This window comes from Poecilia reticulata, chromosome 6, assembly GCF_904066995.2.
Source record: "Poecilia reticulata chromosome 6, P_reticulata-male-v2, whole genome shotgun sequence".
NCBI lineage: Eukaryota > Metazoa > Chordata > Actinopteri > Cyprinodontiformes > Poeciliidae > Poecilia > Poecilia reticulata.
In genome coordinates this window covers 6,633,111-6,755,006 of record NC_088835.1, presented here as the reverse complement: position 1 = coordinate 6,755,006, position 121,896 = coordinate 6,633,111, and the positions used below count along the sequence as shown (strand labels likewise).

General features: G+C 40.0%; 4 protein-coding genes across 30 annotated transcripts in view; 1 reads left to right on the top strand and 3 right to left on the bottom strand.

The window, feature by feature from the left end:
- Nucleotides 1-369: 369 nt before the first annotated feature.
- ppip5k1b (diphosphoinositol pentakisphosphate kinase 1b) lies at nt 370-58,011 on the bottom strand. 21 transcript variants are annotated; one of them, XM_008410720.3, is made up of 34 exons: nt 57,782-58,010; nt 53,906-53,964; nt 48,757-49,226; nt 45,659-45,854; nt 44,926-45,016; nt 44,245-44,330; nt 43,629-43,783; nt 42,964-43,065; nt 42,177-42,338; nt 41,594-41,715; nt 40,669-40,770; nt 40,076-40,162; nt 39,628-39,703; nt 38,366-38,475; nt 38,035-38,058; nt 36,138-36,223; nt 34,735-34,860; nt 32,697-32,741; nt 30,162-30,283; nt 29,052-29,234; nt 28,821-28,962; nt 27,473-27,696; nt 27,228-27,355; nt 26,326-26,440; nt 24,816-24,923; nt 24,613-24,729; nt 23,951-24,091; nt 23,754-23,862; nt 16,504-16,653; nt 13,500-13,562; nt 9,677-9,832; nt 5,254-5,391; nt 3,870-3,983; nt 370-2,865 (listed from the first exon to the last, which is right to left on the bottom strand). In XM_008410720.3, exons 3-34 carry the CDS (start codon nt 48,931-48,933, stop codon nt 2,768-2,770), a joined length of 3,855 nt encoding a protein of 1,284 aa, XP_008408942.1. In that variant the 5' UTR covers nt 48,934-49,226; nt 53,906-53,964; nt 57,782-58,010; the 3' UTR covers nt 370-2,767. The 21 variants fall into 21 exon arrangements, with proteins under 21 accessions (XP_008408942.1, XP_081463881.1, XP_081463884.1 ...); XM_081607755.1 differs by having other exon boundaries at nt 48,757-49,144; XM_081607758.1 differs by lacking the exon at nt 3,870-3,983 and having other exon boundaries at nt 57,782-58,011.
- A 12,458-nt stretch (nt 58,012-70,469) lies between these two features.
- acanb (aggrecan b) lies at nt 70,470-88,248 on the top strand. The gene is made up of 18 exons (XM_008410739.3): nt 70,470-70,631; nt 75,048-75,126; nt 76,137-76,520; nt 76,726-76,900; nt 77,069-77,196; nt 77,293-77,586; nt 77,735-77,926; nt 79,388-79,562; nt 79,701-79,828; nt 80,272-80,565; nt 80,696-80,794; nt 80,925-81,023; nt 81,687-82,805; nt 82,905-83,063; nt 84,046-84,128; nt 84,240-84,384; nt 85,231-85,413; nt 86,034-88,248. Exons 2-18 carry the CDS (start codon nt 75,054-75,056, stop codon nt 86,123-86,125), a joined length of 3,822 nt encoding a protein of 1,273 aa, XP_008408961.1. The 5' UTR covers nt 70,470-70,631; nt 75,048-75,053; the 3' UTR covers nt 86,126-88,248.
- A 1,060-nt stretch (nt 88,249-89,308) lies between these two features.
- Nucleotides 89,309-95,657, bottom strand: hapln3 (hyaluronan and proteoglycan link protein 3). 2 transcript variants are annotated; one of them, XM_008410742.3, is made up of 5 exons: nt 95,074-95,657; nt 94,213-94,358; nt 92,223-92,612; nt 90,209-90,511; nt 89,309-90,135 (listed from the first exon to the last, which is right to left on the bottom strand). In XM_008410742.3, exons 2-5 carry the CDS (start codon nt 94,343-94,345, stop codon nt 89,858-89,860), a joined length of 1,104 nt encoding a protein of 367 aa, XP_008408964.1. In that variant the 5' UTR covers nt 94,346-94,358; nt 95,074-95,657; the 3' UTR covers nt 89,309-89,857. The 2 variants fall into 2 exon arrangements, with proteins under 2 accessions (XP_008408964.1, XP_008408966.1); XM_008410744.3 differs by having other exon boundaries at nt 94,213-94,353.
- A 7,068-nt stretch (nt 95,658-102,725) lies between these two features.
- Nucleotides 102,726-121,896, bottom strand: part of mfge8b (milk fat globule EGF and factor V/VIII domain containing b) — a 29,946-nt gene continuing 10,775 nt past the window's right edge. Inside the window, exons 2-11 of one of the 6 annotated variants that reach the window (XM_008410745.3) lie at nt 119,296-119,418; nt 118,988-119,119; nt 117,566-117,598; nt 111,768-111,881; nt 110,473-110,654; nt 110,096-110,251; nt 108,862-109,006; nt 106,802-107,004; nt 106,558-106,713; nt 102,726-105,318 (exon numbers count right to left, since the gene is read on the bottom strand). In XM_008410745.3, the coding sequence (XP_008408967.1) occupies nt 105,175-105,318; nt 106,558-106,713; nt 106,802-107,004; nt 108,862-109,006; nt 110,096-110,251; nt 110,473-110,654; nt 111,768-111,881; nt 117,566-117,598; nt 118,988-119,119; nt 119,296-119,418 (1,388 nt within the window). In that variant the 3' untranslated portion in view covers nt 102,726-105,174. The remainder of the gene's footprint in view (nt 105,319-106,557; nt 106,714-106,801; nt 107,005-108,861; nt 109,007-110,095; nt 110,252-110,472; nt 110,655-111,767; nt 111,882-117,565; nt 117,599-118,987; nt 119,120-119,295; nt 119,419-121,896) is intronic. The other 5 variants (XM_008410746.3, XM_008410747.3, XM_008410748.3 and 2 more) reach the window with 5 other exon arrangements.

Below are 121,896 nucleotides of genomic sequence, written 5' to 3'. Positions count from 1 at the left end.
GATATAGTTGGTAAAGAAAGACAAACAAAAGGGAGACAAGTGGGAGTGAAACTAGGAGAAGTATTGAAGCCAGAAATGGTTGACGGCAGAGAGTAAGGTGAACCAAAACAAGGGATGGATGATGGAGAGAAAAGGGTAAAAAGGAGGAATATAATCTGAGGTGAAGCAAACACAGGAGGGGAAGATTGAAGTAAAACTGAAACAAGAATATTGCAGGAATGGGGGATGAAGGATGGAGAAAAGGAGCTGTAACTGTTTGTGGAGGAGCAATAAAAGGTTGTCGTGTCTGGACTCTGGCCCATTAATCACAATGTGAAAAGTCCAGAATGTAACAGGGTCGTTAACATTTGGCAGGACACAAACAGCAGGTTCAATTTGACATCATTTTTTATTCTAACATCAACACTTTTCATCTGTCCAGCATCACCAGCCTGACCTCAACACTTTAACAGACGTTTACAGCTCCACTCTGCTTCTCTGAAGCAAATCAAACACATAATCTCTTTGGCTGATATTAAACAATTGAGTAAACAATTCAGCTATAAAGCCCACGTTTGGGCAAAAACAAGCACATCTAACAAGTCATTAAAAAGAAACAAAAAACAATGTGACGCTACAGCAGATTTGTCAAAGTTTTGGGGGTCATTTCATTTTCAGCTTAAACAGAGACAGATCTTATAACTTAAAGCGTTTCTACTGCGTGTGTTTCTGTCTAAGCTTTAACAGGCTGAAGCAGAGCTCTCCGAGAAAAAGGGAGGGACATTAAAGTGTAAAGTAAGGAGACTTTGGTCAGAGTAAAACAGATAAATTCAGATGCTTTAAATTCATCTTAAATTAAACTTTGGATTGGATGGTTTTGGAGCAAAGTATATTAGCGTCTCTAACTTTAGGCTACATGTTCTCCCTCCTCCATGTGCAAGTCTGACACATTTTCCTATAATAAACAGAAAATAAGATGCACTGAATAAGATGGATTTAGCCAGTTTATTGGACATGGCCCTTCTGTTAGGCACAGCAGTTTATAGTACTAGTGATTGTACAAAATATAATACACTTAACTGTTCTGCTCTTTGAAGAGTAAGGCCATAAAAAGTTAATATCAGCTGGTTATCAGAGATGCTACTGATAGCTTTGCTAACTCCTAAACAGAGTTCCCGTGGCGTAAAATAAAAGGGATGGGTGGTTCTTCAACTCTGGAAATATCTTCATTTCCAAAATAACCAAATTTATTGTTATCATACGGAAGAGGATTAGGGCCACCGAAAAAAGAAAAAAAGAATTCTGACTTTAAAGTCAGAATTCTGACATTAAAGTCAGAAATCTGAGATTAAAGTCAGAATTCAGAGATTAAAGACAGAATTCTGAGATTAAAGACAGAATTCTGACTTTAAAGACAGAATTCTTGTTTTTTTTTCTCTCGGTGGCCCTAATCCTCTTCTGTATTATCGTGAGGAAAAAGCAGCCATCTTTCTTTACCCAGCTAAGCGCTACGCTACGTCATATAACAGGAGAAAACTTGTCCGTTTAACGACTAATGAGAAGCCAGAGAAAGTGAGCGAAGGCCACAGGAGACCTCATTATAGTTTAATAGCTGATAGCTGTGCAGAACATAAAGCATAATTCATGATTTCCTCGTTAATCGTGACACAGTAGAACAATATGAAGTACCTTCCAAAGCTTGAAGCCCTCAGCTCACTGACCCTTATGTCAGCATAACGCCGACAAAACTTATTTGGATCAGTTCTTTACCTGAGCGCAGTTAGAAATGAGCTCCAAAAATAATTTACATTATTAAAACGTGACTTTGATTGGGCAGGACAGCAGATCGAGGCAGCATACAGCAAGCGAACTAATCCTAATTCTGATGTCAGATTAGCCCTAATCTAGTGGTTTCTTCAATTCCAACACTGCATTGTTTTCTGATTACCTGACGTGATTTTATATATAAAAAAAGAGGCACATTTCCAATGTGTTTGCTTCTAATAAACGGCACATACACACAAGTGAATAACACAATCAGAGTGGTGTGAATATTACAGAGGAAATCTGTGTCTGAAAAAAGAACAAAATAACGTTAAAAATCTAAACCTACACTTTTTTGGTCAATATGAAGAAACTACTAATCCCACAGAGGACAAAAATACAATTTATCACTGTGATCTGACGTCATGAGTTCACACAATAACCTCTGATTGGCTTTCAATTTGAAATCTCATCATTTGGACCTTCGTTAAAAAGAACAAATAAATAAAAACGAAGCCATGATTGGAAGGACAGAGGTCTAAAACTCCAGTAGCAAACAGGCTTTTTCTAGTTCAGGCATAAACTGATGGAGGTGTAAGATGCCAGTCTGGGGAAATCCACACAGCAGGAGGTTCCTTCCACAGTCGGCTTCTGGGGTAAATGTTAATGACGGCACAATCAGCAGAAAAAAAAAATGTTTAAAGCTTTTTAGCTCGACATATTTGGTAAATTTGGAATAAAAAAAAAAAGTAAGCAGGCACTTGATGCGACGGCACTGAAAAACGTATGAAAGGCACATGTGTGTGTGAAAGCTGGTGTGAGATGCTCAGAGCGTTCCTCAGTGGAAATGTGTCACCAAACCGAAGGACGGTTCAGAGAACAACGGCTCCAGTCCGTGTCAAAGTCTGAGTGCGTTCTGGAGCAGGGCTGGGAACAGAGCTGCTTCTGAGAGAAAACTCTGACACGTCCTTCGCACAGCCTGCTCAGCGGCGCCGAGGTTCTCTGGTCGCTCAGAGAGGCAGAGCTACTCGCTGAAGCTGAAGTTGAGGCCGAGGCCAGAGCTGTCGGTGGTTGGGGACGAAGGGCCCGCACTGGACACGGCGCTGGACGGGATGCTGCCGACTGCTCAGGAAAACAAAAAAAAAAAAAAAAAAAAAGGAAGATGAAAGCCACAACATGTACAGAAATGTGCATAAAATATTTAAAAAGAAAAACAAAAACGGGTATCTGATCTAATGTGGTGATTTTATGCAACAACCAACCGATAAACACACCATCAAGTTTTAGAAATTATCTTCACCAGGTTCTAAAATGATTTGGTTCTAATGTCAAATGTGGTTAAAAATGTTACTCACTGTCATTATTTAGGCCCGGGAACAAAAGGAGAGAGAGAAAAAAAAAAGACTTTTCTGAAAGATACGAGCAGAGACTGATAGGAGAAGAAGTGAGTAAGCAGAAAAGTCTTATAGCTTTGTACTATACTACACTATATAAATCAACAGGTACTATACAAATCAACAGTGTGGCATCAAAACCAACAGGAAGCATGCGGAGGCTTCATAGGAGAAGAAAAGAAAAACAAATCGAGTCACAGCTAAGAGGGATGAACTGGGTTGTTGAAACTGTTCTGTTGTTTCTACCAAGTGCTATTTAGCAGCAACGTTCCTGCTGATTTTGCTTCAGAGAGGAGAGTTTGTGTCTCAGATATTTATGTTTGCTGTTTGTACACTCAAACAGCTGGTAACTATAGAAAAAGACTGAAACGCCAATTATTTTTCTGCCTCTATTTTGGCGCCCCTTTTAGCACGGCACCCACACGCCTAGTGCTGTGCTAACCCTTTGCGCCGCTGGTCTTCATGATGCTGTTTTTAACATTTAGGAGACCTCTGGATGGAGTTTGCGACACTTGATTTGTTGACTTTATGTTTTTTAACCAAACAAAAAAAGAAATAAATAAAAAATCAAATTTCCTTGCACTTTATGATCATGTCCGACTTTGTGTTGCGTATTTACTTTAGAGTGGAGCTTCTCTAAAAACTCCACCTGGCAGATACCCATCACCAGGGATGCGAAAGGAGTCAACTTCTTGTGTGACATTATAAAAACCACCATGCTGTTAGACTTACGCCACAGAGGCTGACCCGGCGGACGGAGCGACGCCTCCGATCCGGAGGAGGACAGAGGCTGCTGAGGGCTGTAGAGAGACGTCTGACTTTGAGAGTCAAACAAACCAGAAAGTGCTGCAGAAGAAACAGAAACATCAGGCTCAAGTTCTGCTTTTCCCTGGACGTAAACTCAAATCCGACCGCATTACGGCAAACTGTAGTCAGAGTGGAGAGACGTGGATCGAATGAGACTCCATAACAAGTAAAGCCGTTTACTGAGGATAAAGCTGGAGCTGAAACAAAAGTTTGGCACATTTACTACACAGCCTATGTTTGTGCACTTTATATTGAGTTTGAAATAAATTTAAATATCATGAAGCTTTGTAAATGTACTTTATTTTTAAAAGCCAACAGCTCTTGTCTGAACTGTGCGCTGAGTGAAGTAAAACCAGAGAGGACAGTCTGAAGTAGAGGGACAGAAAAGGAGGAAGGAACCAAGGAGGTTAAAGTTGAATGTGTTTTTAGTTCAAGCCTCTGAAAAAACGACCCCAATTGTTAACGCATGTTGCATTTGAACGACATCAACGTAGATAATTAGCAGTTTGGTCTTCATGCGTAACGTTTCAGGCATGTTTTGAAGACTAGCTGATCATATTTAAACATCGGCGTCGTGTCAAAGCCCCACAATCCACCACGGTTTAAAAACATCCATACAGGAACAGACCCGTCACAGTGGAACACTTTACTGGACGATAAATTATTCCAGTAATTTGAAAACGTTTTGAGAGAATTTTTAAGTAACATATTTAAAATGGCACAATAATTCAAGTTTACCACCTCAAAGACTAATAAACTGTAATTCTGTAAAGAAGACTTTACATTGGCGGCGGAATAGTTCAAGTAACACACACAAAAAAATCCCAACAAAAAACAGGAAATAAAATGGAAATTAAAATAAAAACACACAATCAAAACCTTAAATAAATAAAATGGAATAGAGTCTCTAAACAAATTATTTCTTCAAAAAATATTAAACGTCAGAATGGAAATCATCGGGTGAATTTTACTTTATCCCGATTAATTGATTTATTGCTTTTTTGTAACGAGGTTTACATTGGCTCAAAACAAACAAAAAAAAGCTATTTTTACTTATTATTTTCCTCATCATATCAAACATAAACTAAACTTTATTAAATCATTTCGCTAAGAAAAATAAAACAAAGTTACCTGCTATGAACAATCATCATCATAATCAAGTCCAGACAACAGCAGCTCAATCACATAATTATAAAATGTTTATGTTTTTGACGCCTTTTCTAAAGTCAGACATATTATAAAGTTGTATAAGTGCTGAATTTTCTCCAAACATCAACATCAGTGAGTGTTGAGCTCCCATAAGACCCACCTTTCATGGCTTTGGCCTGGGCCTCCCCGCTGCTCTCACACACTTTGCTGAGGAACTCCTCCACCTGCTTCAGAGAGAGAGAGTTGTGCAGCGTCTCCAGCGGGTAGATAGAGGGCACCATAGAGCAGCCTTCGAATCCTGCGGTTTAAAGAGGAGAGAGACAGAAAGAGAGAGACGCTTTACTGTACCAGATCACTGGGTGTTGGGAGAGGAGAGGGGAAAATAACCAACTCTGAGCTTATTGGTTCTTCCTCAGGCAGCTGCTAGATCACTCCATGCCAAACCAAAAACAAAACAACCGAGCTACAGCGAGACGAGACGAGACGAGACGAGTTGAGACGAGAAAAGACGAGACGAGACGAGAAAAGACGAGACGAGAAAAGACGAGACGGCCTTTTTGGGTCGGTTAGATGTGGCAGCACAACAACATGAGTCTCAGTTAATCAGAGCCACGTTATAAAAACACCCGTGAGTTTTCTCACCGGTTAATCGGCGAACGTCAAGGGGAACGTTGAGTCGTGTGTACGCAGGAACGTGTTGCGTACTCCGTAACCATGGCAACACAATGATTACAGTACATGACACGGGAGTTTGAAGGTACTTTGAAAGTGAAGATATGGCATTAGTAACACCCGTCACCTTCCTAAAATAATGGCTTAAATAATCGTCTTTTGGCAATTAAGAGGTGGTGATTTTTATTGCAAAAATAATTTTTGGCAAAAAAAAAAAAACAAAACAAAAACTTATTTTATGAAGGCGACTATGATTTTTTTTTTTTAAACCTTAAAGTTGTAGTCACGGTTATGAACAACAGACCTTTTGAATTTGAAGGAAGAGAAATAGGAAATGTCAGAGTTTAAAATGTACTTAAAAAGTTGGATTTATTTAGGATTTAAAGGAACCGAGAAGTGAGGAAGTAGCGATCATCCAGTGGAGAGTTTAACTATTTTACAGTGAATCCTGCACCTTGTCGGTTGAACACAAGTTAATTGTAAAATAAAAACAAACGCTGGTTAGGACTTGACTGAAACTACAACGAAAAATTAAATGTAGTCATGACTTCCAGTAAAACCAGCAAGTCTGTCCCAGACAGGAGGAGCTTCCTCTTTATACCCACCTTTAAAAAGAACCAACATCACAGGTACAAAATGCCCAACCCAAGAAAACAGGAAGAGAAAAAAGAATGAAATGTGACCCTGCTGTAACCCAACACAGCATCCAGGCACTAAGACGGAGCGCTTCCACCTCTGAACCTCTGGAGCAGGATCAGTAAACCTGGTTAAATTTACCGATTCTCGGGGGGAATCACGCCTCAACTGGCAGCCTTTTAGCAAAATACAAACAAAAAAAGCATCACTTCTCAAAGGCTTTAGGTCAATCTGACAGGTTTTACCCCATTTCATTTCCAAAAACAAAAGCACCCAGGTTCTTCAAATTCACTCTTAATTTTTAAGCATTTCCATGAATCATGCCAATAAAAATAAATCCTAAAAATGTTTCGGTCTCACATCTCGCATATTAAGTCATTTTGGTTCTGCTCTCCATGTGGGTCAGCTGACCCAGATTATCCGAACCCTGACCAAAACCAAAGGATTGTGCTTCACTTCCTGATGGTAGCTCTTCACTATAGAAGCCTGTCCTAGGCCTGGGCAATAAATCGATTTAAGTGATTAATCGGATTTTCTGTTTTTGAAGATTTCATTTTTTGGAAAAATGTAGACATTTTTTCCATCCCACCAATCCACTTGTTGGGTTTCCAGAGTGACGTTAACCCACCCGAGAACCGCCATCTTGTTTGACAAGCTTCTATTTTGACTCAGAAGAAATTACTGAAATAAAAGTCATTTGTAATTTTTTAAAGAAAAATGAGGGTAAAGAATAAATTTAAATTGAATTTGGTAATAATAAAAATAAATCAGATATTTTTAAGTCATATTGCCCAGTCCTCACAGGTACTTAGCAAGCCAGTGGATCTCTTTTCTTTATCACCGATATCTGATACAGTTCAGAGTTCATTCAGGGACAGACTCCTGCATCTTAGGGGCACAAAGAAGCCGTTATAGCAGATCCTTCCTCCACAAGCTCTATAACCTTATATTCCAGTATTTTCTGTGAATAGTCTATTTTTTTAATGTAGAAACATACATGCGCAAGTGTGGGTATTTATCGTATCGTTTATCGTGATAAATGTTGATTTATCACCGTCATGATAAATTCCATTAATGCCGTTTAAAATAATCCCAAAACTGTTTTGTCAGGATTCATAGTTTTACTATTTTCTCCACTGTTTAATAAAAGCATCATTAAATACCAATAAATTTGTAAATACAGTTACTGTGTTCAGTTTAATGATAGAAATCACACATCTTTATGTAGCTAGAGTCCTAAAGAAGTGTATAACAAATACGAATGTTTTTCAATACATTATTTATGTTTGTGAGGCTTTAATTGCTGTGAGAGTCAGTCATAAAATGACCTTAAAACATGTAAGAAGTAGGTTTTATCAATATTACAAAAGTATCGTAAAATATCGCGATAAAACTTTAACTCCATATCGCCCAGCCTTAACATGCACATTTTTAAATCAACCTACTCAGTTGCACATTTCTTTGAATCCAAATTATGTTGTTTTTACTATTATTATGCACAGGCTCTTATCCCTACTTTGTTTTTCATATTTTTACCTTTTTGTGAATCTGAATGCTTTGGCCTGCCTGCCACTTTGCTGCTGTCACACTGAGGGGAAATAAGAGTCATTTCTGTTCTACTCTAGTATCTAATAAAGAAGGTCAATAATTTTCTTCCACTGACACAATACAGTAAGACCAGCTGCATAAAAGATTCACACAGAAGCACCAGATAAAGAGCAGAAAATGACAGAAGCTGATGATCCACTCCAACGTGGGCCACCTGGCCGTGAAGTCTCCTGGGAGAGCGGCGGTGTACCGACACCGAGCCGCGCTCTTGCTCTTTAAAAGGCCTAATTGGTGCCATTAATACCAGACGATGCTCTCTGAAAACACATCGGTGCTGAAGAAAAAATGTCTCTTCTCACATCCACTCCCACAAGCCTGAAACTAAACCAAGAGGGGGCCTGATTCTCCTTTTAGTATCATTATCTTTAGATCATTGTCTTTATGATAAAAGTGATGCTTAACATCTCTGCTACCTGAAAACTAATATCCATATTATGAGTTTATTTAAAATTTTTGCTTATGTTTTTTTAATCCAGACGTTAAGATAATAGATAATACATCACATTCACGTATATCCTAAACTGTGTAATTAAAATGTTATCTTACTTTTGCTGCTCTGGGAAGAGTACAAAAAAAGGACATGTCATCTATTTCTGTGTAGAATTGATTTTCATGGTATTTTTACAGAAGGTTTTGACATTGTGAATCTCTGATATGGATAATGTGAATCGATACTTTTATTTCCATTCAGTTTTAATCATATTTATCACGGCTGTGACTAACGACTATTTTATTAATCGATTTTTTTCCTGTTGATTAATCATACAACAAAAGTGGCGCATTCTGCAGATATTTAATTTAACCACTTAAGATTTTCTTATACAATATTAGAAATGCATCAAAAGATGGGAAAAAAAATTTAATTATTTTTTAAAATACAAACATTTTATTGCCTAAAATGCAAGAACATAGCATTCCTTTAATAAACGCTCGGTCATTTGTAGCAAAGGACGCATCTGCAGCTAAAATATATCTAAAAGCTCAATCTTTTCTGCTGGACTTAATGCTGTGTGGGGCTGATCTGTTGATTATTCTGTCGATTAATCGATTAATAACTGGATAGCAAAAGATGCTAAGATATCTTATAGGATTTGAACCTGGTAAAACTATGTCACCTGACGAGTTTAGCAAAGAACATACTTACAGACATAGAAGGATGTTTTCATTTTAAATGCAAAAATGTAGAAGCTTTTCTTAGTTTTTACCTAAATACAGGTCTGAGTGTTTTTTTCTTTCAAATGGCCTTTTTTTTTTAAGTTAACGATTAATTGATTACTAAATTAGTTGACGATTATTTCAATCACAGATTAATCGCAATTAATAGTTTCAGACCCACTTATTAATTAAATTTTCTACTCTGTAAATGATTCTAAATTTTGTCAGCTAAATACAGAGAGGAAGACGATGCTGTCTTCCTCGGTCAGCATGCAAGCGTTTTTAACACTGTAGTCATGAAACAGACCCACCACTAGAAAAACCAGAGACAACAACAGGCAGGAAACCAAGCCACGACAACCAACGCAGGAGGCTTCAGCTGATGCAAAGCTCAGAGGGCATCGACGGCAGCCATCTTTCGCCTATACCGGTCCGAAGGCGCAAGACGGGCGTGGGGGGGGAAGGGTTGGGGGGAAGGGTGGGGGGAAAGCGCGCGGGCTACAGGGGCTGACCGTGGAGACAGTCGGAGAGCTCTAGGCCGCACGTCAGCTGGGTCCTGAGGAGGTGCAGGTGGTAGGGGCAGTGGTGCAGGTGATAGGAGAAGGACCTGTCCAAGGCGACAGAGTCAAACCCTTGCAGCGCCAGCTCAGCGAGTTCATCTGAGGGCTCTGAGGGAGGAGAGGCAGAGGACAGAGAGAGGAGGAAGATGACAGCACAGCGGAGCAGCAGGAGGAACATGAGGAGAGGCGGGAGCTAAGGAGCTTAAAACTACGGCATCTTTAGACTGGACGACCCGAGACACCACTTCTCTTTTCTCGAAGGTCTTAAGTGTGTCGACTGACAGAAACACCCTGATTCTGGTTTTGTTTTGTTGTCACGCTTCCATTTTTCAGATTAAACAACTAATTTCAGACCAAGATAACAGCAAAACAGGGCCACTCCAGGTGTCAGGGACCGGTGACCTGCAACATTTCAATGCGTCTCTACTTCAACACACCTGAGTCAAATAATGAGGTCATTGACAGGAGCCTCGAGAATCTGACTACACTTAGGAGGTGATTCAGATACTTGATGAAGTGTGTTGGACCAGAGAGGCATCTAAGAGTTGCAGGACACTAGCCCTCAAGTACTGGGATTGCCCACTCCTGTTCTAGAGGGATTTTGGTCTGCTCTTTCTTGAAGAACTATTGTTTACCATCATACCCACAACATTCCAATCGAGTTGCAGTCTGGACTTGAATCGGCCAGTTCAAGGCAGACAAATGTGACCCATACACGGCTTTTTCCACCGAAATCTGAACAGCCCAATTCCAATCGTTTCACTCCCCAAAAATCCGATCTGTGCCACTTCCGCACATGGAACTAAAAATCTTGCATGGCAGTAATTTATTCCCATTCACTTCGATACCCTTAAATAAAATCCAGCAGATCCAATAGCAGGTTTGAGACAAAACCTGCAATTGGACCTACCGAGACGAGGTCACACCTGTAGACCGACAAGCTGAGCAAGCAGAGGCCCGTGGTAACTCTGGGGGAGCTGCAGACATCCACAGCTCAGAGTCAGAGAATCTGTCCAACAGGACAACTATTAGTCATTAAAGTCCCAACTCTGGCTTTTCAGGAAGAGTGGCAAGAAGTCGTTGATTGGGGGGGGGGAACACAAACAAGAAGCCCTGTTTAAAGTTGGCCACAAGCTGTACTGGAAACACACCGAACATGTTTAACAAAAAATAAATAAAGTTTGAACTTTTGGGTCTACACGCAAAGCTAAACTCAGAACAATCTTAAAAAAAAAAAAAAAAAAGTTTAGCTTTAGAAGGGCTGGACGTCAATCTACTAACAAATGTGAACACAGAACCAGAGCCACAACGGTTCAGATTAAAGCATATTCTAACGTTAGACTGGCCCAGTCAAAGTCCAGATGAGAGCCAACAGAAAAGAGAGATGTGATTTTTTACACTTTCCCACTCTCTAGATGTGCAGGGCTAGCAAAGACACACCACCAAAACATCTGCCGCTGTCACCGCTTTCAAATATTTATCAGGTCATTATATTTTAGGTTACCTGCATTTCGAAAATATATTGGAACAGGTGATCTGAATCTCATCTGTATCCATCAAAATATTCAGTTTTACAGCTCACATTTAAAGATGTACATTACCACCATTATTTGTGTAGTTTCAGTGTTTCTCTATAAAACGTAAAGATACAGATCTGAAAGAAAAGATCATGTGTTTGGAAACAATCTGTCTGATAAAACCATTTACTGAATTATCAGGAAAATACAAGGAAGGTGCCAAGAACAGGCAACATTCGACTTCTTTGTTTGTATAAGACGCATAAAAATATACAATCAAGAAAAGTGTTCACGTACGAGTTCTGTTGATTCAGTTCCAAGTCGTTCATCCATTTTCATCCGTTCTTTGAATGAATTGCAAATTCGATACAAGGTCACAGCTACTGACGCAAGCAGCACATCCAAGTGTTTTTAATGATGTTGAGATTTTGAGGCTGTCCTGATCGATAGACACCCGTTCAACCATCCGTCTGCCGGGAACAAAGGCTTTGTGCTACAATAATATTAGTAAAGTTTAGTAAAGTCAAGCAGCAACAAGCCAATAAGAACAGCTTCCTTGTTGTGGGTGTCAAATCTAAGATGTGCTTTCTGACTCATAAGTAGCACAAAAGGCAAAAAAGCATCATTTTGGGGGGTGGGTCACATCTTTTTAAATGTGTTTTTAAAGTAAAAAATGTGGGCAAAAAAGAGAAAGAATTAAAAAAAAATAAGACTCTTTATACTCCATCAGTTACTTTGGATAACATTTGAACAAACTGGTCATATTTCTTCAAGTTTTTGACATTTGGTGAATTTATTTTTGTCTCCCTTATTCTCAACAGATTACAATTAAGATAAAAAATAATAATATATAAGCATCTGATAATTAAGTAATCCTTCTGGTCTAAGAGTCAAAGTCTACCTAAAATGCAAGGCCAGGTTTTCTTCCAACAACAAATGACAGAAAATCTTTCTGTAAACTGCACAAAACAAGCAACACAAGTCCCACTTTGCACACTGGGAACCGGTGCAAACACCATGAGGTTCACGCCTTTCAGACCCCAATGTACCACAACTATAGTGAACATAGTAAATATCAGTTTAAATTTAACACTAAAGAGGCATAAAGCAACTGTCAACATGCCAGAATGTGTAAAAACCCACCAGACACCCACAAACCAGAGGCCTAACTCGTAATCAGTTTAGTTGGGAAATTAGATAAATTAATGACAAAATTTAACATGCTCCAAAATTTTAACACAATTGATCACACTTATTTTATGTACAGACGTCTTGAGCCAGAACCTTTGTGTCTGCGTGTTTCTGGTACGACACAAGCGACATGCGCAACAGCGATGGACGACGAAGCTGCTTCTCTTTTCCCGGTGGGAGTTCATTTGTTCATGAGTTAGCCTATCAACTGTGCTTAAGAACTGACTACTAAAATATCACAATAGTGACTCTAATAACTTCTCATAGTCTTATCTTACACTGTGCAGAAGCTTCATTCACCTGAAAACACAGGATATTTTATACTGGAGATGAAACTGACAGCATGACCAACTTTCTGATTAACCATCTGGACACTTGGGGACAATAAAAATAAAAATTTAGTTTCTAGATAGTCTGTTGACTTTTAAATATGTAAAAACACAAAATGAGAGAGTGATGTCACGTTAAAAATAAAACCGAATTCAGCAGAATGCACACCTTTGAACCCGATATACACGCCCTATTCAGAACTGCACTAAATCAGCTGAAGTCCTCCAAAGATGTGACAGGGATTCTCCACAACATCTCCTTTATGTTCTCATTTTTACACCACAACCCACATCAATACACAGAGAAACAGAAGACCACAGCCTTTGGAAAGTACAAATGACTCAAAAAGGAACAAAAGGCTTTGAGTGAGTATAAGTTATGTGCACACAGATCGTCTACACGTGGAAATATATCCGAGGAAGAAGATATATTCCATAAAGAGAACAATTTGTGAGGAAACGGCAGAATCAGGGAGGTAAATTAACCTTGAACAGGCAGAGCAGGTGGTGTTAGCAGTGCAGGCTGAAAACAACACAAGGCTCATCAAACACCGAGGCTGTGCGGTGAAACAGAAACTCTGATGGAAAAATAAATGAAAACGTTCATTCGATGTCATTGACTCAGTCAAATCTCCACATCCCCAAAGGTGGTTTTTCTTTTTTTTACCCCCCCACAAAAGGGTCATGCAAGATGAACTAGAGAATTGTCGAAGTATACTTGAAGAAAAGCGGACATACCATTGGTCGGATGCCTGGCAAACGACACAGAAAACCTCTTTACTGCAGGCATAGAGAGCAGTTCTGAGGAGATAAGAGAGGTAACTGGGATTACTGGAGGTGCTGGTATCTGTGCCAGTCTGTCGGCCTGCGTGCTCTTCAAAGAAATGAAAAAAATAAAATAAAAAAAGAGAGGAGGAAACACATAAATAGGGCAGAGTTGGCTTTCTGATTCATACACATTTTGCCAACAACGCTGAGGGAAAATGAAGAGAAGAGTGAAAAGTATATAAAAAAAAAAAGGTTGAAAATTTGATCTGAATTTGATCTTTTAGTCAAACGAAAAGATGCATAACTTGTAATAATCTGTCAATACATAAAATGTCAATAAAATACACTAAGACATGCTGACGTAATCCAGAGCAAAGACAAAATTGTCAATTTGTTACAGGTGTCTCTACCTGCTGGGTATAAACAAAACACCAGGAAGTAAAAACATGTAAAAAAAATCTCTCAACACACTCTGAACCACATTGAGTTTCTCAGTCCACATTGAAACATTCTGAAGTTTTACAGAGGAAAATAACTTATTTTCTGTCCATGTGCAATTGCGCTGCACTGGTTACAGTTTGGGAGCACACATTTTATTCCAACGGTGCAAAATCTATAGGTAAATAAAAGTAAAATATTGAAATATAACATGGTGACATATGTTATATAGTTTTAGACAAATTAAAAGAGTATCTGAGGGACTGATCTGCTTTCTCCAATGTTGAAAAAAAATCTATAGTAACATATGCAACCATAAAGTCTAAAACATAAAATTAAATAAAAATAATAATAAAGATTTTCCCAAGAGCCAGCTCTCCGGGTCAGGGGGGTCGTCCTGCCTCAAGTGGAGGAGTTCAAGTTTCTGGGGATCTTGTTCACGAATGAGGGAAGAAGGGAGCGGGAGATCGACAGGCGGATTGGGGCAGCGTCTGCCGTGAAGCGGGCGTTGTACCGGTCCGTCGTGGTGAAAAGAGAGCTGAGCCAAAAAGCGAAGCTCTTGATTCACCGGTCGATCTACGTTCCCACCCTCATCTATGGTCATGAGCTTTGGGTCATGACTGAAAGAACGAGATCCCAGATACAAGCGGCCGAAATGGGTTTCCCCCGCAGGGTGAAACCCATTTCCCCCGCAGGGTGAAACCCCCGCAGGGTGAAACCCATTTCTGGGACTCGGTCCCAGATGACCGAGTCATCAGTCATCTGGGACCGAGTCATCGGTCATCTGGGAGTCCCTCCCAGCTCGGTCATCTGGGAGGGACTCAGAGTAGAGTCGCTGCTCCTCCACGTCGAGAGGAGCCAGTTGAGGTGGCTCGGGCATCTGGTCAGGATGCCTCCTGGACGCCTCCCTGTGAGGTGTTCCGGGCATGTCCCACCGGAAGGAGGCCTCGGGGAAGACCCAGGACACGCTGGCGGGACTATGTCTCTCGCCTGGGAACGCCTTATGATTCCCCCGGAGGAGCTGGAAGAAGTGGCTGGGGAGAGGGAAGTCTGGGCCTCCCTTCTGAAGCTGCTGCCCTCGCGACCCGACCCCAGATAAGCGGAAGAAAATGGATGGATAAAGATTTTAAAAACAATTGCAGAAGCGCCTCAGCCAGAAATGTCACTTCCCATTTTACTGACGGTCTGAATTGAAGCATCTCTCCTGTTACATTAAAGTGCTGGCCTTGTTCGGCTCTTCCCGCTTTTTCAGAACCCTCTGCTGTTCCTCTGCATTTGACACCAGAACACGCCGACCTTCGACACGGAGGGGTTAAAGGTTCAGCACTTTGGTTTTCAGGTCCTAAAGGAGATTTTCTGCTTCTTCTTCTTCAGACTCTTTTATAAACATGGAGTTCCCCAAGATCCTACGCTAGGACCGATATACATATATGTATTTTAGTTATTTACAAGTTTCTCTCGAGGTTTAAATTTAACCTACTCTCCAGGTCTGTCAGAGTAAAACCCAGATTACCTGTAACTTCCTACAACTTGATGAGAATGTAAGCCCTTTAGCGCCCCTCGGACAGGTTTTCAGGAGTTTGGTTTGGTGTCTTAATTCCAGTGAAGAGAAGTCTTCAAGATTTAAAGTTTTAGCCGACTTCAGCAATTTAAATAAAGACAAAATGAACATTTTCGAATGAGTTTGATCACATGGGTCTGTTTTTTCTTTCTCTTACTGAGCTGCACAACAACTGCCTGGGGATAATAAGTATGATTGCTTGAATGAAACGTTGATTGGTTCATATACTCACCCTTAGTCATTCTTACTGTTGGTGCTGTGAAGTTTCAGTATCAGAGCAACACCACTAGGTGGAAAAATTCCTGCTGTGCACAATTTAATCCCAACTCAAATAACTTACCATTTATGGTGTGATTATGCTGTGCGGCGTAAATGTAGGCGATCGTTAAGAAATCTTGGTGAGTGCAAAGAGAGTTGCTGCTTTTTACCAGTAGCAGCGTGAGGAAATTTTTTTTAAATCAGATTGGATTATTTCCAGTTGAATTACTGGCCCTTGTAGTGAGGATTACCACAAAATGTGAGTAGAAGAAAAAAAGGAAAACAGCAGCCAGGATTTGGGCTTCCAGCCTCCAAAGCTACTTTAGGACAGATTATTAAATTCCACAAATGAGGAGACAGCGCCACGGCATGCAGCAAAAAAAAAAAAAATCAAACCTTTTTAATCCCCAAGCAGGCAGAGGTGTGATGGTGACAGTTAGTGCCTAAAGCGTTGAACACTCCCAACATGCGCCTGCATGCAAAACATTTACCACACAGCCAGTCACTCTGCGATCAGATCAGTGTCGCCAAAACTTTAGAGGAGAGACGGGATGTTTTGAAATTTCATGGGAAAGGAGGGAAATAGAACAGGAAAGAACTGCCAATTGTTCCAAGACGAGACCAGCAGAAGCAAAAAAAAAAAAAAAGAATAATAATAAAAAAGGTGAAGGGCGGAGATGTGGACACCCGACCCCACAGACACCGCTGTGAACGTACCGAACATGCCAATCTTGCACGGCAGACTGCCGGGGGACAGAGGCGGTTTTCGGTGGTGGTGGTGCTGGGTGCGGACGTAATCCCGCAAGTTGGGGGCGCTAGAGGACACCCCAAGGGCTGAGGCACTGAAGAGGCCAGAGCAGAGCGAGCCTGTGTGAGGACGAGTCAGGGGGAGGAGGAGGGAAGGGGTGGTGAAGGGTGGATGGGTGGGTGGGAGTGGAAGTATGACCGGTGAGTCGTTTTATTTACACACCATGCAGGTATTTTTCCAAACAAAGAGTCAGGTTTCTTGTTTTTATTAAATGTGTTTACATTGAATTAGGGCTGGACAATATGGCTGAAGACTGTTCCATGGTGTAAGTGTTTCATATCAGCTCATGTCCATAGTTTATATCCGACATGGTGCCAAACTGCTGGCCTGACCTTTCATGACCTTTTCTGGTTTATCCACAGTTTTCATTACACACCAGTTGTTGATTTTTAAGCTACTCAGTAGGCTGTTGCTAGGTAACCACAGAGTGAGTGAGGTAGTTCAAGCCACCAAACCTAGCTTAGAGGATGAGTGGCTAAAGCCTTTCCTCTGCCTAGATCTCCCAGAATGCCATACGGTTCTCTGGATTGGAGATACTCGTCATCTTCCTAAAATAACGGACTAATTAACTTTTTGCCAAAAATGACTGTTTTTGTCTCTTCTGACAGACCTTTATTTCGAGAAGGTGGCCATACTGAACCCTTAATATTAAATCAGAAGTATTGATATTGCTAATTGTCCAGCCCTGCAATGCAGACGGTTACCCGAGTGAAGTTGCCCCCCACCTTCTTCAGATCAGAAGATCTTTTGACCTTTAACAAAGGTTTAAAGGTCAAAAGGTAACCTAGCCCCAACCCTACATACTTTTACAAAATCAAATTGACCTTTAAAGTTTCATTCATATCTTCAAAGCCAAAGTAGCACAAACAACAATTTTTGCTGCACAAACGTAGTTGAGTTGATTGACACCAATTTTGTCTGATTTGAAGATGATGTGTGTGGGTGTGTGTGTGGGGGGTGCAGGTTGACCTTTCATGACCTCTGGAGACATTTCTTAATATCTTTAACATGACAGCGGCACAAACGAATATTTCTGCTGCACAAACGCAGCACAAATCATTTTTGAGATCATTTTTGTCTGATTTGAAGAAGGTGGGGGAGAAACTTCACTCAGGTCAGACGGTTCTGTGCAAAACTATTCACAGCTCCTAAAGTTATAAACACAAACCTTGATGTGATTTTATCACACAAACACAAAGTTACGTTAAGTTTTTCTTTTTAGTTTAAAACTAAAAATCTTTAAAGTGTGGTGTCCATGTGTTTGTATTGAGCTCTTGTTTAAGGTGAACCTTGGATTAGCTTTGATTGCACTGTGCTTAGCTTTATTCATCTTTCCCACATCATCATACTGCCACTACCATGTCAGACCATTGGGATGGTGCTTTTATGGTTCAGGTGCAGCGTTTTGTGGCACATGAAGCATTTTGCACCCGAGCCAAAATGCTTCACTTCAATCTCATCAACTTCTTCCACATATTTGCTGCATCCCTTACATACTTTGCTCCAAAATCCTCCTGTGATGAAATAGAGGTAACCTCTCATCCAGACATTTCTCTAACAATGCCGTGTGAGTTATTTTGGTCACATCCCATGGAGTCAACTTCATTAAAATTGTCTGAATAGCCAGTCAGCGGCGCAATGTAGGTGCTGGAAAGATGAAATCTGAGGTCACCTGTGTTTAATTTTTGGTTTCCATTTATAATATCAATGACTTCCTTCACTCACATACTGCAGTAATAGCAGAAAGCTGCTGGGATGCTTTTCTTTAGCAGGGACTTGACTGATGAAGATGAATGGATTGACTTTGGAAAGCTCAATACAAACATGCGCCACATTTTTTTTTTTTTTTTTAGATTTTTATTACTAAAAGGTTTTGTAAACAATGCACCATTTTCCATCCACTGATTGTCTACAGCACTTATCCGTGCGGGACAGTGAGGGGCCATGGATGGGTCGCCAGTCTATCACAGGGAAACAGAGAACAAACAAGCACAAACACTCATTCCTACGGGCAGCTCAGCGTAACCGCTAATGAAGCAGGAATACCCGAAGCTCACACATGCATGTACAGGAAGAACATGCAAACTGCATGCAGAAAGGCCAGGTCAGGCTTCGACTTGGTTTATTCCTCAGTGAAGACACCTACTTCAGGACGACGACATGAAATCCCCCAAAAACTACATTTAAATGTGAAAAATGTGAAAAGGTTTGACTGTGAACATTTTTACAAAGCACTAAATGAACCACATAACGCATTAGAATATGTGGTCAGTCACATTTTTTGTCAACTCAATGCTGGAAGTGTTTTAAACTTCCAGGATTGATTCGGCACCAAATTCAGCACCACTTTGATTTAACATGCCAGGTGTGGCATGTAGTTTTATTCTAGTATTGCCATGACTGTATTCTTGTAATAGGACTTCATTCTTGTAATTAAAAAAAGATTAAAATATCTGGACCGTTCCATTGTTGACCTGAATTCAAAGGCCAAATAAACTGCAGTTGCCAGACAAGATGGCCGCCCTGTGGGCGCTGACATCACTTTGAACTGTGAAAACCCAAGGAGTTTATTGGTGAAAAAAGAAAATCCAGATTTTCCAAAAACGTAAATCTTCAAAAACCAAAAATTTGATTGACAGATAAAATGAATTTGCGGCCCTCGTTGGAGTGTGAATACTTTTGAAAATCACTGTATGAATCGCTACTAAATAATCAATGCAACTCCTGATAAATTTAGCGCTGAAGCCGTATGAACATTTGCCATCATGCACCCCAGGTGACAGCAGGACTGTTTCTGCAAGGTGTTAATGCGCTAACATTTTGTTCAGACAATGCAGGAAACAAAGCAGGTGGTTCTGTCCTCAGTCTCCTTGGTGCATCAGAGCCTTCACAAGGAGTTACTGTGAAGCTTTCAGACGGTCATCGTTTATCTCTTGATCACATATTGGTACGATGTACCTTTAACCTCAACTTAAGGAAAAAAAGATGCAAACAATCAGTAAATATCCACAGTGACAAGGAGGCTTAATAGAAACTTCTGTTTATTCAGAAGAGCTAAGTTGAATTTGATTAAAAGACAATCAGAGTCGTCCAGGTGACATTGAGCAGTAAGTAGGGAAGCTGTTAGCGTGCTAATGAAGAACACGTGACAGAAAGCCTTTCTGTCCCTCTGATGTCACATTCCTGCTTTCATGGTTTTCTCCACGCAGCTCCGATTAGGTAGCAGACTCGTGCCTGAGAGCGCCGCCATTTTCTGAGGCTTATTAGACGTTAAATTCCCCTGGAAACGCTGAGCTCTGGGGGGAAAAAAAGCCCTTGAAGTGTTCTTTGAAGTTGTGGTAGACCGAGTAAAAGATTTAAAAATATACATCATGTCAAACTCAAATTGCATCAATACCAGTTTATATTTGTAGGAGGAAAAGAACGGGCAACTTCAACTCAATTTGCCTCTTCTGTGTCGTACACTACATCAATTTAAAATTGCAGTGTGGTGCAGAAGTGTTTTATTTAGATTTTACCTGATAGAGCGACGCAAAGGTGGGAAATCAAATGAACCGCCTTTGAAGTGTCGGTGTACTAAAAGGGGCGGTATTTGTGTAAAATCGACTATTAAGTTATTTCTTCAGCAAAAACATGCCTGGAGTGTTGCCTTGATTCTTTCATTCATGTTTGAGAAATCCTTTAATCTCCATGGCAACCATGAATGATGTTTGAAAAACGTTTGTCAACAGCTTAATGGAGAAACTTTGCTGCGATGACTTCCTGAAGGCAGAGTTTCAGAAAGAGCAGGAGCTTCTTAAAGGGACAGAGGCCCAATTTCAAGGCTTTAATTTGCAAAGTCAAATTATATATACAGGTCCTTCTCAAAAAAATTGCATATTGTGATAAAGTTCCTTATTTTCCATAATGTAATGATAAAAATTAAACTGTCATATATTTTAGATTCATTGCACACCAACTGAAATATTTCAGGTCTTTTATTGTTTTAATAGTGATGATTTTGGCACACAGCTCATAAAAACCCAAAATCCCTGTCTCAAAAAATTAGCATATCATGAAAAGGTTCTCTGAACGAGCAGTTAACCTCATCATCTGAATCAACAAAGTAACTCTAAACACCTACAAAAGATTTCTGAGGCTTTTAAAAACTCCCAACCTGGTTCATTACTCAAAACTGCAATCATGGGTAAGACTGCTGACCTGACTGCTGTCCAGAAGGCCATCATTGACACCCTCAAGCCAGAGGGTGAGACACAGAAAGAAATTTCTGAACGAATAGGCTGTTCGCAGAGTGTTGTATCAAGGCACCTCAGTGGGAAGGAAAAAGTGTGGCAGAAAATGCTGCACATCGAGAAGAGGTGACCGGACCCTGAGGAAGATTGTGGAGAAAGGCCGATTCCAGAGCTTGGGGGACCTGTGGAAGCAGTGGACTGAGTCTGGAGTAGAAACATCCAGAGCCACCGTGCACAAGCGTGTGCAGGAAATGGGCTACAGGTGCTGCATTCCCAGGTCAAGCCACTGTTGAACCAGAAACAGCGGCAGAAGCGCCTGACCTGGGCTACAGAGAAGCAGCACTGGACTGTTGCTCAGTGGTCCAAAGTACTCTTTTCGGATGAAAGCAAATTTTGCATGTCATTTTTGGAAATCAAGGTGCCAGAGTTTGGAGGAAGACTGGAGAGAAGGAAATGCCAAAAGGCCAGAAGTCCAGTGTCAAGTACCCACAGTCAGTGATGGTCTGGGGAGCCATGTCAGCTGCTTGTGTTGGTCCACTGTGTTTTATCAAGGACAGGGTCAATGCAGCAGCTATCAGGAGGTTTTGGAGCACTTCATGCTTCCATCTGCTGAAAAGTTTGTGGAGATGAAGATGTAATTTTTCAGCACGACCTGGCACCTGCTCACAGTGCCAAAACCACTGGTTTACTGACCATGGTGTTACTGTGCTTAACTGGCCTGCCAACTCTCCTGACCTGAACCCCATAGAGCAGTGGTCCCCAACCCCCGGTCTGTGGACCAATTGGTACCGGGCCGCGCAAGAAATAGTGAAATATTTCCGTTTTATGTATTATTTGAGTCTGGAGGATATTTTATTTTGAAAATCCTTTAACCGGATTCTCTCGGTTACTTGCGCGCCAACACTGAGGCCACAAGCAGCGAAATGAGTAAAAAACAGATCAGATGTCTTTGGAAAGTTTCTTTGCAAAGGGGAAAAGGCCCAGAGAAGAGACAGGAGAATGGATTTATCCCGGACCGGTAGGTGAGTCCCACATTACAAGCCGCTCTGCGTAACCGGCTGCTACTGAGGCAATGAAGCTTCAAGCTGCTTCGCCACGTAGAGACCAAGCAGGCTGTGGATATAAGCAACACTTCGGGTGTTATTGTCTCTCATCACTCCCAGATCGGACCGTCTCGTTGCAGAGAAACAAGCTCAGGACTCCCGTTAAGTCATTATCGCGAGTTAAAATTTTCACGAAAGTAAAATGTTCGTTTTTGTGGCGCATCTGTATCTTATTTTGAAGGGATATGTAAACATTACATTGCGACCAGAGTCAGAGAGCATTTGGGCAATGGTCGAGAGGAGAGGAGTAGAGCTTGTGAGTCTTAAGTCTGGTTTAGATGGAAAGATTTAAGAATTGTCGGCCGATTCTCCAAACCTCTATGACCACAGAGCTGATAAAAGTACAACAGGTTTGATCGGTTCGTGTGTCCAAGGCAGGAGCAACACGACCCGATTCCAGTCACGAACATCCCAATTCCAGAGGATAATCCAGTAAAACCCCCAACATAGCGGGAATTTAGAATAACCAAACACGGATGACGATGTAGAAGCAATAGTTATAGTTTGTAGACCCATTTGAATAAAAGACATAACAAAAAGAAAAGGCGGTGGGTAAAAGACGACGGGAGCAGCCACTCTATTTGCTGCACTATTGATTTGGAGGTGAATATGTTTTTTCATAGTTAACATTTTTAACTGAATAAACATAATAATGACCTTTAGATTTAATAATAAACATTGCCACATATCATCTCCGATATCCACGAGACTCAGTTGCGCAATATGTCAGCTGTTTGGGATTCCCCTCTGTTCTTACGTCACCGCGCTTTGTGATTGACTACCTGTCACATTCAGCAGGTCGTATTCTCGTTCCCAGACAGGAAAAACCCCAAAGGTTGCGATTAAAAACTCCAAGGCAACCCAAATTGGGTATATTCAGGATTTACCGGGAGCACCAACACCACCCCATAACTGAATAACTGTACATAATTATTTGAAGGTTGACTTTTTTTTTTATTAAAACACTTTTCTTTTATTGGTCGGATGAAATATGCTAATTTTTTGAGACGGATTTTGTGTTTTCATGAGCTGTATGCCAAAATCATCAGTATTAAAACAATTTAAGACCTGAAATATTTCAGTTGGTGTGAAATGAATCTAAAATATATGACAGTTTAATTTTTATCATTACATTATGGAAAATAATTAACTTTATCACAATAAGCAAATTTTTTGAGAAGGACCTGTATATATAGAATTTTTCTAAGAATTCCAAATAACATAGCTACTCGATTACATTATGTGCCTGGAAAATACACAACTCTGCCTCTTTAAGGAGTGCAAATAGTTTTGCAAGGCAAGATGTTGTATATGTTTCAATTACATTTAAATTAGCGACCAGTAACCTGAGAGCGTTTAGTTTGATCCTATGACATAAAATTCTTGTGTAAAATGGCGGTCAGCTAAAACCTGCAGCCTTGCGCTGAATGTTTATTTCCTACAGGGAGTATCAGATCATCTGCAAGCGTCCTGTGACAGAGAAATCCTGATGTTGGCTGCGAACGCCTCAACTCCCAGCTGACCTCTCGCCTGAATAGTTTGGAGTCTGATCCTGTTTGGGCTGCCGCTAAGCTGAACTGAAAGCTATGCAGCCATGAGAAACAGGAGGGGGAGGCGATGGAAAGGAGAGAGAAATGAGGAAGGGACTGAAAGGGGATAAGGTGGGAAGGTGAAGGTGGGGAAAAGGCCAAAAAAAAAAAAAAAAGAAGAGCAACATTGGTGGTGACAGCTTAAAATAGATGTGATATGAGGGCAGGGTGACCTGATGACAAACACACACACACACGAGGAAAGAATACAAACACTTAAGAGTTAGAAGCTGACCTAGGCCTCCCGCTGGTTTGATCTCAGGAGACTGGCGGGAACACGACTGGAAGAGCCGGTGGGATGTGCAGCCTTTGGAGGAATGGTTGGGTGACGTCTCAGAGAGGACCTGGTTAAAAACAAGGCCATGCATTAATAATAGTAACAATACTCAGCAATGCATTGTGGATGCTGCTGAGAGGCAGACTCTCCTCTACCTCCATGGAGCCCGTCTTGCGGTTGCGGATCATCGGAGAGCGTCTCTGCAGGTTGATGAGCTCTGTGACCGGAAGAGCGTCGTCCGTCTGATCCTGGGAAAGATCCTCCAGGCTACCCTGATTGGGCTTTTTGTCCTCATTCTGATTGGTCAAAATACGGACAAGTTACTTTTTCACCCAGCGACCCATTATGGATCATTTTATGAAATTATCAACAAACCTGGAGTGGATGCATAGGTTTCGTTTCCATGTCATTGGAATTACAAAAACAAATTTGCAAATTGGAGAGACGGAAATTTTTAGGAAAAAAACAAACTTTTGAAAACTTTTTGAAACAAATTTTTGCTTTTTTTTTTTTGCCTTAACAAAATCAGTCAGTTTCCCAAAATTGCAATGGAAAAACCTTTTTTGCACGAGTTACGTGATCAACTAAAGGATGTTACTACTGGTGGAAAAGACAAAGAAGATGACAGGAAGTTGCATGTATTTTGTGGCATGATTTTTGGAAATATGCCCAGTCAAAGTAGTTCAACCCACCATCAGTCAACTCACATCTCTCACATTTTTGGGAAAGGTGCTACGCCACTTGGAAAAAAATAAAAATACTTATATATATATATATATATATATATAAAAATAACTTCCAACACATAATCACAGACCTCTGATGAGGCGGGGCGGAAACCAAAGCCCATCGGCACGTTCTCCTCATCCTCACACCCTTTGACCCCTGGGCTGAAGTGGAGCTCCACGTGGAAACGTTCCTCTGAGGACGGGTCCTTCTCGCGGACATGAAAGAGACGGCCTTTCCGTTAAGCAACCCGGAGATCAGCAGAGGAAGACGAGCAGCGGCCTGCGGACCGACCTTGTTGTTGTCTTCGTACAGCATGATGACGATCTGCGTCATGTAGTTGAGCTCAGTCACGGCGCTCAGGTAGTCCATCGCCTGCTTCCACTGCTGGTCCTTCACCTCCTTACCAACACACACAAACACACGCACAATGCCTTGCAGAAGCATTTGCACGCCCTTTATGCGATTCACGTTTCGTCACATAGCAACAACAAGCCTCGTGTGAATTGTTGGGATTTTATGAGATGGACCGACAGAGTGGTGGACGAAAAGTGATGCATGGTTTTAAAACATGACGGGTGGAAAAAAAACCCCCAAAAAAACAGCTGGTTTTTATGTGACGTAAAATCACAACTTTAACACAATTTTAAAATAAAAAAATAACTCAAAGAAAAAGCCTTTTTTTGCCAGGTTTTGCTCTTGTGTTTTTTTTTTTAAAGGAATCCATGATTAGTTCTAACAATAGACTTTATGTGAGAAACATTTATTCAAATGAAAATGTTAATTTTTATAAACTTAAATAAAATATTACATGGATGTTTATACGCTGCAAACCATTCAGGGTAGATGATGTATGCTAGGTGCTACAGCGCTAGCTCCATCCACTTAGCTCTAGCAGTAATTTATGTGTTTTAAGCAACGCTCCGACCTTTCTGGTTGAAGCAGGGCGCGCTGAAATTTCAGATTTTCTTTCATGTCTGGTGTTGCCTACGAAAGCCATGACTTTTTTTTTTCTTTTTTTTAAATGGTGGAGGATTTCATAGCTAATAGCTGAGACTCTCTCGACTGTGAATCGCTGCAGCTCCTCCAGAGTTATGGATGTTTTTTTTCCTGATAAATGCTAAAACAGCACCACAATTTAGACTTTTGTTTGTAAAGTGATTCTGAGAAACATTTGTATTCTTCTCCACAATTATGCTTTACTCTGTGTTGGTCAGTCATAACGTTTCAAACATAACATACCTTAAAATTCTGCGTTTTTTATGTGACAAAAGGTAAAAAAGTTAAAAGAGGTGAGAATACTTTTGCAAGGCTCTGTACACAGACATTTTAAAAGAAAAACAAACAAAAAATATATTTTTTCCAAGACTCGTATGTGTCTCATTTAGCCCAGCATGCATCAGCGTATTTATCTGTAAAGCACAGTTCAGCAACAAGGCAGCTCAAAGTGCTTTACAACATAAAAACATAACCAATCACGAAACAAGAAATAAGCGTTAAATTTTGTCAAATGTCATCAAACAAATACACATTAAATATGATGATAAAGGTCCATTCACTACTAACCAAACAGATCTAAACAGGGCTGGTTTTTAAGCCTTGATTTAAAGGAACTAAGTGTTTCGGCATATTTGCAGTTTTCTGGAAGTTTGTGCTGCGTAAAGCAATGCGCCACAACAATAATTAATTACAATAATTACTCATGAGGCCCAGATGGTTTCTGGCGAATCTCTGACAATATTTTCAAAAACAAGCCTGAGAGGAAATGACTTGAGAAGGATAAGTGAGTGAGGGCTGTACACACATCCAGCAGTCCTCCGTAGCGGAACATGCTGAGCAGGGAGTGAACGTGGCTCTCGCTCGTAAAGTAGAGTCGTGTGCGAACGTGGCGACCAGGAGACATCACTCCGCGGGAATACCTGAACAGCAGGGGGACAGGAACAGACATGAGAGCTGATCGGGTCACACAGAGCAGGTGATCGACAGAACAGCTCTGACTACTACTTCTTACATTAACTTTGACGTTTTTCTCACTTATTTTACTGTAGTGTGGCAGGTTTCAGAGGAATTTAGCATTTTGTACAGTTTTGGCTTAATTACTACTCAATGTTTTGGGGGGGGTTTCCAGTGAAAGGCCTTTTTTTGAGTCTGTGTACTCCAGTTATCGATTCATCAATTAGTAAATCAGTTGCCAATTTCAATAATGGTTCATTGTGATGAATCAGATGAATCATTTCAGCTCTAGTTTATTTAAGCTTGTTTCTAAAGTAGAAGTTCACAAAAAAATGTATCTCAACGTACTTTACAAAAATAGATGTATTTATAAAAACGTATTAAAATTTTTTTTTAAAGTATTTCAATTCAATCACATTAGGATTAGCTGGAGTATCCAGTTATTCCATTTTATTACTATAATTAAAAAGTTTTTTAGCCAAGACAGAAAACTTTAAAAGTGATTTTTTTCCCCACTAAGAACTTGAGGGAAAAAAATGAATGAGATATTTAACTTCTGAGTTTAATTCACATTTATTTGGTTTCATCTGTGGAAAAAATTCATTCAAGATTTTTTTCTGCTCAACTCCACTTAGATGGAAAAAGCAAGCAAGTCTAAGATAAAATAGAAACTAAGATATTGATCTTTGAAAGGTTAAAGAAACGAGACAAAGTTTAGCAGCACAGTAACCACATGTTTGGGTGTGACCTCACAGAGGGTGCAGCTTGTTGACGGCCTCGTCCTCGTGGGTCCTCTGCAGGTCCAGGTAGATCTTCTTCATCAGTGGGACGCAGTACGCCTGAGCGATGTCCAGCTTCTCCGCTTTATTGATGCCATACTCCTGAAACCACAAGGATCCAAAATGTTTTCACTCTGCATTCTGATCCATATATATCCTTTTGTCAAATCAAAAAGAATCAAACTGCACCAGGCCTGAGGCAAACGAAAGCGATCTGACCTGTGGGATGACGATGTCGGCCAAAGCGCGGGACAGCCTGAAGAGCTCCAGCGTGTCCTCCAGGCCGACGGAGGCGTTGTGCTGTGAGTCATACTTGATGCAGTCATAGATGTCCGGGATCTTGCTGATGTCGTAGCGGCCGTTCTTCATGCGGAAGTCCCTCTCCAGCTTGGACCAGCGCTGCAGCATCAGCTCCAGCGTCTCGCTGTGGTACAGCTGCAGATCTGGAGAGAAACGCAGGACGACCACCATTACTGTTACTGAGAAACAGGAAAGAAATATCGGAATGTGTCGTCTACTCTGAGCGTTTTATTTATGCTGTTAAAGCTAAAAAAGCAGAAAAAAATAAATTATATATATATATATATATATATATATATATAAATCAGAGATCACCCAGAACCTGAAGGTAAAAGTCTAAAGAGTTTGTGTCCAGAATGTGTGTGGTCTGCAGAGATGTTAGCTACCCTTTTTCCTGACCCTTGACCTGTACATGTAATAGATGGAGGGACGGATACATATTTTCAACAACAACAAATTGAGACATGTGAAGTTTATTTAGAAAGCAAGAAAATGAAACTAAAACCCAAACCTAAACCCAACAGCTTCTGGAAACTTCAGTGACAAATTTTTAGACTTTTAGAACATTTGAACAACATACAGGTTGTGTGTTAACGAATGAAAGGTGATTTTTTTAAATCAAATCTACAAACGTACTGAACGAATTTAATCTAAATTAAACAAATGAATAAAAACAATGGAGGGAGACTCAACATATATACAGATTTAAGGTGTAGCTAAATACATTTTCTAACCTATTATGGTAAATAAGAACTAATTTAGGAGATTTTAACACCAAAAATTTAAAGTTTTATTTATTTTTAAGTTTTTTTCTCTGCTTTCTAAGTCCTTGGAGAAAACCTTTAAAGCATCCATCAATTAGGTTGAAACTTTTACAGGTAAAGTAGCTACTGAGCTGGCAAATCCTGTCAGCCACAGAACCTGCTGGAATTGGAAATGTTGAGTTAAGGTATGGAAAAAGGTTTCTGCAGGTTTCAGCAAGTCAAATTTAAAACCTTTTTAATGTCCGTTTGAATTCAAATTAAGACCAAAGAAGCAGAAATGAGCCAGTGGAAAAAAGAAACGTCATCCAATCCAGTCAACGGGTGAAACATTCACACTTACCCATGATGGATGCAAAATGCTAGCTAGCTAGTTAGCAAAGTTATATTAGCAGGCAGCTGGCAGTAGCCTCAATCGTCTCGAATCACAGAACATATTCAAGATGTCTGCATGTGATTTAAACTTTGGCGTGACAGAAAGTCTCGAGCAAGTCGAGTCGGTCTACCTGCGGATTTGGGGTCCTCCAGTCTCTTTCGAATCTGCGAGGTGAGGCTCTGAATGAGCGCGTAAACCTTGTCGCAGGTTTTGACTGGATTCTCTATGACCTTCATTGAGTTCACCAGGGATGGGCTGCCGGTCGGGGCCAACTGGACCACGAAGGAAACACAGAAAGACTCATCTGTCAGCAGATATGAGGCAACGTTTTGAAACAGCCTGTTGACACGCTTTGAGTTACCTTCTGAAAGTCATCTTGAGTGAAGTCTTGGTCCTTCTGCATGATCTCATGTAGTCTGGCCTTCACCTTCTGCTGGCAGTCAGTCAGAGAGTCGCTGTCGCTGTCCAGGAGTCCGTTCATGTTGGCGCTCTTCACCATTTGGACCAGGATGGGCGTCAGCTCGCCCTCCAGAGCCAGCAGGCCCTGGACACAAACACCAACAGATGGAAACGAAGTCCAAACGGAAACTACTGAAGAAATATGGACCATGCTTAAAAGCCAGAAAGGAAGGGCAGAGACGATTAATCGTGATGAATGAATTATTGAAATAATCGGCAACTAATTTGGTAATCGTGGACTGATGTACAGACTAAGAAGAAAAAAAAAAGCCAAGCGCTAAATAGAACAGCTGACTCAGCAGTAGTTCAGACAAAACTGTACAAAAATATGTACATGTTGCAACAAAGAGAAACAAACAAAAAAAATTTGTAAATATGTTCTACCCAAAAAATCTTCCAAGTGGCATCATTTTAACTTCACTTTGCTCAAATTCTCTAAAAATAATAATAAAAAAAAAAATTCTATTTGGCACCTTTTGCCATTGAATTGTTAATGTGTATAAATATTAAGCTAATGCTGCTATTGCATTTCAGGAAATAAAATGTTTTTCTTTTTGTAAAAATGAATTGAATTATTTGTTTGGTTTTTTTGTGTGTGTTGCATAAAAAAAGGCTGGAGTGAAAAATCTGCAGAATGTGTTTTTTTTTTTACCCGATTAATCAACAGTATAAAACTAAAACATTTGTTAATTGTAGCTCTACAAGAGATTAAATAAGTGGAAATGCAGTCCAGCAACTGCAATCAGCACAAATCATGACAGATGCATAATTCCTGTGTTTATATTTGTATACTCTATTGTAAATCTACATAGATTGAAGAAATTAAAATCAATCAAGACTTGTGTTCTTAATGGTTTTAAATCATAAACTACTATGACAACAACGTTTCTCTGTGCATCGTTTAAAGCCCAACAGAGCATTCATAGCTATGTAACCCCTCCACCAGCTCTGTGTGTTCCTAACTAAGCTTCATAAACAAAGTTTCATCTGTCGGTCGAGCCCACAGAGTTACCTTGGCAAACGCTGCAGCCGTCATCTGAACCCTGCCTTCGTCAGAGGCATAAATCTTCAGGTCGTGGCGGTAAGTGCTGTGCAGACGCAGCAGGCCGCAGCCAGGAAACCCCGCAAAGTCACCTGGAATATCGTGCACAAAGCAGACCGGCTGGTTTAAAACTTACAGTCAAATTGTTCTTTTTTTTTTAAAGGGAAGGCTCAATCAGCGGAGACGTCGGCAGACAAAGAGAAAACGATGATGTGTTGATTTCACCGTAAAATACCGAAGATTCCCCCGATAATCTGAAACGGAGAACCTGAGCAGGCAGAGCGTCACTTTCAGTCCAAATGCAGCGGTCTTAAACCGCCTCTTCTTGTTTATGTAAATGTCGACTTGAATCGTAAAGTTTGAGCTCCATATAAAATGAATTGAAAGTGAATAAAAGCTGAGTAAACCTTCCGATCAGACGCACTCACCCGCAGGTCGGAGCAGACATTTTACATTCCTCAGCAAACAACTTTTCATGCTTAGAATAAATCAATTTATTAAGAGTGCCTTGACAAAAGTGTAGTCATCTCAAAACTTTTTCCACATTCAATCACTTTACATCTGCAAATGTTTAAGGATTTGTGGTGATTTATGTAGTAGACTACCACCAGAAGTGCATTTCTGAAGAGGAAGGAAATGATACATTTACTCAGATAATAAAATTAAATATTAAAATCCATCTCCTAAAATGCAGCGCTGGGTGTGACAGGACAGCTAATAGAGCGCTTCAGAAATCTGGTCTTTATGGAAGAACAGTAAGAAGAAAGCCAACATGATTTCCATCTCACTGTCTGGGGATGGGAGATGATCTGGTCAAATTTAAAAAGTAGCCATCTTACATACACAATTTCTCACGAATATCTCAACATCACAGTGTTGCTGTGTGAAACAGGCACATCATCAGGAACTCAGTCAAAACTCAGATCGAAGTCAAAATTCAGACAAAGTCAAAGATATCAAGGTCAGAATTTCAAGATCAAAGTCAAAAATTACCAGATCAAACAAATCAGAGATCCCGGTCAATGACATCAAAGTCAGAATTCAGAGATCAAAGTCAAGGATGTCAAAGTCAAAATTATTAAATTAGAGTCAAATTGATCAAGGTCAAACAAATCAAAGAGATCAAAGTCAAAATCATTTTTTTCAGTGGAACTAATCCTCTTCCATAGAGTCTGTTGTCTAAAGTAACATGGAAGGTTTCAGAAGGCAAAGAGGCAGTAAAGAAGTGGTGAAAAGCAAATACAGTTTTCATGCTGTATTTGAATTTAAAGCATGTTGGCGACTTGTCCTCTCCTTAGCTACAGTGCAGAATATAAACTAGGCCTCAAAAAATGACAAGATGTTTCAATGGTGAGAATTTACAAAAGCTGGTTAAACTACTGATTATCTGGAAAAACCATGTATCATTTTCCTTTCTCTTTACATACAACTTCATGTCCCAGTGAAATGCAGTCAGGTTAGGTGCTGTGACAGCAAGAATGTGGAAACCTTCAAGGGGTATGAGTGCTTTTGTAAGGCACTGCGTCTCTGCACGGTGCAAACAAATGCTACAGATAAAATGTTTCATGCATTTTCCAGTTCTGTGCAGCCCAGCAGCATAAAGATATCCCCTGGACATTTTGTGTTTTCATGCTGTATTTGAATTTAAAGCATGTTGGCGACTTGTCCTCTCCTTACTTACAGAGCGGAATATAAACTAGGCCTCAAAAAATAGCAAAAAAATATTATTATTATTAAGTGTGTTGGGTGGTTTCAACAGTAATGATACAAACAATCCACAGCAATCTTAGTAGAAAAACCAAAAAGGAATTGTCAAGTTGCCAAGTGAGATTAACCAAAAATCACAATGAGAAGGAATCAGATCATGTTAGAGAGACGGATGGACCGACGCACTTAAAGCTGCAGAACGCAACTTATGTAAAAAATATGTTTTTACAATGTGTTGAGACCGTCTCCATGTTGTGACAGTACAGCATGAAACAGAGGATCTGTGTGAAAAAGCTCTTCTGTCTCCTCCCAGTACTAAATAGAAACAACCAATCAGAGCCAGGAGGAGGGTCTTAGTGCTGTCAATCATCCTCTGTGCGCATGCTGCTCACAACTGTCCCATTTCTCTCTGCTAGCTACAATTTCTTCGTTTCAGCAGAGCATACGGTGAATGCTAATGCTAGTTAGCATAGCCACTGATGGTTTAAAGTTGAGTTGTTTCTCTGCCACTAGCAGTGCAGGCTGATTGACAGCGCTAAGACCCTCCCCCTGGCTCTGATTGGTTGTTTTTTACCAGGAGTGGTGGATTTCTCTAGATGACAATAGTAGCTCAAGTAGGAAGTGAAGAAGCTTGATCTTTTCACAGATCATCCGTCTCATATCACACTGCTACGACATGGTGACAGTTTTAACAAACATGTAAAAAACCTTTAATTTAAAAAATATTTAAGTTACATGCTGCAGCTTTAACAGGAGTGAGTGGCGGAGCGGTGACAGCCAGGAAACCCCTCGTCTTACCAAAGTCAACAGGGGACTCACAGCCAGGGGACCGGCGATTACGGGCTAGTAGTGTACACATAGCAACAACAGGTAAGAAGAGAAGAGTAGAGTTAATTGACAAAAAGTTGTGGTGAATGAAAGAGGAATGACAACAGTGGCTGGGATGAAGTGTGTGACCTTTACAGAAGAAAAAAACAGGAAGCTACACAGGCAGCCTGTGCATCAACTTTTAGTTCAGTTTCAGGTTGCTTGAGCAAAACTGGTAGTTCTACATGCACTGATAATAAAGCATTAGGAAGGGGAGGTCAGTTAAAGGCTCCTAAGATGGATTAAAGAGAAAAAACCTCCATGCAATGGAAAACCCTTCAAAACCCAACATTTCTTTTCCTTACTGCGACACACAGGTGCTGCTACACGCCCACAACCAGTTTGAACAACCAGTTCCTCACAAGCATGTTTATCCACAAAAACAGGTCGGGGGAACATTAATATCGATTTCTATGGTTATACTTGCGAAAGCTTTACGAGTGAGAGATTTATTACTGTTAAATGCAATGCGTTTCTATGGTTGCTAAAACACTTATGGAGAAATAAAAAAAATAATAATAATAAACTTAGGCAAATAAACTTGAATGTAAGAATAAGGCAAAGTATAAGGGCCTTGCAGATTCAATTCAATTCAAAAATACTTTATTGACCCCAGAGGGAAATTAAATATGCAACTCCACGACCTGTCCTGGAAGCACGAACCGCAAGTATTTACGCGCTAAAATATATTAAAAAATACCCTTCTTGATATGTCCATCAAGAAGGGTATTTTTATTTCTGTTTTTACTTTTTGTCACTGTAATCATATAACTAGTAGATGACTTCAAGAGAACAACAAAAAGAGAAACGGTTTAATCGCAATTTGGTAGACACTTTCTGAAAAATGTGTAAAATTCAACCAAATCAAGCATGAGGAAAGATGGCGTGATACGTTTGTGTTTCCAATAAACACGTGGATTATAGTCTTGTACAACGTGATAATGTCTTTAATTAATTTCATAAAGATGTGATTGCTATAAAAACAAAGGTATTTGTTTTGTTCCTGATGAGTCCACCAGAGGGCGCATTGAGGGCATAAATACCTTACAGTCAATTTTCTACTTAATTTTTTTCTCTCCTATTTTCCTTTATTTAACCAGGCTAAAACCCCACGGAGATCAAAATCTCAGGTGCAAACATAATCTTTGAACTAAATTATGACAATATTCACAAAGAGAATCATAACATTGTCTAGGAAAACAAGTCCTCTAATACAAAGTATTTTAATTCATATAAATATGCTACGAGTGTCGATGTACGCATCAAGAAAGATCCAGAAGTATTTCTTTAAGTGAGTCAACGTACGGCCGGATGATTTGGACCTAAATTTTCTCATGATATTTTGTGGTATTATTATAATAACAATAAAAGTGACAATAAAGACTAAATACTCCTCCTTATTTTTAGGTAACTGCATGACTGTGACAGCATGACACAGCAATTCAGGCCACCAGTCACATAAAGAAGTGTGATTCGTATCACTAAACTGCATCCATATTTAACATTTATTGATATTTGCATTGGAACAAAAAGTATATTAAATAACAATCCTGACTGCGGATTGTTTTGGGAGGTTTTAGACATTAATTGCATTTATTGTAACAAAAATAAATAAAAATTTCTTAACATAAGAAATTTATCACAATAAATGAATGATGAACGATACGATGCAATAAAACGCCCAACCCTAACAATGAGTAACAGCTCATGCAGCAGCACGAGCTAATCTGCTTTGTTTTGGTGTCACGTTTCAAAGTGTCCTTGCGGAACATTGCATTGTGCACTTAGTTCCACACAAAAACAATCTGTCAGTGAATTGACATAAATAAATAAAATAACTTAGTAGCTTAATACCTACTTGTGTTATTTTGAGAAACATGATCAGTGGACACAAGTTAGCGAAGCATTTTATGGCAACCTTTGACCCTTTCTGAGCGCACAGTGTGTGAAGTGTGTGTGTGTTTGCTACCTTGACCTCCAGGGTACATGCAGCGGAAGGCCCTGCCCAGCTCCTCGGCCTGAACCCGACCAGCGGGCGTCAGCTCCCCGCCCCACTTCAGTACCAGCAGCAGGGATGGGCCGTCCTTCTTACAGTCTGGAAGGAGCAGAAAAACAGAAAAAAAAAATCCTTCACCTTCAGTACTGATTGTTGTTTCGCAAAGCATTTCTGTTGTATCTTGTAGTTAAAGTTGTGTCAAACTCAACGTTCCTGAGTACGTCACATTTCAACAAGCTGGGAGAGACGCAGAGAGAAGGACAGATAATGTCGTTATGCCGACTCTGGAGTATCAAGATGTCTCCCACATGAGACTGCTGAGAAATTATGACTACACAATAGCTCTCATATTGATCAGGTTACAACTTCATCTGCACAGCGATGAAGATGATAGATACACTGTCTGCAGGTGCTGGTTTTTAATCACAGCCTCCAGTTTGACTACACTGGCTCTCCAGCCATGATGGATGCTGACCTAAACGTCAAGCTTAAAGCAAGATATACGGCAGCAGTAGAGTCTCGCAACGAATCTGAAAAGGCCTCTGACTGAAGATCGTTGCTCTATGACCTTCTGGAATAATAGAATCTGCTTCTTTCTGTCTGCTCTGGTCGTCTTCACAAACACACGTGCTTTATACCTGCTAATGCTTTCCTGAAATCCGTTGATTATTTTCTGAGCACATTTTGCTCAAAGAATTAGCTGCAGCCGTGCGGAAAAGAAATAAACACATTTGGATAAAGAAGTTCCAAATATGGAGGGGAAAAAAACAAGAAAAAAACAAATTGACGAACACAAAAAAAATCTGATACCTTGTGTGATGTCATCAAACACATGCTTACGTAGCAGCCTGGGTTTGAGCATAATGATATACACAACAGAAAAGCAAAATAAAAAAAAACAGTGACCAAATCATCTATATTAAATATGATTTTGACATATTTACAAAATTTGTTTGATTAGTAACTTTAATTTTTTATTACGTTTGTCATGGACAAAACTACTTCAGGGCCACTAAAAGAAAACGAGACTTCTGACTTTACTCTCAGAATTTTTTTTAGATTAAAGTCTAAATTCTAGGGGAAAAAATGTCAGATTTTCTTTTCCTTTTTACCTGGTAATCTTCTGTACAAAACATATACATATGACCTTGTGATATTTCTTTCTTTTCTTTTTTTTTAAATACATTTGCAGCAGAAAAACATTTCTGTTTTTTTTCTGTCAAGATGGGATGCTGAGTGTACATTCATGAGAAATAATACTGACTTTTTTAATTTAAGGAAATGGCTGCAATGCTTTAAAAGGAGTGAGAACTTTAAAGGCGTCTGAATGCTTTCAGAAACCCAATGACAAACTAAAAGTGTTTGTTTATTTCTACCTTCTTCTTCGCTGGAGGCTTTAGGCTGGCCGTTTCGAAGGTAGGTCAGCTGGACCTTCCTGTTGATTCCAGAGAAATGTCCGTACCTGAAACAAACATTAAAAACAGACAATAAAGAAAAAAACGTTGGAGAAAGGTTGGAATGCGCCTCTCGGTTTTACGAGCTTTGTTTAAATATGCAACACTAAAACACACATCTAGGCTCCATTCCAGGTTTCTTACAACACAAGCTGAAAACGATAAAAAGCCTTCAGGCCTGACACACGGGTAAAACACGAGGCTAATGCCGGTATTAGCAGCTGGTTTGATGGGAACTCGGTTACTCATTGGGTCCTTCAGAGTTAAACATTTGTAGCCAAGTAGTACCAGCTGAACTCCAGACAAGGCCTTGGTGAGAAACATCAAGTTGAGCTCTTATTAAGGGTCTGGCTCATTCTGCTGACTAGTGACTGCTTGGTATTTGCCGACAGGTCAGGCAGGTGGGCAGAGGTCTCAGAAAGCAATTTCATTCTGGAAGCTGAGGCAGGAAAAAAACATGGTGTAAATTACAAGGATGATATAGATAAGCCGACTTAGATGTGCACTACAATGTAAGTAAGGGGCCTCTGTTTAAAAGAAATCTAATTTGATTTGTGCTTTTGCCTGAGGAGCACAAAACAGAGAGAAAGAACAGATACGTCTTGGTGGCAAAATGCGGATGTTTTTTAATCGGGTGTCCCAAACGCAACTATTTCCAATACGATACAGATATCGCATTGTTAAGTATTGAATAATTCTGATATTTACCGATGCAATATCGGCACAAATCAAACATACTTTTATTACTTATTCTGGACTGTGGACTGTTAGAAAAGGCTTGACCAAGAGATTATGGGGCCGACTAAACACTGGGCGGAGTGTTTATATCGAAGACTTTCGATGCAGGCCGATATCATCAGATGCTCGTTTTTTTTTCTGGCTGAGACGATATTAGATATACATTGAAAGATGCAAATAACGCCATTTCATTTTTAAATAAGAAAAACATTTTATTTTATAAAATGCATAAACAGCTTTCATTAAAGGAATGCTATTTATTTGAAGAAAATTTTTTTTGAACGTGAGCATGCGACAGGCTCAGCCCTTTCTGCTCATCTTCACACAGTGTAGGGCAGATTAGGTGATTATTTTTTGTCTTAAATGCAAAATGTGTAAATTTTTTGTACAGTTTTGGCTTAATTACTGCTCTGAGTGTGTTCTTTCAGCAGATGACCTATACTCCAGTTAACGATCAATTACCAAATTAGTTGATTATTTTAATCGATTAATCACAATTAATCACAATCACAATCAATTTGATTAACCGATTCACTCCTGGTTTTTACATATCTTAGAAGTTATTATGAACTTATTCTCATTATGCTACCGCCCTGCAGTTGAGCATTCAACTCCAAATTTAATATCAGATGGTGAGCCCACAAGAAGACCAGCAATGGAGCACCAACACCAGAACGAAGGCAGGAGTGAGGAGACATTAGGGGACTTAGAGTCCAGCTGATATGTGGTGAGGACAGCATGCACATTAAGGGGTAAAACACACTTATCTACACACGCAGGAACACAGTGAAATCATCATTTGACTGTGTATGAGTCAATTATTAAAGCCTAAAATAAATGAAGTTTAGAGAAAAAGTGTACAAAACATTAGGAATGCTTGGTATATTTTATTGTAAAACTGTACGATAAAATATACGTATATTCACAACTGTATAAACTTAAAAATTTATTTTTATGGGTGGAATCTGAAAAATTCCAGCTTTTGTTCTGGTGAGGAAACTTTCGAAATGCTCCTAACAGTTTGTACACCATGTTGACTAAAACCGCATCCTTCAAAGTGAAGAAGGGAGAGGGTGCGTACTGATTCACATTCAAGCTGGATTCCCTTGTGGAGAAAGAAGGACGGATGGGAAGACCGGAGAGATAAAGGAAGGGGGAGGAGAAGAAGAAAAACAGAAAGTTAAAGTCAAGATGAGAGGATGGTGATTTCATGGTACACAAGTGTTTGGTAGCGAGCATGAAAAAGATGAATGGGCCCTGCTGAGGTGTTGAAAGGCGATCCGCGGAGGTCGAGGAGCCCGCTAATGAAAGCTGTCCCCGGGAAAACCGCAGAGCGATGATGGACGGTCCGTGTGTGTGTGCGTGTGTGTTTAGCTGCGAGCTCGTGTCGCAGGTGAAAATGTCACACTCACATTTCCAACACTGTCTTGAGTTGCTCCAGTTTGGATTTCTTCTCCTCGATCTCGCAGTCGTTGTGCTGACCGAGTTCGACCAGCAGCAGGCGGGCGATATCCAGCACTTCCTGGAATCACAGCAGCTATTATCCGCGACTGACAACGGAGTGTCCGATTTCCCTGCCCATGAGCAAAACATTCCCTCTGCGCTGGACCCGATTACGATTAGAAAGCATGAGCTCATGAGACGACTCAGCAACATAAGTGGGGCCAACAAGAGGGGGGTCCCGGGGGGCCATGGCCCCTCTTTGAAAAATGCAAATCCTATTCAAAAGGGAATTAAACTCGATAAATAAATAAATAATAATAATATAACGTATTTTTAAATTAGTGCCACCCCCAACTTTTACTAGCCTGGTCTGGCCACCCCTATTCAATTTTTTGCATGTACCGTTAGTGAAGAAACATTTTTCCTGTTGAAACAAGAAAAATGTGTAAATTTGTTACTTTAGTAAAATCTTAAATTCCTCAGTTTACACTCTGGAAAGCAGTAACTATCACTGAATATAACTGAACATGTCACTGATGTTTATTGAAAACACACAAAAGCACAAAAACAAAATCTTACCCAACTAAAATACCATTTGGGGTTTCGTTCATTTATTTCAATCGTTCTTTCTCCAGAGGGGAATGATTACACAACATGTGACTTCCATAGTTTTTAAAAACAACAACGACATGCAAATCTCTGCATTTACGTTGGATTTTCACAGGCTCAAAATGCCTGCAGAAACTCTCAAAGGAACTTTAAATTAATGCAACTTTAAAAAAATGTAAAAATTGAGACTGAAAAAAATTTGCTACCAATCACAAGCTATCAATTTCACTGAAACTGATCAAATTCAGATGTCCTAGTTGAAGTTTCTTAATTTTTCAATAGTCTGCACTAAAAACTGGGTCATTAATGGAGACAGTTTAAATGAACTCTCCTACTTTTGCCATGAAAAGAGTCAAACCAACTCAGATTTATTATAGACACGTTTGGACGGCCAATTCCAGGGAGAATTTTCACTAAGAGATTTACAAAATAAATTATGGTTTACGTTTAATTCATCCATCCGGGAAAATATGAAAAGAAATCATTAAAAGATTTCAATAATTTTTTGATGAGTGTATGTAAAGTTTTGACTGGAAATGTAGCAGCATATGAGAAAAGGGAAAGTACACTGAAAATTTATTGATATTCAACGTGTCAATAAAAAAAAGAGAGAACTACTCACCTGCAACTGTTTGGGCTTTTTTAACTTTAGCTTGCCCGTCTTGTATCCTCCATACTTCTTAAACAACTCAAAGAAGCTGTTTAGGCAAAACACAAATAAATATATTGTATTTATGAACACAGGAACATGCTCTGCATGAAGCTGCATTCTGGACAGATTTCAAATTAATAAAACACATAAAATGCAAGTTAGAGGCAGGAATTGAAAGATTCCACAGAAACTTGAGAAAACGGACGATGTCCAAGTTGCTTATCAAGCTGATAAGCTACTTGATGTCAGCTTCGTCCTTGAGGCTATATCACTGTGTAAACTCATGCAGTATTTTGTGTGACTACCGTAATAACAGAGCAAAGTCTCACAAAGACATTTATCAACAAATTAATTGTAGAGGCCAACTATTAGGTAGGAGAAAACGCAGAGACCTTAAGGTGGAAAGGAAGCAACTTACAGAGGATGACGGACCTCCATTTTCATCTTCTGCTTTGGGGTCCGATCTCCATGACGAATGATGGCGATGACACAGCGCAGCTCCATCCTTTGAAAAGAAATATTAAGATGGAGGAGGACAAGAATTAATGTAAAAATCATTTTGTTTAATATATATACATATATTAAACAAAATATATGTATATATACATATATATATATAAAGTATGGGATTTTATACTTTCTGTATAAAATACATCTAGCTCTACAAACCCATAAGCAAACTGCGATATTTTCATGAAGTATTCACACGTCTTGAAGTTTTTCATATTTTGTCATTTTGCAACTAATTTAGACAGATTTTATGCAACAGTTCAACACAAAGAACATAACGGTCTAAAAAGAACTAAAAACTGGACGTCGTGGCAGCCATTTGTATTCACCCGCTTTAGTCTGATACCCCGCAATAAATTAAAATAAAATGCCTATGCAATTCAATGTTGACAGCTTAAAAGAGAGATTTATTATGTTTTGAACAGATTAAATGATATAAATGACTGTCAAAGGCAGGGATGCCTTCCGCGTGTCCTGTGATGTTTTGTGCGTCATACGTACATGGTTCCTGAGGTTGTCGGGACGATGGGGATGTCTTCAGCCTCCATGGGGATGGACCAGGGGATGTGCAGCTGGGGGGCCAACTCTCTCATCACCATGTTCCTGGTGAAGAGGTCAGCGTCTGATTTATTCATGTAGCTCATTCAAAGCACAACAGCTGTGACCAGAGTGCTTCAAAATTACAACAATCATAAAAATAGAAAGAAGATTTTTTTTTTTTTTAATGGGGCAAATAGATTAGATTCCCTGAGAACATTTAATGTAGTTTCTATCAGACTGTTGAAGTTATGTAATGAAGCTCCAAAAGTTAATTACTTAATTTCTTACTGTGACAGGCCTAAATGCAACTGTAATAACAATAAACAAATAAAAAAACAAGAGTAAAGAATTCTAAAATCTATTATTTACACTATTTAGTGTGCAATTACAATTACAAACGCATGTCTGTGTGTGTATATTAATGTGGGTATGTGCATGCGTTTTCTAAATTTATCTTTGTGTGTATATATTTATATATACATATTTTGCATCTGTATTTATATTTTCATATTTACTTTTCTAGTTTAGCTTATGTGGTGTTTGCAGACTGAGGCAGAGCCTCACCCGTGATCATGGACCAGCTCCAGCGTTATGGACATGCGCGAAATTTCCATAAACAACATCATGCAGGGGGTCTACATTTGTAAATCTGATCATGATTAAGTCGGTGAATCACCAGCGATGAACTTCACCGAACGTCACCGGGTGATTTTTTCCACACTTGATTGTTTTTTATTATTCTGTTTTTTGTTTCTGTTACTCCTTTGTTCTGTTCACTTTCTGTCATATTAACTCAAATATCCCACTTGTGAGGTGAGGCTAATATGGGATTATTTTATTGTGTCTCATCTTACCAAGAGTCACTATTGAGCGCAGCGCCACCTACCCCAGGACTTTGGCACAGTCGTCGTAGTACTTCATGGAGTTTTTCACAAAGCTGAAGCCGTTCACGTCGCAGACGTAGGAATGGCCGTTGGCTCGCAGCAGATCGAAGCCACACACGGTTTGCTATGAAAAACAAAACAAAACACATCTATGCATTAACTTTTTATTTCTTAAACATGTTTATATTATAACTGACTGACATGTTAAACAAAAAGGCACAGTAAAAAAACAACAACTTAATAAACAGCAGCACTTGGAGTTTGGACCAAAAATAAGGAGGAAAAGAAACAAGAGAATCCAAAGGATCTGGAGTAAACAGAACATCTGGTGCGACTTCTGTGTAAATGTGAGATGTGTTTGAAATCTCTTTGTAAAAATTAAAGCATATTCTTATTGGCATACATTTTTTACAAAGCAAATTTGCTTCAAAGTGCTCAACAAAGTTTAACAAATCAGTTCAATAGTTTCCACTTTACAGAGTTTCACTTACAAACTCAGATTTGTTGCTGTTCAGAAATAAGTTTACAGGAAGTTCTGAGTTCAATTCTCAAAAAATAAATAAGTGCTGAATAATTTCCAGGTACCTTGAAGGCGAGGCAGACCTTGCGGGCCACCAGTTTCTCCATGGCGGTCAGCATGACTGGGTAGCGGATCTCCTTGCCCTCACTGTCTCGCTCCACCTTACCGTCCAGGGCCGGAGACTTCCTGGCCTCGGCGTGGGCGTAATCTGGGCCCACCGTGTAAACCTGACACCATCGGATGAAGCATGCAGGAAGAAAATCACTTAAAATATCTAAAACCTCCCCACCCCACAATTATAAAACATATAATTGAGTATGGAGCTAAATAAGCACCAACATTTTTTTGACCTGCTTCACTTATGTTATGAAGCATTTTATATTATTATAGCACAGAATACTGGTGATGGTGTAAAGATATTTCTAATTTCCCACTGTTCCGAAAGCAACAGGGGAATGTTTTGTCCAGCTGCTTTCAGTCATGACGTCATCTGAAGCCCCGCCCCCACACCTAGCAGGGCCTTAAGTTTGAAACTGGAAAAAAAAAAATCTGAAATTTTAAAATAAATTTGGAATTTGGAAAAAAAAGTTAGTTCTGTTTTGAATTTTTTATTTTCAAACTTTTTTCCAGTAAAATTAAAATTGTTTTCAAATTCAAAAATTTTTATTTGATAAATTTTTCAGTTGACAAATTACTTTGCACTTGCAAAAAAAAAAAGTTTTTTTCCAGTTTAATTTTTTTCAGATTCAAAATATTTTCTTGAGTAAGATTTATGGACCTAATATAGCTCCATACAAAACCACTCGGCCCTTCTCATTAAAATCAAAAGGCAGGCTGGCGTCCACACAGTACCTTCACATCGGTGCCATCAGTTGGCATGAACTCCTCGTAGATGTACGATCCAGTTTTTCGCACGTTGCTCTCTGGGGAGTAGACACTGCTGCGACTTCCGATCTAAAATAAAAATATAGCGATAAACACAGGTCATACAAAAATAGAAAACCTCTTGGGTCACTAACACATAGGTGTAACAGAACAGAGCACAAGATCCATCAACCAAGGAAGCTAAATAAAAGAAAGCACAACTAACATCAATAGCCTTCTGTGGAGCATCGATTCCATCTTCTACAGAGAAGTCTGGTGGGATGCATATTAATACTCATAATTGCTGGTTTAAAAATAAAATCTAAATTTTTTTATACCAAATTTGATTTCCGATTTTAATTGAATTATTTTTCCTCCCAATTTTTTTCCCTAAAACAAACCTTTACAAATGACAGAAATATTTTTTTATACTGGCTTTTATTTCAACAATTTTTTTCTGTCAGTTGACCAGAAATCAAAGTTGAAATAAATAGCAGCTGTAAGACAAGATGGTAATTCTTGTGGGTTAACATCGTTCTGAAACCCCCAGAAGTGCATTAGTGAGAGACAAAAAAAAAAAAATCCACATTTTCCAAAAATTAAAACTTCAAAAACAGAGAATTAGATCAATGGAGAAGGCTGACAGCAGCTACCTTTCTGAAGAGCCTCTGGCTGCCTCCGCCTGCAGACGTTGGGTAGTAGATGTAGACGTTGTGGTCCTCTGCACACACAGGTTTCTCCACAAAGGGCTTAGGGAACACCTCCCCGTTCACCTCCACATGGTCCTCCCCCTCCACCAGGTTGCACTCTGCACAAAGCGAGCGGCCGTGTTAAAAGACAGTTCAACAGAAAGCCTTTACCAGTGAACGCATGATCACTGGTATTTGCCGTCAAAATGGCAAATAATAACATGAGAAAATGTGGATTTGTTAGAAACAACAGATTTTTCGATATTTAGTTACAAACTGACTATTACATGATGAACCCTTAGTAACCAAGCAAATCTAAAAATATAAACTTTAATTAAAGGGGGCAATATTATGTATAGTGCCATTTTACAGAATGATCAAGAAACTATTTACCTTCAGTTGTTATAAAAATGCTGTCAAATATGACTTAAAAGAAATTTTACTTTGTAATTTAGCGCCTTAAAACTGGGCCTCTGTCTCTTTAAGAAACTCCTGTTCTTTCTGAAACTCCAGAAATAAGCAATATTAATAAGCAATAATAACTGCTTATTATTTTTTTAAAAGACGACGCTGTTCTCACCTTCAGGATCGTCAGGGTCTCTGTTTAACACGCCGTAGCGAGGCAGGTCGATGCCCTCTTCCTGAAGGATCCGATACACTTCCCTCCTAACATCGGTAATATTATCACAGACAACCACAATAGAGTGAATTTGTGCAACATTCATAGTGATCCTTTATTCTCTTTAACTTCCTGCTCTTGGAAGAAGTTAAAGAGAATAAAAGGAAAGCCTGTAAAAACAGCAATTATGCCATTTTCTCAAGAACAGCTCATTACCAAGACTGGGAAAAGATTTCCTAACTACAAGCCAGATCCGGACAAGAAAAAAAACATGAAAATTTATTTTTTGCTTTTTATTTAATCAAACACCGCAAATTAGAAAAAAAATGTAATCTCCAAATTTAACTGTCAGATGAAATAACTTCTTGTTAAGCTTTACTGACATTAAAACTTTAAACATTACAACATTCAAAAAGAGGCTTTCAGTAAAGGGTTAAGACAAGTTTTGCAAATAATTAGAATTTTAACACTACTGATTTGAGAGATTTTTGTGGTATAATTCATGAAGTGTGTCTTGTTTTTTCACTTTTGTTTTTGAAAAAAAAAACAAAAAAACTGCTATATTCCGGCTGTTGCTGAAATCAAAGTCCCGTCACACATGTATTGAAAGTTAATTTTTTCTCGTTTTTGAGCCTCTCTCACCTGTCTTGAATGAAATACTGCATATTGAGATCATTGATGAGCATTGGATTCCTGAGCTTAGCATATTCCACTGCTTTGTCAAGAGGAAAACCTGGAAAGCAAAAGAATACGTCACATTTTAGATCAACTTGGATTGACACAACAAGGATTTACTGGGAAAAAAAACAGCATTTCTTTTTCTTTTTGCTTTTGTTGCATAAATCAGCCTTTTTTCAGAAGAAGGCTGAAAAAAGCCTTTTTTCAGCCTTTTCAGGTAAGGTAATTTTATTTATATAGCACATTTTCAGCAACAAGGCAATTCAAAGTGCTTCAAGTGATTCATAGAGATAATTGCACTGTGTTTCTGTCGTTCTGGTCATACGAGTCCAGAAGAGGTTTTGGGTAAACATCACCTTCTCCCTTCCCTGGAAAAACTGCATCTGCAGACGATCGTGTTCCCTTATCTCCGTCAGCTAACGTTTTTAAAAATAGAGCGGAAAAACATTGCATGTGACAAACTGACTGCAACACGAGTTGGAATTATGCAGACTTGAAACTCTTAAGATAAACTCATTTATCAAAACGCAGAGATCGCCATAAAAAGTATGGAAGTAAAAATAGGATGAAACTGGAAGCTGGATTAGTGTTAGGGAGATGCTTAAAGTAAAGTCAGAGGAAGCACAAAAAACTGCACATAGTTATTTAAACACCAACGTTTTCACTCAGCCGCCTGTAATGGAAATGCAAAGTTCACCTTTGGAGTGGAAGGAGATGAGGCAGTCGCAGAGCGGCCATTTCTCCACAGGTTCCTCCAGGATCACCTCCTCAGGGAAGATGACGACATCGATGTAGTCAAATTTACAGAGTCTCTCCAGGATCTGAGTCATGGGCTTCGACTTGGACTTCTTCATCATGGCACATATGCCCACAACGATCTGTCGCTCTGACGGCTGGTGGAAAGGACAAGGGTAGGCGATGCAAACAGGAAGTGTTGCTTATTCATGGCTTTATTTCAACTGGATAACAACTTTGTTTAAAATACTATGTATGACAGTAATAAACATGTATTTAAAAAATCTACTGTTAAGCTGTTTGAGAAATTGTAAAATCTAGCTTATGTTCATTAATCTAGAACAAAAGTAGCTTTTTATAAATGAGAAAATGGCCGTCAAAACCAGGCATGCAACCATCTTTTAGAAGGCAATTAATTAAAGAAAAGTGAGAAACTTTGAGGATTTTGTTACTTTTACTTAATCTAAGAGTTTGCAAAGATTTATTAATTGACCTCATAATGAAAGGAAACAGAAAAGGGCATTTGGTCAGATAGTTTTAGCCAAATTTGATATTTCAGATTTTTTTTAAGATAATGGCGGATGAAAGTTAATTTTAAACGGTTGCTATATACAACATGGCCACCAGATGGCAGTTACTGTTACACATGAGACCTTTAACATGGTTTATATACACATATATAGACAGAACTGAATCCAAATGTTGCATTACTACGTAGCCTCCCTTTGCAGTCAAAATGGTTCTTTTTTCAGTGTAGTCAGGAAGAGGCCGTCACAAATGCAGACTTGTGGTGTGTGTTCATTTTATTTATAATTTTTCTTCATTGCATGAACAGACTTGATACTGGCTGTAGCACAATCCCTCCTTTTATTTCACAGTGTTGCTAATAAATGTGTCCAATTCTGAATGTTGCTGCTGCAACTGCGGCGAATGGAAATGCAGTGGAGGAACGTAGAGGAGCCAGATGGTACAAGAAAGACTCAACAACATGACAGCTGTCACTGCTTCATATTGCACACAACAGCCTGTTGATTATGGTGAACAGTCTGGTAGTGTGTGGAGCCGCTACGGCAAACCACTAAGTGGAGTGTGTCACAAGATGTAATCTTTTCTGAATGCAAACTATCAAGGAAATTATGATCTATTTTGCAACTTTCTCTAAGATGAACAAACTCCTCTGTCTCACAGCTAATGGAAGATGGAGATTAGGTTATCAGATCATTAACTAAGCCGCTATTCTTTCAGTAGGCCTGAAAATGTCACCATTCTAACCATAGCTGATCCAAACTCTTATTAGCATTGTTTATTGTTGACGGGATTCAGCTACTCTGGTTCAGAAAGTCATTACGCAGAAGGAAAATTTGGTGTTTAAGAGTAACGGTGTAAAATTACCACAAACAGCCCTTCTGTCTTACAATTAGGCCTGTCACGATAACAAATTTTGCTGGACGATCAATTGTCTAAAAAATTATTGCGATAAACTATAATATTGTTTCAAGACCTTTTGACACTGATCTAATGGAAATGACTAATAATACATGCGATTTCCTGATAGATACACCTTATTTTCAAAAGAACACGCAACACTGGAACTGATAAACTAAATAAAACAACCAAAAATAAAATGGATTCTCAGTCTCCACTAACAAAAAACGTACTTGAATAAAAACTAAACATAAAGCCAAAGTGGAAATAAATACTGCATTCAACCAAAAGAGTGCAGATTATGAAGTCTTTATACTATATTGCCCTTCAGTAATCACTAGATTTAAATGGAGAAGATGGGCACATCCGACTACCTAATGCAGTAGTTCATACTACACCAATACGCCCCTATTTTCCCCTTATGACAATCTTATGATCATTGGCCGATCTAACAGATCATCCTACATTTTGTGGTGTGTTACGGTAGATCGTGGTGGCCGATCGGATCTAAATCAGGGTTTTTCCCCGACTGAGAGCTTAACGCTAAATGTGACAGGTAGCCAATCAGAAAGCGCGGATTCTCCTCCGTGCTTTCTGAGGGAAAATTACAAGGGGAATCCCACACAGATGACACGGTGCAACCCAAAATCCAGCGGACATTGGAGATATGTGGAAATAACATTAATATTTAACGTTTCGTGCAAAGAATATAGAAATGATAAGGGGAGGAGTTGGAGTCAAATTGCTACCGCAGTTGATAAACCCGGTACGTTTTCAGCTGTTCTTCGTCAACATGACATAAATAGGTTATAATGATTTTCATTCTGTCAGGACTTTACGCTGACTCTAGCCACATGCATCACAGGTAGATTCTAGTAAAGCATTGATTAATGCCTGATTTTAAAATTAGTTAACTGGACTTGTAGCCATTATTTTGTGCCTTTGTGGATGGACACCACACGGCACGACGAACCCGATCGAACCGTTAAACCTAGGATTTCTGTCGGCTAAGGTGTGGTCTCAGGTTTTGAAAATGGGCCGACAATCGGCCGACAACTCGTGTCGTGTGCGCTGGACATCAGACTAAGGAAATGAGGAAGGGAGGGTCAGTGGAGAGCACCAGAGCTGAGCCTTTTTACATTCAGTTGTCATCAACAGAAAAAAAAAAAAGGCCGGAAGAGAGATAAAGACGACAATTAAAATGAGCTCGATAGGTTTAATTTATCGTCCGATTAATTGATTTATCGTTTATCGCGACAGGTCTACTTACAATTATCCATCTCTGTTCCCAAGCCAGATTTTAGATCTTGTTTCCATTTCTTTATCTATTCCCCTGTTTGAATGTTACTCTTCTTCTGTTGATTTTTAAAGACTTCATTGCTCTCTTATTTGATATGTATGATTTTGGTGATGGCACTCATCAAAATGTAATGATTGTTCAGTTGTTGACTGTATGGGGTTTTCTTTATAACTTAGTAATTATGTGTTTTTATTACGTACAGCAGCTTGCTGCTGAAATGTGCTATAAGAACAAACTTGATTGATTCCTTTTGCCAGGATATGACTGGCTTTTTTTCAAAACCCCTTTGGTTGTTACCAGGCAGCAACGTGATGTCATTCACTTCTCTCACTTACCGATTCATTTTCATACACCTCCATGTCGTCCTGATGAAGCATCTCGTTCTTCATGCCAGCCTCCATTTGGCCCATGTCTTGCTCATCCTCTTCACAGCCAATCACAAAGCGGGGCACGTCTCGACGAATCCGCCCCCGTTCTTCAACTGGTCTGGGTCCGTTGCAGGGCTCGGACATCACAAACCCGGGCGAAACATGACTCCTTCAGGAGGACCCTCCCTCACCAAGGTGTTCCACTAACGACGCTAGTGTTGACGGCAGCTGGTTGGCTGTTACCGGGGAGATCTGCTGACGAAGCAAAAAGTGATCCGCCGGCCTCTTCTGAGGTCGCTGATGTTGGTGGACTCAACACGACACAGGCTGAGGTATATTGCGTGTAAAGCGAGAGCTGTTGAGGTAGATGGAAGGGTATTTCATCCTAGAAACTCCTTGTCCTATGTGTCAACATTTGCTCACCATATAATCTTGTGCTGCAGGACAAAAGGACAAAAAAGAAGAAAAAAAACCTGTTAAGAAACAAGGTCAACACAATTCAGTTAAGCAAATAGCTTAGAAACCACCGTGTTGATACACATTTTATTTGGGAAATGAATACCAATGGTGTAAGATCAGCAGAACAAAAGAAACCCAGTTTCTCCAAAAAAAAAAAAGTCAGAAAACTACTGGTATCTGGAAAAGGTTTACTCCAATTGATCAAAATTCTGACTACAATAAAACCCAATTAACAGACAAATTACCTTCAAGAACTTAAGGCATACAAACACCTCTCTTCCACTGAGCGGTATGGTGAAGTTGGGTACTCTAAGTTATGGTTGGACTTTCACTAGGCAGCCGGGGGTTAAACCTAAACGCCAAATGCTGCGCCATGCTAGTGCGATGACAAAGGGGACACACCATTACGTCTTGTACTTGTGGCAATCATCTAGCTTTTTCTGCCCTCCAATGAATCAACTGTGTTGTGTAACCTATCCATACCGTACCACTGTCCTATGGACCTACAACAGAAGGAGGCCGAGGAATGATGCGTGATGTGTCAACTGTATGGCTGCTTTTACAATCTTTTATTAATTTTGCCCTTCATCCTTGGGCCACTAATGGTAGATCTCCAGAGTTTTCTGTCCTGGGCCATTCTTTCTATTTTTTTTTTTTTACATCTGTCTCTAATGACCTTTATTTGACAGTGAATTGACAGAAAGTAGGTTGTGAGAAAGGGAGAAGACATGCGGCAAAGGTCAACAGGCAGGGACCTGAACCTGTGATGGCCTCGTAGAGGACTGAGGTGTCTGTAAATTGATGGCTTGCTTTTCCTCTTCACCACTGCCGTCCCCCATCATCAGGTCTTTCTTGAACAGCCTCTCTTTCACTTGCCTAAGAGTGTCTGGCAATGTTGGTTGGTGGTTTGCATAGAGTGTGTCCTACCCAGAACCATCTTTTCTTCCCAATTTCACAATGGAAACAGACAAAGTCGCGTACCACACCAACCCATGCTGCTCATGCTCAGTGGAAATGAGGCAATAGTTGATGTCAAATGTCAGTTTTCAAGGGACCGTCTTCTGTCTGTTACAGATGTTGCCCTTTGTTCGTCACTTCTTTTTCAAATTAATGGGTTACTATGACGCCTCTGCAGATCTTCATAGAAATGCAAAGGAGGCAATTCAGCCATTTGAATCAGCTGTGCAGAAGCTGGGACATCTGAAGCATGAAGAATTAGACATTTTACCAACCGATTTCTTTCCCATTGTTGAAAGGTCTTTCACACCGTTTGCAATGTTAGGAGTTGATGTGAGATTATGCAGATTTGATATGCTTTTGAAGAAAACTAAGTTGTTGTTTTTTTTTTAGATGTACAACAGAAAAAAAGTTACATTATGTTTACAGACAAATGGTTTATCAAAACCATTTTATCAAAAGGTTTACACAAGCTAAAATGTAGTAGCACAAGTAGAGCAAGTAGAGGGGTTGTAAAAATAAAAACTATTTTAATTATCCACTGTCTCTTAAAACATCGGCTATTAGTGTAGGAGCTAATCATGTATTATTTATAAACCGAGTTTTGAGACAAAAGTAAATTCAAATCAGGTTTCTCAGTCTTGATCTTAACCACATTCTATCACTATTCAATATGACAGAACATCTTTTACTCCGTCTGAGTCCACACATTCGGTTTCTAAAGACTTCATGCCGCTGTTTGTTGTTGCCATAACGACAAGATTCCAGCCAAAGTCAGCATGTCCTCTGGTTAAGTTGTGTGTGGATATTATATTGCAACACATAACTCCACTGTGCATCTGAGAAGCCAGCACTTTTAAGACTGTTATGTTTGTTAATTTACATTCCTAACCTACGTTTCCCTCCTAGATGGAGTCACCAGGAAGTCCATCAATTAAATGTCACATTTTGCCTGCATTATTCAAACAGCCTCAACATCCCATGTCTCTTCACCGGACACCACACAAATTTCCTTTCAGATTTATATCAAGATTTATATCTAGATGCTACTGCCGCTTTATTTCACTGTTGCTATGGTGTTCTTCTAGCATTGCTCCCCAAACCTTAGAGAGTGGTTTGGTTACATCAGACCATAACACATCCTTCTCCAAGGAGCCGGGAATCCTGTCTTCCTAACAGAGTCCTTAGCTTAGCACATTCTGGGAATACAAGAAATCGAGGACAAAAGGTAATAGCTGGAAATCCTTGCAGATCATCAATCATTGCCGATGGCTTTCTAACCAGTTTTCTTTTCAACAACTTTAAAGAAACATTCAGTCTTTGGAACGACCGTCTTCACTGTGCCATTGTCTCCACATAAAAATGGGACTTTTTATTCTATTCATCTGATTTACGTCACAAAAGAAAAAAGTGTTTTAACTTATAATTTTACTATTAGGAACCATTGAACACGTCCCAACCCAATCTGAACCCATTTTAGTTTGATGTTTTGTAAAAATGTCTGCTCATTATCCGAGTGTTTGATAACATGAGCAGAATTCTGGTTTGAAACAAAATACTACAATATTTAGCAAGCTACACTTATCTCCAATAGGAAAGAAAATAGGAAAAGATTACAAAGCCCTAATTTCAAGAACAAGACATGCAAGACCCATATACATACAGTCACACACACAGATGGGAACTGATCCAATAGAACAACTAAAAAAAGAAACTGAAATGCTTAGCTGCCAAATTATATTACACACACACACACACGCACACACACACACACACACACTCGTGTCCAAGACATTTTGATGCAAGGTTCAGTTCGAGTTGCCCTTTGAAAGATCCATTGCGAGGAGTATGCAACTGTAAACAATCAGGAAAGATTCCCGAGACATTAAGACTGAGCGTGGGAACCTCTTACCTGCGGTACAATCCTTTTCAGATCAATGAAACTTTAATTACTTACATGTTCCCTTGTGACTGAGCTGAAGTCAATGTGGTAAAGTTAAATAAGAATCATTTTTCCAACACCTACCATCCACTCTGGTGAAGACTCCTGCCACAGCAGACCAGCAAAAGCAGAGGAACTTGGTAATAAAATATTCCTTTCCACTCGCATACAGTACATGGAGATTACTTCACAGGACCAGTTAAGGATTCTGGCAGCTGAAGAGTCGACTCAGTCTCCTCTCGTGTTCTGAACTTTCTGCCTGGACATACCTTGTCTGGGTCCCGCATGCCACTCTGGCCTAACCTTGATACCCAGAAATAACCGTGTCCTCTGGAGGACAGGAACTAGGAGGTGGAGCCCAATCTTGGAGCGTGATGGGTCCCACCAACACGCGCCCCCACCACCCGCCTCCAAAACATAACTCATCACTGCTAACCTCTCAGGCGATGACAGGTCGCACTAAAGTACAGATCCTTCTTGCGGGACTGGGGCCACTGAACACTGACAGAGATAAACTCGTAAATGACATAACCCTAAGCTTGATGTGAATGCTGAGTCGGACTTAACTAAACCAAGCAGATCCAACAGTACACGCTGGAAAAGCGGGCAGAACAACCACTCGATGAAAAACCGTTTAACCACCTGCACCAGGTTATTCTCATCATTAGAATAGTGAACAAGGCAGGAAGTGTCTCAGCTTTCATTTGCTCGTGCCTCATCACCGCTCCTACCAAAACACTCGGGTATACTTTACACACACTGAAGTGAAATGGCTAGTTCTGTTTCAGGACTAAATGTAATATGGAAGGACTGATTTTATTACTTCAGTGCATGACATACTGATAAAACAGTGCTGGACGATATGCACTATCTAGAAACCTAATTTGTAGGATCAAAATACCTGGAAGGGAACTACAATCACACATTCCTAGGAACTAGCACAACAGACCCAGCAGAACTCCTCAAGTAACCCGCCCAGAGACGTTTTGAGGGGAATTCAGGCAAGAACACAAATGTCTGATTCTACATTGCCTTGTTTCCACTCAGCAGCTCGGCATGTGTTTGGTTGGGACACTATTTTTTCAGTTTTCCTCGTTGCAGGACCAGTACTACACAATTTCTGGCCTGCCTTCAGCTGTAAGTCCATATTATGATAGTACGGTACAGTGAAGGCGAAGCTACAACCGCAAACATCACACATTTGGGTTCTTTCAAAAGCTTTGCAAATATCCAAGAGAAAAATCTGAGCGTCAAAAGTTGACCCACAGAAGTGAATGCAGAGAGCAGAGTATTTTTTTGGCTCAACCGGATTGTTGGCTGCTAGACATTTCTCCTTCTGAAACAGTAAACACCACACTAAAGTCAGGAACACACCCTGACTTGAGTCTTAACAAATCAGTCAAAAAATGTGTTTTCTGTTGTGTATACATATAAAACCACATGTCTGTTCCTTCAGACCTCTTAGTCGTCAACTACTGAGACAGAAATCGAGGAAGAGTTAAGAAGTAATGGAAACAGAAGTCAATACAACATTGGCACCATATATAAATATTGTAATACCGCGTGTGCGATATTGAGATTGAACGGTATGTTTGAAGTGTTGTAATTGTTGGCTAGTATATTCCAAGTGTTAAGAACTTGCAAGTTTCATGCCAATGTAGAGTTTCACTGGTTGGACAGTGAGTCGTGGCAGATGCTCACAATTCAATTCAATTCTTCATTCATCTCAAAGTGAAATTAAATGGTGTCATAACTCACGTCATCCATTTAGCTTCAAAGATGCTGTGGACAGGAAGGATCTCAGGTCGCAGTCAGCCCTGTAACAAATCAGAAGAATCTCTGACTGAACACTCATGACTGTCATGACATGCCAACAGCTCGATTTCAGGTCAACAGATTATATTTCACAGCAACATGTCCTGGATGACACCATCAGTTGTTGCCAATCACTGCTAATCCATCTCATTTGCTTTTGGTGCTCCACTTTCAATCTCCATCTGGCCATTTGGTTGGAAAACCAGGCATCGATCACTTCCGATCGACGGAAGTGATGGGTTGAACTTATTATAATAATTGTGCAAAAAAGCTATGCCTCACCGAAAACAAATGTCACAAGTGACATTACTGAGAATGCTAAAGGCTACAGTGATGGAAGCACAGGTGAGAGGAAATAACAGTGGTGAAGTCAGTGGTGTGGTTGCTTTGTAAAGGTTTCAAAAGCGTAGTAAAATATGCATAATATGAAATATCGGTAAATATCGCTTATCGGCCATAACGGCAGTATTAATGTCATATATCAGTCCAAATTTATACATCTGTGGATCCTTGCATATATCCCTAGTCAGTGCAGTCTGTATGTTTACACCAAAAAGATACAAACATCTTAAATGACTAAATAATACAGCACTGACATACATGCACTGACTCCGTGAGTCTGCCTTAAAACTTCACCTTTTTCTGACGTTAAAACACACAAGTGAACTGTTCGTCTGCTGTGTGAGCAGAAAAAATCTACAAGTTCTGTCAGGACTCCAAGGTCATTTCTGCATCTTTCATGCATGACTGTCGGTCCTGCTGCTCACTTTCCCCAAGCTTTCTTTGAATCATTTCCCACGACACGAGGCGATATCCAGCAAAGCATTTCCAGCAGTTTACTACATGTGTAAACAGTACCGGTGGAGAAAGTTTGGACCGTCTGTTCTGCATATTCTTCAGATGTTCAGTGTGAACGCAGCTGAGAACAGTGTCACACTGCGCCCTCGGTGTTATTATATCGCTTTACGAAAGCAAACAGAATGCACTTCATGGCTTTGAAGCTTAAATATTAAACAGTGGGAATATTGTAAACGTTGTGTGTATGCATTTAAAGGCATTAACGCATCTTAGTTCACATACATGCAACAAAATAACTGCTTTATATGCACCAACACAAGCCGTGTTCACAAATTAACAGAGACGCCAACATCCTGACACCGGTTTGCTCGACACAAGTCATAAACAACTTAGTTCTTCCTAATGAGACGACAAAAAAAACAAAAAGAAAGAAAGAAGCCGCCAGAGAGAAATCACTTTTATTACGGCTCTCCTCTGCCAGGCAGATTGGTCCCTGTGAAAAACAAAACCCTTTTTAATCACCCATGAATAAATTAGCAGGTGCTGATGAGCAACATCAGCTGCCACTGTTAGTCCATGGACGCTTCGGTGTCTCCGTCACAGCATGACACTGGTTACAAAAAAAAAAAAGCTTTTAACCTTTGAGACAGTCTGCCACAGCGCGCTAATGTGGCAGTTACAACCGGGAGGAGTCGGCCATTAGCTCCCATCCCCATCAGCCGGGGACCATAAACTGTGGTGTTCGTCTGGAAGTAACTGAGGTCACGTCTTGAGCAGAGAAGCACAAACGTATTTATAAAATTATTAAAAAAGAAAAAAAGGTTGTTGATATCAAAGAAAAACAGCAAATGTTTCTTATTCTCGACTAAAGCTGTTAACCCGTTTATTAGAAAAGCAGTTAATAATTAGATGCAGTGGAAAATGAAAACAAGTGGGCAAACTCCATGAAAATATCAGTACAGAAAAGATAACACGCTAGTTATCACAATGCAAACATCAGCAAAACAGACGACTTCTCCTATATATGAATTGAGCTGCTAAGAAAATAGGTGGCCAGAAACAGAGTAATGTTTTTTTTTTTATTTATTTCACTGTCATCAAAATATACAAGATAAAATCTCAGGAGTGTTTATAAAATCTTTTAAGCCAACAACTAAAAACCTTGCAGTGTTTATGCATTCCAAGCATTTAATATGAAGATTATGTAACGCAGAGTAGAGGACAAACTAAGCTTAATAAAAAAGATAAATACACAGAAGGTTCAAAGGTGACAGTTTTATGATAATGACATGCTACTGGCAATACCACTGCCAAAAAATAGAGAAATACTATTTGGTCCCAAACTGAACACAATTCAGAATAAAAAATAAAAATCTTGGATCAAAATTATTATAATGTTTTTAGATGTATTGAGAAACGACGACTGGTGGGTTCAAGCTGATGTCAAAACGACATTTTTTTTTTTTTTTAAATCAGTGTGTGAACAATGCATAGTGCTACCTTTTTGGTGTGGAAGTTGAGATGTAAGAAGCAAACTGAAGAAAAACAGCAAAGGGCTGAAAGAAAAACATTCATTACAAGCTGCAAGAAAGGGAGAGAGAGCAAGACTTTCAGTAGATAAGAAGTCTGAACGCGTTTACAGCAAAACTGCTCAAACTTATACTTAACCAGCTGAATTTGAAAATGTTGCTAGACTTTTTCCAACATTCTGCAGGACATACACACAAAACTGCAGTTTGCATAATGCAGTTTGCGAATACAAGATGCTAACCACAGACTAAAGTTTACATTTTGTAACTTTTTTTCGTTCAGAAATGTTTTACAGTGACTGCTCTACCGCCTCTGCTCCTCATATAAATACCTAAATCTATACCGGAGGGTTAAAGCATAAAAAAGAAAAAAAAAAGTTCAGTTTGGGAAATTGACCTCAAAGTTGTGATTGGTGCATCTCAAAGCAATCACTTTATATATATATATATATATATATATATATATATATATATATATATAATGTTCCACTTGAAATTCAAAAATAAGGCTAGTTGCCGAGGTGTGTGATGTGCCTTTCATTCCAGGGGGAATCCTAAGACAAAATAAAACATAACAAAAACTGTTTATGAATGTTTACAAATGTGTGACGTCATTCTCAGTTTTTTATGTGGCGCTAAATTCAAATTCAATTAAATTGGTATTTTATTGAAGGAGTGTGATCTACATTTGACCATCACTATGAGACTGAAAAGACCTCAACTGGATTTTCATACACTGAAAATAAATATATAATTTTTTTATTTTATTTTATTTTTTACATTTTTTGATTTATAAAAGCTTTGTACTACTTGCAAAACACTAAAAAGTGTTATGTAGACACCGTCTTGAAATTCTGGGATTCCACTGACATAAAGAGAGGCTCACCCAGGACACCAATCATGCAAGAACCGCCTCTGGATACAAGGTTTAATATACTGAGAAACAACATTTACATATAGAAATTACAGCTGAAAACGTCCTCAATGCCTCTACTAGTAATCATTTTTAAATTAAGGGTTACACAGATGTTGAAAAACTACTTCCACATAATAATAATAATAATAATAAAAATAAATAAACTTCCAGACGTATTAAAACTGGAACGCTTCGCTTTGCTCTGCCCACGTTACGTGTTGTTAGAAAGCAACCAACTCAGCATCGATGTGTCCATCTGTTCACTCTTTGAAATTAATCCTCCATTTATGTCAGAGCCCAACATTACAGGTGTCCAGCTGCTTGTTTCAAGTAACCACTCAGAGGACTTCAAAAGGCAATGAATGGGTCCAAAAAAGCCAAACTTAATAAATCCGAACGGGGCCTGCTCACTTTCTCTTAACTCCAGGTAGATACGCTAACGTTAAGAAACACTAACAGGGTGGTCTGCTTTTGTCTCTTCCCTCCTGCAAAGTAAATAAAGCCGTTTCCCTTTCAGAACCTGAAGCCTTTTACCACGAGGAGAGCACACAAAGCCTTTAAATAACAGAGACTCACCGGCGGAAAACAACTGGGAGTTTGCCTGCTCCTCACTTCCTTGTTTCCCCTGACTGAGTAGAGGCGAAGTGAAGCGACTGCTGCTGCCTCCGTCGTCTGTCTCTCTAAACTCTGAGTAAAGTTGTAGGCTGCTCGCTAAAGTTCATGTCCGGTCGCCGCCGTCGTTGCTCGGTTGTTGCCGCTATGAGCTGCTTCCTTCCCCTTCCTTCTCTCTCTCTCCCCCCCCACAGCCGAGATAACATTTTATTAAATCAGCGCCGTGACCGCCATCTACTGGCTGCATTACAGCACCGCGCTTCAAAAATACTGTATCCGCTCTGGTGGAATAGTGAAATTACTGTCAACAAGCCTGAATGAATTCAGCTTGTTTAACTGAGTGTGAAGACGACAGCGTATTAGGGCCAATGTAGATAGAAGAAAACCGTTAAGAAGAAAACCCAGAAATGTCTGATTTTCAAAAGTAGAAAATTTGACATTTCTGGGTAAAAAAAACAAAAAAACCCCAGAAATGTTTAGATTAGTCTCAGAACTTTCCAAGTTTTTTTCAAGAATTTTTCTGAAATTAATCTCAACATTTCAGATTTTTTTTCTTGCAAATTTTTGACTTTCAGAGTTCAGAAATGTCTATGTTTTTTCTGGAAAAATTCTGAGATCCATCAAAATATTTCGGAAGTTTTTCGAGCAAATTTTCGACTTATAGCTCAGAAATGTCCTTGTTCTTTCTAGAAAGTTGCAGGGATTTTTCTCAAATTTACTGATTTTTTCAGGTGCAAATTTGCTCCCCTTTTTCTGTCTGGCCGTATTACACCTTTTGTAGATTACACCTTTTGTAAACTGTGTAGCATGACTTGACAGAGGTAGATTTAAAGAAACTTAAATCTCAGTAAAAACATATGAAGTCTTTAGTTAAAAATTGAGAAATTGTGTCTATCTTGCATAATAGACCAATGTAAAATAATACAGGTATTACTTTGTGATGTTCTATTATTCGTTACACCAAAGCGAGAAGAAAAAAAATAGTTTTCAACAAATAAAATTTAAAAAAATCCAAAAAACATGGTCAACATTTGTATTCAACATCCTTATGTCAAATCGCAAATGCTTTTAACATCTATTTTCTTGTTTTGCTCCAGTTTCTCAACTGGATTTGTGTCTGGACCTTGACCAGGCCACAACGTGCTTCGATTAAAACAATTCTCTTTCAGCTGGAGGACATACTGTCCTGTTGGAAAGGGAACTTTTGCTCTCGTCTCAAGGTCCTGCAGCCATGTATTTTGCTTATTCTGCTAAGCAATTGTCCAATTCTCTCTGTTGGTCCGTCGTATTAAATCCCAATAAAATACATTCAAGTACAGCAAGCCGCTGAAATAAACCAACTGGCCGAAAGCTTAATAGAGACTTAATAGATCTCTATTAAGTCAGAACTGGCTGCTGTACAGCTGCACGTAGCCACTTTTTGATGCTGAAAAACCTGTCAGGTAAATGTGGACAGGGACCAGAGAGGTGTGTGTTTGAGCTGCAGCATAAGGAGGCAGTGTTCACTAAAAACCAGCAACCAACTCTCCCTCTTTCTCTCTCTCTCTCTCTCTCTCTCTCCCAGCATCCATCTTACACTCTCCTTTTTACATTCACTCCTCAAGGGAGTTGAAACAGATGGGTAAATGTTAGTCAATTAAAGTGTTTAGCATCAGAACCTTGTAAAATTCTAACAAACGTCGCATGATAGTATGCAAAACACAGAAATCTTTCCTATAAAATCTCCACAGAGGCTTTGTCCAGGATTTCTGCGTTTTTTTCCTCCAAAGTTTAGCTTACATTTTTATTTTTTAAATAAAAGGCGCTCACTGCATCCAATCTTCCGGACAGCAATGCTATCTACCGGCTTAGCTAATTTGAGTTAGCCCTAGCTAAAAAAGATAAAATAAATTATCTTTTTTTTTTTTATTTCCACCCATTTATTAATTTATGTTTCCTGAACTAAACTCACAATGTACTTTGAGATCCAACTTAACAAGTGAAAAGTCAGGTAACATTGTTCGCTGCATCCATTTAACGGCAACAGTGCTATCTAGCGGTGTAACTAACTTAAGTTAGCCCTAGCTAAAAAAACTGAAAGAAATTATCTCTTTTTTTTTTTTTTACTTCCATCAGAATTTTTTCCACTGCTGGTTCTGGTTCAGTATTGGACATCCGTGAATAGTTCTGCCCCAAAAGAAGCAAACGACTGGACTAGTTTTCCACTAAGGGTCAGGATATTCACAGACTTCTTGGCAACAGGCATGAATCCAAACAAGCAGTCCTGGAAAGCCATTCTGTGTGGGAGTTGAACTGCATGCCCTGGACGAAAATAAAGGCTCTTCACACTGGTACTGGGAACTTACTGGGAACCAGTACCAGTGTGAATATACTGTATTTATTTTATATTTCTGCAGAAATACTCACATGGCTCTGCAGTCAACCTTAAATAGTATAAATTATAGCAACATTTAATTTTCCTTTGGGATCAATAACTGAATTTGAATTAAATTTTTAACTGAATTTGAATTTATGGAAACTCCTTGACATGATCGTTTACAAGTTATTCAAACTTTAATATTTTTGAGACATGTCATTAAATAAATCAGTTTGAAAGGCTGCCTCTGCCTACAGATTTCTTCCAGGGTTTTTTTTTTTTCAGATGGCTGTAAAAGATGTTGCCGCCTTAACCTCATAACTGGTTGCTGGTCTTTTGAGTCATTGGGAATTTGTGGGCCACTCTTCCTTGTAGAATTGTTTTAACTCGTTAACACTGGAAGGTTTTCAACTACGAACGGCCTGCTTATGGTCAAAACCGTAGAATATCAGTGGGACTTGGATTCAGATGTTGGCTAATCTACCACAAAATCTTCAATTTGTTTTATAGAACCAACCAAATGGATCACAGCTCTCCTGCGTTGGTCAACAGTGCTTGGGTTTAAGGTCACAAACTCTTCACAGCTTTCAAGTAAAGCAAGGATTTCATGGTTCCATCAAATACAGCCAGTGTTAACAATGAAAGAGATAAACCAATTGGTTATCATTTTCCTGTATTCCAAGCACCTCATATGTAATTACAGACACCATATGAGCTCACAGAATCTCTCTCTGCTGTACCTTAGCCAAATGTTTTAAGTGCATTTTGTCTTTCGGTGTGAACTATTTTCTTGCAGCCCATGAGATCTGTTTACATTAACATGTATTTGCGCTCGATGTTTATTTTTAGATCAAAAGCCAGGGTGTCAAAGGGGCTCGGAGAACAGCGAGAACAGGGCTCGCTCTGACATCTCGTCCATATCTGTCGCCGGTCTTTACGGGCTGTGCAGCTCGTAAATTAGTACAAGTGTGTAAATTTAGTTTGCGAGACTTGACAGCTATAAAGCAGCCATTCACAGTTAGGCAGAGGTTGTGAAATATGTTGCTCTGCTACGTGATAGGCTGCAAGAGACTGTGTCAACACTCTCACTCTGACACACACACACAGGCACGCACGCACGCACACACACACACACACACTTATCCTTGTTTGTAGTGGATAGAAATATACACACAGAATGGTAAGAAGTACATCAGAGGCGGTTGCTTTAAATGAAACCCCCATTAATCGAGATGTATATTGTGGTCTTCAGCAGATACAAATTATTTTATTGATTCTAACTGGCCTAAAACAAAAAAAAGTTTTAACTGATTTAACTTCAGTGAGAAAAAAAAACAAAACATGTTTGTGCCTTTTCATATGATGTATGTAAACTTCTGGTTTTAACTGTATAAATTATGCCACAAATTGTTATGAAATACTGACAAAAACAAGAAAACTGTAAAAACCTGTGTTTTCAGTTTAGCCATGTCGAAGAAGACAATCTAGTCATATTAGATTGAACTTTGACTTTTTGGCTTATGTGCAAAAAAAGGAAAAAAACTAACAGTGCCAATAACCCTGAGCACACCACCGCCCCATAGCGAAGCATGACGGTGGCAGCATCATGTGGTAGAATTGCTTCCAGTCACTGCTAATTTTATTCTTGACTCTAGAGAGCTGAATACAAATATATAGAAAACTTGTCTTAATAATAATAATAATAATAATACATTTTATTTCAAAGGCGCCTTTCTGGCACTCAAGGACACCGTACAATAGTTAAAAAAAAACTGTGACAGAAACAAATAAAATGTAACAAGTAAAAGTAGATAAAAATAAGTAAAACAAAACAATGTATCTATATAAAGACTATGTAAAATCAGGCAAACCAATTGTGTCATGTGGAAAAGGCAGATCTAAAAAGGTGTGTTTTGAGTTCGGTTTTAAAATTTGATAATGACTTTATGTTTCTAAGGTATGGTGGTAATGAGTTCCATAGTTGGGGAGCAGAGCGACTGAAAGCTCTGCTCCCCATGGTGGTGAGACGGGCAGAGGGGACAGTGAAATGGATAGAGGAAGATGATCTGAGGGAGCGAGAGGGAATGGCAATATGAATAAGATTTGAAAGATATGGTGGGGAGAGATTGTAAAGGGCCTTGAAAGTGTGCAGAAGAATTTTGTAATCTATGCGGAACTTGGTGGGCAGCCAATGGAGTCTTTGCAGGACAGGAGTGATGTGGTGCATGGATGGGGTTTTGGTAACGATACGGGCAGCTGAATTCTGGACCAGTTGGAGCTTATGGAGAGATTTCTGGGTGAGACCAAACAGAAGGGAGTTGCAGTAGTCCAGGCGTGATGTCACAAGACAGTGAACAAGGATGGCAGTGGAATGGGGAGTAAGGGAGGGGCGGAGGCGGTTGATGTTGCGTAGGTGAAAATAAGCCGAGCGGGTAATGTTGTTAATATGAGATTGGAAAGACAGGGTGCTGTCAAGGATGACACCCAGACTCTTTACCTGAGGGGAGGGAGAAACGGGACAGTTATCAATTACAAGACTGAAGCTTTTGATTTTGGCCAGAGTAGATTTGGTACCAATGAGAAGAACCTCTGTTTTATCACTGTTAAGCTGAAGCAGATTTGAGGAGAACCAGGATTTTATTTCAGTCAAGCAGTCAGTAAGCGAAGATGGTGGGAGGTTGGAGGCGGGCTTACTGGAAACATAGAGCTGGGTGTCATCCGCATAACAGTGGAATCAATGCCATACTTGCGAAAATATTGCCAAGGGGAAGGAGATAAATATGAAGAGAAGGGGCCCTAAGACAGATCCCTGTGGAACTCCTGATGTGACAGAGGAAGGCTGGGAAGAGAAGGTTTTGATCCGAATGAACTGAGTGCGGCCAGAGAGATATGATTTAAACCAGTTTAGAGGAGTCTGAGTGATACCAATAGAGGAAAGTCTGTTGAGTAGGGTGGTATGGCAGATAGTGTCAAACGCTGCACTCAGATCAAGCAGGATGAGAATGGACAGCAAGCCGGAGTCAGCTGCCATAAGGAGGTCATTGGTGATTTTTATGAGAGCTGTTTCTGTACTGTGGAGGGGACGAAAACCAGACTGAAACAGTTCATACAGGTTATTGTTGGATAAATAAGTGTGAAGTTGGGATGCTACTATCTTCTCAAGAATTTTGGAGATGAAAGGCAAGTTGGAAATAGGACGGAAATTATTCAGATTATAGTGATCAGCACCAGGTTTTTTTAAGATAGGGGTTATGGCAGCCATTTTAAATGATGCAGGGACTGTTCCAGTGGAGAGAGAGGAGTGAATAATGGCAGAGATAAGAGGGAGGATGGAAGGGGCACAGGCTTTAACCAGGACTGTGGGAAGGGGGTCAAGCAGACAGGTGGACGACTTGGATTTGTGTATAAGGGTTGTAATTTCTGATGTTGTTGGGAGCTGGAAGGAAGAGAAGGAGTGGGCTGGAGGAGAAAGTTCAAGAGTAGGACAGGGGGAGGGTTGTGAGCTGAGATGCTGGTGGATCTTAAGAATTTTACTGTCAAAAAATGACATGAGGGAATTACAAAAATCAGTGGAACCAAATAGGAAGGTAGAGAGTCCGGAACTTGAATGATGTTCTTATAAAGTGAGAATATTGACTTGGTGGAGCCTTCATTTGAACAGATTAAACCAGTGTAGTAAAAGGATTTGGCTTGAGTGATACAGTCCTTATAATGTAATATGTGATTTTGTAAATGTCTTTATGAACAACTAGTCCAGTTTCCGGTGGAGCCTCTCAAGTTGCCGTCCTTTGGCCTTCATGAGCCGAAGTTCAGGAGTAACCAGGGGGCAGAACGAGCAAAAGAAACAGATCTGGTTTTTAACGGAGCAAGAGAGTTGAGTATTGAGTGAAGACCAGTGTTGTAATGTGAGACCAGGTCATCAAGGGTGGTTGAATTTAGAGTTGAGTATATATTGTCCATGAGTGAATTGACGCCGAAGGAGAGAGAATTTAAATTAATATCCTTAATGTTACGGAAGGAGATAAGACGGGAAAGCTTAGTGATTGAGAGAGGGGGTGATTGAGGGAGTGATTGAGAGAGGTAAAAAAAAAAAGTTGACAATCCGTATCACTATCCTCTTACTTTGTGTTGGTCATATTGTTGTTGTGTTTGTAGCAGTGCAATAAAATTAAAGGTGTTTGAATACTTTTAACATGTGACTTCAGAACAAAACCTGGAGTGAAATTTCTCACATGTCCAGCAACAGCAGAGTTCCTGTTGCAACCACATGCTTCTGCACACAATGTGTACGCAAGTGTGTGTGTGGAAGTCCAGGGTGTGTGTGAGGTAGAGGGTTCAGAGATGTGTGCGTACGCCCCGGTAGGAACACAGAAAATCCATGGCCTCAAATATTTAGAAAAAAAGAATAGGAAAAAAGAAAAATCGATGCCTCAGCACTTTTCGTATGCTTGAAATTTGTCACCCCCCGAGAAAAAGCCTCAGTCTGCTTACAGATGATCCTTTTTCAAAACCCGTGTCAGCAGTTTTCCAGCTTGTTTCCAGCGTGCGGCTTCTCATATTTGGATCATTTGAGCCGAGGAACACAGGCAACTCTGTGCCGGCCAGCCGGCCGGCCCGGTCCACTCAGAGAGTCCTTTCACAGGCTACCTGGACACTTCAGCACGTCCCTACAACAGATAAGGTCTGTGCTAAGTGGAGACGGCAAATAGGCCGGAGCAAGTCCCAAGTCAGAGAAATTAACTGAACACTTTTAGTAAAGCATGACTTGACAACTAAAGTTAACTCATTCCTTCTTGTGTTTTTAGGTGTTTATAATAATTATGGAGCTCAATAGAAATCTTATATAAACCAGTTAGCCACAAATTCTTAGTTTAATTACATCTGGGATTTATTCAGTTTCACGTTAATTTAAATGTGTCAGTTCCTCAAACAAATTTTAATATCAGAGATATCTTGAATAATAACAAAAAGGAAGATTTCTGTATTTTAATGGGTCACTATTATGTAAAATTTACTTTTAAGTTCTACATCATGTTATAATGTTATTCCCTCATCAAAAACATAAGTGGAGTGTTGCTTTGATTCCTTTATGCATGGATGACAAATCCTTTCATCTCCATGGCAACCATGCAGCTGTGCTAAACGCCTGGAAGAACCTAGCTCCGCCTTCAAGGATGAAGCTCCTCCTCTATGCTGCAGAGTCCAAGCTTCCGCCTCACAGAGCAGAGCTGCCCTGCAAATCCCCCACTCAGCTCCTTCAGACTAGCCAGCAGCAATTAGCGAACACCTGGTGGAACTGAGAATCTGCTGGACAGATTATAGGAGCTACTTCTCTGAAACGCTGGTACAAACTTGTGAAAGGGTTAATAGAGGAGCCATGTTGTGATGATTTCTTGAGCAAAGAGCTTCAGAAAAAATAGAGGTTTGAAGGCCTTTAATTACAAAGTCAGGTTTCATTTCAGTCATTTTTGTAATAACTGAAGGTAACATGGTTACTTTGTTGTGCTACAAAATGGCACTATGCGCCTAGAAAATACACAACACTGTCCCTTTAAGGACAACAAAAAACAATCTGTTCCTATGGGAAAACAGAAACACCACCTTGTAAAATCTTAAAAACACTTTTTTTTAAAAAGCCTATTTCAAGTTTTTAGTCTCGCCCAGGTCCGATTATGACAAGACCAGGTTGATGTGAGGCGTGACCTTAAACAGTTATTTTCTAATTTCGTTTTTGAGTTTATTAATTCTTAACATGTCCTCTTCAACGCTGTGGTCCTCAGAGTGTTTGAGTGTCAAGGCGAGGAACAAACAACTTTCACAAACAAATTAGCAATGCAGCTTTTGCTGTGGGGCTCCACTTGATATATACATGTATATTTATAACACTTTATTATAAGTTGATTTGGGTTCATTTGATATGTAATGAACATGGAGATGAAAAAGAAATGAGAAAAGAAAGGGAGAAAGTAAGAAAATGCTTAAAGTTTAAGTATTTAAAGGGAAGGGCTGCACAGTGGAGCAGTTGGTAGAGCTGTTGCCTTGCAGCAAGAAGGTTCTGAGTTCGGTTCCTGGCCCCGGTCTTTCTGCATGGAGTTTGCATGTTGTCCCTGTGCATGTGTGGGTTTCCTCCAAAAACATGACTGTCAGGTTAATTGGCCTCTCCAAATTGTCCCTAGGTGTGAGAGTGTGTGTGCATGGTTGTTTGTCCTGTGTGTCTCTGTGTTGCCCTGCGACAGACTGGTGATCTGTCCAGGGTGACCCCGCCTCTCGCCCGGAATGTTAGCTGGAGATAGGCACCAGCACCCCCCCGACCTCACCAAGGGACAAGGGTGTAGAAAATGGATGAATGGATGTTTAAAGGGAAAGGAGATGGGAGTAAAGAAGAGATATAAGGATGGAGAGAATATAAATGGCACCTTAGAAGTCTGCTTCTACACCTGCAGAAAGAGAGAAAACAGTGACAAACAATATATCCATATATGATGAGAACAATACATTCTGTTTTTTTCCTCAAGTTATACAACATAACATTTGATGTCGACACATTTAGGTGAAGCAAACAAACAAAAACAGAAGAAACCTCTAAGACGGAACTTACTCTTTTAGAGCTCTGTAAATACAGCTTTGAGTCAACGCAACACTAGATTTAAAAACATACACTCATTTTATGACCTCGGCTGTGAAAACACACCACCTCTCTGCGTCTACAGAACCCTTGTGTGTTTCAACACACACCGCTTCCAACACAACAAGCCTTTACAATGCGATTTCCACCAGCCCAGTCCAGTTTCAGGCAGCTGGCGCTATAATGTACCAGAAAAGGTATTTGAGCCATGAAAAAAAACAAAACAAAACAACAAAAAATGGTTTATTTACTCCGTCCACAGGACTAAATTATTTACAGTTTACCTGAATTCATCATTAGAGTTTCAATATCACAGAGCAAATGGTTTATTTGTGTCATTGGTTAGACAGGAAGCAGTGGAAATTCAACATACAGACTTTGCTTTCAATATTCTTCTCTGGAAAACACGATACATTCAGTACAAAAGTAAATATAAAACCTCTCATGATTCCAGAGTTAGCCTTCTCAAAGTGGATCAAGCAACAGAATGATGCAGATTTTATGGAAGCAATCACTTTAAACATGACAATGGATATTTTATTTGCTTAGATCACAATGGGTTCATAAAAGAAAACATTATTACTCACTCTCTGTTATTTATTCCTTTGAACTGGATGGTTTGAGTTTTTAAAAAAAGAAGGCAAATTCTTTATGTGACTGATTGATGAATGATGTGACACAAGCATTGTATCACGGAGAATTGTTGTGAAACGATTGGAGGTTCTTAAAGAGACAGTGGCCAATTTCTAGGTGAGCGATACAGCTAAACTTCTTTTTAGCTTTGTTTGATAAATACAGCATTTTCAAAACAGCTGAAGGTAAAAGTAGTTGCTTGATTGTGACATAAAATAGCACCAAGTGCCTGGAAAATACTTAAACACCGCGGTTTAAGCACACTTGTTCAAATGTTTGTCAACACAGATTATGAATCAGCCAATCACATTGCAGGTTCTCAGCTGTTTGACCACATTAGTGCACAAACTGGAATTACAAAACTAATTTTTCTTAATGTAAACATGTCAATTTCGGGGGGGAAAATCCAACTTATTTTTCGCTAAAAAGGTTTTGTAAATAAATTTATTTTGTAAAACACATTTTCCGCACCACACGAGTCACGTTTTTTAACTACTTCATTGCCTGAACAAACTATAATTCCACGTAAATAAAATTCCACTTTTTTTAATGGGAACACCATAATTGTTAAAAAAAAAAAAAAGAAAAAAAAAGGGTGGGGGGTTTCCATTAGCGTCAACATCTTTTTTTAACATTTGTGATGAAAACGCAGATAATGTTTGCCAGGTGTACCTAATATAACCTCTGTTGATTGTATTGACGTTTCACCTTATCGTCATCAAAATCTACGGTGGCCGACAGGTGCAAATGCGCAGCAACAGAGAAAACATGCAAACACAAAAAGAGACGCTAACAAAAAAAAGACTACAACCACAAATGAAATGCAGCAAACAAAAAAAAGATGCAAACAAAAAGTGCTGAAAACGGAAGTGCTCCAGACCACTAGAGGGAGTCGAACAAAAACAGCTGTGTCCAAATTTAGGGTCTGCGTCCTTTAAAACTCGTGTTCAGAAAAGCAGCAATGGCGGCAAAATAATTTGTGCTATGTTACACTTAAAAATAAACAAAATGATTTTTTTACAAAGTTTTTAGGCGAGAATGTAGATGTATAGATCTGAAATATCTGCTCAGTTCAACAGTAAATCACTTAATTACAATATTGCTCGACGTTTTCGGAGATGTCTGCTCCCGCTGCATTAACAGCCAGCTCCCCTCGCCAGCTGTCAGCTGGCCGGACGCTCCAGGTTCGGTACACCGAGAGAGAACCGATGTCTCCCGGCAAATTGTTTTAAAAACTCCCAATAGTTTTCCCCTATGAGTGGAGGTGAAACACAGATATTAAGTCTGGTAATAGCTGTAAATATTTTTGGTTCACTAAAGTAATTTATTTATTTATTCAATATCCCGCAGTGCTGATGAGGCATCTTCTGTTTTGGTAGAGCAAAGCAGGAGGGACTTTTGTTTGCGTCTCTTTTTTTTTGTTTGCTGCATTTGATTTGTTTTTTATTTGCGCCATCTCTTCTTGTTTGCTGGATTTCATTTGTTTGCGTCTCTTTTTTTGTTTGTTTGCATGTTTTCTCTGTTGCTGCGCATTTGCACCTGTCGGCCACCGTAAAAATCAGAGGGAAAAAAACTCGACTAGCTCATCGAGTGAAGTAGAAACTTTCTAATAAGAGAACACTACTGCCACACAAATGGACGCTATGGTTGCTCATTGCTTGGAATGAATATAAATGAAAAGTAGGTTTAAAAAAAATAAAAAAGAACCAAAATTAAAGGCAAAAAATTCTGTTCACTAAGAAAGCTACATAAACCGTAATCTGATTTTGTTTAGGATGTCTGCCTTCCTGAAATAACATCTGAACGCTGCAGCTGACTGACATGAATGATGGGCGAGTAAACCTCATGTTCCTGTTTCATCTGCGAGCGGCGGAGGAAAAACACTCGGCCCTCCAAACAAGCCGAAAACGGCAGCAAATCAGCTGTTTAAATCTTTTCTCCTTTGAAAACGCGGACGACTGGGCGTGTGTCCGTGTGTCGGCGCACACTGCCAGCATTTACACCTTTGAATAGAGCCTGGGTGGGAGACGAGTGGGAGACACACCTTTCCACAACCTCAGGCCAACATTAGGCTGTTTGAGTTTACACTGAATGCACACAGACACCAGCGGGCAGACACAGCGCGCGCTGTGCAGCAACGGGCCGCCCGCGCGCGCCCAAAAGGATGCTAACGCAAATAAACCCGCTGACTCTTCTCACTTTTTGATCAGCAGCACACAATCACGCCCCCATGTTCGCAGTTCCTTTAAGTTCCCCTGCCGTATTTAGACGGTATTAATTTAGAATGTTTCCAATCTGAAGTACACTGCAAAACGTTTGAGCGTTGGAAAATACTCTGGTCTGTACAAAGGATGTGTTAAAGGAGCGGGATTGTGTGAAATCAACTTTTTTGAGCTGTAGGCTACATCATGTTATAAAGTTATTCCCTCATCAACAGCATACCTGGAGTGTTACCTTGATTCTTTCTCCTGCTTGAGAAATTCATTACTCTCCTGTGGGTGGACCTAGCCCCACCTTCAAGGACGAAGCTCCTCCTCGGAGCTGCGGCTTCCAAGTTTCCGAGCTCAGAGAAGCACTCAGCTCCTTCAGACTAGCCAGCAGCAATTAGCAAACATATGGTGTGTTTAACCCTGTTAGAGGGTTTATTGAGGAGTGCTATTGCGATGGGTTTCAGAAAGAGCAGGAGTTTTTAAAGGCATAGAGACTCAATTTCGAGACGCTAAATTCCAAAGTCAAATTTCTCTCAATCCGTTTCCGTTTTGTCTCAGGGCGATGCAGAAAAATCATAGCATTCAGATCTCAATTAAAATCTCCACAAAATTAATTTGGAATTTCGGTGCTACGGAATCTAAAGTCAAACTGTGTGGAATTGTGTTTATTGTAACCTTATCAACTTGACAACATCCCCATCACAGCCTGAACCCACTCCTGCACGTATGCGTTTAAAAATTCTTCTTTGGCTGCTTTTTTTTTTTTTTTTGTCTCCCACCCTGAAATTCGGGGCAGCTTGCATGACCTCATTAACTGGCTGCGGACTACCCCCCCTGCTCCCTTCCTCCTCGCCTCCCGTTCTCTCCCTCCCTCTCCTCCCAGCATCTAAATGTGTGGTAGCTGCATAGAGCTTCTTTCTGTCCTCCTACACAGGCAGGAGTGAGAGGCCCCTGGAGTCACCGGCACTGGGAGCAGCGGCAGAATATACGGTACGTTTTCCAGTCCAACACACTGGAATATCTGGGTGAGGTTCTGGAAGATGCTTTTGTGACTCTTTGGGAGATTATTTAGAAAGTGTTTTCACTCATAAGTTTGATTTTTTAATATCAAAAACAAATGGTGAGTCGGTTTCGGAAGAGTTTGTCGTTTTATAAAGGATTTTTTTCGGTGCCAAAGAGGCAGCTTTTAATCTATAATCAACGTTTAGTCATTAGTTTAAATTTGTTGCTATTTTCGTAAAGAGTTTCTATTTCAAGCATCACCTAATTCTCAGTGTTTTTAAAGTTCTTCAATGTTGGTGTAAAATAATCTTTGAATTTTACCAACGTTGCTTCTGATTGGATGTGATGTTAATGTTTTCACTTGAATCTGACGGAGAATCAATTAAGGGAGCTAAAGGTTATGGTTGGGATGTCAAGGAAGCATCCAAACCTGGAAAACTTGGAGCTCCAAATGTAAATCATCAAAATTATCAGTGGAAACAAATAAAATACTTATTAAATGTTATTAGAATATTTTTCCATTGATTACAGAAAAGGATATCAATATATTTCTGAGATTTTTTTCCATTCAAACCTAACTAAAAACACCTAAATTGTTAGCATTTATGTGTATTTTAAAGACTGGAGCCTCATAATGCCCTCCAGGTATATTGGGAGATGTTTTGTAGCCTTTTCCCCTGTCTTCATTTTCCTATACTGAGTCTTTAGTCATCGTCCATAGCAACGGCTTCTAGAGCTCATAGATTTGATCACGGTCTTATTTATTTTTCAGCAATGCTGGAAAAAACTGGCAGAGAGCGACATCCCGTCGCCATGGTTACGTTAAACTAGACGCGCACGCGCCGGGAATTGTAATTTCCAGATTTTAACTCTTGAGTTGACAGAGGTTTGGTTGAAGCCAAACCGCCTTTGCTGTTTGATATTCTTCAGGTTACACTCTTTAGTTTGTAAAGTGACACTCTTGGGTAAACGCGTGACACGTTCGGGGAGCCGCCGGAACACGTCCTTGATCTCTGACGCCGTCGTGTACTATTAACACACCTATGGGCGGGTGGGTGTGAGCACGAGGCGTTTTTGCTTTCCGCCCATCTCACTGTACAACAGTCTGTGTGTGCTCCCAAACACAGCTTGTACAGTGCGTGTCGGTAGCCCCTGCGTGTGCTCAAACACTTCCAGGCGTTTTTCTTAAAAGCAGCGGCTTCAGACGTGAGTTCCTTCACATCCCCTCGACGAGCTATGAGTGCCGCTCTGTGTTTCCTTGTGCGCGCGCATATCAATGTCAGCTCTGTTCTGGTGCTGGGCGAGAGCAGAGTGGGTGGACAGAGGTGGGGTGGGTCCCTGGATGCCCGCCTTGTGTTTACCTTGGCGGGTCGCACCATCCCGAGGCCCCGCCCCTTTCAACCCCACCGACCGTTCCCTTCTGGAACAGACCGGAGCCTTATGCTGCCCTCCAGGTCGGTCGGGAACAGAACATACACCGTGGCAAACCTGGGGAGCAGCAGCCACCACGCGCGGCTGAATGGGCGCAGTGTGGAGCGGCAGCTGATTGGCTTGACCTGACCTGCTGGGGAGACCAACTCCCAGATGCTGGAGCGTATCACACAGTGCGCTCAGTTAAAATGATGCGTTCAAGCGCAACATGAGATCTGGTAAATCTCATGTTGCGAAGATAAAGAGGCGAAAGTTTTTGTTGAGTTGGCGACAAAATGTGGGAAGTGTGTGTTGACACAACTTTGTCCATGTTCCACACTAATGTCGTAAAAACACCGTTTCAGAATTGCGGTAATTCCATTACATAAGAAACGCAATTAAAATTACACGTGAATGCACATAAATTATTAATAAAATATGTTGGCTGTCATCATCCTCTTACCACTTCCTATCGTCTTCTTCGTGGTTTGCGCCAGTGGCAACATCCGTCTGTTGATCGTGTGACTTGTGGGATGCGGGGGAAAAAAGTGTTTCCATTGCAGTCTTGCAATAAACCAATTCCAATTTTGATGCCACCAAAAAGAAAACCTGCCTCATGATCCAGTTAAAACTTTTTACAAAAAAACAAAACAAAAAACAGAACAAAACAGAACATTTCTTTCAAAATTGATGTGTTTCCCTTAAGTAAATTTATTTTCCAAATAATTTCCATTGACCAATTACGTGGTCAATGGAAATGCAAATAATGATATATTGTATATTGCATTTTATGCACAGTAATTTGCACAAATTATCATGTATTAAAAGTACTGACATCACAGTAGCTTTTATTGGTGATGTTAAGAATTTCAAATTCTTTCAAAATTAAACTCTGTTGATTTTATAGTCTGTTGATAGGTATAAATATGATTTAAGCTCTCTTAAAATCTGACATTTTGTCAGATGCCCAGATGAGATCAGTTTTTGTGTTAGAAGTCAAGTCAAGTTTATCTGTATCCCACGTTTCAGCAACAACGTAGTTCAAAGTGCATTTAAAGATACAATACAGTAACCAATTATGAAACAACATTAAACATTATGTCAAATGCCATCATCAAGCTCATATATATCAAATATACTGATCAATGTTGCCTTTGGTTCCACTACCAACTCTAAACAAATGGTTTCTTAGCCTTGATTTAAGGAACTCAATATTTCTGCAGTTTTCTGGAAGTTTGTTCCAGATTAGAGGAGCATAGAAGCTGAATGCCACTTCTTCATGTTTGGTTCTGGTTCTGCGGATGCAGAGCCGCCCAGAACCAGAAGACCTGTGGGGGGTCTGGAAGGCTGATGCCATGACAACAGAAAAGTTAACACTGCACTTCACCCTGAACACACCATCCCCATAGTGATGGTGGCACCATCATACTGTGTGGATTCTTTGCTTCTTTCACAAGACAATTGTGAAATAAAATCAGTGGGAAAATTGCAGAGAACCTTCATTATAAATCCAAGGGGAAATTAAAGTTTATTTTTTATTAATTCAATTGGAAAAACAAAGCCTGAGCTACAGTAGAATGTTTTATATCAAAGCATTTATGGCCAATTGGGACCCCGAGACAAGATTTCAATTTCTGTTCAATTGGGGAAAAAAATACACTGAAATACTCATCTTAGATTGGTAAGACACAGACTGTTACTGCAAAGCTGTCACAGTGAGCCGGACGCCTTCAGGCATGGGAAGAATATCAAACATTCCTAAATATTTGTGAGACTTTATGTGTCACACATGTAATAATCACATATCTGTTAAAAAGTGAAACTGTGAGATCATTTCATGACGGATTTCTTAATATTATGCAAATTGGTATTTAGAGTTTTTAGCCAAACTCAGCCAACAGTCCCTCTTGGGCAAATATTCGTCCTGCTCCACTGGATGTGCTTCATCCGTTGAACTTTTAAAGTGCCCAGATACACACACTTACTCATGCTAAATGTCATGCATTTGAATATATATGACGGCATTAACGTATTATGAGCCCTGATAGGTCACGATATTTGAATGCTTCAGGTTCACTGGTTTTTATTCGTCTCTCTGAGCCTGTTAGTGAACTGTGGAGCCTTCTGCAGGCCGTCTCCAGCCCTGTGAATGCGGCACAATGACGGTTCAGTTGAGACCTTCGGCGGTTTTAATATGTCTGAGTGTGCTGTGCGTCAGAGCTGTGGAAAGTTGTGAGAAATAAGCTGTGTGTTAGTCAGGCGTTGGCAGACGTAAGGCTGTGATACAGAGGTTCACTGAGGCGTCAGCTGATTTCCTGTAGAAATCAACAGGGAAAGTTAAAGGGTGTGTGAGAGCAAGGTGAGTCACAAACATGACTCGAATAGACCAGTTCTGTCAGGAGGAACCGCCCAAAATTCCAGTAAACTATTGTGAAAAGGTTCTGGAAGGATGAGCCCAAAAGTCATTCAGTTTAAAAATCACATGGAGACCCAAGAGTCTGAGAAAATGTATGAAAACTTCTGACTTTGAAGAAAGTAATAAAGTACCTCTCTTGTCATTTTGCCTTTCAGCAAGTTGAAGTGGTTGTGGTTAATATTACTGACCCAAAGCAGGAAAAGTTTAGTCTGATTTCATGCCAGCCTGAGGAAATAAAGGCCATGTGTCCTTTTATACAGTGTATGTATTTTCCTATGTCCAGAAACACAAAATGGGACATTCATTCCATACCAAACACCACTTGAGACTTTATTTCCATTTCGCCTAATTAGCCTGAAGCAATATCCATGCAATATATGAGCACAGGAGCTGAGAAGACAGAGGCAAAATAAACATCATTAAAGTTTGTACATTCATTTAACATTAATTTTTACCTCAATAACTAAGAGGAGAAAATAACAGGCAGTATAACTGGAAACCTTATAGGTGTTGAATCTTTTTTGTCCATTATGATAAACATGCAAATAATCATTATTGTGTATTTTTGTATTTGTCAGGTGAAAATGACAACCCTCCTTCTGCTGTGTGTGTCTTTGCCCGTAATCTTGGCAACAACGATACTGAAAGATCCTAATGGTAAGAAAACACAGCATCCTGCCTGAAGGGATGTAGTGTTTATGTCTTCATTCAAAGGTGCTTTGTGAGATCAGCCTTTTCACCAATATACAAACCAAAATTCAAATTTGATTAAGATACAGTTAGTTAGCATTTTTCTGAAGACAAGATGAAATAGGACCACAGCCTAGTTCGGTGGTGTTTCGCCATGTATGACAAAATCATACATGGTGAAATCAGTTGAATAAACTCGCAGGACACAAAAATTAATCTCTTTTTAAATTAAACGTGAAAAAGTAATTGTATTGTAAAATGTTCTCTTCTATATATCCGTATGTTCAATAATAAAATAACCATACAAAATTTTGATGAAATGAATAATGTAGTCTGATTCTTGTAGAAAACCAATCAGTAAATCATTGATTCTATGAGCCACACAGGACCTCACAGTCCTTTTCCAAAAGTGGCTGTATAAAGTCTGGGTGTGCCCTAGTATATTTTTTTCTGAATGTCGCTAGTGGTTTGAAAGCATTACTATCAAATGGAAATGAAAATAAAAAAAACATTATTAATAAATGAATACTTTGTGTTGTACCAAATATTTCCGTTTTTTGGAAGATTTTAATTTCTTAGTGAAAATCTTTTTTATAGTTCACATTTCAATCACCTGCCAATTCTGGTGGTCAACTTTCTGCTATTATTTAACAGTGGTTAGCACATAAAGTAGCGGTATGTATTAGTCTATTTAAATTATTTGGAAAGGTTTTACATATTCTAAGACCAAGGCTATGCAGCTGACTCTGAAGATGGTTATTGTAACTGTTAAATTTTTACTCATATCTAAACACGGCTGTGTTGAATTGCTAAGATAAAAAAAGCCTCTTTCTATTTAAAGGAATATAACTTCACATGGCCACTAGCATCATTGACATTTTTCTCCCTGTTTTTCCCTAACAAAAACGTTTTATAGTACATCTGACTGAACTCCTGATCATGGCAAAAAATGCATCATCTATTTATTTTTACTGCAGATATAGTTGGCTCATTGCATGTCAGCATCCCTGTTGAGTTGCCTCTTCGTCCACTGCTGGGAGGAAAGGTAGCTGTGCCATGCTACTTCCGTGGAAGCACTGTGAACGACCCGGGAGCACCCACCATCGCCCCACTAGCTCACAGAATCAAGTGGACCTACGTCACCAAGGAGAAAGTTAGCCCAATCCTGGTGGCATCGGAGGGGAAGGTTTATGTGGAGACAGAGTATCTGGACAGGGTGACATTGGTCGGCTACCCAATGGTTCCTACTGATGCTACCATTGAGATAACTGAACTGAGGTCCAAAGACTCTGGTACCTATCGCTGCGAAGTGACCCATGGCATTGAGGACAGCTCTGACTTTGTAGACATCCAGGTTCAAGGTATGCTTCAAATTTATACAACTTTGTTCAGTAGAACATAAAGTTTCATTGATCACCCATATATACGTCGACACATTGCTTCTAGAAACAGCACCCGTGTTTTGTTGGTGGTTGATGAGGAAAAGTGAAACAATTAGTTGGAGAAACCATGTGTCATGGGAGGGTTTACCAGAAATGATGACATTGACTCTCTATTTCTTTACAGGTATTGTATTCCACTATCGTGCCATCTCCACCCGCTACACCCTAACATTTGAAAAAGCCAAAGAGGCCTGTGTACAGAACAGTGCCACCATTGCAACTCCGGCACAACTCCAAGCCGCTTACGATGACGGATACCACCAGTGTGATGCTGGGTGGCTTTCAGATCAAACTGTGAGGTACATCAACTAACTACCAGAGTTTGAGAGACTTGTACAACAATCTGCTTTCAGAATGCCTACAAAGTCATATCTGTCTCTATTCAGTGCATTAAAAGATTGGTTAAAATAACTGTTTAGAACGTTACCTCAAACCACCAGGGTGACCAACATTTCTGTTCTCTCTAGGTACCCTATTCATGAGCCTCGGGAACCTTGCTTTGGAGATAAGGAAAACTTTCCTGGAGTGAGGACCTACGGCGTTAGAGATGTCAATGAAACTTATGATGTGTACTGCTTTGCTGAGAAGACGTCAGGTATTCTTAACAAACAAGTACAATCTTTGACCTTTTCAACCTAAAAACAAAGGCATATTTTCATCTTATTTCTCAACTCTCTCTCTCTCCAACCAGGCAAGGTCTTCTACTCCATGTCTGTTGACAAATTTAGCTTCTATGAAGCACAAGACCAGTGTGTCAAACTGGGAGCGAGGCTGGCCACCACCGGAGAGCTATACCTTGCCTGGAAGAATGGCATGGATGTCTGTAATGCTGGCTGGCTGGCAGACAGGAGTGTACGCTATCCAATCAACATCCCCAGGCCTCAATGTGGAGGGGGGCTTGTTGGAGTAAGAACAGTCTACTTGTTCCCCAACCAAACTGGATACCCCTACCCAGACTCTCGTTACGATGCGGTCTGCTTCCAAGGTTGGTGATTCTTTGAGAACAACTCTGGATTTTCAAAGGAGTCAAGAGGCTTAAATATAAATACTATCTCATTTCTGGAGTGTTTGATGTCTTTGCTAATGAGTAGTGTGTCTTGTGCTCTAAATATCTCACTATCCTGACTCCTCAGATGATGATGATGATGAAGGTGAAGTGCCTGGTAGGACCACACCCTTCCCAGTCATCCAGTTTGCATCTACCCCTGTGCCCCTCCCCACCCCATCGCCTCCACAAGGGACTGAAGAGAGCAAGTCTGGAGGAGTGGTAACTCTCTCCCCATTGCCACATCTGTCCAGTGAAGGTGTGACCATGGGTCCCACAGGTAAACTTTCTATGTACGAATGGAAACATTGTTTGGAACATCTTTGTTTTTCAAGATATTTACTAGAAGAAATAACTGCAAAAACAGGGCGCGTGCTGATCTAAGGAAGTTTTATAGAAAACCTTCATTGGGTCGACTCCGATGAAGGATGTAGTACCGCAAAGAGAGAGAAGTGTCCCCAGAGAGAACAGGGATATCCTGTATATAGATCAGCAGCTGTAGTCTAATGACTTCTGTGTTTCTAATGTTCTACAATGTTTGTAGGGCATATAACCAAAAGCATAATTTATGATTCTGAGAATAGGACACCTGGCTTCCATTAAATACTGCAGTCATACTTAAAATATAATAGAAGTACTGGGAATGTGGCAGCTTTCTCTGCTTTGGACAATTTACTTGAAGACAAGAAGTTATTAGGCTAGATCAAAACTGTTAAACTTTTGATAATGGGCAGTAAAACACTTGTAAGAATGACATTACCAACTGTAGAAATTCTTCATCTAACCACTTTTCTCCCAGCTGAAACCACTAAAAGTATTGTTGCCAGTAAAAAAAAAAAAAAACTTTTACCCAATACCATAAAACAGTGCTTCTGTGTCTTTCCTCTGTCTCAGTCGCTAATTGGTTGCGGTAAATGGTTGGTCCTGCTGAGCCTGGTTCTGTTGGAGGTTTTTTCTTGTTAAAAGAGAGTGGCACCTTTCCGTTTTTGGCAGTGATTGCTTGGGATGGTCAAAGACAAAGCAATGCCCTCAACCTTAAATTATTTTTCTACCAGCTAGAATTATAGGATGAACTGACTCCGATTGCACCAGAGTACAGTTTGGATCAATTTTTCCACTTACCATCATATAAATAAATTACATTTCAAGACTTTGGCTTTTTAGAAATTAGAAATGACCCTCTGCCAGAACCCCTGGTATTACTTTAGATAACAACTTAAGCTTTAACGAACAGATCAATTTTGTCCTGAGAATAGACTTTCTTTCAGTTCAAAATGGTAGCAAAGGAGTTTCTGTCTTTTGATGAACCTTGAAAATAAAAACCCTCCATGCTTTCAGCTCCATATGCGTTCATTACATCCCACTTGGGCTATTGCAGTTGTCTTTATGTTGGCAACAGAGTGACATAGATTGGCCAAATGCAGTTGGTCCAAAAGGCTGCAGCTCAACTTTTCACTGGCACACACAAGCAAGACCACATTCCTCTGCTTCTGGCTTCTTTGCATTAGCTGACTTCTGCAAAGCTAAGGCTTTTAGAATTGATTTTAAGATTTCTTAAATTCATTTTTATATCCTTCAATCAACTGGCTACCTGTTATTTCAATGACTTTTTAAAAGGTATATTACATCCTGAAGCTAGATTACTGAGGTTTGTAACAAATCAATTCACTTGACTTGAATGTTCGTACAGATGAAACAGTCCTCTCAGACGCCATTTTCTTCATTCCTCCTTCTGTCCTAGGTGTGGTGTTCCACTACCGACCCATCACTGGTCGTTACACTCTGACCTTTTTGGAGGCTGAGCTGGCTTGCCGGACCATCGGAGCGATTATTGCCAGCCCCCAGCAGCTGTATGCAGCCTTTGAGAAAGGCCTGCACCAATGTGACGCCGGCTGGCTGCGCGACCAATCTGTGCGGTGAGCTAGACGACCAGCACATCAGCTCGACAAAGTCTCCGCAAAACCGATTTCTCTTTCATACAACTCCGATATTCTTATACTAACTTCAACTTAACCAATGAAAACTTTCATATTTATTTTGCTTTCCTTGCCCAGGTATCCGATTGTGTCACCCAGAAGCAACTGTGCTGGTAACTTGCATAACCTCCCAGGAGTGAGGTCGTACGGCCAGAGACCAGCCAGTGAAAGCTACGATGTCTTCTGTTACGTGGACGGTTTAAGAGGTAAAAATCAAATATCGGTATAAATTAATGCCCTACTATACCATACTTCTAAGATTGTGCAAGTAGTGGTTCGCTGCCAAAATCTTGGTATCGGTTATTTGTGAGGTAAATATGAAAGAGTTTAAGCTAAATTAGAGATAATAAGCTAACTGCTTTGAAACCTCTCAAAAGAAAAGTGCAGCATATTTACTGTGGTGGTTTAGTTATTCTGTTATGTTAGCACTGAAAGCTAAAGGTGTATTTATCTGGATTTTGTATGTATGTAGCTCTGTAGCAAAATGTTCATTAAAGGACTGTGTGGAATATTTGTCAGAAGTGCAAATGCAGAGTTTTTCACATTACATTTTACTGTATTTTTTATATGAGGCAGTCATATACAGTAAGATTTTGAGATTGAGGCTGGTGAGAACTCAGACTTTCCCATTTATCCCTCTGTCTACCAGGTGAGGTCTTCTTCACCACCGACTATGACAGCTTCTCCTACGACGAGGCCGTGCAGCACTGCCAGAAGCTCAACAGTACCCTGGCCACACCAGGGCAGCTGCACGCTGCATGGAAACAAGGACTCGACAAATGCAGGCCAGGCTGGCTCATGGACCGCAGCGTCCGCTTCCCCATCACAACCCCTAAATCTTATTGTGGGGGCGGAGAGGTCGGGGTGCGCACCATCTACGCCTTCCCCAACCAGACGGGATTTCCCGATGAGCATTCACGCTACGACGCCTACTGCTTCAGAGGTTAACTTCTTTTTTTATTTATTTAAAAGGTGAAAATGTGATCAAAATAGAAGTCTGATGAAGAAAGATATGATTCAAAATCGTAATTCATCTCAAGAATAAAGTCTGTTTTCTCTTTTTTTATGTTCAGCTCAAATTCCTGTTGATTCCCAAACTCCCACCACGGTCTCTCAGACGACAAGGCCTAAAGATGTCAACGAGACTACAACCGTCAGACCGGTTGACTTTGGTAAGACAAAAAGCAAGAAAGGCAAGGCTTTTTGGTGCATGTTAATAAAGTGAAACTGAGCTTCTTGAATATGGATATTTGTGTTGGAAATGTTTATGTCATTTCTTCGTATTGTCTTTTTGTCTTCTAGATAAAACTGCAGTTGGCTACAATGAAACTGCTGTGAATATCACAGATGATGAAGTTATCAAAGAAACTGTTGTTACATCTGTACAAGTTGCTCCAACAGGTAACGTGGCTCAGAATGACAAAGCCAGAAAAGTCTCATGATGGTAAAAGCTTGAATATTTCTGAAATTTAGTTCAAAGTAAACACAAAGACATAGCACCGCAACATGTTATGGGTGAAAAACGTATCACAATATAAACGTTTTGCATCAATCGGTATTGATAATTATTGACTAGTTTTTTGTATTAAATGTCTGAAATGCTGCCAAACTGGTGACGGGACCTTTCCTGTTTTATTCGCAATTTCCTCGTGAGTTGTTGTTCTCATTTTTTCTCCACGCTGTTGATTTTTATTTTTAAGCAGCAATGCGGCACGGTGGCAAAACCTTAAACTGCTGCTGCTGCGGAATTGTGTACTCAACAGGTTGTTGCTAGGTAACCAAAGAGTGAGCAAGCTAGTAGGTGCCACCCAGTCAGCTCAGCTGGCCTCTAGAGGTTGATGGCTAAAGCCTTTCCTCTTCCTACACCTCCCAGAATGCCATGCAGTTCTGGCTCAGAGTTCAGTGAAATTATTGGATATTCTATAATTCTATTATTATCGTGATATTGATCGTGATTGTCGCGATATATATACTGTTATCTATTTACTAAATCAATGATGAAGACTAGAAATATAAGAATCAAGTCTTCTAATCTCATTTTTGCGTTTCCATCCTGTTTTACAGTGAAAACCGTTCTCCCTCCAGTCCTGGTCGATGCGTCGGGTTCTGGTTCGGCTGACCACTCAGCCAGTGGGGAGACCTCCGGGGAACCTGCTACCTCCACCAGCAGCGGTGACACGTCCGGGTCAGGACAAGGCGTCACCTTCAGCGGAACACCCGATGTGCTTTCCAGCGAGCAGTCCGGCTCCGGAGGCCCCGAGGAGGGAAAGGAGGGCAGCACAGTTTTCATCATATCTGGGCCTGGATCTGGATCTGGATCTGGATCTGGATCTGTATCTGGATCTGGAGCTGTGTCTGGATCTGGAGCTGAATCTGGATCTGGCATCATTATAAGTGGATCAGGCTACAGAAGTGGAAGTGGGGACATCAGTGGCAGTGGTGATGACACAGTGGTCACCTTGGTGGATGTAGAGCTGGTGGATTTGTCAAAAACCCTCAAGAATGGCACGACGACGCAGGAGCTTGGCCAGGGAGGGATCGACACCAGCGGGGGATCAAGTGTTTCTGGATCAGGAGATGTGTCTGCTTCTGGCTCGGGCGAGTTTTCTGGCATTTTGTTCATCGGCAGCGGTGGGATTGACCTGACACCCCAGCAACCTGGGGAGGAAGAAGTGTCTGGAGATCAGCCGACTGAATCGGGGTACACCAGTGGCTTTCCCAGCGGCTTTCCCAGTGGTATTTCCAGTGGTTTTCCCAGTGGTATTCCCAGTGGTTTTCCATCTGGCGTTTCAGGCAGTGGCTCTGCCTCCGGAGACCTTTCTCCAAAGCATGACAAAGTCATCTACCTGATCAAGGATGACATGATTGAAATAATCACAGACTCTACAGAAGAGGGGCGGGGTGTGGTGGAGATAAGTGGGGAAGGCAGTGCCTCAGGACTCCACCCTGAATTCAGCGGCACTTCAACTCAACCGTCGGGAAGCGGAGCGGCTCCTACGACGGTTTACGGAGAGTTTGTACCGACTCTTGACCTATCAGGATCCAGGGATACAACTGAGGAGAGTGACACCGGGTCTGCAGTTCATTCAGCCACACCAGAAGGACTCTACGCCCAGCCAACAACGGCTCCGTCAGTGTCTGTGGTTACTCCGGCTGTTGTGGAGCGTCCCGATGTGGACGGAGGTATAAACTTAGGACCAATACAATCTACATGCTCACACTAAACTGAGCAGCTGAAGTGAACTGTTTACGTTAAACAATTCTTTTCCAAAACATGTTTAGCTATGAAGGGCTGTCCTGAGGACTGGATGGAGCTTGGCGGCAGATGTTACCGACACTTTGACGATAGACTCACTTGGGCTGAGGCAGAGCAGCGCTGTCAGGAGTTCAGCGGCCACCTGGTCAGCATCGGCTCGTCAGAGGAGCAGCGGTTTGTCAACTGTGAGTAGCCGTCTGATAGTCAGGTTGACCTTCATGTCATATCTGATGATGATGCGATCTGATTTCAAAAGACTGAACAAAGCTAAAAAAGCAGCAGAGAGTGTTAAAATTAGAGCTGTCAGTCAGATTAATGTAAAAAGCTTAAGGTACTTGTATTACTTAATGTAGTTTACGGTAATTGTATTACCTATTTTGACCTAAAAGCCTCTCTCTTGCCTGCGGAGGGTTACCTAGTTCACACCAGCACGGTCTTGTACTGCGGTCAGCAATGCAGAGTCGCTAATGTGAGTGAAAAGATGAGCGAGGATAGAAACCGAAATGCTCAGTGGCATATTTTCCTTTAAAAAACACAACGATGGACACTTGCATAAAACCAGTGTAGCCAGTAGCCTACTTATTGCGATGATGAATAATCCTGCCAACTAAGCATAAAAAATTTATAGTTAACATTTCTAAACTATATTTGACTTTTTTTAAATGGTCCTGAATCTACAAAACCTGGAAAACTGAGATGTTTGGTTTTAGACAAGAAAAGATTTTCTTTAACATTTTTAGGACGTGTATTTTTATATTTTCAGCTTAGAAAGTGGTGATCAACCATGATTAATCACAGTGCTAGAAAGTGTTTAATGCGATTAATTTTTTTAATCAATTGGCAGCACTAATGAAAATGTGTGATGTTGATTGAAGTAGGCTATTTTTAGCTGCAGATGCATCATTTGCAATACTAAAGGAAAGCTGGTGTTGTCTATCAGGCAATAAAATTTTGGTTTTCCAATTTAAAAAAGGAATTGAGTAATTTTTTTATTTACATCTTTAATTGTATTAAAAGGCTTAGATGGAAAAAAATGTAGAAAGTGCCTTTTTTTTTTATCCGACTAATCGTGAAAAATAATCGCTGATCGCTGTTAGCTCCATCCCTACCTTGTCCAAATACAGCTGTCCATTTGTCCTAAATTTTGTGAACTTGTTTACTTCACAGCCAATGGTGACAGCTACCAGTGGATTGGACTTAACGACAAAGACGTGCAGAATGAGTTCCGCTGGACAGACGGCAGCCCTCTGGTGAGTTTTACTGAACCGAGTCACAATACAACTGTTAGCTAGCTCGTTAGCGTAGCTTTTTGGAAACGGTGATGAAACAAACTGCAGCTCTGAATCTGACGCTGTGATCAGACTTTCGAGAACTGGAGGCCCAACCAGCCGGATAACTACTTTGGTTCTGGTGAAGACTGCGTGGTGATGATCTGGCATGAGGGCGGCGAGTGGAACGACGTGCCCTGCAACTACCACCTTCCTTTCACCTGCAAGCTGGCACCCGGTACGCCGACTGGTCACAAAATCACCCATCCACAGCAAAACATATTAGATTCATAGTTAATCAAACATTTTATACATTTCTTTTTGGTAATGCCAAAACGTTTAGTGATTAGGATTTTATTCCCTTTGTTTGTTTTACAATGTTTTGTCAATTTTTTTCATTTACAGATTTTTGAATGAAATCCCATCTTTTAAAGGGACAATTTGTTGTTGCATTTAAAGGCCCCTCACAGCAACCTTTTGGTAAATGCGGGTGAAACCATGAAAAATAGTAGGTTATACTGCAGTAATATACTCCCATACTGTTAAAATAAAATAAAAAAACATCTTTAATTTGAACACAAACAAAATCTTATTTTAAAAGATTTCTACCAAATCCCTGTTGGTGCACTTAATTGCACTCCAAAGATTTTAATTTAAGGTAAAAGTAGCTGAAACATTTAAGGAATGTAGGCTTTAATTTTTGAAACTGATTAATATTATACTCCTGTATAAAGTAGGAAACTCAAGAAAGCTTGCAATTTAGTCAAATAAGGCAGATGTGTGTTTGTTGGGAAAATACTAACCTTGTCCATGTGTAGAGGTAGAAAAAAAATGAAACCGTTTGAATAGTGCAGCAAAATTGACATCCAACAATCCACTGTTTTTTTGTGTGTTTGTTTTAATGGAGGAAACCTTTTTTTCCAGAGTTTGCTAAATGATAGTTTCAAATTAAATCAAGTAAAGTATAAAGTAACAAACTTTATATTTTCTAGCTTTTTCTTTTGCTGTGAATCTTTACCAGGAGTGCCAAATATGTGTTGCATTCATATGGTAACGTATCAAACTTTTTTCTATTTTACGTCAGTCATGTGTGGAGCACCACCGGAGGTGGAACACGGCGGTCCGATGGGCAGCAGCAGAGGGCGCTATCCTGTCGACTCTATAATCCGCTACCAGTGTGACCCAGGCTTCACACAGCGCCACCTGTCTGTCATACACTGTATGGCAAACGGAGAGTGGGAAAAGCCACAAGTCCAGTGCATAGAAGGTGAGTTTCAAAGGAACATTTCTGACTAAAGTGTTTTGAACTTTAAGGATGGTGGCGTGACTTAGGCTTTTTGTTCAAATGAATCAAAATATGAACTGTTTATACTTTTCAATTAAAATAATACTTAGGTTTCTCTCATCCATACCATAGTGCGGCATGTTTTTTTAATGACTTATGACATAAAAAAACTTTGTGTAATTTGTGTGTAATTTTAATAGTGTTTCTTATTTAATGGAAACGCAGCAATTGCGGAATTGTGTTTATTCAGCATTAGTGGAATATTGACAACGTTTTCCACACATTTGTAACAGAAATGCAGCTAGCGTTGGAGTCATAAAACAGTAAAAACAATACCAGGACAAAAGCGCAGGATAAAATTGACAAATTGTCCAGGTTCCAGGGCAACATTTCTTTTAGAAACCTTTAAAAGTCCCTATTGATTCAAAGTTGCTCGCTTCTGATCCTGTAGCTTGAGAGCTACACTCTCCACAACCGCCACTCGCTGCAGAATCAGATTTGAGTCCTTTTTGTGCCTCGTTTTTGTTCTTTTTTTGTTGTTTTTTTTTGTGTTGCTTTGTTTTTTGTGATGTCATCAGTATGCGTACCTTTTCTTCCCGCAGCCGGAGCCAACAGTAACAGGCTACACAAAAGGTCCCTGAGGAGAAGAAGTAAAGGTGTCAGCAGCCAACAGGAGCAGAGGGAGCTGCTCTGAGCGGGACTGAAAGGACACACAACTGAGAGCCACAAAAGAGCCTTCTTCTAAAGAAGCATGGACACTAATACAAATGCCAGACCAAAAAGATATCAAGCCCTGCCCCTGTATATACACTCAACTAAAGCACATTTAGACAACAATTTTAAAAAAGAACAAAAAATCTGATGTTCCTGGTCTTTGAATGTCACCCTGCAACCTCTGAAAGCTCATTTCTCTAATTTATGATTCAGCATCCTGGAGCTAAATCGCTTCCCTTTCTGTCGGCACAAAGTAGAAAAAAACAAAACTCTTTTCAAGAGGCTGAAGAGTAACATGCAAAGAGCGTAGAAGGTGTTTTCAGTTCACACTTTTATTATACTTTATCATATTTTCCTAGATCTGCGTTTCTTAGACTTTGTTTTAGGCGTTAGACTCCTACTCTTTAGGGCTGCGCGGTGGACGTCAACTTTTGGTTGCGTCACAGGCGAGTGGTTCTGTGTCGTTGTTTTATCTGGAGCAAATGGAGCCTTTAGTCTGGTCACAGCTGTGAGCTTGACGTCCGCGGTGCTGCCGGACCAACACGTTATGAAAACTCGACCCAGACGCAGCCACCCTGGATTGAAATAATCGGCACGTATGCACTTTTGAGACGTCCGTCATGTCGGTGCTAATCATTTGAATCCAGCGCACCTTAAACGACGGAGTGTTAGGGCCACGCTCAGAAGAAAAAAAAAAAAGAAAAAAATTACAAGAATAAAGTCGTGGTATGAAAGTTGTCAGAATATTACGACTTCTGTTAAAAATCCTGATAAAATGTTTCTGTTAATATTCAAATTTTATTCCTGAAATATTATGACTTTATGCTGGTATCATTTCGACTTTATTCTTGTAATGCTACTGCTTTATCTTCATAATAAACATTTCGTTAGCGTAGCCCCAATACTCAGTTGTAACCTTAAAACTGTATTTAAAAAAAAAAAAAAAAAAATCTGTCTTTTTTTTTAGAAATGGCAGGAAAACAGTGCCTTGAAACAGCATTTTTACTATTTAACAACAGACTCCAATGTATTGTTTGTCATAAGACAAAGTGGTGCATAACAGCAAAAAGAAGTAAGGATTATGATACATGTTATCATTATTATTATTTTTCAAAATAAAGGGCTTTCCATCCGTCTTCCCACCAAGCCTCACTGTCGCTAATAAAGGCATCCCCACAGCATAATGCTGCCACCGCCACGTCTCGCTGAACGGACAGCTTGTTCTGAGCAGACTGGAAACAAATGCACGCCACACTTTTCAGATTTGCATTCCTAATAGATTTTTTCTTTTTTTTAACGTATAGAATTTTGCTTCTTTTTTTTTATCCACTACTTTCTGTAGGTTGAAATACATCGAGGTTTGTGATGACAAAATGTGAACTGTTCAGTGAATATCTGTCGGGCCTTTTGGAAATGTAAAAAGAAGTTTCACACGCTCCTTATTTATGGTTCCTCAAGTGCGAACCTTGTTTCTGTCGTGAGAACGCCAGCGTTTGCTCTGGGACGAGTTGCTCACTGTAAATATCCGCCACGTTATTTTTTCTTCTGAACAGCAGGATCTGTCCATAACTTGCGCAGTGCAGGCAGTTTTAACTGTTTTTTAATTTTATTTGGACTTGCAGTATTTATCATTGACGAGTTTTGCAGAGCGGTCGAGTCGTTAGAGCCAGCTGTACGGAGAGAGGAGCATTTCATGCTTCCATTAAAGCCTCAGGTTGTAGCTGGAGAGCGGGCGGTGCTGTATTTTACGATATCATCGTATCTTCATTTCTAAGGATGCTTTTTCTTTGTGAGGCATTTAAGGTCCAACTTTTGCATCAGCCATCAGAGAGAACCAAATAAAAGAGACATGTCCATTTGGACGTAACTGGTGTTGGCAAGAGTCTGTTTAGAATGTGGTGCAGTTTTATCGGGGTGCCAGAAGATACTAGAGGTCAAAAAATAAAAAAAATAAAATGTGTTATCAGTGTTTTTGCCTGGTGCTGGTTAAGAAACATCGTAATAAACTAACTAAACATACGTTACTGCTGCTGGGATCTGGTCCAGATTCTGAATCCTGATGTGATCACGCAGCACAGATCACCCAATAAAACATCGGCCTTATTCGTCTCAGTGGTTTTATTTCTCATCAATCAACGTGAAGTTTTAACCTCATGCATGGATTCATAGAATTCTCGTCTTTTCCTAGAAACGGTTTTCCTTGAAGTTGAGACATTTCAGGTGGACTGAAGCACAAACCGGACTTTTATTTGTTTGTTGTTGTTTTCTTTTGCCCTCCTGTGCGACTTAACCATGAAAAAACATGCAATAAATGGCTCCTTCATCGGCTGCTACAGTGACCACCTTCATGGCGGCAGCGCCCGTGAACAGACCGGCTCTGTGTGGATGTGCTGCTGCGTCTTTGGGGAGAGGCGTGCTGAGATACGAGGTCATGCGTAGCAGCATGTGAACAGCGATTTACGTTATTTATTCATCGTTCTAGTCACTGAGGAACATGCTGTAGATTGAAATATAAAGGTGTGTTCTGTATAGGTGGGTGTAATGTTCCTTGTCCTGTTTTATTTTGGAAAAGCTCTTTACTTTCTGTTTGCTCTCGCTCTCATCTCTGAGCTCCTTTTTTGTCTTAGTATTTTAGTCTCTTTCATGCAGACGAGGATTAGGGCCACTGGATAAGAAAAATGGCTCCTTTTTCTTCAGAATTATAACTTTTAATCTTAGAAAATTAAACTCAGAATATTGTGTATTAGGGTCACTGTAGATAGAAGGGAAAAAATGGAGAACATTTTCTAGGAAAAACCAGGACATTTCTGAGCTCCTATCAAAATTTGCTAGAAAAATTTTTTTTTTTAAGATTAGTCCCTGGCATTTTGTGGAAAAAAACTTGAAAATTATTATTGGCCTCAATCTTCTTCCATACTTTGACATTGAGTTGTGGCCTGTTTTGTGTTCTATTCCTAGTTTTTGGTTCTGTCGGTTTTGTAAGGGGGGAATTTACAAGGCACTGGAAATTAGGAGCATCAATCAACCTAAATATCTGCTATAATTTTGTCGTCTTGTTTAAATTTTTCAAGCAAAAACAGTCAATATGATCAGTATCTAGAGTTAATACAAAGGGGATAAATTAGTTTTGTACAATCTTGCTTAAATACATTTGGCAAGTAAATATTTACAGAAGAGTTTTTATTCATAGAAAATATCACAAATGCATAGACAATACAAAAAAAGGGCATGCGTTTGACAAGAACTCGGATTCTTCTTTTACAAGGTAATTTTCTATATTACAAGAACAGAGTGGCTTTGTCATTCGTAGAGCATCGTTCATTAACAGCTTCACCACAGACATATGCTAAAGCAATTCTTTAAAAGACAGCGCCCATCTAGTACCGAACAATCACAGTGTAGAAATCTGCAGACGAAAGGTAAAACTGTACTAATATCCTACCAAGCAGCTGCTGCTGACTGGTGTTAATGTGAACGATAAAAGAAAGTATTTGTGGTGCTGCTCCAAAAGCTGTGGTGGAAATTTTCCACATAGAAGATGTAAACATTTCTAGTTTTTTGGGGGGGGTTGGATGATTTTCTGCTTTGTCCCAGAGACGTTTCACCAGTCATTGAAATAAAAATCTTTTAAAGGTCGCATTGTCCGTTCTAAAAAACAAAGATACAGGAACCGTCTTCTTGTCTATTTGGATCCAGGTTTGTTGTAAGTCATCTATCGGTAGCAGTACACGCCGAATTTCATGTGTGGAGCCGGGAACCCAAAGCTACGCACCCCTGGCTGTGACGTGCCACAGTTAGCCCTGGCGTTTGTGATAGGATAACGCACGCTCCCGTCGGCCAACCAGCCTGCGTCGCAGCGATCCAGTCCCTTCAGCTTCCATGCGGCGTACAGCTGGCCTACTTTGGCAACCCGGCCCCCGTCTCTGGCACAAGCGTGGCCTGCTTCTGTGAAGTTCATCCGTCTTGGGTGGTTTAAGTGGTAAATGATCCCTAGAACAGAGAGAAGAGTGATCAGCAAAGACGGATACCTTTAGCTGCAGACCCGGCGGGTTTTCATACCGACCCTTCATGGAAGCCGAGAAGCAGAAAGCATCAAATCGGTGGAAGAGGCGGTTTTTTGGTCCGTAGCTACGGAGTCCGGGAGCTGAACTTTCACCTCCGCAGCCGTGCCGTGGGGCGGTGATGGGGTACTGCACAGTGCCGTCGGCCAGCCAGCCGGCGTTGCACCAGTCCAGCCCGTCCTCCCAGGCCGAGAGCAGCTGCTCAAATGTAGCCAGAGTGGCGTCTTGATCCAGGCATGCTTGCTGGGCACCAAAGAAGTTCAGATGGTAGCGTCCTTTCTGAGAGTGATAGGGGAACACAACACCTACAAAAGAAAAGTACTTTACAACTCAAATCCTTACAATTAAAAACAACCTACATCAATCTCATGAGCAATAGTTTTATCATCAAAACCAGAATTTGTTAACGTGGTCTGCAGACTGCCTGGATTCCTCAGGTTGACAGACCTGAAAGAGTCTATCAACATTAACAGGAGTTTATCATGTATTGCTTATCGTGATACATTTCTTATTCTGGTCATTCTCATATATTGTTGTCATGATAAATTCATGATGTTTAAAACCTCCAAAACCATCAGTATTGGGATTGTTACTTTGCCATAAATGTGAAAATATGATTACATGCAGGTATTGTGCTCATCTTAGTGATATAAACCACACTTCTTTATGTGACTAGTGTCCTAAATTTTAAGCTTTCCATTTTAAGCTTTCCGTTCCATAAGCAAACACCACTTTTAACTTGCTCAGTTTAGAGTCACAGACACTACATGTAACACTGATTTAAGACACATTTCCACTTGTGTGTTTTATAAAATAAACATGTTTCCACCCAGTAGTGGTTCTTGCAGCAATGTTGCCCTGAGCAAGCCCCTCCTTCTGTAGCTACCCAACCAATAAAAATGCAAGCAATTATTAGACAAGATATATTTAGTTTCTAGTTATTGGGCACCTCACCCCTTTCTAACGGCACCCTGGGCAGTTGCACATATAGATCATATAAAAAACAAGCTGCCACCATTCCCGCCACATCTTATGACTGTTGATGTGAGGAGCGGCCATGTTGAAATGCGAAGTCAGCCTTACAACTGGAGGCAGTGTGAGTTGCTCCCTGTTTCCCAGTGGGATTTCCAAATGGGAAGAGATACAACTTTGGCTCATTATAAGCAATGAGCCAACCGAATGAATATCAGATACAGAGGTGCTCTTAATAATTAGTAATCATATTTCCAGACTTTCCATACAAGATCTGATTATGGTTAAAAATCTAACATTACTCATCTAATTAAACTTTATGTTGCATCTACACTTTATTGAGAAAATATCAACACTACTTGAAATTGTTAATAATTTTGTTGTATTTCACCCACAAACAGGACACCTTACAACTAGTTTATCTTTTAGAAGTGATCTGATTATTAAACAGAATATGCATGTGTGTGATTTAGTCACATTATAAATGTAGCTCTGTTTTGTTTGTTAGACAACATTAGTAAAGAAAAGGCATCATTTGTCTGCTCCTAGATAAAACTGACAGTGAGGCGAGGAAAACAATTACAGAGAATATTAGCTCATGGTGATCCTGAATGTATGGAACTAAATTGGGAGAAATAATTCAGTTTGTAAAAAATAAATAAATAAAAATAAAAAAATATTTTTAAACAAACAAAAAAATTAAAGCTACTTCAGATTCTATGTTGTTTTTACTTTTTGGGTTTAAAAAAAAATTAAATTACATTTTGTATTGAAGCTGAAAACAAACACAAATTGGGGGGGGGAAATCTAATAAAGGAGCTCTGAACATGCTTTGCAGTTACAAATCTTTTTCTTTAAGTTTCAAAAATTATTTTTCAGTTTTAATCAAACATACTACGGCCCCAAATGAGCACCATACAGATGAGCTGTGGTTCTGTCTGTTAATATGCCACACATTAACAGATACAGACATACATTCCTTTACTGTTCATCTATACTTTATGTTTACCTCAGTAAAGTACATTAAACTCCAGTGTATCTCACCCCTCAGCTCCAGCTCCACCGTTACGCTTTCATCCTCCAGGCCATCGATCACTTCGCAGCGGTACCGCCCGGTGTCGTTCAGCTGCAGCTCATTTATCACCAGAGACATGTCCCCTGGAGCCGAGCGACGCAGGCGCACTCGGCCTTTGAAGCTGCCGTAGCTGCGATGGCGGTTGCCCATGGCGACCATAACTTCAGTTTCCAAGGCGAAGGCTTCGTTCGTGGTGATGGAGTTGGCGGGTAACCTGGACCATTTGACCCGGGTCCTGCGCGGCGCGGTCAGTTCGGGTTCATAGCGGTAGTGACAGGGAAGGGTGACGCTGCTCCCCCTGGTGGCCGACACCAAATGCTGGGGCGATTCCACAAGAAGGCGAATCCCACTGAAATAAACTAATAAGACAGAAAAAAAGATTCAAAACACCAGGGTGTGTTCAGAGCTGTTTGTGAACACATGAAGCGTTTTTATGTTCATGGAAGGCTTTCAAAATTCCGTTACTTTAAACAAAATGAGCTGCTTTTGAATTAGTTGGTATTAAAGGTGCAGTATTATGTGTTTTCCAGGCACATAGTACCATTTTATAGCATAATCAAGTAACTGAGTTAACTTAAGTTGTTTAAAAAATGCTAATCATATCAAACAGGACTTAAAAGAAATTTTACTTCATAATTTAACGCCTTGAAATTGGGCCTCTGTCTCTTTAAAAAAAATCCTGCTCTTCATGAAACTCTCCCTTCAGGAAGTCATCACATCATCACTCCTCAACATTTAGCAACATTTTTACCAGCGTGTCATTGAGAGTAGCTCCTATAATGAGCTCAGCAGATGCACAGTTCCACCAGGTGTTTGCTAATTTGTGCTGGCTAGTCTAAAGGAGCTGAGTGGGGGAGTCCTGGGGTACGTCTGCTGTGAGACGGAAGCTGCAGAACTGCAGCTCGAAGGCAGAGCTAGGTTCACCCAAGCATTTTACACAGCTGAATGGTTTTGATTAAAGGACTTCTCAACCGTAAAGGCATGAGGCCTTCAGGCTCCATTAAATTAATTTTGAGAGTTTAATGGAGACTATTAAAAATTATGCAATCACAATGTTTTTATTGAATCTTTTGTTTTTGTAGAAATCAGTTTCCACTTTGACAATAAAGGGTATTTTGTAATATTTTTTGGTCAAAAAAGTAAAATTCTGTTTACTATAATTAATTTGGAAAAGCAATAAAAAGAATAAAATATCCAAAGGTTGATTACTTTTGATAAGCATGTTAGAAGAACAGAATGGTGAGGTGTGTAGTTAGCATAGAAAAAGGAGGAAATTACCATCCACTAATGTATTTGAATCTGTTATAATTCTTGCATTTAGCAGAACTTGTATCTATTGAAAAATGCTTGTTTTCTTTTTCCGTTTTGTAAACGAAAAGTTGATTAATTTTTAACCTGCAGTTGTTAATTGAATTATTTTTCTTTTTGTATTTGTATGCAAAACAAATTGAAGACAGGAAGGATTCTCTTGGTCTTGACTTCCTGCTGTGCAGACACACAGGAGACCTCTCCTACATATACTTTTGACACAGATTAACAGAGTTAAAATATATTTCCAGTGATTTAGAAATGGGTAAAATGCTCTGTTATTGTTTTAAGATGTGCTCAACTCTTTCGTTCTTCACAAATCCATGATATAATTGCTTTGTGTCTCTAGAAAAGTTGCAGAAACATAAACTCAGGCAGTAATTAAGGGGAAAGGAGGATAAAACCACATCCCAAACACATAACTAACATACAGGAGATCAACATCACTCACTGGAAAACTGTTTAGATAACACTGGCTGACTGCCTGAGCACCATTAATTATAGAGTACTTTGTCTTCCCACCTCCAGGTCCTTTCCAGCCTGCCATCTTACAATCTGATCAAAGGTTGCCTGTAGCTCACCTGACTCCCAGACGAAAATATGCAACGCCTTGTCATTTCATTTAATCAAAGACCCACAAAAAGCACCTACTCTCTCCGTTTCCATCCCCGTTGCTGATGTCCTGGTAGTGAAACCCGTTGTTGTAGCCGAAGGTCCTGCCCTGGCCCCAGGGCAGCAGCAGGTACAGGCAGGCGGCCAGTAGGGGGCGCGAAAGATACAGCATGACGCCGTCTACACTGAGGCGAGGATGGGAGAGAATAACACTCTTTACTCAACTCATTTTTATATCATTTTATGGCATACCAATTAACTTAATGCAACAGAAACAGATAAAAGAAATATGAGAAGTAAAATAAAATTAGCATCAATGCTAAAGGTTCTGTTTGTTAAACTGAAAACAATGAACCAACATAAAATATGCATTTGATTATAATTTATCTCCGGTTGTCATTCTATCAGCAGTGAGCAATTTGAGCATAGTAAAACAAACACATAACCATATTGGTGTAAAAATTATACTTAAATTTTGGATTTATAAAGAAAAATAAAACCAAAAAGATTTTTTTAAAGATTCTTACCGTTTTGCAAATTACAAAATAAGGAATAGTAAATAAATAGAAAGGATACAGCTAGTTCAATTAGACAATATACGAGGCTTTAAAGACGCAGCAGGTAGATTAGGTGTTTTTAAAGTGGAGGTATTTCTTGTCGCAGGTTACTTGGACGAGAAATACATCGCAAATGTACTAGCTACTGCTATAAACATGTCATTGCCCACCATAAAATGTATTTTTTGAAAGCAATTATGTTGCGTTATAAAACAGCCACGGTTTTTACCTGAGCCCCCAAACAGTAAACCACATTAAACACCGGTTTAAAGTACAAAACGTGCCAACTATCAGATGAAGAACGTAAAAAAATGAAGTCCGTCGGTGGGGAAATGTCACTCACAGATAAGAAGCTGTCCGTCCGGAGCGACGTCAGCTCAGTTCATGTCCTCTTCATCTTCTGCTGCTCCTCTGCTGCCAGGACTGTCCTGCCATCCGCACGAGCGCGCGCTGACGTCACGAGCCCAGGCATCCCCTTTGAAGTGGGGAGAAATGTTTAATGTGTGACCTTACCTTTCACGCGCCCGTGCATGTTCAACTAACTCATACCTTTGAGCACAAACTGCACTGACGACCCTACAGGGCGACTTGTTTAAAAAGTTTTACAGGATAAATCTAGATTCTGACAAAGAGACTAGTAAAATCAATAAACAAAGGTGAAAGTAAAATTTCAAGCTATTTATATCCCCAAGTCCAAGAAGTGCACGCAGATCCGATCAATTCATTGGTTGCTATTTGAAAAGGTCATTTTTCCCCCACTAAGAACAAAAAGCAATTAACAGCCCAGTGAAAATTCATGTATTCCCTTACAAATTTTTTGATATTTTTTGTCTTACTTAAATCAGGTTAACAATTAGCTTCCATTACCAAGAACACCCGAGTAAACAACATTTTTAGAACCAACCTAGCCTATTGTGAAAACACAGTTGCCCTTTGTGTTAAATCATCAATTGTTTGATTAAACATAAGTTCAGTTCAGTTTCCAAGAACTCTAGACCTGTGGGACTGATTATGACCTGACTGAGAAATCCCTCATCGAACCTGTCTGACAACATGAAATATGCTAGCAGAAATGAGAAAGGGGCATATCTATTTAAAGAAACTGAAGACCTCATGAGAAAAGTTGCTCAGTTCTACCTGGAAAGGATTACAAATCAATTTTATGGCTTAGGCATGGCAGTGTACCAAATATAGAAAAGACTTACAATTGGTAAGTCGTAAGAGTGGCCAGGTTTCCAAAATTACTCAATTTTTATGACAAAAATTGAGCATTTTGAAAAGTGTGTTTCAAGCTAATTATGGCCTGAAACTAACATAGATCCTTAGAAAAACAATATCATCCCGACAACTCAAAGATGGTGGCAGAAGTGTGATGGTCTGGGGGTGCTACAACAAGAATGAATGCCATTTCGGTTTTATTTTGGTCTGCACTGTTCATAAAGAAACAAACAAACATAAAAAAACAAACCATGTCCAAACCATATGAGCATAAGGTCTTTAGTAATTAGCACAAAACCACTTTGATCCAAGCGTTGAGAGTAAAATTTTCCAATTATGGTATTAGACCTGGCATGGCATTTCTTGGACATCCAGATCCCGACAGACCAGGGAAAAGTAAATGTGATGAACATCTGACAGAGGTCCCCATTCTGAAGTAATTCCTCCTGCAGAGCTTCCCTCATGTCCTGATGGTTGTTCTTGACTTGTAAGGTGGATTTTTGGGTTGGACCTAAGGGAATTCTGGAAACCTATTCCACACCTCAGGAAAGGAGAAGCGAGACTATACAAGGGTGTGTTCAGTTTAGCCTGCTGACAAAGATGGGCGATGTTATCAAGAGGTGAAAGAAGCACTTTCAGGACCTCCTTAATCCTCCTGAATGTCTTTTGTGGATTTCCCCTTAGGCATTTTGTGGGGGTTGTTACAGGAGTATGGGCTTTTCACTCCTTGAGTAGCCAAAGTAAGAGTTGTATCTACATTTTCAGCTGAACATCTCAACCATGGACCCTGTGTTGGTTGTTGAGCTATCGTCACAGATCCTGGTGTTCATGAGCAAGATCTCAACGCATGGCGATAGATGGAACAGTGTCTGGTTTGGGAATATTAGGGTCGTTCTTTGAACATGATGCGTTTCTCCTGGTGTCTTCAAGGCATGACCTTAAATGTGTAGTGGAGTGGTTCAAAGTTGAGTCAAGTGGGCAGGATGAGAGTCAGCTCAACTGGAAGAATGTAAAGTGCCCCCTTGGTGTTGAGGGTCAATCTTTACCTCAAAATAAAAAGTTAAAATTATTCTCAAATGATGATAGGGAGGAGCAGGAGATTTATTGATGTATTGGAGTCTCATTTGAAGCAATAACCGTGACTCGAGTTACCAGTTTGTCTACATTCTCGGCCTCAAGTATGGTCATAAGGTACGGATCATGACTCAAAGGATGGACTCAGCCTAATAAACTGAGGAGCTCCATTATCCAGGAGAACCTCAAAGCAGAGCTGCTGCTCCTCCGCATCGAAAGGCACCTCTTGAGGTGGTTCAGCCCTTTGATTGGGATGCTTTCCAGACGATACTCCTTTGCAGCATATCCCACCACTGCAAACCCAGAGCTGATCAGAGGGGCTAAACTTCTCTTTCTTCAGTGGAACTCTTGGATGCCCCTACAGCTAGACATCATCCTGAAACGGCTTCCTTTGTTTACCAGATCTCACATGAAAGACAATGCAAAGATGGAGAAGATCCAGAAAGCCTCTTTGCCTTTCACCAAAACGTACAGGAAGTCCAAATGGTAAGTACAGTAAGATCTCTACAAATACCTGAGCACATACAGCGTTTCCTGCCCCATTTCCTCATCATGCAGTTGCAAGCTGCTGTCCACATTTTTGTCAAATTTATGGTCGTCTGGTTTGCCCAGCTGACCTCTTTCTTGACCTTTGGCTCACCCTACAAAAAGTCTGACCAGCACCTTAGATGATGCTCTCTTTTTGATCTTGTTCAAAAGAAAAAAAACAACCAGAGAGAAATAGTTACAAGCCACATTCTGCTTTTTTTTCTTCAGAAAACAAAAAATAAACTAAGCTCCAAGCTCTGCAGTTAGATAAACATTCACAAGTGCCGTTTATTTTGTCAGAAACCATGAACTTGGGAGAAAAACAACTCGGCTCTGTGATGTTACAAGAAATTAAAACTAAAAATCTTCTGGGAAATTTTTTTAACACAAATTCTTATCACAATCTATTTATTAATTCCTAAATCACTTCATTTACAGCCCAAAACGAGGAGCTGACATGCTCGTAGTTAAAAGGACATATGCTCTGAATTGCCTCCCACAACAAAGAAACACTCATCCTCTCCACAAACAAGCATTCTTGACATTCTCGGGAAGCTCAGAGGCAGGCGAACCTGAGTTTTAGGATCCCTGAGCATGCCCAGTTCTGTTGCATTACGACCACAGTTTAAAGAGGACAACCAGGTAAAGGCAGAAATTCCATCTGGCGTTCTGCTTAACCAGAGAATCTTGATTCAGTTACATGGCTTTTGACAAACTGCTAACAGGAATTTGGCTTTTGCACTCAAAAGTAGCTCCTATAATGAGCTCAGGTGTTCCACTACATGTTTGCTAATTGCTGATGGCTAGTCTGAAGGAGCTGAGTGGAGAAGTTACAGGAGATGTATGCTTTGTGAGGTGGAAGCTCAGAAGATTGAAAACTACAGCTCCGAGGTGGAGCTTCGTCCTCGAAGGTGGGGCTACGTCCCACCAAGCGTTCTGCACAGCTGAATGGTTGCCATGGGAGATTCAAGGATTTCTCAAACGTCAACGAAAGAATCAACATAACACTGCAGGTATGTTTTTCTTTAGCAAACAACATGATAACATGATGTAAAGCTCAAAAATGTTGATTTTACATAATAATGCCCCTTTAAACGTTGCAAAAAAAATGATTTTCTTTTTTCTGAATCTTAAGCAAAGAACATTTCCTGAAGCAGTTTGGAGTGTGTGAACTAAACGCTCCCGACTTCAGGTTCACTTCGAGCATTCAATTTGCATAATTATTTCATTTTCAAATCAAATCTCGCACCATTTAAGGCGGCGCAGTCAATGGCCAACACAAAACTCCTTACATTTCCAGACCCCTCCCTGTTTGTTATTGACTGCAGCCCCCCCCACACTCAGGCGCTGTGCCGGCCCCCTTCCCCTCCCTGTGTGTCCCTAAAGCCATTATCTCTCTGTGTGTTTGAAGAGACAGGACCCAGCCCTCCTCCCCAAAAACCCCCAGATAAAAAGACTCTTAGCCTGGGGCCCTAAATACCAGCAGCCCATGTGAACTGCCGGGTGGCTGAGGCTTCGGAGGGGTGTAATTTCAGCGACAGCCAAGCCGCATTCAGCGCCCCCGAGAGGTTAGACAAGCCGCGACCTGGAGCCCTGAGAGACAACACGAAAGAGAATGAGTCTGCATGTGTGTGTTTGATCGAGGAGACAAGGAGCTGATTGTGTCGGTATGAGCAATGGCACGCTGTCATTAGCAGAGACTTCTCTCAGAAAAGGACCGTTAGTCACAAAAAGGGAGAGAGAGTGTGAGAGATGGTGCGGTTTTGGTGTCACTGTAGTGATTAGAGAGGAAGGTTTCAATCAAAGGCCATCAGGAACCAGGAGAGACAGTTTCCAGCCTGATTAAAAAGACGGAAGGTGAAATGAACTGTAATAGTCGCTAAGCACTGCAATTTCTCTCCTTTTTCCTAACTCTCAAATGTTCCTTTGGAACCAACTAAAAACACAAAAAATACCAAACTAGGGGGTACGGTTTTGATCACCACTGTGTGGAAAAAAAAAAGTCTCTCATCACGTGCCAAGTAAAACAGCCTTCAAACGTTTATCTGAGCAGAAATAGCGCAGGTTTTAAGGTGACATTCCTGGAGGAGATGTTTACATCGGGACCAAAATAGCAGCTCCTATCCAGGAGTAGATCCTTCCTGTTCCAAACAGACAGAGTAGCTGCAGCTTCCTGTCCACTTCCAGCTGATGCCTCCATCCAGGAAATGAAAAGGAAGAGCGGCACAGCTGAAGCAGAAGCCGTTCATCCTGTTAACAATTTCTGCAGTCTAAAAATATTGACTTTTTCTATGTTCTGCCTTATTCCAAAGTGGATTCAGTTTATTGTTCCCTCATATTTGTACACATGGAAATGTTTTACACGCTTTAGGGTGTTTTCACACCCGATAATCCAGTAGGTTCGGTTTGATTGGGGATCAAAGTTGCAGCATGTTAGATTTTCTGTTGCAATTTCGCCCATTTTCCTAATTGGTGCAGTTTGCTTTCACACTGCACCGTATCAAACAATCCAAATTGAAAAATCTGTTTCCCCGTTCGCCTGTGGCGGTGCTGCACCAATAGCTAATGAAGAAAACACCAAAACCTCCAAAGACGACGCTGAGCGCAAATTCCTCTTTCAGAAAATGTGAACAAAATTGGAGTAGCATCAGATTTTAGCGGTTGTAGGATTTCTCTTTTGCATAAGACCACGAGCCATTTCTCCCACTACCGCTAGACATGTTTGTTTTGGTTGCATTTACCCAGAATGGCAACGGCTACAGTGAACTTTTTGCTGGGCATTCTGGTCCGCTTGCATTCGAATCGCACTTCAACTGAACTCTGGTCTGGGTTTGCAGGCAGACCAGAGTTTGCTTTCTTTTTTCCAGAGTTTGCTTTCATCAGAGTTCAATTACTTGTTCACACCTTCCCAAACCAACCTGACTTTCTAGACAGAGTTTGAATAATGCGGACGAAACAGGGCCAGTGTGGTCTGAACCAACATGTAGGAAACCTACACGTTGGTTGTGTGTTTATAGTTCTTGAGAACTATAAACACATCACAAGTGAGTATACATTCACATCCACTTGGCATTGAACTCAACCGCATCCAGTTTCTCCACTGTTCCCCTGGATGGATTTGAAGTCCATCCAGAAGGTCAACCATTGGTTTTTGGGGGGCGAGCCTTTTTCCATTTTCCAACAGCAGGTATACAGGAAATAGGGTAAAGATAAAGACAAAGGTACCAGATAGGGAGAGAACCTCCGCAGCTTTACTCACTACGCCATGGGACATACAAGAAAGTCAGCCATTGATAATGCATTACACCAAGCAGGATTTTATGGTAGACAGGCCAAGCAGAGATGGCTGCTCATCTGAACTTTACAGAAATACACTGAGAAAAACTAAATCATGTGATCTAATGACATCAAAATGGCACTGGCTCGTCATATACTTGAAAGTATCCTTGCAAATTACGGCGGTGTACCCATCATGCTGTAAAGAACTTTTTAACAGGAAGTTGCCAACCAGTTCACATAACGGCTAACGTGACAGTATCTAAATGTAGCTTAAATGAAAACTGTTCCAAATGCGTCTGGAAGCTGGACTAAGGCGGGTTTTCATCTCTCAACATAGTAATGATCGGAAAAAGCAACAGCAATACAATGAGTTCTGGAGCAGCACTACCAATATGCAGTCAACCAACATGGAGGTCGCTGCATCCATACTTCTCACTCTCCTGCTAATGTGTCCAGGATGTGCAGGTAGGTGGAGCGATTTCCTCTTCAGTTATTTGATATTCACTAGAACTGCAGAGGTCGTCAGGTAATATTCTGTTACGTCTGACCAAACAAAAACCGGTCTATTCTGGTAGGTTACTGCATGGTTGGGAGGATAGTTAGTGACCAGAGAGGAGTGTGTTTTGTGTTTGTTTACTCCTTTTAGAAGGAGGGTGGACTCTTCTGCTCCTTTGTGTAGGAGAGACCTTAATGACGGTTACTCCACTGTGAAGGAGGGAGTCTTTTTCTGTTTGGTTTGGAGATCTCTTATTTTCTAGGAGTGTTTTTGGTTCCAAATTTACTCTAGATTGATTTGCTACATCCTGTCCGTTGCCTTTTCACTCAGGAATTCCAGCAACAACTAAAAGCGCTGAGGTTAGCTTTGACCCTCGTTTTTGTGGTGTCACTCAAGACCATTTACCAATAACTTCTACCGTAAACATGTTTTAATCTTTGAAGTATTGTCTCAGAAAACTGAAGCAGGAAGTGTTTACCTCACATCTGGTGATTCTACCAGCATCTTAAACCATATCATGGATTGTGTTGCCTGCATCTTTGGGTTGCCTTGATTTCAGATATCTGCTACATTTTCTTTCAGCAAGGTCCATCTTAAAGTTGTGAACTGTTTTCATAGATTTTGCTTTGTTCACCTTAGAAAAAATGTGAAGGTTGTAAAACTAATCAGGGATTGAAAAAAATGAGCATGTAGCACAAAAAAAGAGAATGAAAACCATCCGTTGTACAAAGATGAAGGTTCAAAGTTCAGATTAAAAGTGAAGGAAAAGATAAAAATCATTAGATCGAGTTTCAGACGAGAGGAAAAAACTGCTGCTTTACCGTCAGTTTTCAACTATGAGGACATTTCTAACAAATCTGCTTCAATTTTACAAGCAGAGATCTGCTAGAACTGGGGATAATTCCTCCAGAAATGCTTTGATTTTGTGTTCAGACGGCTGCATCCTTGGTTCCATTTCTATTTAACTTGCTGCTGGTTCATCTGAATTTCTCCGCTGTGGGACAATAAATGGTGTTTCTCTTCTGTTCTTGTCTCAACAGACTGAAATTAACCTCCACAGTCTCGTCTGAATCCATTTCCATACAGACTGCGCGGTTCAGACCGGGTTACACTTCCAAAGGGTGTCCTTCACACACAACGTAATGAGAAGAGAAGAGTTCAAGCATTCTGCGCGGATGAAGATGCCTTTAAAAGATTTCAGAGCGCACACAGAGGGATTAGGCCCCCGGGGGCCGCTGAAATGCAAAACGACCCTCGGTGCTTCAGGTCTTTTAATCTTTCACCTTTTAAATGGAAAACAGCCCTCGCCAATTGTGCATTATTATTAGACATATGATCCAAATATTCAGTGCAGGCACATCGAAGCAGCAACATTACATTCAAGAAATGTACACGATTGATATTGTGTTTTTAAATTCTTTATTTAAACTTTGGATATACAAAGGTCTTTTTTTGTGAACATTGGATTAAAAATGAACATCAAATCCACTCAAAAGACAAGAAATAAATTTTGAATACTTAAACACAGCAATGCCTTTTCCTTTTTTTTACTGATTGGTCATAGAAAACTAAAAACGGTGACCTAAATCCAGAGGAAATGAAATCATGTCGCCGTTGTCGATAGAAACGCATGCAGACGCGAACAGGGTGGCTGTAATAAATATTGTACAGTGTCTGACATCAGCATCTCAGCGGCGCGGCCGTCCCCTCATGCATTTTTAAACGCCTTGAATTTATATTCATTGTTATCAAAACCAACACTGTATAATATTGCACGAGCCCCAAAATTCATAATTCATGGGATGAGGAAGGGTCTGGATGCGGCGGCGGGAGGGGCCGCGGATGCTGATGATTTGGCAGGTCGTGTCGGGTCCGGCGAAAGCGTAACAATCGGCTCTAATTTGGTTTCCTTTATAGTTGAACTAGAAGGAATAATGCTGGACCCAAAAACAGTAAATCAAGGCAGCAAACGTCAACATCCATCGCTGGCAAGCCAAATAATAATAACGAAACGTACAGGCCTCCCTCAGTCTTCCTAGACGAGGGCCAATTGACGGGCCACATCTTAACACTCAATACACAAGATTATTTTTTAGTTTCCAATAGTACAAAAAGAAACACAAACAAAGTGCCATAAAAAGTGAAACGACCAGGAAACGGTGAAGAGAGTGAGGAGAAGTAACATGTAGGGTACATGTGGAGGAAAGTGGCTTTAACCTGAAATTACATCCATCAGTTTTTTTCCCCTCACCCACAATCTGAATTTAATCAAAGAAAAACTGACTAAATAGCTTTTGAAATGAAGAAGAAAAAAGGGAATCTGATGGTGTTCAACCAGACTGACATGGAGTGGAGGAAATGATAACACTTTAAAAACCGCATCAGTAGGACGGAGCATCAGAGACATGGCAAGAAAATGGGGGGAAAAAAAAAAAAAAGAACAAAGTCATAAAATCACAAGAAGTCATGCAAGGAAAAAGTTAAAGTAACAAAGTCGTAGTATTACAACTTTATCTCGAGATGTTACGACTTCTCGGAATATTTTGACTCATGATTACGACTTTGTGATATTTGAACTTCTTGTGCTACGACTTACCGCGTCGTTTCCACTTTAATATCTTTTTGTTTCCCTTAGCGTGCCCCTGATATGTAGTCATACACCAAATATTTTATTTATTTAGGCAGCATGGGGAAAAAAAATAAGGAACTGATGGAGCAGACTTGGGGAAAAAACACAATGATATTGGTCAAAAATAACATGGCTGATGCATTAGTTTGAAAATTGCTCTGATTGAAAGTTGTTGTGCATATTAGTAAGTTTCTGGACCTGCAGTCATCATCCTGCCTTAGTTTCCAGTAGCTGATTAGTGCGGGTGTTTGTTTCGTCTCTGGAACTGACCGTGATGCTTTAGTAACCAATCACAGCCAACGACGACTGGGACTCAACGTTCCTCTTTTGTTACGAGGGTCAACATCACTTTAGGTTTCACCAACTTTCCTCAAACCCACAAATATGGCATCTTGAGAATAAACTACAGTGGGGAGGAGTCAAGCAGCCAGATTTTACTAATACTTTCAGACATATGTTTAGCAGAATTTTGTTGTTTTTTATGCTTCCTGAGGAATTAATAAATACAGAGTTTACTCACTGGATGTCAAACCTTAAAACAAGGGAGAAAGAGGAACATAAACTGGTCTTACTTTAGATTTTTCACCAATATAAAACTCTTATAAACACTATTTAATTTACTTAACAGAATCACAGCAAACATGTTCATAAGACTGTTAGGTTTCTAGCTAAAATACATTTTTTTTTAGGATGAAACTACGATATATGTACACCTCAAAGTGTCGTCTAGAGATAATCTACATACGGACTTGAAGGGACAGTGAGTGTTGGACTGAAGGTTGGGTTATGTACATCACCAGCTGTGGGTCTCTGAGGTTCGCTGTTGCAGGTAGAGCTGATCCAGGATCAGAGTTCAAGCAGCACCGACTGAGTCGCCCTGACTTCTGACACAAGGAGGAGGAAATTAACACTTTTATTTCATAAAACACGGGGGGATAAGAGCGGACCTTGCTCTGCTTCTTGAAGCGATTTGATTCAAAGCAGGAAAAACAAAATAAAATCAAAAAATAGGCAAGTTTAGCTGAATCGAGATTCTGCTCACAGTGGTTAGGGGTAACGACTTCCACCTCTGACCAGCCAGGCTTTTGGTGGGGTGCTACGCTATTGTTTGCTGCCCCCTAGAGCTGAGAGCAAGGCAGTGCAGGTATGGCTCAGGAGGAAAGAACAGAGGATTGGGGCAGGGTGGGGGTGTGTGATGTGGACGTAGAGCAGAGGCCGTGCTACTCGTCACAGCCCAGCAGCTCCATCCGAAGGGTGATGCGCTCGTGCCACTCCCAGGGCAGGACGCGGACGTAGCGGCTGTAGAACGGCGGCTCGAAGATGTTCTTCTTGTGAACGTTGTTGTCGCAGTTGCCGGTAAAGATCTGGGCAGACAAAAGCAGCGCAGCGCACCACAGCGTCTCTTCAGCAAAGTTTTAAAGTGGTTTTAGTTGTAATGCAGAACTGGGATTTTACTGGGAGAGCTACGTTTAGAGCTGATATGTGCAGAACGACGCGTCACGACCGAACAACTGAATCTAGGGGGATTTTTTTTTACGCGACAGACTGATGCAAAGTGTTTAACTTCATCCATATAGATTGTATTCAGCCTCCTGGTCCTTTAGATGACGTCTCAAAGTTTTGCACCTCTAGAGACTGAAATGTTTATTATTCCTCTCTAAAATTACTGACAATCTGATATTAATATGTGCATCGGTCTGATGTTGGAAAAAAAAATCTGCATTGGGTACTAGTGACAATGTGCCCAATCCATATAGACAGATCTATTCAGTCAAATTCTATGTTTTGTACTCTATTGCTTTATTATTTATTTTACTTTATATTTAGAATTTCTAATTGCACTTTCTGTACCATTTGAAAGATTTGTTGCAGTTTAATTTTTACATGTCTGACCAAATACATGTAAAAATAAATAAATAAATAAATTTTAAAAAAGCCGAAAGTAGTCAACCTATCGTTTTTGTCAGTTTCTTTATTATTTAATTTACATTGACTGATCTTCTCCTAATTGCAACGACTGAATAAATTAAAGTCGTTTTTATACGTTTGACCAAACTTGTGAAGCCATCAGTGTATTTAAGTGTTATGTACCGGTGCAGAGTTATAAACACGTGTTTAATTCAGTACATTTATGTCTTTGTTCAGATGAAAAAGAAACATTTTAAGTCAATTCAGCGCAGTTTTTCTGTATTGGCCGATTCTAAACCACAGATATCGTATTTAAATGTTTACATGCATGTAAATAATAGTAGAAAGCAATGTAGCAGGATTTTTCAACCAGCAAAGTAAAAAATAAACTCTTTCATATACAGGGCGGTGTTTATCCCTTAGGGAAAGTATAATAAGGGTTTGAAGTAAAAGTAAAGATGAGACGATGTACAAATTTTTCCTGTGATATTGACTTGACCTGATTTCTTTTGCCTTTTTTAATCATCCCTCCCAGTCATATTCCTCATAATTCTACGCAATGCATTTGTGTTAGTCGGTTTTATTTTAACGTTTTTAACGTGTAATGAAAAAAAACTCCTGCTGAAGCATTTTAGGTTCACTTAATTTCCAATCGGCACATTTACTTTTGTATTATTTTTTCCTGTTGGACCAACCTTATCTTTGCGCGTGGTTTGGTCCTGCAGTACAGTCCAGGACCGTCCGTCATTACTGTGGGCTATTTTGAACGACGAAACAAACTGGATAGAGCCGAAGTCTTTTGCTCCCTGAGTGACGATTCCCGTTATCCTCTTAGGAGACAACAGGTCCACCTAAACTCACACACACAAAAAGATTACTTTATAAACCAGAATATCAGATTAACAAACCAAAATGTGTCTCCGGCGCGTCGCCTCGCACCTGCAGCCACTCAGACCGGCTGTTGGTGGCGGGAATCCAGGCGTTGGTCTTGCCCTGCTTGTCCAGCCGGGCGTAGTGCGGCAGCCAGGTGAAGGCGTTCATGCCCCAGGTGCGGAAGGTGCTGGAGGCTGTGATCTGGCGGTCCAGCACCAGGCGAGACTTCATGCCCATGGGCTCCGAACAACCTGGAGTGTTTGAATACACTGCGGAGGTGAGACCAGGAAGAGGAGAGGAGGAAGAGGAAGAGAGGGGAGCAGAGGGAGGAGGGAGAAGCAGCTCAGGCCGGCCGGGGAGGTGGAGCGGCAGACATCAAAGTGACGATAAGGGAAGATGAGAGCAGCAGGGCATTGAATTAACAAAGTGAACAAACACACGAGACATGAACCAATCAGAGTTTAGTGCACAGTTAGTAACATTTGTAAAGATTTGATCTGCCTGTACCAAAAAGTTTCAAAATATTTCTTTCTGTCCCTCCTTATGTGAGAGAAGCTGCTGTAAAACTGAGTTTTAGTGATTTAACTCCCCTCAACTCCCCCATTTTAACACTTAGGACCTTAAAGATCAAACCGTTCCCAATGGAAAAAGTCTGGTTATTTATCTCTGCTGCCATCTAGTGGTTAAATATGTAGTTTCATAAAGAAAAAAAAATCTGAATCTCAACCAAGACACTGACTGAACCAGTATAACAGCTCAATTCACTTGTTTCAAGATGTGGTGCGTTCACTGAAAAAAAAAATCTGATTTTTGAGTTTCCAGTCACCAACTTCTTGATGCATCTCTAAGTAAAAGGAAACTCAAAGCTTTCTAGAGCACATTTTTAATACTTATGGGTTTGTCAAATAGAAACAAACCCTGTAATTAGCTATTTCCCTCATAGTACTTTTCAAGCTAAGTTTTAAAGCTTTTCCAATATTACATGTCAGAAATAAAACCATACAAATGAACTTAAAAAGAGACAGCTTCAGTTCCCTATTATACATTTATTACTGTTAATAATGTCTTGATGGTATTTTACATTCTACTGCAGGAACGAGGCAAACTTAACTCAAATATAACAAAATGTATTTTTAAAGATGTGTCTAATCTCCCAAAAATTTTCTTGCTAAGTTTTTTTGCGTTCAGCAAATATAAATAATTTTCGTAATTATAACTGACCTAAAACAAGAAAATTTTAGGCTGATTTAACTTCAGACAGTGGTGAAAAAAATGTGTCTATTTTTTATCAGGTTTATGAGAATATCTGGTTTCAGCTGTAAAATAAAAACTTTACAAATTTAGGCTTTTAATTAAACGTTTATATTGAACTTCATTACAAAATTGTGCAGTTTCGATATGGAGCACTTTCAAGGACTTTGTATTGAAATCAAGCACTTTCCAAACCTTGAAAACAGCTAAATGAAATTCAAACGTTTTCAAGCATCTGTACAAAGCCTGAAATTAGGCTGTTTCATAATTATTTAGTTATTAAATTTTTCCATTATTATATTAAAGAAATTGAAGCGTAACCTTATGAGAGAAATCTAAAAGACATCAAGGGAACGAGAAACTGCTTTGAAACAAAATGATTTTTAACAATGCAAAGACAGACATTCAAATGACAGTGTTTAAAATAACAAAACAAAGCTTCTGTTATGAAACTATGTGAGTTAACGCCAGGGGAAACGTAAGAGGGAAGAGACGATGAATTGACGAGTGAGACGACTGTGAAAACAAAAACATGGAGCAGTGCAGAAGCTCAGCGAGTTCAGAGGAAGTGTGTGGTGAGAAGACATTTGCTGCAGCTCAGAGAAGACTTAAAAGATCCAAAATAAATAGACCACAATAATCCGTGTTGAACATATTCAGACTTTTTCCACATTTGCTGCTCATCTTTAGACACAACGAGCCGAGTTTGTTCCCCGCAGGGTAGAAAACCTTTGAAATGCATTCAGTTTCTGAGGAAATGGGAGCTAATTGCTAGCAGATATAAAGATCTCGTCTCACCAACTGGATTCAGTGAATATAAAGTTAGTTTCAATGGTTAGTGAGAATGTGGACACTGGGTGTGTGTGTGTGTTTACCGTTGAGTTCACAGCCCACCAGCTCCATGCGCAGGGTGCAGGCCTTGCGACACACAACAGGGATGATGCGGATGTACTGTGCGATGATTGGGGGGTCAAACAGGTTGGTCTTGGTACCGTCGTTGTCCACGTTCCCCGCAAAAATCTGGGAACGAGGAAGGCGTTGGAAAACCTTTAGTTGACCCGCCACGCTTTACTCTGAAAACTGCTGAAGCTCGGTCAGATTGGACGGAGAGCATCTGCAAACAATCATTTTCAACTTTAAATTTACTGTAGGCCTGAGAGTTAACTATTAACTTTTGGGGCTTTTTAGACCGTTTTCAAACCATTACGACAATGTAACGCCTGCATCGTGACAGAAATGTACCAAAGAAACCTGTACATTTTATGGAGTAGTAAGCTTTTGTGCACAGAATGCATCTACCATCAGACAGTGGTGAAGATGAACGTTACCCAGCTAACTGGTAATAAATTTGCACTTACCTATGATGGATGCAAAAAAGCTAGTTAGCTACAAAGGGTTTATTGGCAGCTAGTTAGTGGTAGCCACAATTTAGAGGGCAATTATGATGTCAAACGTTTTCTTGACAGAAATGTCACCTGAGAAAATCTACATAGAATAGATGAGATTAAATTTAAGACGTGTGATTAACATTTACAAGATCAACTTACATTTTTAAAATGAATTTAAGACATTTATTAAGGCTGTAGTTTTAGATACATGAATTTAAGACTTTTTAAATGAGATGGCAGCCGTAGCATCTCCCAGTCAGAAAAAAGTGTTCAGGTGAATTTTATTTTGGGGTATCAGACGAAAAAGGGTCTGATTACAAATTCATGCCACACTTTTTTAGATCTTTATTAGTAAAAACTTTCCAATTCAAATTCAAAATTAGTTTGATCCAAAGCGGAAATTAAATTAATTTAAATATGCCAATAAAATTAGAACATTTAAAAAAAATGTCCACTCCACTATTATGCTATACCTTGTAGATATTAAAACGCAATAAAATAGAATAATGTTTGTGGCTGTAACGATACCATTTATACGTTTTCAACTTTTCTTATTCCAAAATAATTCTAATTCATAAAGAATTGAAAAAAAGTTGTAAATAAATCAGACTGCTTCTTTCTTAAAATCTTTCCTTTTTCCATTAACTGATCTGATTCATGCTGATCAGTTTGGAACCTCCTTAAAGTCAGCGGCGCTACGTCTCGTCCCTCACGTCCTCACCTGGTCCTTTCTCTGTCCTTCGGTCCTGTACATGGTGAACGTCCTGCCGTCCTGACTGGACGCCACTTTGAAGGCCTTGATGAATTCTTGCGTGCCGATGCGACTGGCACCCTGCGTCACGACGCCCGTGAAACGCATCGTCCTGTGCATGTTGATCTACAAACAGATGACAGGATTTTTATTTTCATAGCAGGTCGAGTCAGGCTGACGGTTAGCGCTTAAAAGGGCAAGACAAAATGGAATTAAACAAACCGTCTTTCCAGTGTTTAACAAGTCATGAATAGAAAACCTTGAATTGATTCCGCGACTGCAGTTCATCTTTCATCAGTATGGATCCAAGCTGCTCATGTTGCACTTAAATGCCTGACTGTGCTGACCTGTATCCAGGGGTTCTTGTCATGAGGAGCGGCGCTCCACGCGTTGACCAGTCCCTTGTTGTGGAGGCGGGCCAGCTCCGTGCCCCAGCGCTGCAGGCCCAGCATGGTGTAGCGGATCGACGAGGCCGTGATCTGGGACTCGGCGATGCCCCCGCCCTCCATGCCGAGGAGAGAAATACAGCCTGAGGAAGAGAGACGTGTGAACGCCGAGCCTCAAAATATGGCAGGGCGGTGAAGCGAATTCTTGGTTTTTGATTTAATTTTGGAGAATTTAGATTTGGTGATGTCAGCACGCCCAGCATCTTGTTTGACCAGAGCGTCTGTTTATCTGGACTTTGAATGTTAGGACCAGGATACAAATGGTTTTTGTTGTTGTTGTTACCAGAATAATGTCACAGTATTACAAGAATAAAGTTGCAATATTAGGAGAGTGAAGCAGTAATTTTATGAGAACTCCAAAACCAAAATACAAAAAATTAAACTGAGTCATGATGAAAATTTTTTGAATTTATACTTTGATAAAAGTTTTACAGAAATACTTAATCTTTTAACACATCAGCATCAAATTAGTACCACTAGTGGGACTTTAAAACAACCAAGTCTATTTCGAGGAAATAATTAATCAAATCTTTTCACTTATTAAAACCACTTTCTCTTAATTTTATGACTTTTTCTGTTAAAACGGTTATTTTATCCTGCTAATATAATGACAATATCCTCATAATAAAACAAAAATGCTTTTTTTCATACAACTCACAGTAGGTATGATTTAAATAAAAGCCACATTTAAAAAGATTTGTCATTTGTCATTTCTTTTTTAGAAAAATTGAGGGAAAAAAAACTTTTAAAGCTATGTTGCCTTGCCTCAAACATTCAACATTGATCAAGTCAAATTTATCCTAAACCACAAAATAATCAAATTATTAAATATGAATTTATGCCACATATTTAAAAAGCATTTTCTCTGGATGCTGCAGTAAACTACTGCATGGATGGTTTAATGCATGGCTATAAACTTGCAGCTCTTTAAAGGTCCATAAACTCATTCAGGACACACAGCACTGAATCAGCGGAGCTGAATAAAAAGTATTGATCTCGCATTTAGAGCGAGCCATTTCTATTCTACATATCGATCATCCCGAAGCTCCGCTCTTGGCCATCTTCCCAACTCAATCATCTTCGGTTTAGTCTTTCACTTCTCTATTACACTCCTTCCATTAAGTCATCGATCACTCGCCCGAGCACTTCTGCTGTCATTTTGTAAGACGATGGCGGTGCGAGTCGGTTACACTCACGCAGTTGGCAATGTTTGCCCACATATGGAGAGGGGCAGTGGCATTTGAAGTCTCCGTCCAAGTCCCGGCAGGTGCCGCCGTTCTCGCACGGCTGGCCGGCGCAGTCGTTTACGTCTGCGGAGAGATGAATCACTACGTCATTTACTGCGGTCGGGGAGGACGGTCAGCCTCGGTGCGTTTCGTAGAAAACTTAAGAGTTAGAAATGTTAGAGGAAGTTAACGTCATGCTTTCAGCAAAGCTCACAGTGCCCTCTAAAAGTACTCGTGCTTCTTAGAACAAACAAGGTTTGACTGATATGTTTCAATGAATGACATCTGGATTTTATGTGGTACTAATGCACAATTGGGAAGTGAAAGGAAAACACAAACATTTGTGAAATGTGAAAATCCATCTTGAATGCGATGTGGCTGCATAAAATCCAGTTTAGGAAAAAAAATTCAAACTTTTTTTTTTTTTTTTAAACATACAAAAGTTCTGCCTGGAACCTTTGCATTCGTGTTTCTGGTACGACCGTAAACCTGAAACACAAGCAACATAGACAACAACAACAACAAAAAAAGAAACAATGGACGAAGCCACTTCTCTTGGTCCGCGGGGGTCAATTTTTACTTCCAAATACGATCTGATCGGACGCTGGAAAAGACTGTTAGGCTAACTCCTTTTAGCACAACTTGAGCACATCAGTGAAGCTATCCAAGGCTAAACTAGCATCATAATGCTAAACATGTAGCAGCAGCACAGACGTCCATAATGCTAAAGGCGGTATCCACAGCCCACATTTCTAAAGAGGGACTTTCGAGTTGAAAACGTTGCTCATTTTGTCGATCTATAGTTTGATGAAAATGCAATTAATTGCGATAAAATTACAGACCCCGCAATTAACCCGATTCAGAAGTCCAACAAATGATTTTTAGCCAATATAAATCAGAAAAGTTTTGAGCACATTTTTATTCAGCCCTCTTTTAGTTAAAACCTCAAAATAAAACCATTTGCAGAATGCACAACTCGTCTTGTCGAAGGAATCTATACTGGGGTTTTATTTAGGGATACAAGAATAAGGGAGGAGAATTTTTTTAAAAGCGTCATTATAAGGATGTACGAACAAACAAAAAATAGAATGAATCTATTGAAGTTTGTGGCTGTTAAATGGCTAAATGTTAAAACGTTCACTGTGCACGAATAATTTGGGAAGGCACTGCAGCCGAAGCCAAACCAGGAAGACCACAGCTGCAGAGAAAAGAGGGTTAGTGAAGCAAGATTATTTCTTCTTTAGTGACTTCATGTAATCTTGTAAAACTGATGTGGTCTGAAAGGTCCAGCTGCACCAAGAGATCATGTGGTTAATTATGTAAGGAAAACTAAAAACAGAATGTATTAAGGGAAAATTTTAGTGCAGTGTACAATGTGCTAATTTTTTTTCCCTGCAATTCCTTCTATTGACCCGTGGTGGCGCCCGTAAGCACCAATAGTTCTTCCCCCCCAAAAATAATATTCAGATTAGGACAAGTAAAAAAATAAATAAAAATTCTCACCCATGCAACCTTCCACAAACTGCTCTGAATACTTTTAACACTTTTTTAAAAAAGCTCAGTTTTAGTTGTGTATACAACTAAAACTGAGGGACTTTTGAGGACATTTCAACACACATCTTCCAGCTTCAATCCCTATTGGTTACCGTCGTTGCTGCGTAAAACGCACAAGCCAACCAGGGAAACAGATGTAATGTTTCTAACCAGCAAAAACACACACACAGTTTCATCTTACCGCCCACACACTGCCTCTATAAATAGCTCTGTGTCCAAACAGTTATTTTCACCCATCATAGGAAGGATATAGTAATTTTGAACTGTGCAGCCGCAAGCTCTGGATAATTAGGCACACTAGTTATTCAGATATGGAGAGTCCAGCTTCCTTTAACTAAAACACAGAGGGAATCTTAAATTTTTTGCAGCAACTCTTTATTGATAAAATGCATTTCCAACAATGCACAAAATAAAAGAACTGGATAGTTGAAGTCAAATATCAGAATGTCAGACTCCACTTGTAGAGGCTGATTAACTGTAAGCAAAGATGCCAAGTGGCGACGGAAGAATTTTTAAAACCTAACACTGCACCATAATTTTGATTGAAAGGCAAACATTGTGAAAAAGCTGTCAAAATGTTTGTTGTCCACTATAAATGGCATGTGATATAATAAAATAAAAAAAAGATATCCCATGAGCCTCAGGTCAAGCAGCATCCCTCTCTGTTCCAATAGGATCGAGCTACGACTGCATTTCATAAGCTCCTAAATTTAATCCACTAACCTATTTTGTTTTCTCTGTATGAAGTGAAAACCCAATGGTAATCTCAGGAGCCTTGCTTGAAACCTGATCCTGCATAGAGCTTCTGAAGAGCAAAACTAACAAAAAAGAACAGTGTAGCAAACTTAAAAAGGGCCAGATGATGCATTTTCCAGGCACATAGTGCCATTTTTAAGCACAATTATGAAACTATGTTACTTTTAGTTCCTGTAAAAACACTGTACACACCAAATATGACTAAAGAAATTTGACATTGTAATTTCATGTTTTGAAATTGTTCCTTTGTTTCTTTAAAGACTCCTGCTCTCGCCGAAATTCCGCCTTCAGGAAGTCATCACAACATGGCTCCTTTATTAAGCCTTTAACAACGTTTTCACCAGAAGAAGTGGCTGCTACAGCTCAGATGTGCAGTTACACCAGGTGTTTGCCAATTGCTGCTGGCTAGTCTGAAGGAGCTGAGTGGGGGAGAGCTGCTCTGTGAGGCTGACAATTGGACGCTGCAGTTATTTGTCGTTTCTGTTGTGTTTATTTTGAATACTTGAAATGTCTTCCAGTTGCAGTGTTAGAGTAATTAGAATTTAAAAACTCCAGAGTTCTTGCATTATTATGCTGTTACCATTAGATTACTTGTCACAAAACAACATTATCGTTTATCGCAATAACTTCTGGGACAATTTATTGTCCAGCAAAATTTGTTATAATTTTGTGATTTGTAAAAATGTGGATGCATTTTTTTGTTTGAAATGGTGTAAAAGTGAAACTTTTTTGGGGTAAAAATAAGAAATATTGCCGTTCTAGTTACTGACTACTTAAAGGGCAACAACTTATTAAGGTTCAGCTGATGTAGTTTTGCGTTCTCCACATTAAGAGGGTATTTAACTCAGACAAAATAAACCAGGAAACGCTCATCCCCTCTCCATCCGGACCATGACGGGGCGAGAATGCATGCCAACACCCTGTATGTATTCATCAGGGACCACGGAGCCCAGTCTGCCCAAACAAACACACACACACACACACACACACACACACACACACACACACACACACACACACACACACACACACACACACACATATGGACATGCACACACACATGCACACAACCACATCCTGGGAGGAGTGAAAACTCTCCCCAAATTTACTAAGAGATTAGAACACTCATACACGCTATCTGGCGACTTCCAAAAAGTAAAAATAAGCGCCTGAAGCCGCTCTGAAACTTTTGGCTTCAGAAGACCATAAACAGGAAGAAGGATCCTTCCCTCACTGTTTCCATCCATCTGCTTTGGCTTCAAGTGAACCGCTAGTGGCATCACTCTCTCTCTCTCTTTTCCAACACGCTCTTGAACGGACTTCCTTCCCTCTGCCACCCAGGGAGGCACTTAGCCCGGTTTGACAGGGCGGTCAGAAACGCCGCAGTCAGACCCGAGTAGCGAGTGTGACACTGTAAAGAGGGCAGACTTAATTCACCGTTCCGCCTCCGCGTTCGCCTTTTTCGCCCGGCAACAGCAGAGCTGACGTTCCTGACATTCATTGTGGACGGCCACTTTCTGTTGGCTGCGTTTGCGTGAGGGATGAACCGTGTGTGTGTGTGTGTGTGTGTGTGTGTGTGTGTGTGTGTGTGATAAGACAGTCTGTACATGAGATCATGAACGATGTGTGGTTTATTCTTGTGGGATGTGCAGTGCGCACGTGATTAAGCTTTTTCTCCCAGCTTTGCTTTCCCTTGATCCGTTTCTAAAAAGGGATAAAAAAAAATAAAAAAAACATTTGATCTAAAATGCTTTTGAACATATTTTTCCACAGTTGACACCAAATCCTAACAGACCAAACACGGTCACTTCTCGCTCTCTATTCCAGTCCATTTAGAATTTTTGTATGTTTTCTCAGATTTTGTCTTCTTAACTGTGTCATCTAAAATATAACAAAAGAAACTGAACAAATTGTTCACACTGAAGGAACAGAGTCTACAGAAACAAATTGTTCTTTCTGTAATTGGTCGATTAAAGAGCGACTCGTCTCTTGCATTGTCAAAAAGACTTAACTCTCGGTACAATAAGAAGTTGAAAACCACTAAGTTGCAGACAGCACTTTGTGTTTTTCATACAGTAAAAATATTATTACAACTAAATTATAGTTATATTAGCAGACATACGAATAATAAAACAATTTTCAGTTATAAATGGGGGGTAGCCTAAAACTCACGAGACACAACTTTATTTCACGAGAACAAGTCCAGACAAGATTTTAATATTACTTGAGAAAATTTAAAAGATCAAATTTATGTTTCAAAAAGGCTTTTATGCTGCATATTTATACATTTTTGTCACAAATTCAAACTTATGCTTCATTTTCTGCTTTGTTTTCATCTCTTCAGACTTGAGGACAGTTGTTTCATATGCATGGCCTGCCGTACTTTATTTCCCACTTGCTACTGATAGTGGATTGAAATTGTTATGTAGCTCAACGTACCATTAGATATCCATCCAGTGGTGGTCTTAGCAATGCTTTCTGCCTCTTCTTACATTTAAACAACTTTGAGTACTCTGACATTTTTCGTGTCTCGTCTCTCTGTTGCATTTATAGTTCCAACTAGAAACCCAAAATTGAGTCAAACAAATGATGTGAGTGTAGTTCACATTACAGATTCTTCAGGCACAACAGGTGACAGGCTTTACCTCAACAAGAAATGTGATGTGTTGATATTGTAAGATCTTGAATGTTATATATATTTGTTTAAAATTTTTTGCCTCAGTGATTTTTCTACCTATTATATGCTGAGAGTCCCATGCCAACCCGTGACCCCCAACAAAGAGCACTTCCGCTGTCCCTCGTGTCAACAGACGCCGAGCCCTCCCCGACCTCGCAGTCCACACGAGATTTTCCCCTGACTCAGCACTGCCGCATTAAGGTTTCATGTTATTAGAGGGGAAGGTTTCACCCAATTAGTGGAAACGACTTCTCTTCAGAGGCCCGTTAATCCAGCAGTAAATTTGACTTGTGGATGAACAGATTTTAATGAGCTGTGATTTGTGGCTTTTGCGGTTGAGCAAAAGGACAAACAGATAGTTGGGTTGTATTTAAAAAGTTAAATGAGAGTAATCCAAGTTGTGCTCTAGGGATTCTGGTTTAAAATAGATAACAGGAAGGGATTTAACTGGCTGAGGCGCCAGTATGAGGCGAGAATGGTAAGATAAGAGACCCGTGTGGGGCATCTAATGCAGAAATAACTGTCATATTTTAACTCCTAACCCTAACCCTCGGCTCGCGAACAATTCCTTGTTGTGAGAGATAAAGATGTACCCGGTGATTATCCCATCTGTGTTTATGTGTGTGTTCTTGGTATTCCACCACTTCTCCATGCGGCCAAGAAAACAAAAGAACATCTAGATTTGAAGAGGGAAAGAGAGACAGCAAGGCAGACACACACACGCACACACACATGCACACAAACATGGCGATCGCTTCTCAAGCTGCGTTTCCACCGTTACCTTTTGTAGAGTTTAAATTTGCTCCCTTGACACCTGGGAGGAAAAGACATTCATTATCAAACAGAACAAACTTGAGTCTGTCTGATATAGTGACTGACTCATTGTATTCGTAGTGCACATTTGGTTGCTGTTTTTCAAGAAAACGGCAGCCATCTGTCTGCGTGTGCAGCAAATGTTTCCACCGTTCCCTTGTGCTGTTGGGATGACCCTGAGTGAACCAAACAAGAGGACAGCCACCATCTTTCTAGATGTGGGAAAGACAGCAAATCCAAGTCAATGTTCCACTTGCAGGTCAGGAAACCAGTTAAAACTTGCTAGTTATTTTGATATTAGCAACACAAGTCAATAATGTATTGTTTGCTTCTAAACAGTATCTTTACAAATAAAAGCTGTATAGAACTGTGTGTGTCACTGGTTTACTGCTATGCAAAATGATAAGTACAAGTAATTCAACATTTACTGCAAGCTTTAATAGGCATGGACAGCTAAGTTGGATTTTTGAAGTGGAGTTGGTGCAGAAGCTGATGTTCAGAGCAGGAATCTCTACATTATGTTTTAGTTTATCATGAATTGAAAACCTCCAACTTTAATCTACAAAATGAAATGCACAATTACTGTGTAAAGTCACAAAGAAACCAGGATCTGTCATAATTGTGGAGAGATCATATTCACATTTTAAAACTTGCTTTTCAGTCAAAATAAGACTGGATTTGCTTGTAGCGAAGTTGAAATTCGTCAAAATGGTGTAGTTTGAATTAAAAAAGGATTAATAAACAATCATTAAAAAATACAGTACAGATCACCCTTGATATTCATGGGGATTAGAGAATATGTCCCTAAATAGCTGAAACTAACATCCACAGTCTTCCCAATGTCCCAAAAAGTGGGCACTGCTCTAAATGGTGCGCCATAGCAGCAGCGGAAAAATGATTTCTAGTCAGCATTTTCTGTAACAGCTATTTGTGTGACTACACACCCTTCCTGTCCATCTCCCATACACTAAAGGCTGCAACACCCCTTCAACAACGGCAAGAAAAATGACTGCCTGCTTTCGAACAGCAGCCAATAACTTATCAAGTAGGATTATGCTTTTTTATTTCAGCTTCCCATACTGCTTTTTCTGTCGAATACTTTAGACGATCTACAAAACAAACAATCTGTGAATTAGACGACTTTAATTTAGAGTTTAAAAATCTGCAAATTCTGCACTATGAATAAGCAGGGGTCCACTGCAATTCCATCCAAAACTTTCACAACCAATTTAACAAATCTACAGCAGCACACTGCTGAAAGACAGTTTTTATTTATTTATTTTTTAAATCAGACCACAGGAACACAAAACGTCTACTTTTTATTACCCCAAAACTTCAGAATAAACATTACGTTAATGCTAAAGCTACTTGAAATAGAGCACAGGCTTACTGGTCTGGCAGTGGACTCCTTCATAGCCGGGCTGACATTTGCAGATGTACTCGGTGAAGACGTCACCGCGGCGGCTCTGGCCAGTCGCCTCGCAGACGCCGTCGTTCTGACAGGGGTTGGTGCTACAAGGTCCTTTAGGACGAGAGCAAATCAAAAAGAACGTGAAAGCAAAGCAAGTCATCATGTGACCGCTCTTTAAAAGTGTTAGGAGCTCATGGTGTTAGGAGAAAGACAAGTCCACCTATAAATGTCATTATTTTATGCATTCTCCCAAGCATCTGGAGAGTGAATGAGGGGCATCAACGTACCTGTCTCAGTCTCATTGCAGGTTTCACCTGAAAAGCCGTCGGGGCAGATGCAAATGAACGGAGTCCCTGTGCCGGTCACACAGGTTCCCCCGTTCTTACAAACGTTCACTTTACAGAGGTCACCTGCAAGCAGAGCGAGAGCGACACTAAGAAAAACTTATCCTACAACTATAACAACACTTTATATATCCATATATTCTTCTTTTTAAAGGTAAATGTATGGCCATGACTGCATGGCACAGCATTCATAGTGCCACAAATACTGCGGTAACACTTTATTTGACGGGGTGTGAATAAGAATGACATAACACCTGTCATGAACATGAATGAGTCCTTATGAATGTCTATGACTGTTGTCATGAAGTGTCATTCGGTAAATGACACTTTTAATGCAAAGTTGCTCTAAAAGTTGCATTGAAAGTAAATTAAAAGTGCCAACATTGCATTAAATTGTCATTATTTACAAAATTATGCAAAGTTGGCAATTTTAATGGACTTTTAATGCAACTTTTAAAGCAACTTTGCATTAAAAGTGTCATTATTTACCAAATGACACTTCATGACAACAGTCAGACATTCATAAGGACTCGTTCATGTTCATGACAGATGTTATGTCATGTTTATAAATCATAAACATGACATAATGGGGAAAAAAAAATCTCATTTGAAACAAACTTCTTCAGGACGCCACTAACTAAAAAAAAAAAAAAAGTCATTTATGTCACCAAAACCTCAAATGGTAGCAGCATTTAATCATATTTTCACATTTGCTGATATTTATTGGTGATCTCGTGTAACAAGTAGAGAAAACATTAAGAATAACTTTTCCAATAATACTGTCAGTTTTGATTTGTTATTTAACATAAAGCAAATTCTTATCACAAGACTTTTTTTTTATTTTTTTTAATAATAAATGATAATACGATAAATGCCCACTCCTAATGCGATATTTCCAGGCCTTGAGTTCTGGACTAGAAAATTATATGTATTGGAGCTTTCAAACTTGTAGGTAGAGTGCATTTTTATAGTTTAGGCATAAACTAAAATATATATATACATTTAATTTTAAGTTTTGAGATCACTTTAAGGAGCAAACAATGACATAAAAATCCACTCTCTTTCTGTTCTGTTGCATTCCATGCTACTGCATTGTTGGGCTAAATGAGGACCGGCCTGGTACAGGTTGAGTGTGACAGTGTGAACAGCTGAGTAAGCCATCGCCACCCTGTAAACAACAAACACTGGATACTTCCACCAGCAGGCAGCTGCTGCATGACAGGAAGCTGACAACCTGGCAGTCCTCTCTGACGAGGAAAATCAGCTCACATAGAGCTGGGTGGAGAGAAGATAGAAAAAAGAAGAGGCTCCAAATTTGAAAACATTAAGAACTGAATCAATTTCAGAATTCTGGTCTTTTACTAACTTACCAAACAATGCACATAGTGCTATTTTTTTTTAGTACAATCAAGTAACTGTTACCTTTAGTTATAAAAATGCTGCATATATCTAATATGACTTAAAAGAAATGTGACTTCATAATTAAACGCCTTGAAATTGGGCCTCTGTCTCTTTAAAAACTCCTGCTCTTTCTGAAATTCCATCTTCAGGAAGACATTGCAACATGGCTCCTCTATTAACCTTTTAGCAATGTTTTTACCAAAATTACTCTGGAAAGTAGTTTCTACATTGAGCTCAGAAGTTACTCAGTTCCACCAGGTGTTTGCTAATTGCTGCTGGCTAGTCTGAAGGAGCTGAGTGAAGGGATCACAGGGAGAGCTGCTGTAACCCCTGCAGCTCTCTGCAGCTATGGAGAGCGGTGACCCTGCAGCTATTTTCTGAGCTTTCTGAGGCGGAAGCTAAGAAAATTGGAGCCACCCAAGGAGGAGCTTCGTCCTCAGAGGCGGGGCTAGGTCCACTCGGGCGTTCTGCACAGCAGAATGGTTGCCATGGATATTTAAGGATTTCTCAAAAGTGCATGAAAAAAATCAAAGCAACACTTCAGGTATATTTTTTGATGAGAAAACATTATAACATGACGTAAAGCTAAAATATAGTAGATTTTACTTTTGCCCCTTTAACACTTTCATGAAGGCTTATAGAAATGACATGTAAAGCTCTCAATGTGTAAATGAAAGAATTTCAGCTCATCGTCTGGCCTTTGACTGGATTTTTTGCTAACCACAGATTTTATTTGTCTTTTAGTTTTTCTATTGTAGATTTGATGACCCAGTTGGGATCTCACTTCTGTTGCATAACTCTGTCAATCTTGAGCAGTTTAACAGATGGCCTTGTGTTTACTACGACTGAAATTTAAAAAAGTTTCAAGCCATCGGGCATCTGCCAGTTGGTCAAGATGGAAATAAGACAAGAAAAAAAAAAGTTTGACATCTGTTATGAATTAGTTTTTCTCACACTGTGTGGTCATCACCATCAACATTCAGAAGATGATTCTGAGCGTGGCTTGTGTTTACCTTCTGCTCCCTGTCATACAGCAGCTCTTTAGCTTACATTTAAAGCACAAGTCCAGACAAAGAAATGGAGATTTGGGAAGAAAATATAAAAATGGCTTCACTATTATTGCTTTTTCTTTTTTTAGCAAAG

What these genes read in the sequence shown, in the direction of transcription:
- ppip5k1b (XM_008410720.3), bottom strand. Translation starts at nt 48,933, where the DNA reads ATGTCCGAGCCCTGCAACGGACCCAGACCAGTTGAAGAACGGGGGCGG. An exon ending in CTGATGGCACCGATGTGAAG is followed by an intron (nt 42,339 to 42,963) that starts GTACTGTGTGGA and finishes CGATGGTGTCAG; the next exon opens with GTTTACACGGTGGGCCCAGA. An exon ending in GCCGGGTCAGCCTCTGTGGC is followed by an intron (nt 2,866 to 3,869) that starts GTAAGTCTAACA and finishes TTTCCTGAGCAG; the next exon opens with TCGGCAGCATCCCGTCCAGC.
- acanb (XM_008410739.3), top strand. Translation starts at nt 75,054, where the DNA reads ATGACAACCCTCCTTCTGCTGTGTGTGTCTTTGCCCGTAATCTTGGCA. An exon ending in CGATGCGGTCTGCTTCCAAG is followed by an intron (nt 77,587 to 77,734) that starts GTTGGTGATTCT and finishes CTGACTCCTCAG; the next exon opens with ATGATGATGATGATGAAGGT. An exon ending in TGTGACCATGGGTCCCACAG is followed by an intron (nt 77,927 to 79,387) that starts GTAAACTTTCTA and finishes CTTCTGTCCTAG; the next exon opens with GTGTGGTGTTCCACTACCGA.
- hapln3 (XM_008410742.3), bottom strand. Translation starts at nt 94,345, where the DNA reads ATGCTGTATCTTTCGCGCCCCCTACTGGCCGCCTGCCTGTACCTGCTG. An exon ending in CGGGGATGGAAACGGAGAGA is followed by an intron (nt 92,613 to 94,212) that starts GTAGGTGCTTTT and finishes CTGTCTTATTAG; the next exon opens with TTTATTTCAGTGGGATTCGC. An exon ending in CTTCTCGGCTTCCATGAAGG is followed by an intron (nt 90,136 to 90,208) that starts GTCGGTATGAAA and finishes TCTCTGTTCTAG; the next exon opens with GGATCATTTACCACTTAAAC.